General features: G+C 41.8%; 1 protein-coding gene across 1 annotated transcript; it reads right to left on the bottom strand.

Annotated features, from left to right (window-relative positions):
- Nucleotides 1–17,753: 17,753 nt before the first annotated feature.
- KDM7A (lysine demethylase 7A) lies at nt 17,754–121,563 on the bottom strand. The gene is made up of 20 exons (XM_063447606.1): nt 121,418–121,563; nt 83,685–83,770; nt 67,603–67,720; nt 67,315–67,475; nt 61,513–61,654; nt 54,906–55,092; nt 51,257–51,419; nt 50,434–50,521; nt 49,422–49,528; nt 47,947–48,038; nt 41,911–42,000; nt 39,982–40,188; nt 39,405–39,529; nt 38,714–38,874; nt 38,002–38,099; nt 34,040–34,182; nt 33,160–33,344; nt 31,090–31,172; nt 21,826–22,111; nt 17,754–19,621 (listed from the first exon to the last, which is right to left on the bottom strand). The coding sequence occupies exons 1-20, from the start codon at nt 121,516–121,518 to the stop codon at nt 19,527–19,529; spliced, it is 2,718 nt and encodes a 905-aa protein (XP_063303676.1). The 5' UTR covers nt 121,519–121,563; the 3' UTR covers nt 17,754–19,526.
- Between the last annotated feature and the right edge of the window lie 17,782 nt (nt 121,564–139,345).

The following is a 139,345-nucleotide window of genomic DNA, read 5'->3' as shown; positions in this document are numbered from 1 at the left end:
CAAGCCCTCCTCCGCAACCTCCGCATAATGTTCGCTGCAGATGTAGCCACTCTGCGCGAGGAAATACAAACTGTGGAGGGGAGAGTCAAGACTATGGAGGGACAATCAGAAGACCTAACAGCCCGATGCATACAGCTAGAAGCCCAAAATACTGAGCTGCAGCGCAACCAGTCTCAACTTACCTGCCGCCTCGACGCACTAGAAGATCGGCACAGGAGCAGAAATGTGAAAATCCGGGGAATCCCGGAGACAGTGACCCCGAGCGACTTACCGCAATACTCCAGGAGACTTCTCGACTCCCTACTCACACCACACCAAGCACACCTTGCCGTGATCGACGGGGTCTACCGCATCCCGAGAGCCGCCAGAGCCCCAACAGACACCCCAAGGGATGTCATACTACAACTGCAGACACGGGCAGCCCAATTAACCCTTATGACAGCGGTGAGAGAAAAAGCTAACCACGTTTTTGAAAAAGCTACCTTGTCTTTCTACCGGGATTTGTCCAGGCCCACGGTGCTCTGGAGAAGCCGATTTAAACCACTAACCACCGCGCTCTGCCAACACTCCATCCCATACCGGTGGACATTCCCCCAGAAGCCTGGTCATCTCCCATGGAGGAGCCACAACCCGCCTAACAGACGTAGTGGAAATGGACTCCGTGCTGATAGCTCTGGGATTGACGACATACCCAGCACCAACCACCCAAGCCGCAAGACAGCAGCCCCCTCGCGTCTGGGACATGACCAAAATACAACCGTTCCAGCCGAGTGGGACTTCCGCCTCACCTTCCACTGCATTCAGAGCGCAGAGGGTCGGCCGCCAACCAACGGGCACCTGAGCCAGGGAGGTGTACACAGAGGAACAGACTACCAGAACTGTCCAACTATACTGCTGAGTTTAAATTTAATTTTAGTTGCAGTTTTCATTCTATGTTCCGTTGTTTTTGTTAACTAACCAGACATTGCATGTTATACTTACGCCTCAAAATGTACATTGTCCAACACTAGAGAGAGGACAAACTCATACAGACCACACAGGGATAACGGGACGAGATACCGAAGACTGCCTCGAATAGGGCGACCGTAAAAGGGCTAATCATAGACAGCCTACCCCCCTGCAGCAAAGAAATACCTAGTCCTCCTTTACACACCATTTTCCCGAGACCTAGTTTTACCCTGGCAACATTCACTAAATGAAAGGAATAGGCTGAACCCCTAACTTATTTATTTCTTGTCTGCAGCCCTTTAACTTTCTGCGGGCAACAAATTCATTGTGTCCCTGTACACCAATTCCCCGAGCATTTGCCACCCAGAGGCATTACGCAGCTAACAGTTGTTCATCAGGTCTAGCAGTCATTCTATGCTTGAATGTGTTATTTCCCCAATTGGCTAGACATCTCCGCACAACACTATAATTGCCATGCGGAGTGGGCCACTCAATGCAAAATTCTCACAGTACAATCTATATAATTCCTGTTAATGTCTCTTACCATGTACTGAGCTATACCTATCCATCTTTAACTCAAGTTATACACAGATGGCATGTTTGATGGCTAGTGTTTGCCGGTGAGAGACGCTTACCTCGCGTGATGATTGACCACCTACTTTAAGTTACAACTATGTATCTCACAGCGTGATGTCACACAGGTTCATCCGGACTTAGCATGTTCAATTTACTATGCCTGTCCTATGACAATCTAGCTGGATCTAATACTACCTAAGCGGTTTAACTCCTACATAGCCGATCAACGACTCACTCAGACTACAAGTATGTCCCATCGTTATAGCCTGTACAACACTTCGCATGTTCCACTTTCCATGTATGAATTACGTTAAGCGCAGTACGAGTAATCTTTTTATACAGACCAAAATATGATCTAAGTGACTACACCTAATAATCTCATACCACATAGATAGACACATACTCCCCACTACGACTAGGCATGTGTATTTTGTTCTTAGATTGTTGTAAAGCCTGTTTCACATTCTGCATGTCTAGTGTACACACGCAGGTTTGCATGGGTACCATATCTTTACTGATGAAGCATCACTGAGCTAACGGTGTTTATATTTTTTGTTTTAAAATTGCACTGAAAAATCTTTTGTGCCTGACTATCGCTTACCACGACCTGTAATGCAAATGTTTCTTAACGTACTCTGATGTCGCTGTTGTGGCTCATCAAGGCTTACTGTTACTTTTGTGCACACCAAAAATAAAGAATTAAAAAAAAAAAAAAGACATCCACAAAACTTTTGAACACCTGCTCTGATCTGGGGGACTTTTGGATATGTTGCTCACCCAGATCAGGGCTATCCAGGGATGTGGGAATGTGTTTGGGGAAAATGTGTTTTTCTGCCTTTGGATAATTGGGTTATTGTATTATCTATTTTAATTATATCCCAGGATGAGGGGAGGGCTTGTGTGCTGTATGTGGGTGTATCGGACATTATTGTATTGTTTTGATTGGTTTGTGTCCTTTGTGTGCCTTGGTTCCATCAGGTCCAGGGGTTGTGCCTCTGGCCTGAGGAATTGTATAAATTGTGAATGCTGGCTTACATTAAACAGACTTGTTCTACCCTTCATGAAGTCTTGGCTCATGTTTGGGGGGATTGGTGAACTACCTACACTCTGGGGCTTGCTATAATCACTATAATGCCCAACAAGCACGAACGAGAGGGCACATAAAATAACGCCCCTGTCCACCAATGACCCTCCCAGTACTGAATATCCACTTCAGGCGGTGGAGGGCAGAGGTGGCGAACGGCGCTATTTCCGCCAACCATCTACCGTTTTTGTCAAATATATCTGAATCACAAATGATATGGCTACATATAAATTAAACAGGAGTGATAAAATAAATTAACATATAGGAGCTCCCCAATCCCAGGTGTCACTAGTTTACAATAATGACTATAGAAAACCTACATCCAGGATTGGACAATTAAGCATCATGTGACCTCAAAGAGGAAGGAATGGAATATTTATAAAGCAAGAAATCCCTGAGGCTACACTACAGCTGACTGAGGAAGCTCACAGACAAGTGAAACGCATTTTGGGCCGTTTGGACTTTTACTGATAGTTTTTTGTTTTTTTTTAATTCTTTATTTTCATTTGTGCATAGTTGGTACAATCATTCTTGTCAAGCCACAACAGCTGAGACAAGTTGTTTCTTTCAAGCATAGATATACAGTTGCAACTTTAATAACTTAGCACTTTTTTATATATTTATATATGCATAATACATTTTAACTGTGGAGTGACTGTTGTAAGTTATAGGTATTGAGTAAACAAGTGTGTGGCCCCTGCGTAAGCGTAACTTCGGGTGCCTGTTCTAAGCTTTTGTGGGGTAGGGCACATCTGTCGCCACTTGGTCAATAGGGTGAGACTAAGGTTATGAGATTAGTAGTGAGTCGGAGAGACCTGCACCCCCTTTCACTGACTCTTAGGACTGCCAAGTCTGTTGTTTGTCATAACATCTAATAATACGAAAAGGGGTTGGGGGGGTGGGAGGGGGAGAAAATGTGGTAATACTGCAGCAGGTACATGCAGTTTTCGAGAGGACATATGTCGGTGTCAGCGGTCGTCGGTAATCTAATTAGGATCATGTGTAAATCATACTAACGCAAACAAGATATTAAACATGGAACATAAAACACAAGCATGGAACGCTTCTTGTGAGAGCTCGAGATGAGAGCCTGAGCCGAAGGTTTTCAGCCTTGGCAGCGTCAGGGAGTTCAAGGCACCGAGGCCGATGCTGGTTCTCTTCGTTGGGACGCTGGTATGAAGGGTCTTGCTGTGGCGGGGTTCCAGGTTGTAGTTGTCGTCTGCTTAATGGCATCCGTGGGACCCGGCCCTTGTCTTCCAAGTGCTAGTTGTCGTAGGACATCCTGTATTTCGGTAGCTTCGTGTAGTTTAATGCTTCCAGTGTCTCTGGTTATGATCAGGGTCCTGGGAGAGCCCCAACGGTAGGGTATTTTGTGTGCCATGAGTTCTGTAGTCAGGGGTCGCATGGATCTTCTCCAGTCCATGGTGGCTTTGGACAAATCGGGGTAAAAGGACAGTGAGTGGTTTTCAAAGTGTACTTACTGCGCATGGCCGCCATAAATGCTAGGCGATCCCTTCCATGCTGGAATCTAACGATTACATCGTTCCCTGTCTCCGGTGCGCCGACCAGGGATGCGGAAGCAGCTATCTAGCGGCATCTCTTTGGCCTTCTTGGGTGTGAATAACGTGTTGAGCAGTCTGCAGAGTAGGTGTGGCAGCTCTGTGCGCTCTACTTCGACAGGCAGGCCTCGGATTTTAACATTGTTTGCGCAACTTTTATCCTCGAGTGCCGCCATGTTGATTTGGTGTTGCGCCTGTGTTTTTTGCAGGGTGGCAATTTGTTGTTCAACCGATGTTAGGCGGGATTCTTGTGCGGCGGTGTTTAGCTCCGCGTTTTGCAGGCGGGCCATCACTCCGCTAATGTCGTCTCGGAAAATTCCGATGTCGGCTGCTATGTTGCGGCGCAGCTCTCCCAGCATGACTGTAAGCCTCTCCTTTGTGAGGCTAGATTTCGAGGGTGAGTGGGTCGGTCTGCTCGCCGCTCCTAGGTCATAGTCTTCTTCTTCGGACTCTGTGGCCTCACTGTATGAGTGGTACAGGCCCTCGATTTGTGGCGCCATGTCTGGCCTCTGGGAGTTTTGGGGCCTCCGCAGTAGTTCACCGATGTCGGCCGCATAAGGGGGTTTGTCCGGCTTTGCTTTTTTATTTCGCCGCCCCATGTTTATCTGCGATTCTGCGGCTGATTTGTGTGTTCAAAACGCATTTTTTCTGCCGTATTCCGGGTGTTTGACCGAGTTTCTCTCGGAGCTCGAGGCAGATGCGTCCTCTCAGTATGGCTGCTAGCTCCGCCCCCCACTGATAGTTTTTATACTTCAAATTTCTGTTTTTTAATTTATTACTTTTTATTTCCAATCAAAAAATTTTTATATCCACTGAAGTCCTTGAAGCTTCTGGGAATTTCTATAGGGAAGTGCCATTCCTTTACATTGGCACATCGCTGATTACTCTCAGAGCTAGGAATTTAAGGCTCTAAACAAGGGGAGCATAACAGTTACCACCTACATATTTTCTGCCAGTTTGCACAAATACCACCCATTGGGTCTCTTTCTCCTTTTGTTTTCTGTGTCGCTTTAGAGGTACATCTCAGAGGAAGGGGTGTGTTGCTGCCCAAAGGCTTACATTACGGAGCCAATATTATATAGGCTCCAGCCCATGTGAGTGGTTCTAGTTTTTTTTTTTACTTTTATCACTCATTATTACCAAAACCATCTGCACTATATGTTCTTTTATCTCTTTGTATGTTCACAAGCATTCTTGAATTTAAGACCACACTAAATTGTTGGGGTAAGTGAACCCCTCTATCACTTTTATTTGTACAAGCGCTCCACTAGTTGGTGTATTTTATACCACATCTTTATATATTGTTAATTTATTGTGGAAATAAGTGTGTTCCACTGTATATATTTGAGCTGCTTTGTATCTAGGCACAGAATAGTATCACGTATTACCTCTGAAAATGGGTTTATTCCTGTTTTTTTTGTAAAAATATAATTTTGCCTCTTTATAAAACCGCTGCTAAGACCACACCTTGAACACACTGTGCAATTTTGGGCACCTGTTCTAAAGAAGGATATCATGGCACTAGAAAAAGTGCAGAGACTAGCTACAAAATTGATAAAAGGAATGGAGCACTTTAGTTACGAAGAAAGGTTAAAACATTTTAATCTCTTTACACCCTGTTCCAAATTATTATGCAAATTCTATTCTAAGTGTCACAAAGATTAAATATTTTGTTTTTTAGTTTAACTCATGGATGGCATTGTGTCTCAGGACTCTTTTCATCACTGAAAACAATCTCAGACACCTGTGATAATTACATTGCCAGGTGAGCCCAATTTAAAAGGAAAAACTACTAAAGGAGGGTGTTCCACATTATTAAGCAGAGTACCATTTTCATGCAATATAAGGGAAGAAAAAGGATCTCTCTGCTGCCGAAAAAGAGTGAAATAGTTCAATGCCTTGGATGAGGTATGAAAACATTAGATATTTCACGAAAACCTAAGCATGATCATCGCACTATTAAGAGATTTGTAGCTGATTCAGAGCACAGGGTTCGTGAAGATAAAGGTACATTGAGGAAGATTTCTGCCAGACCCATGCATTGGATCAAGAGAGCAGCTGCTAAAATACCATAACATAGCAGCAAACAGATATTTGAAGCTGCTGGTGTCTCTGGAGTCCCACGGACATCAAGGTGTAGAGTCCTCCAGAGTCTTGCAACTGTGCATAAACCTTCTATTCGGCCACCACTAACCAATGCTCACAAGCATGAAGACTAATTTTCATACAATCCTGTTCACCGATGAGTGCCGTGCAAGCCTTGATGGTCCAGATGAATGGAGTAGTGGATGGTTGGTGGACGGCCACCCTATTCCAACAAGGCTGCGATGTCAGCAAGGCGGTGGTGGAGTCATGTTTTGGGCCGGAATCATGGGAAAAGAGCTGGTCGGCCCCTTTAGGGTCCCCAAAGGTGTAAAGATGACCTCTGCAAAGTATGTGGCGTTTCTGACTGACCACTTTCTTCCCTGGTACAGAAGGAAGAACTATGCTTTCCGTAATAAAATCATCTTCATGAATGACAATGAACCATCTCATGCTGCAAAGAATACCTCAGCATCAATGGCTGCTATGGGGATAAAAGGAGAGAAAGTCATGGTGTGGCCTCCATCCTCCCCTGACCTCAATCCTATTGAGAACCTTTGGAGCATCCTTAAGCAAAAGATCTATGAGGGTGGGAGGCGGTTTACATCCAAACAGCAGCTCTGGGAGGCTATTCTGACATCTTCCAAGCAAATTCGAGCAGAAACTGTCCAAAAACTCACAAGTTCAATGGATGCAAGACTAGTGAAACTGCTATCAAATAAGGGGCCCTATGTTAAAATGTAACATGACCTGTTAAAATGTTTAAAAAGTTAAAATTTTGTTATAAGTTTGATTGAACTAGCTTTTGATTTCAGTAAATATGCTGCAAACACAAATTAAAATTGTCAGTTCTTTACAACCTATACACAGTGTTTTGAAATGTACTGTGCGTAAATATTTGCCACAGTGCATTGTAAGTTTATGTTTTAAAAAAAAAAAAAAAATACTGTTATCATTAGGTTTGTTCAATAAAATTTGAATTGTACTCTTAATAGTTGATAACATGAGAATAATTTACATCAATTATTTAGGTAATTGAGAAAAATATAATTTTGCATAATAATTTGGAACAGGGTGTAGTTTAGAAAAACAGCGCCTTAGATGGGATATGATAACATTATGCAAATATATTCGGGGTCAGTACAAACCATTAAACCAAAATCTCCTTCTCTGACCACGTCTTTCTAATTGTTGTCACTAATTTGTTTCCTTTTTCAAGTCAAGAGCGTAAAGAAACTAGATTGTTCTTTTCAACCTAAGAAAAGTCTTCAGTATTAACCTAGGTATTCTTATTCTGGAACAACTTCTATAACTTTTCTTTTAAGAACCAGAACGGAGAAGAACAGAGCTGCCTTTAAATCTTATGGAAGATACTTTGAGAAGGAATGTAGTCAAATTCTATTTCATATCCTGCTTGAATTACCTTTCATACCCAATAGTCTGTGGTATTCTTGTTCCACCTGTCCAGGAAATAGAACTGTGTGCCCCCTACTGGCCTGGCATCAGGATTTCTTTGAACAATTAAATCTGTATGATTTATTTTTGTCATTTCTTTCCATCAAAACTTGGATGATGAAACCTTCCAGGATCCTATTTTAATGATTTTACTTTTTTTATTTCTTTTGATTCTTTATTTTTGCAGTGCACATATAAACATACAAGTACGTCACGCCACAACAGCGATTGACCATTAGTTGGTTATTAGAGTGGTAGAACATTGTGGGCAAGAATAAACAGGCACTATTTTATACTATAATGATAACATCATGGTAAACTGGCATATCGAGAGAGACATTTCTTAATGGTTTCTCACGCTAAGTATACTGTTGTTTAAGCACTTAAGTTGAGTAAAGGAAAACAAAGGATCAGGTTAAACATGCACGTTAAAGCGATCGGTCCGAGTATACGTTTGAGGACCATGAGGACCCTCCAGATAATCATGATAATGATTAATACTAGTTAAAGAAACAAGTGATGAAAGTTTCACCGATCCGATATTGGCACAACATCTGGGCTATAGATACTCAGAGACCCACAAGGAAACTTATATCAGGCTAAGCAGCGACTCTGCCGGGCCCAGTGAGTAATATGTCAGAAAAGTTGCTGGAAAGGGTGCTGAGACTAAGTATGCAGAATTAAAAGCATACCCTTGGTGACTAATCTAGGTTTATGCCCAGTTGATTGCTGCCTAGCTAGCTAAGGTCAGGTATAGGCATTCTTTGTAAAACGTCACCTGATGGCTGACATAGAGATGGGGTATTTAGGGCCTGTGTGATTTTACTTTTTATCTTGCAGTAAGGCTTTCTTACCTTCAGCAATGGACTTTAGATTATCTAAAAAGAACCCAAAAATATGTTCCTGTTTGAAGGGCAAGTCATTAAGGCATTTTAGAAGGGGGGTGTTAGCTGACCATGTCCATATCCAAACAGCTATTTGTCCCACACTTGCTAAACCCACATTTCTAGCTGCAAAACCAAGGCTCTCCATTGTAAAATCACAAAAAATTCTAATGTCAATTTTACATTCTGTATTAACATTACTGTATGTTCATCTGTTCAATCTTAAATAGTAATAAAGAATGGTGTTAATAGATTACATTTTTTCATCTTTTTTTTTTATAAATTCTTTATTTTGCAATTTTAAATTTTCAACGGGAGTTGGGTACAGAAAAAAAAAACCTTGGGAGTGGGGTTAGTGTTACAGAGTTTGTAAATCATAGTTATGCTGTTTGTTACATATAGAGCGTTTTAATATCATTTCTTCTCTAGTTACAGTAGCGATCTTTTGCTTACATAATATTAGGTTGTCCGTTTCATTTGTTGCTGTTTTAGCTCTAAGGGTTGGGGGAGGGTACAGAATAGGAATGGGAGGGGGTGGGGGTGTGGGGTACCCTGTCTGGTGTTGATGCCAGGAAGTTTTGAGTCTGGTCATCTTCGGTTACATACCATATCCGTCTTAGCGATTTTGTGTTACGTCTTAACTGTTCTCGTTGGGTGCGGAAGTCAGGGTGTTAGTTGGGGTTATTGTGTGTTTTTCCGTTCGTGTACAGTGTTGGGTCATTTCGTCTGACCGTCGCTGATGTCTATTGTCCTGGGGGGGGGGGAGATGGGTGATCGGGGTTTTGTTCTGTGGGTCGATCGTGTGTGTCTGTTTGGGGTTGTACAGTGGTGCGGGGGGGGGGGTGGAACTAGTCATGGTGGGTGTTTTATGTGTGGTTCTGGTCCTGGCTGTGAGGGCTAGGTGTGGGGGTGCGGTGCATGCACCTTCCTTGCCGGTGTCTTTTTGAGTTGGGCCCCTCTGTTTTGGGTTTGCTTATAGCTTGTCTGGGCAGGAAGGGGGTGTTTAGGTTCAGTCTTTACTTTATCTGTTGTATGGGGGGGGGGGGAGGGGGGGAGGGGATTATGCCAAACGTGATGAATGGTGTGGTGTTCGGGAGGTCCGGAAAGGGGATAAGTTGTGGCCCTTTGAAAAAGTGGTAAAATCTGACCAGGTCATTTTCTTCGAACATTGCAAAATTTTTGGGAGTCATTCCTGGTTCAAATTGGGAGTCATTCCTGGTTCAAATTGGGACGTACAGTGTTGCTCTCTTTCCCATGATTTTTTCCCTGCCCATATGAATTTGTCAATACGAGTCTGTAATGATTTGAAGTGCGTTTTGGATCTGGGTATGGGTAGGGCCTGAAAGCGGTATAGGAAGCGCGGGAGGAGGTTCATTTTTATTGATGCCAGGTGGCCCAGCCAGGAGATGGAGAGGTGTTGCCAAGTGTTTAGGTCTTGGGTCGCTATAGTTAGTAGTGGGAGGTAGTTAAGTTGATACGTTAAGTGCAATTCCGCCGGTAAGCATGTTCCTAGGTAATGTATGCATTGCGGTTCGTATCTGATTTGAGTGCCGCTAGTGTGTTGGTAGGGATGTGGATTGGTAGGGCTTCTGTTTTGCCAAGGTTTAATTTGTAGCCTGACACTTTTGCGTAGTCGTCTAGGAGGGCCAGTAGTGGGGGGAGGGAGGATGTGGGTTCTGTCAGTGTCAGCAGTAGATCGTCCGCGTAGGCTGCTACTTTGTATTCGGAGTTTGATGCCGGTTATGGCTTTGTTCTGTTGGATTGTCTGTAGGAGGGGATCCAGGGAGAGGGCGAAGAGAAGAGGGGAAAAGGGGCAGCCTTGTCATGTGCCATTGTGGATCGTAAAGGTGGGGGGTTGGGCGTTCGGGATGAGAAGGTTTGCTGTGGGTTGGGAGTATAATTCCTTGATCATTTCTATGAAAGTCACTGGGAAGCCCATTTTAGAGGGTTGCGAATAGGTAGGGCCAGAGGATGCGGTCAAATGCCTTCTCAGCGTCAAGGGAGAGGAGGAGTGTGGGGTTCCTACAACGGTTTGCTAACCAGATGAGGTCGAACGTTCTCCTAGTGTTGTCGTATGCTTGGCGGTATGGGATGAAACCTACCTGATCTGGGTGTATCAGTTTGGGGAGGAATGGGTGTAGTTGGTTGGCTAATAGTTTTGTGAAGATTTTGATGTCAGTGTTGAGTAGTGAGATTGGTCTGTAGTGGCCTGGGTCTTGGTGGCTTTTGTCTTGTTTCGGGATTAGGCAGATGTTTGCCCGTAACATGTCTGGGGGGGGGGGGGGGGGAGGATCACAGTCGATGATGGAGGTGAACAGTGTTAGAAGGTGCAGAAGGAGTTCCGTTGGGTAAGTTTTATAGTAGAGGCCGGAGTAGCCATCAGGGCCCGGGCATTTGTTTGGCTTCAGGGATTTTATTGCTTGTGCAATCTCCTCAGTGGTGATGGGTGTGATGAGTGTTTGGCGTCCCTCATCTGTTAGTGAGGGCATGGGGATGCGTTCCAGGAACGACTCTATTTTCGTTCTCGTGGAGGTGGGGTCCTGTCGTGTTTCAGAGGCGTGGTCGTAGAGAGAGGCATAGTAGTTTTGGAAGGCGTTCGCGATGTGGTAGCGTGTGCAGTTGTCCATCGGGTGTTTTTATTTGGGTTAGGTGTTTGGCTCTCTGTCTCCGGCGTAGCCTGTGGGCTAGTAGTGTATCTGCCTTGTTTGATTTTTCGTAAAACATTTGTCTCGTCCATTGGAGTGCTTTTTTAGAGTCATGTGCCATGAATTTTTGTATGTTTTGTCTATGTGTAGGGTAGGGCTAGGGTTCGTTTTGTGCAGGAGTTCTGTGGTTCTGAGGGCTGTGAGGTGTGTTTTGAGTTCCGTTAGTTGTTTCTTTTTATGTGCTGTAGCTGTTGCAATTAGTTTGCCTCTAATGACGGCTTTATGGGCAGCCCATAGGATGCCCGCTGAGGTGAGTTTTTGTTGAGATCGAAGTAGTCGGTGATGTCTTGTCGGGTTGGCTTCCTTGATGGTTGTTGTGGTGGAACCAACCTCGCCACTGGGCATTGGAGAAGCCTGTTTGCCCGTCTCCTGCCTGCTGACTATGGCCCCTGAGAAATTTGACCCTTTAAATACAGGATTTGGGCATGTTGTATTGTATTATGCTGCTACTGGCCCTTTAAGAACCATCTGGGGACATACTGTGGAGTTGCTGGGTGGACACCATTTCATGTATCAGAGGTACATGGTGAGAACAATGGATGAAGCACATGGTGAGAACAATGGATGGCGGACATTTTAACTCACAGACACTGGTGTGACTTTTCTACACGGTGCCATCTCGCCGGTATTTGGTGCACAAAGACATTGTGCAGTAGTTTTAAACTATACAACAGGGGACACATTATACAGTAATTATTTTTTATATAATCTGTATATGTTCTGCGGAATCTGCATTAAACTGTATCTTCCAAACTACTGAACGGATCTGGGTGAATTTTGGATATGTGGCTCACCCAGATCCCCCCGTTTTAAAGATATACTATATGGGGTTATTGCATGTTTTGGGGTCCCTGTGATATGTTTTATAAAACTATTTCTCTGTCTGTGATAATTATATTTCCCATTGTGTTCAGTAATCATATCACAGGCAGAGGGGAGGATTTTGTGTATTGTACGTATTGATTGGTTGTTCTGTAAAACCCTGTGGGCAGTACTATGTTTGTGGATTGGGAATAAAATAGGCTGTATGTGCTAGTACAGTTAGTTCTGCTTGACCTCAAAACGAAGTGTCGTCTCGTTATTGGGGGAATTGGATTGTATGCTGATTGCATGTTTTTTTTCTGTTCAGCTATTTACAGCATTCATATGCTTGAGAGCATTTGTATGCTTCTCCAGTTCGGGGATTGTGGTGTCTGCTGCAGTGCTTGGAGTCCTCAGGAAGCGCTAGGAGCATCCTTCAACGGAGGTACCCAGTCGGGGTGCCTGTCAATCCGTTACAGTTGTGTTGTGGAGGTGTGTTGGGTTGAGTCTCCAGGACCATGCTTTGGTGGTATTTGAGATGGTGAATTGAAGGAGGATCTCTGTGTGGTCCGACCACGTGATCGAGCCTATCGATGCGTGTGTGATATGGGGGAGTAGGGAGGGGGATGTGAGGAACATGTCGATGTGCGAGTACGAGGAGTGGGAGAAAAAGGTGAAGTCTGCGGTGGTGGGGTGTAGTATTCTCCACGTGTTAGTTGCGTTCGTGACACGAATGCTTGCAGCATCTTGTCTGTGCAGTTTGTTGGTGGGGGTCGCGTGCCCAGGATGTGGGCTTGTCTCCTTTCCACTTCGGGGGACAGGGTTGCGTTGTAGTCTCCACCTATGATCATATGGTGCGAGGGGAAGACGCGGAGGTGGGTCTGGAGGGCGTTCCAGAAGTTGGAGTCTGGGAGGGTAGGGGCATAGATGGAGGATATTGCGTATCTGTGGGATCCTACGTGACCCGACAGGGTTATGTATTGGCCCTGTGGGTCTGTCACTGTGCGCGTAAATTTGAGAGGGCAGGAGTTGCAGACCATGATTGCTACTCCGTTTTTCTTTCCGATTGGGGAGTTTGCTAGGTGGCACTCCCTATAGTGTCTATTGAGAAGGGGGAATGCTCTGGATTGTTCATAGTGCGTCTCCTGGAGTAGGATAATGTCGGCCGCGGATCGGTTCGCCCAGCGAAGCAGGCGGTGTCTTTTGTTCGGATTGTCTGGCCTTTACAGTTTATGGATAAGCAAGTGAGGCGTATTGGTTTGGGCCCTGGGTTGCCTCTGGGTCCCGATGGGGGCCCTTGTGGTGGGCTGCGTGGCATTCGGAGAGGGGTGTGGGGGGGGGTAGGGAGGGGGAAGAGAAGGGAAGAAAAGAAAAGGAGAAAAAAAAGGGGGGGGACAGGAAGTAGGTGTCTTTAGTAGGGGGTTGTCTGTACAGTTAACCTGGTCTTATGTCCAGGTTGCCAGGTCGTTTCGGGAGTGGTTGTGAACGCTGGGGTCTCTGTCAGTTTTGTGTGGACTGTTGGTCCTATGTGGGGGTGAGATGAGGGAGGTGCAGTGCCTCCCTCTTCCCCAAGTTGTGGTCCGTTGGATACGAGTTGTTCGTCAGGTAGTAGAGGACAGACAATGGAGGCCTCTAGGGGGCTTGTGGTTTTCCCCTATGGGTTGAGTTGGGTATCGTCGTGCCTTCCATGTCCTCATGCAGTAGAGGTTGGGATGTATTATAAGCTGGAGTTGAAGGGCTTTTGTAGGGTGTATCTGTGGTGCCTGCCTGGATTGGAGGTGCACTCCGTTCTATGCTTAAACGTTGTAGTTAGGGTAAGGTTAGCACGTTGGTGGGGAGTGGGGGGTGTCCCATATTACCTGCCACCTGTGTGGGTGGGTGCCATGGCGGGGGCGTTGTGGGGACGTGGCGGTTGCGCTGTAGCGCAGTCTAGCAAGGCATGATCCGTCGCTCTTAGTGTATGGGCCTGTTGAGGGTGGAGTGTGGTGCCCCATGGGTTTGGTCTTGTGACCTTGGGGGGGGGGGCGGGGAGAGGTTATATGTTCCTCCTTGGTTGGGTTTATGGAGCTGTAATAACCCCTTGATTGTGTAATGTGCCAGGCGGTCAGCCTACCTGTCTTTAGGTGCATTGACGGTTCAGGGATGTTGTGCATGTTGTATGATGGCATCTCTGTTCAGTGAGGTGGTGTTTGTGGGCCCTCATGTCTCCAATCGTGGTGGGGGGATCGGGGGCGGGTGTGGTCTGATGTCTCCCTCTCTGAACGGGTCTCCCGTTGGTGTCCTGTAGGTAGCCGTTGGTTTGTCAAGGGGTGTCGCTGTACATGTTGAGTGAGCCTCTCCAGTCACGTATAGCTCATATACCACGTCATACAGTACACTGCAAAAGACAGATCAAATAAAGGCATTTTGAAAGACATCATGATATGTAGCTTGAGGAACTTTTTGGGTAGTGTTTGGATGTGCACCTTGGGAAGACCTTTGAGCCCCTCTGGTCCCCGCTCGGCATGTCGTTTGGTGTGGGGGCCGGTTGTTCGTTCCCTGTTGTATGGGTGATTGTCTTGCATTATCCCTCAGTGGTGTGTCGGTGCTCAGGGGAGGGGGGGAACCTGGGTCCCGTAGTTGCTTGGGTATAGTGTTGTGACGTAAGGACGAGTCTTATTTGTTGTAGTGCTATGCATTATAGTTCCCCCGCCCCTTGTTCTACTGGGCTCCCTCCGTTGGTTATGCCCTATTTTGGGTCGGGAAGGTGCGCCCGGGGGTGCAGGTGGCTGTCTGGGGTTTCTTTCATGGTTGTGTTTGGGTCGAGATGATGGTCCCAGGGGTCCGGTTATCGGGAGTTGGGTGGGAGCTATCAGAGAGGGGGTGTGATCGGGTCATTCTGCGGGACGGCTATCTCCTGGGAGCTAGTAGTTTCTCGTAAATCCGGGTTCTCCCGTGGCTCCCAGTTTTGGTGACATGTATCAGGGGTGGAAAAAGGAAGCACTAATAATGTCACATTACATCATACATTACAATACAATACCCCTCTGTAGTTAGGCGTTTATGGTTGCCGGGCACCGGTTAGTTGGAGTCCATGGCTTTCGGTATGTGATGTATGTGGGGTGTACGTGTCGGTGCCCGGGTCCGGATCAGGGGGTGTTGCTGGTGGGATCCCTCCGTTGAGGTGGCTGCGTGGAGGGCATCGAGGAGGAAGCGTAGTGGGGATGCCCATGGGGGTGCAGCAGTTGACCTGGTTGTGCGGTGAGAGTTGAGTCCTGGGGGCCTTGGGGGGGTCTAGGTAGCCGTCAGGTGCTTCATAGTGAGTTTCGGGGCTCCGGTATCAGGTGCTTGCTTGTTGGGAGGGGGGAGCGAGATCTAGGGCTATAGGGCTGAGGTGTGGGGAAGAGGGGGGAATGTTTGCCAGTACCAGGTGGTCTGTCGTCTGTGGGCAGGTGCGTTCAATCACGTCAGTCGGAGGTGCATCCAGGAGGTTACAGATCTGCGATTAGTTCTGGTCTTCAGGTCTCGCGAAGGCCCTCTTGCGCGGTATTCGGCGGGGGGAGTCAGAGAGTCTGTCTCGTTGTGGTCGCGGCCTGCTCCTCATGTTCATGGAGGCGGTTTGCTGGGCCGGTAGGAGAGTGAGTCCCAGCGATTCTGCGAATGGGGTCATTTCGGCAGCACTTGTCAGGATATGGGTCTGACCGTCTTTTCTGACAATCAGCTTGAAGGGGTGACCCCACATGTATCAGACCCCATAGTGGTTAAGCGTGAGGGTGAGTTGCTTTAGATCTCTTCTCTTCTTTAGAGTGGATGGGGCTAGGTCCTGGAAGAAGGCCAGACGAGTCCCTTGGTGTTGAGGGGGTTTAGCCCTGGAGAGGTTGAGGATCCGTTCCTTTATTGCAAAGAAGTGCAGGCGAACAATAACATCCCTAGGTGAGTCGGGATTGAGGGTCGGTGGTCGGAGTGCCCTGTGAGCTCAGTCCATGAGGAGGTCTTGTGGGGAGGCCTCAGGTAGGATAGTTCGGAATAGGTCTGTGAGTGTGGCGTGTAGAGCGTCAGGCGTGACGTTTTCAGATAGGCCTCTGATCCTTATATTATTGCGCCGAGACCTGTTATTTAAGTCTTCCATGTTTTCTTCCAGGGTTTCGATTTTCGCATGGAGGTAGGCAATATCTTGGAAGTGCTCCTGGGATTTGGAGGTGAGTTCGGTGATATGTTCCTCGGTCTCGTCTGCTCTCTGTGCCAGGGAGTCGATATCATTGTGGAGGCCTGCGAGTCTCTTGTTGAGCTCCGATGCCATGTGGGACTTAATGTCTGTTGGGGCTTCTTGTAACATTCGCCACATTACTTGCAGGGTTAGAGGAGCGTATGGTGTTGTTGTGCCAGCGGTTTCAGCAGTGTCTCTTCCTTTCCCTTCCATGTTTTGGCAGGAGGATGGTCTCGTCTTGCTGCGAGCGGAATAGCATGGCAACCGACGGGGTCTGTTCTTTTGGATCTTTCCGTTGTTTTCCGCCACCCATGACTAGTTTCGCATGTAGGGTGTTCGGCGTGCTGTTGTCCGGGCTTTCTTTGGCTTTTTTAGCGCTCATATGTGCGGATGATTGCGGATTGAGTTAACTGGGAAGAGGGAGCTGCAGGATTATGCTGCCATCTTCCTCAGCGGTCAGGCCACGCCCCCCACATTTTTTATCTTTATACATGTTTAAATTGCTATAACAAATCTTACATGGTCTCTGTATAAAAATATATATATTTTTTTAAATAAAAATATATATTTTGCTATAGAGGTATAATGGATGGTTTGGTCATTTTTAAACACACATTCTTAAATCTTAAAGTAGACACTACATTCTAAACAACAACAAAAAAAACAAATAAAAAACACCTGCATAGACTATTTCCATTGGCAGCAAGAAGACCACTTTTCAAAGCATTTTAAATGGTCACAGACAGTGGCGGTTGGTGAGATTTAGAGATGTTAGGGCGCTGCCCATCCCCAACTTGATCGGCTCTATCCACATAACCCCATGAGATTCCATACCCAGTATCTGTAGTCATTAATAAAGGAGAATGGAAATTGCAGATCTAATCATGACAGACATGTCTTTTCTAACTCACAATGCCAAGGGTTTCAAACTGTTTTAGGGACCACTAAAGTCCCCTGACCACTTCATCTCAATGAAATGTTATTTTGCAGTAGTCCTGTTTGTCTAGCCCATCAAGGTAAAACAATGTCTTTTTTCAGAAAGGGCAATGTTTACTTTGATGGGTGAAACACACTCTTCTATGAGAAGCATTGGATTGGACCAACAATGCTTCCTCAATGATGTGGTGAGAGATGGAGAGGCCAGAGATATCAAAGTTTAAACCACCCACCCCCCCCTTTTAACAATTTTATGGCAAATGAGAAGGGGGTGGAATACATGTTCTTTCTAAACACTATAGTGTTATTTTAAATTGTGCTCCTTTCATAACCAAGATTCTGGAGTTTAAAAAAATTTAGGAAAACATGCATTCATGCAACCTCTGTCTGTTAAAATGGATATCGATTCATTCACAATAGGCATGACAAACCTTTCAATGTAAAATGTCTTGAAGTTGACACTATTGCACACTAGTTTGTAGATATAAAAAACAAACAAAAAAAAAAAACACCCCATCCAGGACAAAATACAAAGCATTAAGTAAAGGGGGAGGAACAAGTTAAATATTTAATTTTTATATTACAGAAAATACAAAATCTAGAATCAGCATTATATACAAGAAAATCAAGACTGGCATGTGTTTTGCAATTGCAGAGACTGGCACAACGATGTGACTGAAGGTGTACACACAAAAAAATAAAAACAAAAACAAATAAAATAAACCAAACACCAAAGAAAACTATGAGAGTTACATAAAAAAATATCTATAGAATTGGGAGGCTCAGAACACAGCAGTCCTTTCTCCTTACATGAGCCGATGGTATGACAATGTCATGCCACGTGGGGGGGGGGGGTGAAAGAGTCAGAACGCCACAACATGACTGCAAAGATTAAAATCCCAAGTAAATGGCAACTTTTAGCCATTTTCCAAATTCATTACCCTGAGATCCTTGTGGTTTGTATTGAAAGGCTGCTCACTTTACTTGATGTCCATATCATTGAATTAAAGCTTTTTCCACACAAAAAACAAAAACATTTTTTTTTTTAACAAAAAATAAAAACTGACATCAGATAACATACGCATCAAACGTATGGTCTTGCACCTTGGTTTTCATTATTTCTTTTCCTCTATATAGTCTAATGAGACTGGAGATAAACAGTCGTTCTAGAATATGCAAAAACTCCATGTCTGTTATGAGAAAGTTAGTTTTCCATATGTGGCATTACAACACTTTCATCAACTGGAATAGTCAAGTGTACACTGCAATAGTGACAGAATGCCAACATCTTTGTCTAGCACCAACTTTTTCACTCCATCAATGCTCGTGGAATTTGCGATGCACTGAGAGCATGCACATTTCTTTCTTTTTTTTTTTCTTTTCTTTTTTTTTTTTAATCCAAGTTAACTGGTAAAAAGCAATCTTTAAGCATGGTAAATTAGCTTAGCCCTTATTTCTTCCAGAAAAAGCCATGATTCATCTCGTGAAGAAAATCCACTCCCATTTAAGAATAAAATACAGTGTTTGATTTTAGCTTGGCTGCAACATAGCAAACAGCTTATTAAAAAAAGGTATCAAACAGCAATAACAATATAATATGGATTTCATATGCCTTAATTTAAAAATAAAAAATGCATCAAATCCCTGTTTAAGACTACAACCTGAATATCAAGTTTAAAAACAGAAAAACTCCCCTTTCTGTGGCCCTCCCTTCCACCACACATTAAAGTATTAAAAACACTGAAAAAAAAACAAAAAATAAAAATAAAAAACCTTCACATTACTTAAAATCTAAAATTAATAAGACCCTCCAAAAAAATCTGCCAAATAAATAAGACAAAAATCATATATGATTTTCAGGAAGCAAAATCATTTAAAAATCTGTTGAAATAAATTATTAAAGAGACCACCAAGCACCCATGCCATTTTACTCACCCCCTCCCTCCCCCCTCCCTCAGCTGCACAATCCTGCCAAAAATAATAATAATAATAATAATAATTAAAAAAAGTAATCAAAGCAACTAGTTCCATTACAGCCCCAAGAAGTAAAGGGGCTCTCTCCTTTCACCACACAATTCCTTGAGTTCCGGATCCAATATTCACTTCCGGTTATTGCTGAGTGGGTGTGGCACAGTGAAAGCTCAAAATAAGAAATAAAATAAAAATAAAAAAAGGAAACGCTATTTGTTCGTCAGGCAGTGTATATCGTGGTACTTGGAAGTCCAAGTTGGTAGAGGAACTGAAGGAGCTCCAGGCCCCTACTTGCCCCAATACTGTTATGTGTAGGAAAGATTACTAGAAATCATGATGTCAGACAAAGAAGCGTGCGTGGCCATGTCTGTTGAGCTTCAATATTTTTCCAAGGCGCTGTTTGGCTGTTGCCATTCCTTTCTTTGGCCGTTTACCTGCAGGGTAAACACAAACAAACTATTTTATTAAGTGGTCATAGAAAATACACAAAGCAACCTGCACTACCACAACGATCACGGAGTAGTTTAGATCTAATATACCCCCAACTTTCAGATTTTCCCATGTACTCACTATGTAGGCCTTTTAAAGGAGCACTATAGGTCACTGTTTATTAAGTTGAATGTAAAAAAAAAATATTTTAAAACATAGCAGTTAGGCTCTTACTCAACAACTAGTTCAAACTCCAGAGCGTCAACGCAGGGCAAGAGAGGTAGAACATTTCTCTTATTACAGCTTTCAACAAGGGTACTATCAAAGAGTTCAGAGGTTCCAAAAGAAGACTGAAATGTATCATGAGCAAAAACATGCACATCATTCAAAAAAGTCAAAATCAAATATCCTGATTAAGCTAATGTGGGCAAATGTGGTTATAAAAACACCACATGTAACTAAACATTATATCAAGTTCTTCAAACTTGCATAAATTCAGAATATCCTTAATTTTACACATGTGAATAATGAAGCAGTGACTAGAACACAGAGAAGGTAAATTAGTTTAAGTTAGGCTTGGAAAATCAGCTCTAAACAGTCAATGTTTCCATTTAACATGTGGTTAGCCATGGACAGCTTCAAGCAGAGAACTGTGGCAGGATCAGCCATCTCTCTTGAATTTACAAAGGGACTCTTATCTTCCATTACATGGTTTACTGAAACAGACATTATGCCATACCATTAAGCAAGCCTTGCATACAGATCAATATAAATAGAGCTTATGCTGCCTCAAACAAAGTTTGATTGTATTTAGAATGGATTTGGTCTCTTAGGAGGCAATATAACATTTAAATGTATCAAACAGGAAATAAAATAAAAAACAGTGACTTTTTGTGCAATCCTGCTTTTTAGAGTAAGATTAGTGGTATGACTAAAAAGAGTGACCTATAAAACAGTAAATTATAAAACAAGTGTAATAATAGAGGAAGAAAAAAAAATGGATTGAATGTGAATAGGCACACTTGCCTGAAAAAAACTAGCTAAACCCAATACTAACCCTATGCACCAGAATGTTTAACACCAAAACGTGAATATATACCGGTATTACTTACTTTACATTTACAAGACAATCTCTGTAAGAATAAAATGTAACAGTAATGTCAAAATATAAATTGTGGTGTAAAATGAATCACACCCACATGGCGATTTTATTAGCCATTTATACAGCTCATACATTAACTTAAACTCTGCACCTAAATTATCAACCCATTGTTTATTAAACAAACTAACTACAAACCCAATTAGAGCAATGGAACACATCATTTTGCTTTGGTGTAAGAAAGCTTAGTAGTTGAGATGGACTCAAGTGACTGGGGGATTCAGAGCAATGCAGAGTCACATACATTTCCTTATCGTGGGGGAGCAACTGAGCTCTTACATAGTTTTCGTGGGAGTGAGCTGTGCTACAGATTGTAGGTGCAATAATGTAAAGGAGATCATATCTGCTGGCATGTCCTTAGATGCATTAAAATCAGCAAATACACCTAACCTTGGGAATTTCCTTTGCCAAGTCACCCAAGGAGATTTTCTCCTAAGCAGTACTAATATAAGCGATAAATTTGATTTACAAAGCCCTGGACAGAACCTCATTTGTATAGGAGTGTGAAACAAGAAAACTAAAGTGCAACAATTACAGTTTTGCCAAAAACAGTATAATAAGCCACAAGTGTCTTGGTGTGACCATATTACTAGTTATTTTAGTAAATGCTGTGAAGTGAACAAAGCCAAATCACAACCTCCAGTCGGGACTCCAAACTGTCTGAGAAGCCAGTTTGGGGTTACAATGTTGCTATGTACACGCTCAGGCATCAAGATTTGACCCGGAATTGCTACTTTTTGTGGCTTCCAGATCTAACAAGGAATCTGCAGAGTTTAACTCTCAAGTTGGCTCAAACTTTTTTTTGTGCTTGTCCAAAGTAATCTTTCACTGGTCATCAGCAAATTAATTCCATTTGGTCCCAAACTAGGTTAACTGCATAGACTAGAGCTTTTACTTCCAGATAAGCTTTTTCATCCTCCTGGATTGTAAGCTTGTTTGAGCAGTGCCTTATTCACCTCTGGTCTCTTTCAATATTATTTTGTATGACAAATTATTTTTAAATACATTGTTCACATATTATGAATCATGCCATGCATTGAATCCTAGTACCTTTAGTTGCCTGATTACTAATAGGAGGCGGGTTTGAGGCGGGTCTCTTTGTAGGGTGCAGGGGCACAAGTGGTGACGTGTCTCCATATATTCTGTCTGGACTGAGGCTGCCGTCACTCAGATGACAGTCTTCAGGACTTGGACTGGACTCCTGGTCGTATTTCTCGGGCAGATAGCTGCTGGAGTCCCAGCTCTCACTTTCTGAGAAGCGCTTGATCTTTCGCGGCTTCATACACTCGTCAGGAGAGAGGTCTTCCCTCTGGGCCTTGGGAAGCTTACAGGAATCCTTTTTGATGAGAGAGTGGAGAAAATTGTTCTGATAATTCGATATAAAGCAAGATTCTTATTAAAATGATTTACAGGCTTCTCTAACGCAAAATATAAAAAGTAAAACTAGAACGGTGCGCTGTACCTTTAAAAATTTAAAGTGCAAATAAGTGCATCAAAATAGTGCAAAATAGGGAGTGTCTGTCCAATGTAATTACACTCTATATGACAATTGTGCAAAATTGCAAGTGAAAAGTGAACACAAAATTGAAAAAATAATAACTTACAATCAATAATATTCGGTTATTCCAATTAGGAGATGTGGTACATAAAAGGAAAGATATAAAATCACATAGCATAATATTGTATAAGACTGTAATAAAACAACAACAAAAAAAAGGGGGAATAAAACTCACAAGGGAGGAGCAGTAAAAGTCTGCTCCAACTTCTTCAGCATATAGTCCACATCATGGGACTTGGTAGTAGTAAGACAGCAGGACGCCAGCTAGATAAAACAAACTTTATTTCTTCCAATTAAAAAGGCTCCCTCTCCCACATAGAAGGCCAGTGTCCAGTAAAATATTGTGCAGAGATAAACACTCCAAAAATGTTTTTCGGCACTTCGCAAGGCACTTCCGGGTTCGGAGCTCCGTACAGTCACGTGATAGCGTGATGACGTCGTGAACGTGATGACGCTTTTCGCCCAATCGACTTCCTCAGATCACGTCCTAGTATAGCTGGTCCTGGCTTATAAAGCCCATATAGTGGGCGTGGAGTCAATAAGTGGTAACCCAAGGTAATAGACAAGCGGGGTTAGTCCACTAAATGTCTGAATAGTAAAATCCCATATATTTTCAAAAAAAGGTGGAAAATAAGGCAAACATGGATAAAATAATAGTCTTAAGAATACTCATAGTATATAAATGTCCCAATATATATTATTACAACCATGAATGGAATTATATAAACATATTTGGATATACTATTATTTAAAAGAGATACTGATGGGGGGCGGGGCCTGACAGCCAAGATGGCCGGACGTGCTCTCTGAGAGCTCTGACAACAATGGGCACAAAAACAACTATAACGACCACCATGCACATGCTAGCGATACCAATTGCCCACAAAACGACACAGGATCATGCGGGGAACAGAAAGATACCTGTCACGCACCGGCACACAGAGAGTGCAACCAGGCCGGCCACGAGGCCTACACTGAAGCGGAGCCTGAGGCCTGGGGGAGGCAGCCGACCCTCCGGCACGGGATCCGCTAGAAAACGTGCATTGGAAGCTGCCCCGCAACCCCCCCCTTTGGACCGGTGGGGAACATCCCGGTCCTCATCGGGGGTGAACACCCCTGCAAAGCGACTCATGCCAGCTACCAACCCAGCCAACAAACGGGAAGACAGGGGCCTACACAAAATGGCGGCAAAACATAGTCTCCTCAAACCGCCCGGGCAGACCCTGGAATTCTTCGATAGGCTGGGTGCCTTCATATGGTCAACACTCCACATCAAGGGTCCACACTACAGCCTGGTGACACGATGGGCGGCAGCATGGATCCGACCATCCACCCGGCGCCTCCTGAACCGATGCCCACCCCGTGCACCCAGGGGGGCCTCTAGACGGGGCCTACTGCAGAGCGCCAGAAAGAAGGACCCGATGACTTACCCTCACATGTATCAGCGGGAGAAAATAGTGTTCGCCCGACTCCAACGCTGCTCAGCAATGCCAGACATCTGTGGTAAAAGCAGCGTAACGCTGGAACCACGAACCCGAGCCGACGGCCGCAAGACTCACCGGAGTGGAACTTACCGTCTTATCGTTACAAGACGCGGTCGTAGATCCCATAGAGATAGGTCACGCGACGGAAGATGGCTGCAGCAGCGACCCCACTGGCGCCCGGGATTCAACTGTCGGGCCTCCAGGAAAGGCATCGGATGAACCAGACGGGTGGCGCTGGAGAAGGACTATGATCTCACAAGGAGTCAGCTCATGGCCCTCCCCACAAAGATCTCAATTGCGGACTAGCACCCCATACAGTATTACATGTATTAGCCACTGTAGAAAGTCATGTAAGAACATCCCACGGGTAATCACTGATGAGACTGTGCTGTATTCTGGTTTTGTCTACCAAACTTTTAAGCCTAGCCAGCAAATCTAACACTAGAACTGCCTATTTAGTATGTCATCCCTTTTTTTTCCCCTTTTTTATAATGTGATGTCAACCAAACTGACTTAACTCTTAAAGCCCTAAAAGGTTTCTAACACTACTATTACTTGGTTACATTCATGGCATGGATCGTAGAATTGTTATTGCACTGACCCCACTGGAATTTATGCTCAAAATTATTTTATTATATGCCTTACTAGCGCTTTCCTTTCCTGTCTAGCACCTAAAAGCATCATGTGTACTCCACATGACAGCTAATACAGAGAGCTACTTACACACCAATTCTCTACTACTCACTGATTCTTGTCCGCGCACTGGCATACTACGCTCTATGCACAAGGGGTAAAATGCCCATACAATTAATTGCGACCCAGTGGTTTTCTACAATATGCAACTTAAATCTAAACGTTAAGCAATGCCGGTTTGTCTAGTTCCAACTACTGGCTAAGACATATTTGCCTGTCTAATCACCACTCCTGGAAAATGTGCTGATCCTCTAAATGCCATGTAGTTGCTATGTTGACTTAGACTTGCTTGCTACTGCTGTCATGGCATTGCCGGCTTCACTGCACCAATCTGCACGACTAACCTAGATACTAGCATTGCATGTTAAGCCTTATTTGCATTTACGTTACCAATTTAAGCTATAATTTGTGATATTACTATGTCTAAGACCCGGGTACCTCACCATTACGGGACCAACCAAGTGTTAACTATAGGGCACTAATCTTACACTCCCACATATCCTAAGCCGTTACTATAGTCTAACTAAGTCCTTCATTATCTACAATGTGCCTATAACCTACTGCTCTACCGCACCAGTATAGTACTGTTCCTCCTGGCACGTAAATGTTAAACTTCTACTCGATATTACGCGTATGTCTAATTATGTTTTAATGTTATCTTGTTAAACTCGTTAGTAACACTATGAAACTCCAAATTACCAAAAATGTGCAAGTTATCTATGTACCACATACTATATAGCGTGATTTAAGCGTGATCATATACATATAAAAAATAGTGCACCGTACTACCATACCCCACTGCCCTCTAAGCTTTTGTTTTGCAATATGCATGTGGATTGCCTTCGGGGTACCATGTGCCTGTATGTTACCCTCATATGCACTACAAAAATAAAGAATTTAAAAAAAAAAAAAAAAAAAAAGAGATACTGGATATATACAAATTATCCATAAGTAACAAATTACTAACAAAAGGAGGTAAACAATAATAAATCTCAAGTCTAAAAATCTCAAGTTAGGATATATCTAAAGATACATATAAGTGACCCAATGTATAGTACAACCATAGATAAAAATGACATAGACAAATTTGGACATGCTATGGTATAAAGAGAAAATAACTATAAAAAGTAACCTACTAGCAAAAGGAGGAAAAGAGGAAAATAATTAATCTCAGATAAAAAACCTTAAATTAAGGTATATCTAAAAATACATTTAAAATTCATGAAATAAAATTATACAGATCGAATTCAATGTTGAGGCCTTTAGGTTCAAGGGTATCAAGTGTGTGAACCCATTTCATCTCTTCTTTCCCCATCTGTTGGATAAAATTGCCTCCTCGCCATGATTTTTTGACAATTTGGATTCCTAAGAATGTAAGGCCACTAGGATCTTTATTGTGGTATTTTTTAAAATGAGCAGACACACTATGATGATCTATACCTTTTCGGATATTGTTGACATGTTCATAAATTCTCTTGTGTAGAGGGCGAATGGTTCTACCCACGTACTGTAGTCCGCATGGGCATATTAAAAGGTATATAGTGTTTTTAGTAAAACAGGTAAAATCTTTAATAGTGTGCTCTTCCAAGGCATATTTTGTCCTAAATTTACTAATCCCTTTTACAGTATTATTTTTACTACATTTGCACCCTACACATTTGCCACATGAATAAAAACCTTTTTTATTTATACTTAAAAACGTATCGGGCACTTCCTTTTTTGGATGGTTAAAAGTCAAAATTTGCTTTAAACTGGGTGCGCCTCTAAAAGTGATAAAAGGTTTATCTGGAATGATTGTCGCTAATTCTCTTTTTTTAAAAGGTGCCAGTGTCTGTTAATAATAGATTTAACTCTCTTAAAATCCTGATTAAAATCTAAAACTAAAGGTATTTTATTGAATTTATCTTGTCCTTTGTTATACTGACTTGTTTTAAAAACCAATTGATTTTGATCCAGGTTTTTTGTTTCTTCATATGCCCTATTTAGTATGTCAGTGGGATATTGTTTCTGAGAGAATTTATCTATTACTACTTTCGCCTGCTCTTCAAAAACAGTCTGTTCAGTGCAGTTTCTTCTTATTCTTTGTAATTGGCCTTTTGGAATATTGTTAAGCCAGGGAGTGTAGTGCCCGCTGTTGTATAACACATAACTATTGGCATCTACTTTTTTTTTTTTTTAAATTTGTTTTTAAATTACCGGCTTCCTCATAGATTTCCAAATCTAAAAATTTAATATTTCGGCTACTAAAAGAACTACTAAACTGTAAACCCCACTCATTAAAATTTATACTTGCTAAAAAGAGCTCTAAATCCAATTGGGTACCTTTCCATATAAAAAATATATCGTCGATATATCTATGGTAGGAGACCAGGTTCGTCCCCCAGTTATGACTGTTATAAATAACTTCCGATTCCCAGCCTGACATAAATAAATTAGCATAACTAGGGGCGAACCTGGTCCCCATAGCCGCACCTTGTAGTTGTAGATAAAATCTCGAATTAAAATTGAAATAATTATTTTCTAAAATCCATCTAATACTATCTATAAGAAATAAAATATGTATATTGCTAAAATTGCTCGATTTTTCTAGACAATCTTGAATAATTCTGCATCCCTTCTCGTGAGAGATAGAGGTATAAAGTGCCGTTACATCTGAAGTTACTAAAAAATATCCATTTTCCCATTTAGTGTTTTTTATAATTTTAATTACATCTGTCGTGTCCTTAAGATATGATGGCATTTCCTTAACTAGATTTTGTAACCAGATGTCCACATATTTTGAAAGGTTAGCTGAGATAGATCCTATGCCGGACACAATCGGCCTACCTGGAGGGTTCTCTAAATTTTTGTGCACCTTAGGCAGAGTGTAAAATACAGGCACTCTAGGGAATTCAACTAATAAAAACTTATACTCGTTATCATTTAAGATACCTTCATCCTTTCCTCTTTTTAACAAGATCTCCAATGAAGATTTAATTTCTAACGTTGGGTCTTTTTCTAATATCCTATATATCTTTTTATCCTCTAATTGTTTATAACATTCCTTTAGATATTTGGTAGTGTCCTGGATCACAATACTTCCCCCCTTATCGGCCGGCTTTATTATTATTTCTTTATTATTTCTTAGATTTTGTAGGGCTTTATATTCATTAAAATTTAAATTTGAATTTTGTTTTCGATTACATTTCCCTAGTTTATCAGTCGTCAATAACAGATTTTTCAAAAATGTCTATGGCACTTGTACGATAATTCCTAGGATAAAAATTTGATTTATTTTTTAAAATTGTGTGATTGTCACTTTTCTTAGTGTCTGTATATTTATTAATATCAAAAAATCTCTTTAAAGTTAATGTTCTGGAATATTTCAATATATCTATATAGGCTGAGAAAGAGTTACATTTTTTTGCTGGGGGCAAATTTTAAGCCTTTATTCAAGGTTCTAATTTCATCATTATTTGGAATAAAATTTGACAAGTTAATTACTCCCTCCAATTGGACATTCTTCCTTTCTTTTCGCTGTAAAAGGGATTAGTAAATTTAGGACAAAATATGCCTTGGAAGAGCACACTATTAAAGATTTTATTACCTGTTTTACTAAAAACACTATATACCTTTTAATATGCCCATGCGGACTACAGTATGTGGGTAGAACCATTCGCCCTCTACACAAGAGAATTTATGAACATGTCAACAATATCCGAAAAGGTATAGATCATAGTGTGTCTGCTCATTTTAAAAAATACCACAATAAAGATCCTAGTGGCCTTACATTCTTAGGAATCCAAATTGTCAAAAAATCATGGCGAGGAGGCAATTTTATCCAACAGATGGGGAAAGAAGAGATGAAATGGGTTCACACACTTGATACCCTTGAACCTAAAGGCCTCAACATTGAATTCGATCTGTATAATTTTATTTCATGAATTTTAAATGTATTTTTAGATATACCTTAATTTAAGGTTTTTTATCTGAGATTAATTATTTTCCTCTTTTCCTCCTTTTGCTAGTAGGTTACTTTTTATAGTTATTTTCTCTTTATACCATAGCATGTCCAAATTTGTCTATGTCATTTTTATCTATGGTTGTACTATACATTGGGTCACTTATATGTATCTTTAGATATATCCTAACTTGAGATTTTTAGACTTGAGATTTATTATTGTTTACCTCCTTTTGTTAGTAATTTGTTACTTATGGATAATTTGTATATATCCAGTATCTCTTTTAAATAATAGTATATCCAAATAGGTTTATATAATTCCATTCATGGTTGTAATAATATATATTGGGACATTTATATACTATGAGTATTCTTAAGACTATTATTTTATCCATGTTTGCCTTATTTTCCACCTTTTTTTGAAAATATATGGGATTTTACTATTCAGACATTTAGTGGACTAACCCCGCTTGTCTATTACCTTGGGTTACCACTTATTGACTCCACGCCCACTATATGGGCTTTATAAGCCAGGACCAGCTATACTAGGACGTGATCTGAGGAAGCCGATTGGGCGAAACTCGTCATCACGTTCACGACATCACGCTATCACGTGACTGTACGGAGCTCCGAACCCAGAAGTGCCGAAAAAATTTTTTGGAGTGTTTATCTCTGCACAATATTTTACTGGACACTGGCCTTCTATGTGGGAGAGGGAGCCTTTTTAATTGGAAGAAATAAAGTTTGTTTTAACTAGCTGGCGTCCTGCTGTCTTACTACTACCAAGTCCCATGATGTGGACTATATGCTGAAGAAGTTGGAGCAGACTTTTACTGCTCCTCCCTTGTGAGTTTTATTCCCCCTTTTTTTTTTTTTGTTGTTTTATTACAGTCTTATACAATATTATGCTATGTGATTTTATATATCTTTCCTTTTATGTACCACATCTCCTAATTGGAATAACCGAATATTATTGATTGTAAGTTATTATTTTTTCAATTTTGTGTTCACTTTTCACTTGCAATTTTGCACAATTGTCATATAAAGTGTAATTACATTGGACAGACACTCCCTATTTTGCACTATTTTGATGCACTTATTTGCACTTTAAATTTTTTAAAGGTACAGCGCACCTTTCTAGTTTTACTATTTATATTCTTCGTACGGTGTTTTTTGAGCTTGCACATTTTTAGGTGCTGCTCTACCTTTATCTGTAATATTTTGCACTAATATTTTACACTTTAGCGCCTATATTGCTTGTTCGTTCTTGTATTCTCTAACGCAAAGATTGAAAAAAAAAAAATTGTCCTTAAACTAGATATTCTTAACTTTGCAATGCAGACATTTGTGAACTACATTTCTATTCAAAAAAAGGTTGGCCAGCGATATCCCTAATGCAAAAGTGCTCTGGAATTTAATGGAACACTGCAAGCACCACAACTAGTGCACTGTACTAGATATGGTGCCTGGAGTGTTCACTTGAGTATTGAAAATGCTAATATTTATTTGTTCAATAAAGTTCATAAGACTAAATATATGGTGGGGTAAGGAATATATGTTATTCATAAAATACCAGCTGCATTTTAAAGTGTGTAATGCATGGGTTTTCAGTCTACCATTGTATTTAGATCTTCTAGAAACATGCTGTCCAACCTCTTCTGCATAGACAGCTGGATGTAGTTGGGTTGAACAAAATAAAAACCAACAATTAAAAAGCACTGCATGAGTATGCACTTAAAGAAGCACTATAGGATCAGGAACACAAACATATTCCTGACCCTATAGTGTTAAAAACATCTAACCCCCCCGACCCCTCTCTTGTCTCCCTAAATATAGTAAAATCTTACTTTTATTCATCTGCCTCTATCTGCTGACATCAGAAGTGGTGTTCTGAGCCAATCACAATGCTTACCCATCGGATTTGCAGAGACTGTCAAGGAGGCAGATCAGGGGTAGAGCCAACACAAGTCAGACACAGCCCTGGCCAATCAGCATTTCCTCAGAGATGAATTGAAAAAAATGCATCTCTATAAAGAAAGTCCCATGTCTGCAGGCAGAGGGTGGAGACACTGAATGGCAGTCACACTCTGCAGCACTGCCCTGCAGCACTGCCATCGAAGGAGTGGCCAGTTGAGTTATTACTATGCTGTAATGTAAACACTGCATTTTCTCTGAAAATACAGTGTTTAAAGCAGAAAGCCTGAAGTGAATGATTCTACTCATAGGAACAAATACAATAAGCTGTAGTGACTATAGCGTCCCTTTAATTATACACATATGTATGCTCAGTGGAATTGTCAAAGATTTGCATGGGTGAGCACTGATAAGCTGTTCAGACATTTCCTTCTTGCAGTAGTTAATAAACTTTCTGAAGGTTTTTTTTCTCCAAAAGAAAATAAATATATTTAAGCATTTTTTCAAAAAATGTTAAAATGGAGGAGTCTACTTATATCTTGGATATCACATAAGAACCTGGGTACCCAATGCATTGTAGAGATATCAAGACTGAAAATTAACACACGTGTGATTACCATTTTAGATTTGCGAATGTTCTGATCTAGCACAACATTTCATCTTTAATCCCCATACATCTGAAATGCACATTTAAGAACACCACCAGCGTGTCTGATGTGGTTTACCTGAGCACTTTGCCTGCATGAAGTCTCCAGCTGCCGAATCCATCCTGGAGTTGCCATTTCTGTATCCTGGTTGACATGCTGACCTAAGGATGCAAAGCATATCATTCAGCCATGGGTGAAAACTCATGTTTTCATAGTTCCCACACAAACCTTACTCTGGGTATTTGTATAATACAATTACAGAATTCATTTTGTTGACCAGCTACATAATGGCGTTTGCCGGTTCCATTATTTGATCTTTACAAAACCAAAAGGGACTCTTCAAATATTTGCTATAGCATGGTTCAACTACAGTAAGGGATATGGTTTAATGTAAAGAAACTGTCAAGAAATAGTCTGTTCTTATTTGTGTTTTTTTGTATATAGCAAGAATGTTTTTTATCACCGATTGGAATTAAGACCTAGACACAGGATATGTTATGGTACACAAGGCAAAGATAGAGCACTTTTGACTGAAAGCTTCATCATGTGTGCAATTTAAAGGGACACTACATTACCCAAATATATATTTTAAGCCCATCACTCAAACTCCAAATACTCCTTGGCAGCAGCAAAGACCATAGTACATCAGTTCCAATACATAGAATAAAAGACAAAAATATCTCAAATCCCTATGCCCATTTAAATAACTGGAGGTTTTAAGTATCATTCCATTGGCCATTCAAGTGAAAGCTCACCTGCCATGTCGAGGCAAAACCTCTTAGGCGAGTCTTACAGTAACAATTCAACTTACTTTTTTGAGCTAAATTACATAATAGTTTAGGATAGTCCGCAAGTAACTTGTTTTTTTATTTTATGTGTTTAGTTGAGTGCAGCCCTTTTGTTCTTATAAAAAAATTATACACACATCGTGATGAAACACATGGGGCTGAAACGTCAATTTTTTAAATGATATAGAATAAAGTTTATATTTTAACATGTATTCCTGACCCTATAGTGTTAAACCCACCATTTAGGTGGTTTGCCCCCTGCTCCCCAACCTCCCCCCCCCCCCCGTAAAAGGAATTGAAACGTACTTTATTTCCAGTGCCGCGGTATCCCCACCCCTGATCTGCCTCCTTGGTGACATCAGAATTGCCTGGCCAAATGCCGTTTTGGCTAATCAGCACCTCCTCGTAGAGATGCCGATTCATCTCAATGCATCTCTATGAGGGAAAATTCAGCGTCTTCATGCATAGCGTTGAGATGCTGAATGGCAGTGCTGCCTACTGTGCAGCACTGCCCCAATAAGCACCTCCAGTGGCCATCCTAGGGGGCAAAGTAAACACTGCTGTTTCTTCAGTGTGTGTATGAAAATATCTGTAGGTAATGATTATACTCACCAGAACAACTAGAACACTCTGTAGTTGTTCTGGTGACTATAGTGTCCCTTTAAGCCGATTAATCTCATAAAAGCAGGAATTGGGTTGATCGGATAGGACATGCCAAAAATAGGGTACATGTAATGTATGATCACACACTGTAACCAACCCCCCCCCCCCCCATATTTTTTGCTTATGCTGTGGTTTTTTTTTTAAACACTAGCATTCAGTGAGCTTTGAAATGCTGTTTAGTGAGTATGGTGAATCATGTTTGTTCTATATAAAAATAAATCTGTTTAGCAGATATACCACCCCAATGAAAACATCTATGCCTTAAATTACTCATTTTTTTATTGGTAGTATATCTAAAAACAGCATGCAGGAGCTTCAGATATCTTGTCTCAAACCTTTGCAAGAACTCCCCTTCTGACCTGCTCTAGACTTTCAGTGGCTGTCCAATTACAGACTTCCCAATGCAGCTCAATGATAAGTTATTGCAAGGCAGGTGTGTTCAGGCAATTGCTGCCTCTTGAGTTTATCTCCATTGAGCTAAACAACCAGGAAGTAACAGGGCCGGGAGGAGTAATAAGGTCAATTTATAAAAGTGTAAATTTCTATTTTGTAAAATGAAGAAAACTTCAGCAAAGGAGTCTGGAATATCCATTTAAGTTCCTAATATTTTGATATCAAATATTCTTATTGACAGTTTAGTGAATTATGCTCCAGAGATAAGAGATTATGAATTTGCAGTCAGCTGGATAATTCTTACCAATACTTGTGGATATTTGGCTGCAAGAATCAAGTTTGTCCTGGTTGCTTCCCTGGGAGACTTTGATGTGTAGATGTGGATAATCTCTGCCCATTTTGCAGGTAGTGCCCATTGCCTCTGTGGGTAGATTTGTGTAGTGCAATCCTGCCATAGAAAGCATGCCCTGTATGGCTTCTTCCTCCATGCTGTTAAGAGATAGGACATTCATTGTCAGGAAGAAATTAAAAAACTATATTAATTTCAGATCTTCAAATCAGGAGTTACGAGAATAATTCGGAATCCATTTCAATAGAAACCCACATTTTGAATTAAAACCCAGTAGTAGAATTAAAAAGTTGACAAAACGCAAAGCTTGCATCTAATACATGGGACAATTTCTAGGAACAACTGTTGCCCAAGCCGCATGAAAAATATAATCACAGACAAAGTACAGCCAAAAGTTATCCAGCAATGGGCTAGAGTTCTTAACAGGATTTGCCTTTGTTCTATAAAAGGAAAAAATAAATAAAAAAAGGACACACTTTACACATAAAGCATTTCAGCAAGTTAAAGTGCTATAGTGGTGCAAAGTGTGCCTTTATCAGGTTGTGGAAAGATTATAATTACTTCATAAAATGCTTAAACAATAAGTTTACATTCAGCTATTGCTAGCTTTTAAGTAAACCTTGAAGGTTTATTGCTATGAATACCCAAGTCAGTGGTGTACAATTCAACAGCAGATAGATTAATGTTTGCTTGGAAATTATCTTGATACTAAGATGAGGTAGTAATCGTTGAGCTACCAAAATTTACAACTCAGAGTAAGCTTTTTAGTAACAAACAAATAAAAAAAATAAAAAATACTCTTTTGCAACAAGTCTATGCTAGAATAGTGTCTCACCTTTTAGCTTGATTTTTAGTTGCAGACCATTGTATGTTCAGATCACATGTTAGTTCTTTCTCTGAGTGATCTTCCTTATATTTAGGAAGGGTTTCCTGCTGCTCCTCATCACCTGAGCTTTCAGACTCCTCTGATGAGTTTTTCTGTGGGAGGAAAAGAATTTAGAATGTCAAGGACACCAGAGAAAATAAAGCAAGCATATGGTAACTAGCATTTGATATCATAGACTGTGGTAACATGGGCCTTGCATTCATTATATATGAAAACAGGTTACTGTTAAAGAATGTGGCCAGAAAACAAATATTTAATTCAAGAGTGTTGTGGTAGACACCACCAAAACTGTGTTTAAAAATCCACACTCAAGGCCATAACACTACCCTGGCTCCTCTCTGTTCCCCCTCCCCTCAGTATGGAACGAGCAAGCACCTCTCTCTGCCCTGTTCTCAGTTCCTAGCTCGAGCCTGAGTATTCTAAACTTTTCAGCGAGACTTATCTGTGTTTCCTTTGGAATTCTGGATCGGCCATGAGTATCACCTTCGCCCGGTCATATTCCATCCCGGATTTCATCCCTTTCCCAATGAGAGCAATCTTTGGAGGGGAGTTCCAAACTATCTAAAGGGGCAATCACTACCTATGAGCCAAGGGGAGCTTCCCCACCCCAACCCACCAGGGACCCCGTTAAAGTAAAAGTAAATCACCATAATCGCCTAGAACTAATTTCATCTAGAAGCAAGCCAGCTACATGGCTACACTTTAACAAGGTGGCGTTTCCACATACCTCCATGGTTTAAGGCGCTATTTGAACTGATCGGGCACTCTATTGAGGGCTGTAAGACTTGTGGGGGTTCAAGACTATTTTTCATGTAATTTATGGGTTTTTCTGTGTTCGGCTCTCTGTAACTGGGAGATAATTGGTCTGTGCATAAAAGGCTGCAGCCGGTTCAATAAAATCAGTTCATCCCAGCATCATGTGTCATCTGATGTCTGGGGAATGGAGTTATAATCACTGTTCCAGCTGAGAGGATAAACTAGCAGAGGTATCCAGTCGGGATACCTGTGGTCCGCTACAGGTGTAGCAAAGAGTGTGTGGGAGAGAATAGGAGTCAGCTGGAACAGAAGCAGTGGTAGAGATACAGAGAATGGGACATTCTATCCGTATCTCTATTACTGTGATGTTCTGGTAGTAGAGAATACTGCCCCTGCCAGAACTGCTTATACAGCAGCCAGTATCCACTTTAAGTAATGAAAGTATGCCTGTGTGTGTGTATGGATGTGTATGCATCTGTGTACCTGTCTGTATCTCTGTATTCATGTCTGTCTGTCTGTGCCTGTGTGGGCATGTATGCATGCTTATCGGTGTCAGAGTGTATGTCTGTGCACCTATATGTGTCTACGTTTGTTCTTGCATTTGCCTGTGTATGTATATGTGTATGTGTATAATAGGTGATGTTTGGGCAGGGTTGCTAAATTATTTTTAGATTCAAGCCCCATGTGTGTTTTTTAACCCCAGCAATGCCCCTGATTTAATTGACCATTAGAGTGAAAACAGCCAAGTGTTCATTTTACAGAAGAATGAAAAACAAAAATATACTCTGATCTGGCAAAAGTTTTAGTACACCATACAACTAGTCACTGAGCAGTTACTATCAGAGGTTGAGGTTTATTTCAAGCTACATATCTTGAATAAAGTTCTTAAGCAATAGACAAAAGGATCCAAATTCCATTATATTTTTGCTTGAACAAAATGGCACAATTACTAAATCTTTTGTGGTAGTGTTTGGCGACGATTCACAGTAGTACTGCTGGATACCACATTTGGTTTTTAAATTGCTTTTTGGAAAGTACTCCATGAAATTCGGTGAATGCAAACTTTTGAGACAGAGAGCTGAAAGTTCTGCAGGAATCAAGTAACTGGTCTGAAAGTGTTCAGAATGGTATTTTCACTCCACTTTGTCTTTTTGGCCAATTCTTGTTTATATTCCCCATTCACCTAATTTGTGATGCCCTTCCTTTCCATGGTGGTGGTTCTCCCTCTCTGCAAACGGTTTCTTTAAACATATAATGCTTAATAATAGTACTAAGTGTAAAAAACAAAAATAAGCGCTCTCTTTCTGTTAATGAGCTGCAATTCCCCAACAGGGTGTTCCCCCAACCTTGTGAAAAACAAGACCGATATTACAGAATAAAAAAGGTTAACAGCGCTAGCAATAGGGAAGGTACATACGTAATTGGAATATTAGCCAGTGATGTAGCTTAAAAGAAAAAACAGAATACAATAATAGTGCAATATGTCATAGCAATAGAGTGGACAATAATGGAATGTTGAATTCACACTCACACTTTAAAGAGCTATATAAGCTCAATTTCAAGGGCCTGGACGGAATAATCCCCGTCTAAGGATTTCTTGATGCAAAGTGTCCCTGGTAGGCTTATAGATGCAGACGTTTGTGATATGAAAAACAGATAAAATACACCATATGGTACAGTATGTAGGTACAAATTTGAAACAAAAGTGAAAATACAAACTTTTAAAAACCAGTCAGGGTAAAAAAAAAACTGGACTTTTTTACCCTGACTGGTTTTTAAAAGTTTGTATTTTCACTTTTTAACATTGTTGGAATAAAGTATATATATATATATATATATATATATATATATATATATATCCAGTCACTCCTTTGTCTTACTTCTTATCTACTATCTTTTTGCTGCTACCTCTGGGTCCACCACATCCCTAGGTGGGGATTGTTCCACCTGAAGCTTTCCACACCACACTAGAGCAGGTCCTTGCTCTAGTATATGTAAGTAGGTTAATCTCTTTTGTTTCAAATTTATACCTACATACTGTACCATATTGTGTATTTTATCTGTTTTTCATATCACAAACGTCTGCATCTATAAGCCTACCAGGGACACTTCGCATCAAGAAATCCTTAGACGGGGATCATTCCGTCCAGGCCCTTGAAATCGAGCTTATATAGCTCTTTAAAGTGTGAGTGTGGATTCAACATTCCATTATTGTCCACTCTATTGCTATGACATATTGCACTATTATTGTTTTCTGTTTTTTCTTTTAAGCTACATCACTGGCTAATATTCCAATTACGTATGTACCTTCCTATTGCTAGTGCTGTTCACCTTTTTTATTCTGTAATATCAGTACTAGCTGTTAGTTAACTGGTGAGGTCATGGCACATCATGAAGAGTCTTTGATGAAAACATGTACCCCGATCTAAAGTGCCACCTCCAAGGCTTTGAACTGCCGGTGGCAGCACTTACCAAAGGATTGCTATTACTGTACTGTTTATGACTCATTGTCACCAACTACAGACAACAAATTATTTATGAGGGACAGGTTAACCCCTTAAGGACCAAACTTCTGGAATAAAAGGGAATCATGACATGTCACACATGTCGTGTCCTTAAGGGGTTAATAGCACCACAGCAATTAAAATAAGCTGCTGCTGTTATTCAGGCTTGGAGTGTACTTTTAAAAGTTTTGAAAACCCAAATAAGGTATTCATGTGTATTAAAATAAACATTTAAATAACTAATTTAGTCTGCAAGTACAAAAAAAAAAAAAAACATGGGGCCGTACGATTTTAGAGATAAGGTGGTATAAACTGTGAATTTCCAATTCCTGATTAGCTCCTTCAGGAAATTGCTCAAAACAACTTACCGTACTTTAATTTCACTCAAGGTAAATTAAGAGTTTTGCTACACACATCTTGGTTTGCATTATTTACCCAACACGGTATACATTTTAGTTTAAAGCTACAGATTATAAGGATTATGAGTGGGTTTTTTTATGCACCTGCATTTTATAATTATTTTGCTCATATATTTATAGAAGGCATGCATTACTAAAACCTTGAACAAACATTTGATAGTCATTTGGCTAGCACACTGAATAAAAGATCAAATTCACTTAAAGTGATACCATATCAATTAAAACAGCATACCTCATTAGTGCAACTGGCTTCGGATTCTTCAGAATCAGAGATATCTGAATATTCTGATGATCCGTTCCTGAGCTCTGATTTGACACTTTCAAAAAACACTGGATAAAGAAAAAACAAAAACACAAGGTTATTCATTGTCTTTGTCCTGCATGTTCTTTTTTGCATAGTTTATATGTGGAATGAGGTCATCTACTATTTCTATCAGTTGCAAAGCAAGGAGGTAGCTGTCCACAGATGCCAGTTTGATTTGGCACTACAAGGACAACTAGATCAGCCACCCTAGTGCCCCACCGGCATCAGATACAGTGGTGGAACTACCAGGATCACAACAGTAACAACTGTGACTGAGGCCTGAAGTGAGTCCAGGCTCACAGGGGGAGCCATGTCTGCAAAAGACCAAACAATCTCCCTGCTGGCCTTGGTCCCCCTTACTACAAAATGCATGTTCAGTGAGTGTAGGTCACGGATCTACCCTTGTGACCCTGAAACAACTTTAAGACACATAGTGCAGCCATGGTAACCTAGCAGCTGTGATCTGAGTAACTGACTGAGCACTGAAGCCATAACGGATCTGCACGCACTGGAGGTACAGACACAGCATGTACCCATTGGACCACCAGAAATTCTATCACATCCTGTATATCGTCTCCAGTCCACAGGTAAGTAAGAGGGGGACATTTAAATAAATAATAAAAAACACAAGAACACATACTGTTTAGTGGTTTCTGGATTTCTGCTTTATCATCAACCTCTGAGCTAGAGCATGGCTTCTCAACTGTGATATCCTTTGACTTTTTCGACCTTGCTCGGTCATCTTCATCTTCACTGTCTGCAGTGTAAAGGCTCCTATCAGTAAAGGGTTGCCTTTCATCTCTATGAAAGCAGACAAAGTTTGTTAGATTGCACAGAAATGTACCAGTGTCAATTATTGCAAAAGGGTATGTAAGGCACTGTCATCCTTCACACAATGATCATCTTTAATCCTAGGGCCTCTGCATAGGCCTTCAGGATAAGGAAATCACCACTGCTTTATCGTTTGATCCAAAAGAAGGAGAAAAGCAGTTTGAATCAACTAATTGTGCCACAAAAAGTGAAATAAATCCCTAATGACAGAGTTACAAATACATTTATCCTATGGTCCAAATGCTATCCCCATGCATTGTTAACTTTATCCTTGAATATTCTGTTTTTGAAAAAAAAAAAAAAAAAAAAAAAAAGCGCTCTAAAAACTCTACATACTCTATACATACATATCTATACTCCTATTCTACAGAAGAGTAAAGGACTAGAGGAAGAGAGACAATTAAAAGAAGACTGGAAAACAGTTTTGGATGCGACACAAAACACCAAAAAAAAACACAGGGGAAGTCATGATTATGTTCAGGTGATGCTCCTTTCTATACCTAATTATTCTTCCATTTGAAACCACGAGGCGGATATCATTGTCCCTCATTTTTTTTTCAGGCTCTGCTATAGATGGTTGCATTGGTTTATTAAACCTTATATTCAACTTCGCTCTGTCCACATCCTAAGGAATAAAGAAAAAAGTGTTAGTTTATAAGCGCCACCTGTCTGTACATCCATGTTTAGAGCGCTGTGGAAAAAAGTCTCACATCAATGACAATGAGCAACATCTAATAGGAGGATTTTAAAAATTCGCACTTATGGCGTTGCGGCCTTTCTATCTGAAACGTCGTCACTCAACGTTTGTTCATTGGCTGTTTAATCTGCAGATAAAAAGCATCTCATTAATATGTCAGAACATTTGCAAACTGTGCAGCCATTTTTTAGCCATACGTTTAGGAGTAAGCTGGGCTAGTGAGGACTTGTCATCCTTCATCAAATCGTCCCACTGCTTTTGGGAGACTGGAGAGGAGAGAACGCACAGTATATTAGAAGGCCCAAAAATGTGCTGGTCTCATAAAAATAGAAACGGAAAAGAGGAAAACAAAAAAAGTGGTCGTGGGGGAGAATACAAACCTCTTCCCAAGGGGACATTTCCAACCTTTTCAGGACCTCTCTGGTGTGATGCTCCAAGATATCTAGGTTGGAGGGAGTTTTGCTGGAATGGTCCCGGAGTGTTCTTGCTTTTCGTTTGGAATGATGTGATGATTTATCCTCTGAGGATTGGGAGAGCGGGCACAGATTGTAGATTCCCTGAGATTTAACTGGCTTGCTGCCTTCTTCCTACAGATTGGGAAAATCAATGTTACTTTTGTTGTAATTAAATAATTATGCAGGTAAATATTGCAATTGTTTGTGGAAGACAGTCAAGCGCAATTCGGGCAGGGATAGCCTCGATGAGAAGAAATTGCTATGCATGTATCTGGTCTCCCAATGCTTCTATATAAGCACTGAATTGTTTAGGAGACCATCACTAGTGACGATCTAACTGAGGGAAGCTACACCAAGAATATCTTCTCATCATTACAATAAATGTTAAGTAGTTTTTGAGACTGGCAAGAATAGCACGTCAAAGGGTGGACGTTTTAATACTACAAGCTTAAAGCCCCTGAAACACTTAGCTTGCTAAAATGCTTTGTGTGTTTTTGTTTTTTTTACAAGAAGTGCAGATTACAATAGAAATTGGCACTTTTATAAATTAACCTTGTTACATCCTTGGCTGTCCGACAACAACTATTCCTGTTACTTCCTAGTAGTTTAACTTATTTGCAGCACTTGCTCAGAGCACTTGCCTATACAAAGACTTTGTGTCTCTCCAATCACAGATTTCCCAGATGCAGCTCAATGCAAAGTCTGGGCTAGGGAAGAAGTGGAGGGCTTGCAAAGGCTTCAGAAAAGAGATTTGCAGGTTTTGAAAGCAGTTTTTATATATACACCCTTGTGAAAAAAATGCATAACTTAATGAATGCATGTTTTCGTTGGAGCAGTATCTACTAACAGTGATTTTTACTTTTTTGTGTTTGGGCAGTGGAGTGTCCCTTTAAGTACAATATTCCAGCATTAATATTCACAGCTGTGACTGAACGTCCAGTTACGTGTGCCCATACCAGGAGCAACCCACACCATCATGTCACTTAATTTATTCCATTTATTTTCATCAACAGACTATTGTCACTACCCCTGGCTCACATCACCATCCCCTCTAGGCCAACGGACTAAGAGGTCCATTTTCTCTGACTCTAACCGGAGTCCAAAAGCCACAAAGACTTCAGCAGGACTTATTTACAACTCCGGTCTGGCTGCAGCTAGCCCCAACTCACGGCTAACTTTCACCCAGGTTTTTCCTCACTTCCCTACCAGCTACAAGAGCACTTTTTGGATGGAAGGTGCCTCAAACTATGTGCCACAAGCGCTCCCTGGGAGCCAGGGGAAGCCTCATTTCATTTACAGGAGCTCCTGATTTTTGACCGGCCGGTCAAAACTTTGCCTAGGTGGCGGTTTTGTCATCTCTTCATAGATCGAGGAGCTATTTTGCCAACATGGGCACTTGGAACAGAGCTATCCTTTACGTTTTTATTATAATTTTGTATTTTTTATTTTTTTTAAGGTTGTGCTCTCTGTATCCAGGAGACAATTAGTTTAGTGAGCAGCAACTCAATTATCTCGCAGACACAGAAGCACCAGGGCAGGATCATTGCACTGTGAATAGGGACTCCATGCTGGGAGTACGTGTATAACAGACCGTGCCGAGCTTAATAAAACCAGTTCTTCTCCCAGCATTAAGTTTCAACTAATGAATGTGGGGAAAAGGCTATAATACTGCTTTACTTCAATGTTATCCTGTAAGTTATGATCACGGACTACTGTGCTTATTGGGAAACTTCGAAGAAGAAAGGACAGCCTTGAATGTCCTTTAAAGAGTGGTCCGCCACAACGGCTAATATACAAACCTACAATAGAAAATAAAGTTTCATTAGAGAAAAATAAATATTGGTGTAGGCTTACCTCAACTGTACGAATTACTTTAGAAAGTTCTTTAATGAGATGCCCCGGTCGAATATTCTCCGGGATTTCAAATGCATGCTCTGCTACAGACTGATGACAAAGAATGAAATTCACATATGGGTATAAGATTACAGTTTTGACAATCGTACAAGTTGATAAAAGTGGTCATGATCATTCCACCTAAATACGGACCATATGCAAGAGTTTTGGATGTTCAAACTACCAAATAATGGAGATGTGAAGCAGTCCTTTCTGTGGCTACAGAGTCAGAGATTTAAATATATTAAGTGAATGTCCCATTCTCTGACTGGAATCAAAACAAGTGTGTCTGCAATTACCACTGTATCTGTTGAGAAAATCATTAACAAAATGTACATGTTATGCCTTAGTTGTAGGAGGACTACTGCTCTTGCAATCAATATCTGTAGCGATTGAAACTTGAACAAGATGAACTTGAAATACTTCTCACCAAAAAATAACTACATGAAGCAAAATAACCATGCACAGAAGTTCTAGCCATTTGGCTTTTAGATATAGATAGATTGCCCTGGACTGCAAAACCACAACCATATAAATATATATGTATCAATTCAAAACCAGAAATTTTTACTCACCGTAAATTCTTTTTTCTTAATATGGTGGCAGCACGTATGGGTTGTGCTTCCTAATTGGGACAAGCATCTGCAAGATAGGTGATTAAGAAAAGTCCCTGCCCTTTACCCTATAAAGGGCTTCCCCAGCAAATCCACCTCAGTCGTGGCAAGAATACACATCTAAGCCACACACTGTAAGCAAAATTGTAATTTAGAGGGAGGGAGATTTGTACTGCCACCATATTAAGAAGAAAAAAAATAATTTACGGCGAATAAAAATTTCAGTTTCATATCGTGGCAGTATGTATGGGATATAGCAAGATTCCCAATCGGGTGGGCCTTATGCCTAAACAGCTTGAAGTACCTACGCCCCAACGCAATTTTAGAGGCAGAGAGTACATCTAGCCTGAAAATGCCTGACATTTTCTAAGGTGCGAAAAGCTGACTAAGAAGCAGCCAAAATCAAAACTACTGAAGCATAATGAGAGCAGAAATAACGAGAAATAGAATGGTGATCTGATCTTCTGGATTCGGCTGAAATTGATAGGTACATCTGAAATGCCATTTTTTTACTCTAGAATATGCCATCTAGTTACAGCGGGGAGGTGGCATAATTATAGAAGGATGAGCTGATTAACGGCTCTAAAAGATCACTCTGGAAGAATTGAAGTTTTAGGATGAAAACCACAACTTTCACCCTGATGGAATATAAGAAATTCCACTGAAGAAGGTATATCCTGAAGCTTGCTTACTCTCTTGGCAGAGGAAATGGCCACTAAGAATGCTGGTTAAGCTTTAGCATATTAAAAAGGAATCACCTCCAAATTAAAAGAGGACCTGAAAGACTGAACAAAGATCCCAGGAGGGAAACAGAACTTCCTGGGTGGCCTAAGAAGCCTATTGCTTTAAAGAAACTTCTAACCAGTATCTATGAAGATCAATCCCTTCTCAGAAAGAACTTGAGGAATACAATTTGGTCTTAACGTGGAAACGCCCAACCTGTGGAAATCTCCTGCATGAAGTGTAAATTTGAACCAACCGGACAAATAAACTAGACAAATGACGTTCCTTACAACAATGTAGACACTCTACCCAAATCCACATGTAAAAGGTTAGAGGCAGAACGACTAGAAGATTATACGCAACAAGTGGTCTCTGACTCCTGAAGACTTAGGAGATGAAGATCCACCATGCAGAGCCCTACCGTCAATAAGAACCTATTCAACACTTCACGTAGGATATCCTGTCTTCCAAAATTTTTTTCGAGATCGGAAGATCCCCAAACTTGAAAGTCATCTCCACCAAGGCCGAAAACTGGCTCGTGTTTGGCTAGTACGGAAAAATTGGCAGTACCACTACTCTGTCCATTACCTCTTTGAAGAAGTCTTGGGAACAGTCGATAGGAGAAAAAAAATTTAACCCCTTAAGGACCAAACTTCTGGAATAAAAGGGAATCATGACGTGTCACACACGTCATGTGTCCTTAAGTGGTTAAGCCCGGAGAAATACCCTTAGACGTAAACTATCTGTCCTGTACAGAGAGGCAAACCTGAGAATCTTCATGTTCTCCCTCTTTACCATAAGGTCTATCCGGGCACTTCAAATCTCTCTGTAGACTGTGAACATGATCGGATCTATAAACCCTTACTCTTTTTTTTTTTTTTATAATTCTTTATTTTTGTTGTGCAGGTAAATATGTTGCAAGATCAAAACGCCACAACAGCGTACAAGTTGTATACAGGTTAAACAGTGGCATGAGTTCATGCACAATTTTAGTTTTTATGATATGTAGACAATCTTATCTCACCCTGTGAATATACATAATAAGGTAAAGTATACGTTCAGTGCATTGAGATAACCAAGAAGTTATGCAGGTTAACCCTCGCTGGATACAAACTAATAACGAGTAACACAATCGCTTAACTTTGATAACAGGCAATAGTAGAGCATCACATTTGCTGTGTTTTGCTAGAGTTTAAACATACCGCGACCTAGTCAGGTGGGCCTACGTAGTATTTCTCACGATAATCACCCCTGGGCCGCCCCATCGTATCGTAGCATGTGACTTGGAAAATGTATGCATTCAGGGAAAATTAAGCAAATATGTGATGCATATTTAAAGGACCACTCTAGGCACCCAGACCACTTCAGCTTAATAAAGGGTTAACCCAATTAGGGTTAACCCAATTTTTTATAAACATAGCAGTTTCCGAGATGCTTTCCTATGCGACCGGCTGAATGCGCGCGCAGCTCTTGCCGCGTGTGCGCATTCAGCCGACGGGGCGGAACGGAGGCAGAGAGGAGGAGGAGAGCTCCCCGCCCAGCGCTGGAATAAAGGTAAGTTTTAACCCTTTTCCCCTTTCCAGAGCCGGGCGGGAGGGGGACCCTGAGGGTGGGGGCACCCTCAGGGCACTCTAGTGCCAGGAAAACAAGTGTTTTCCTGGCACTAGAGTGGTCCTTTTACATTTGTGGAGTAACAGACTAATAATTGTGAAGTTTTCTAAATAAAATGAAATAAGCACGCTTGGTGTAGCTGGATAAGCATGTTAGCCGTAGAGTGGCCAATGTGTACTAAAAAATACGCTCCTGCCAATGGCTGTGGAGGGGTTTTGTGACACCCAGTACTTGTCAAGCTGGTTAGTGTTGTCTGGTCTATTAGCATATGTGCTGTGGGGTTAATCCCCCTATGCTTGAAAGAGCAGTTACAGGAGGTGTGGGGTCAAGGAATGCAGTGCTTAGCTCTGAGGTGTACCCTCCGCTCCTATCGGTAGGTAGACCCTTACTCTTGATCCCAATTTCTCGTGCTGAGGTTGTAGATGATGACATTGTCGACACATTATGAGTGGAATGGAGAGAGGACCTCCCAGAGATCCTGAGCCAATACACCGTTTTGGTACATAGCCTCTGGCACCGCACTGTCTGTTAACGTGAGGGAAACAGTGTCGTGGTCTGACCGCACTGTAATAGGTCCCTCGAACAACCAAGATCTGAATCGGTGAGGGGAGTGAAGAACTGCCTTCAGAGCTCTGAAATTAGTGGGCAATTTTTCTTAGGACCAAGAATGCTGGCACATTACAGAATTTAGACAAGCGGCCCAACCTGTGTTAGATGCATTCTGTGGTGAAAATTACTCCTCCTTTAAGCAGAAAGGACATCTTCCGCTTTTTTCAAAGAGAGTTTAAGACAGAAATCCAGGGGAGAATTTTCCACTGTAGCGGCCAAATACAGATTTTGCCCAGTTGACCACAGGAATTGAAGATGTTAGGCATCCCAGCAATCTCATTTCCTGTCCTTATGGAGGAATTTTCGCTTTATTAGTAATTAGACCTTTCCTTTATGAGTGCAGCAGATGCAGAGGTAACGTTTTAAGGTTAACACGAACCTCAAAAAACCTCATGATTCCTGGAGAAGAAAATACTTTAGTCTCCATATCCAACAGTGTTGCTGTAGTGCTCTGCTAGCTACCTGAACATACTTAAAGGGCAAACATCCCGATTAGTAATAAATAGCCAAACTCCCAAGCAGGGAATGCCTCGTTCCCTAAAATATGCTGTTATGGGAGCGTTTATAAGAGTAATTAAATCTTTACAATCCACGTATTATGGCGTATTTTCAGAAAACTTCTTGAGGGGCCGCAATAGGGATATGTGGGAATATATCTCTGATCTATATACACCATGAAATTCATTTCTGCAAAATCAGAGTTACGGAAGCAGAAGTTTCAATTCTGAACCTCAGGAGAGAAACCAATGAATTTAAATTCATAACCGATTTACAGGAATGATCAGAGTTTGATAACCAGGAGATTCCTGAGGAACTCAACGAACTTCGTGGTTCACAGAACAATATCTCAAACTCCTTGAATCCAACAGGAACACTGTTTCTGTAAATATAGAGTATCAGATGTTTGGAGGATTATGTATTGGGCAGATTTGAAAAGAGCAAGCAGTGACCTCTTGAACTAAATCAAGCAACCAGTGATTGCAAGTAGGTTCCACTTAAAAGCCAGGCAAGAGACATTAAGATAAATACTGGTTCCCAAATACATCCAGGGAATGTTAAGTGACTCCATTGAATGGTACATCTAGTACATCTCCAGTTATCTACCTCAAAAGGGATGAAGGGCTGAGTCAACCCTGCAGGGGAAACGAACCTGTGAACACCAAGGGCTGAACAAGTTCTAAACCCACTGAGCTATCCACACTTCGTATAGAAATGCAGGATTACGCCTCCAAAACACCTATCCATTGCGGACCTAGTTCTACTTGTCTTGAGGCAGAGCTTTTTTCCCTTTTTCGGTTATAATGGGAGTAAACAGGGAACTGAAAAGGACGCAGATCTGCCATCCAAGCTTAAAGGACCACTCTAGTGCCAGGAAAACACTCTTTTTCCTGGCACTAGAGTGCCCTGAGGGTGCCCCCACCCTCAGGGTCCCCCTCCCGCCCGGCTCTGGAAAGGGGAAAAGGGGTAAAACTTACCTTTTTCCAGCGCTGGGCGGGGCATACTTATAAACCCCAGCACCATATTAAGGGGAGTAGAACAGATACAATAAGCAAAAGCAGAGTATAGCAGAGGCATTCCACGGTGTACAAACAGACTATCTTGCACGTACAGTCCACTTTCTGCGAAACAATTCCATCCATAACTTGCAATTTTAATCAGAACAGATATTCAAGGCAAAGGTCAGCTAATCTTACCTTGAAAATCTCTGAGCCGTGTGGGGGGTTGGTGACACGTGGAACCCTACTGACAAGCTTCCTGCTGCCAGAGGGAACAGCACAGCGTTCTGCACTCGTCGGTTTCCCGGAAGTTCCAGTTCGCGCATGCGCAATAGCACACCCGGAACGTTGGTAGAACGCAACACCACCGGTTGTGCTTTCCACAGCTGTGTGCAGACGGCCGGCCCATACTCACTAAGCCGGAACATACTTGGCACAGAGTTAAACAGAAAGGGCTCCGGAACCTCCACGGATGGAGCCATGCCATTCAGCCTATGACCGGGGCGACTATCGGGCTTCCTCCCCCAGACAGCAACCTGTGTGCCTCGCCTACAACAGACGCTTGATCCGTCCCATGCTGGGACAAGTAAGAACTGAGGTGGGTTTGCCCTTTATAGGGTAAAGGGGAGGGACTTTTCTTAATCACCTGTCTTGCAGATACTTTTCCCAATTTGGAAGCACAACCCATACGTACTGCCACCATCTGACAGAAAAAAAAAACAGCTTGAAATTCCTTTAACCCCTTAAGGACCAAACTTCTGGAATAAAAGGGAATCATGACATGTGCCCTTAAGGGGTTAAAGCATTCCTGACAGTACCGGTTACTGTCGTAGGCTCAACCACCAATACCCGGCTATATTATTGTGTTAAGTGCACGTATGACATGTATTTCCACTGTGTCACCTGTGATGATAATGTGAAGCAAGCCTGGATGTAATACTTACTTCTTTTTTCATCCAGCTCTTCAGAGCAGTACTTAATGCCTTCACGCCATGCTTTAAGTAGTTTGGAGGATGATATCCATCTTCTCGCAGTTCTGTAAAGCCAAATACATGTATTAATCAAATATGCCAAATAAATGCTTAAGCATTTTGCGGGTATTTCATTTCAATTTAAGATCGATCATAAAGGGAGATAATTTTGGACGCGCAAAAAAAAAAATAAAAAAACACAGAGGCTTGTTACACTGCTACACTTCAGGCTTCAGTATACTCCCTTTCCAATACATACTTAAAGGAATACTATAGTGTTAGGAATACAAATATGTATTCCTAACGCTATAGAGCCCTAGTCACCGTTTAGGTGACTAGGGCCCCGTTCCGTGGCAAATAAAGGGTCAACCATTTCTTTGCTTACCTTAATCCAGCACCGGGCTCACTCGGCACTGGTGACCTCTCCTCCTCCATCGACGTCAGCTTCTGAGTGGAGCCGAATGCGCATGTGCGGTCAGAGGAGCGTGCGCATTCAAACCCGCCCATAGGAAAGCATTACTCAATGCTTTCCTATGGGGATCGTATTTGACACTGGACTACGTAAGGAGTGTCAGGGAGAGCGACACTAGAGGCTGCATTAACCCTGCAGTGTAAACATAGCAGTTTTTCTGAAGCGGCTATGTTTTCAGCTGCAGGGTTAAAACTAGGAGGACCCGGCACCCAGACCACTTCATTGAGCTAAAATGGTCTGAGTGCCTATAGTGGTCCTTTAAAACAATACAGTCAAAAATATATGCACAGAGATGCTTGCCTTTGAATGTCCCTTTTTTACAGCAGAATCTGCAAGCACCGTGACGTGGCTATAATTGTGCAGCCATTCCTGTAAGCATTTATGTGATATGTACTTCAGTAGCCTTAAGTAGTTTCATTCTTGAAAAGCCAAAATTCTATTTGAAGAGTAAACATTAAATAGCATGAACTGTTTTTTTTTTTTGATGAGTGAACCTTACAATACAGGCTCTCTCATAGCAACTTAGTTAACATATAGCTGAAGAATTGTTTGCATTCTACTGCAGCTATACGTAACAACATGTAGGGAGACAATGATGCCCCAAAGCAACATACGGTAATCTATACATGCAGTGGGAAACAAAAAAAGTTGTTTAACCTACAACTATCAAAGGATGATTAAAATAACTGAATTAATTTCTGATATCATGACTAGGTAGAAAAGTAAAGAAAAAGATTATTTTAACAAAACAATGGAAATACTATATTCCTTTCCACAAAATGTCTCTCTCTCTCAACAACTATTTTAAACCCTAACATTTCGACGACAGATAAAAGTGCAGCTAAACATCGCTAAACCATGATTTAATTTTACAACGCCGATGCCTACAATTTGGATGGGTACTATGTGGAGGTGAAGCATGTTAGAAGACAATGTGATTGTGTTCCACAAATAAAGAGGTTGTTTGGATATTTACCTTTTATAGTTTCAAGTAGATTTTTGGCCACAAACCAACAAATGGCCTCGAAAAAAGGAAACTTGAAGAGGTCTGGGGTCTTCAGCCTTTTTTCCATCTCGTAACACCTATGGAAGGTGGGGGAGGGGTGAGTTACAACATGTGGTGATTTATATAGATACAGCAGTTAGAAACTTTGTTTCATACGAATACTTTCATGAGAAAATAAAATGTATTTGACACAATTTTCTGTCTGTGGATAAGTCTAGTATTTACTTATTTCCTCTACATCAGGGGTGGGCAATCTGCGGCCCTCCAGATGTTTTGGACTACTTCTCCCATAATGCTAGCAAAGCATCAAGGGAGATGTAGTCGAAAACATCTGGAGGGCTGCAGATTGCCCACCCTGCTTTAGATCAATAGAGATGCTAATACAGATAAGACACGTTTGTTATTTACTGGTATATTTGTTGCTTTTTTAATTTTATTTGCTAGATTTTTACATGTTATTTGGCAAAACATTTAGGTTTTTTTTCTTACATCTCATCAATGTATTATCATAAATAGTTGACACTGGAAACACATCTATTACCACCATTACCAAAATCTGATTTGGATTTCTGCAGCTTGAAATTAAAGTGAGAAATTAAGCTATGTTAAAAAATACTCAATGAGGGTTGGTCACGTCTGTGCGATTTGTACAATCTAATAATTAAAAGTTATTTATTAGTTGTGCTAGTTGTTTCCTATTCATCCTCTTGTTTTTAAATTTTATTTTGCTTCAAATGCAAGGTTGCATTGGAACAGTATGGCATTTTGTGCAAATTACAAATGCACAGAAATTGTTATTCAAGTTACAAATTAAGCCATCAGAGATGTGGGTTTGGTATTGTTTGGTGGAAAGAAGTGCAGTACGGTATTAGCAAATAACATTATGATGATAAATGCACAAGGGCATACAGGGAATGTAATATATGTTCCTTGGGTCCATTTTCAAGATGCTCCTGGGTCCAGTGGGCATCATAGATCTTACCTGAGCTGCATGCCAATGTTTAGGTTGTGCAGAAAGTTCCCACCAAAGGCCATGCAATCCTGAGAGGTGAGGACAGCGTGGATCCAGCCTGTAGGATGATTTAAGAAATGGTTTAGAGACTGACAGTCTAAGATAAACAGGTTTCTCGGGCCATCTAAACATAATTTAATAAACCAATTAATATTCCAGGTGGAAATGGAGAAAGGCATAAATACGACAAACCCACATGTAAACCATAAGCAAATATCTATATATTGCAATTATATTATTTTAGTAAAAAAATAAAATAAAGATACACCAAGTTCTGGGCATATCCAAGATCTCTGAATGCAACACCACAAGAAACAAGATTGGATAGATTACACTATGTACTTGTGTGTACATATTCACAGGAAAATAAGCCAGCAGGCAGTGTACCAACTGTGAAGAAAAAGAGAACCACCATCTCTAGGAGTGTCTCCTGTTTTTCACCTGTCAAATTGGCATATGTGCCAGGTTGCGGTCTTTGCATTGTGTGCCAATAATGAATTGCCTGGTTATTTTTTTCATGAAATCTACACATTTATAAGCAGTTTAATGTACTAAGCACTGCATACGTACACTGTTTTGTAAATTGATGCTAAACCGGTTAGGCATGTCAGTAACAAAACATACATACATTTAATTAATATTTATACACACCAATATAATTGCCATTAGAGTGGTATTCATCCCTTCAAATGCACATTTAGATAAAGGAGTTGAATTTTAGTTTGACCTGGACCCCCAACCTCTCATTTTTGTAAAAAGTTTAATTTGAGCAAAACAAAAACAAAAATAGTACCTGTTGGAACAAAAAGAGTATGTCCCTGTTTGACAACACATTTATAACATTTGTCCACCTTGTCCCCAAAAAACTGCTCGCTTTGGGTAACGGAAGAGCTCCATGATTCATACAGTGCCAAGTTTTCATCAGTGGGCTTGATCAAGTAGAAAACCTTTTCCCCCTAATGAAAAAAAAAAAATATATATCGTTATTCTGTTTCTCATGTCACTCGTGAAACAACTGCATTTGCTTGAGAAAAAAGTTAACATAATGAACTCTAGGAAAGATTTCATAGTTTCAGATACTCTATGCTAGACACAAGGCTCAAACAAGAAGGCTCATTTCAAGCACCAATGCCTCAATTTTATATATGATAATTATTTCATATTCAAATTATGTAATATTTTTGTATAAGCTTATATGAAATGGAGGCATACATTTGAAAAATTTGGTATATGAATAATTTCAATAATAGAATTTGATTTATAAAAAAACAGTACACACAAAGTGATCCTTCCACCCAAAAGTCATTTAACCCCTTCTCAGGTGCACCCACCAGTCCCAATCTCACAGTGCTGGGAGATATGCTGAAATGCTAATGTAACAGTCCATTCACTCCCCACTTCCCCTCCCTAATCTTAGGAATGATGTGACTCATTCAAACTTAGTTTACTTTTTGGAAGCAAGGGTGAGCAGACATTTTTAGCACACGTGAAGACATGTCATTTAACAATTACAATGACTTTGCCAGTGTCAAAATTATTCAACCCCATAAATAGAATCCCTCACAACAGCATAAATATGCAAAACGGGTGTCTCAAGTACACATGATGCAAATAATCAAGGGCTTCATTACTTGCAACAGGTTTTGCAAGTTGAGCTGGAACACTTGAAATACCTTTACAGGCTAGCTAGGGGTTTGTCGAGTTTCACATTTAATGTTTGACTGCATGTTAGAAATATGGCGAAGTCAAAAGAATGGTCCTCAAAGTTAAGAGAAGAGATCGTAGCCCTTCACAAACAAAGACCAGGATACAAAAAGATTACAAAAGCACTGAATGTTTCTAGAGACACAGTTGGAAGCATAGTTTGCAAGTTCAAAGTTGAATTAACAGTGGTTATACTACCTGGATGGGGCAGAAAAACTAATCAATGGCTGCAACAAGATGTCCGAGAAGGCAGGTTGTGAAAAACCCTTGAATGACTGCAAAAGACTTGCAGCAAGACTTTGTGGCAACAGGCACTGAGGTTTCAGTAAGCACTTTAAGCAGTATACGAAAACGCAGAAGGTTTCCATGCCAGAACGCCAAAACGTACACCCCCTTCTGACCAAAAAGCACAAGAAAAGTCAGGTCCAATATGCTCAAAATCATATTAAAAGCCACAGAAATTTTGGGATTCTGTTTTGTGGTGCGATTAACTAAACTGGAACTTTTCGGCCCAATGGATCAGTGGTATGTCTGGAGGAAGAAGAATGAAGCATATGCTAAAAAATAAAATAAAATAAAAAATAAAAAAATAAAAAATCAGGAAATCCTAGAAGAAAAGGTCATGCTGTCTGTTGTGAAGCTAAAGCCTGGGCCATCATTAAACTTTCCAAAAAGACAATGATTCCATGATTCCAAGTATACCTCAAATCCCACCAATGCTTGGTTGCAGAAGACGTTCTGGAAAATCCTACAATGGTCATCACATTTACCTGACTTGAACCCCATAGAGAATCTCTGGTGGGATTTGAAGAAGGCAGTTGAAGCGTGCAAACCCAAGAATATTACTGAACTGGAGGAAATTTCTCGTGGTCAACGGGCTAAGATGCTTCAGGAACGCTGTCAGAAGCTGATGTCATTTAACCCCTTCTCAGGTGCACCCACCAGAAAAAAGTCATAGCAGCAAAAAGGTGCTCTACCAAGTACTAAAGATGCTTGCCACGAAGGGTTTGGATAATTTTGAGACCGGAGAAGTCATTATCAGTTGCATTTTTAGTTGATTTGGAGGAAACTACTTCAAACATTCATTGTGTTGAACTACTTCGATTTCCTTTGTTTGATTTGTTCATTGCAAACAGCTGAAAGTCTGTAAATATTGACAAACCTGATTCTCAATGGGGGTTGAATTATTTTGATTACAACTATATCGATACAAAACACTTTTTCAATCTAGCGTACTTATTATTTTAATATTGCTTTATAATTCAGGATATTTATATTTTTTATTTTTGTACTGTATTTTATATGCTAAATATCCTTGATACCTCACTAATTTTATAGCGATTCTCAAATGTGACTTTCATTTGACAGCACATTGTGATAGCAAAACATTGAGCAACAATTTTCACACTAAAACGTATCACCACACAGCCTTTCCCAAGCCCAAACACAAATACTGCTTCTGCAGGTGGAGTAATAACAACAACATGCATTCCCAGTGTATGGTTGCGGTTTAGCAGAAGGCAGACACAATCTTCAGGTATGTACATTTGTATTATTTCAGGGCTGGGGTAAAGTAGATCCACAGATGTTGCAGAACTACAAATACCTTAATGCTTTTTAGACTTTAGAGTGCAGTATGTATACTCTTTCTCTGGCAAATTCTTAAAAATAATGTACATTTAAAAGGGATAAATAACATCAAAACCTAACACATCTTAAAGTGATACTATAGGCATCAAAACACATTTAGCGTAATAAAGCAGCTTTTGAGTATACATCATGCCCCTGCAGTCTTCACTGTTCAATTCTCTACCATTTTGGAGTCCAATCACTATTGTTTTTGTCCATGCTGCCCCAGCCACATCTACAGAGGCTGTGATTCACAAAGCCTATATGGGGAAAAAAAAGTGTTTCTTTTTCAATCAGGTGTGACAAGGTCCGAATAAACAGAGTGCAACTCCTAAATGGCAGAGAAATGAGCAGTGAGACCGTTGGGGCATGTTCTATATACACACACTTCATTAAGCCAAAGTTGTTTTGGTGCTTAGTGTCTTTTTAAGGCATTTTTTTTTTTTTTTTAATTCTCCAAAAACCCTTCCCTTGCATTTTGACAAATGTAAACATTGCCACTTTCGAGAACTAGCAATATTTACATTTGTCAGCCATTACAGCCACTAGAGGCACTTCATAAAGAGTTTCAGTATCTGAAATTCTTCACATTCATTGATGGACGCTTTTCATGCTCCTAATAGAGAAGCATTGGATATAGCGCTTCTGATTTACCAACATTCAAAAATGAGCTTTAGCTGGCAGGGCCCTGCTCTCCCTGCAGTAAAAAGTTAATTTACTCACTTTTTTTCCCCAGCATTGTACGAGTCACTCACACTGCACTGACCCGAGTGGCACTAGAGGGGTTCCTAAGCAGCAATGTAAACACTGCCTCTGATGACTATAGTGTCCCTATAAATAAATATATCTCTACCAAATTCAAACCAATGGCCAAACATGTTTTATGGATGTAGAAAACATGTCTTTGCTCTAAATGTTGCTAGGCACTTGCTAGCTATCCAGTTATTCTTTTCTTCAATTAGAAGATAGGCATCTGTTTACCAGGATAGTGATCTAAATAGATCATATGTGCAATATTTCTTGTTGAACTGATAGGAGGGATCAAGGCGCATCAGAAAAGTTACAGCTAAAAAGAATATCATGCTATACATTTACTGGGGTGTACTTACCCAAAGGACATGATACCAGACGGAAGTGCCACCGAAGTCTATATGAAAGTCTGTGTAACTGTCCTTAACACCCATTAGGCAATACTTTTGAACAAAGGGCTTTGTGAAGACCGAATCATCTGGCCAGTAGTTTTCCACCCAAGAAAGCTTCTTGCTGATATCTGGTACTTTAACAAGCTCTGCCATCCTGATGACAAAAAAAAAAGTTGACATTCAGTCAGAATTAAGAAATAAGGTCCAAAAGTTAAGCTTCCTTATATTAAAGCCCAGCACATCCATATAGTTCCCCAAATATCCCAGCAACACAAATGTCAGTTTCCTCATTCTGGACCTGCAGCTTTAATATGGACTGGTCTTTAACAAAACCGGCTTTTCTCTACCTACATTCAGCCATCAAAGAAACCGAACACTTGACAGAAAATAAATGAATAAATACATTGATAATTCAACATCCAATAATTGGCATACATTCTAAAATATTAGGATGAACAGAAATATTTTATATATGGCATATGTTTTAATATTTTAAGTTTTTGATCAAATCAATTGAAAAGTGTATCCAAAAATATTAACTCCTTTGCAAAGCTTTTCCACACTAATGGCAAGAATATAGGCAGTTTCCAGGGACATCTGCTGAAGTGGTTATGATGCCTGAAAGCCCTTTAAGTAGATTTAACTATGCAATTCTCGTGCAAATGTAGGAGAAATCAGAACACAGCATTCAATGTCTTGTAGGCTTACTCACAAAACAAGAAATTATAAAGAATGGACCAAAAACTAAATTTTAATACTAGATTGCCAATTTAGAAACAATATTAAATTTTAATTGCCCAAGTGAGCAGTTTTGGCATAAAATATGCGTCTGGCAATTCTGCACAATGCCGGTTTACTGAATGAATCTTTCACTCTAAAGTTTTTATGACTCCATTTCAAAGCATACAAATAGCAGCAAATCAAAGAAAGGCATTACGTCTGATTGTGTATAAAACCAAACACAAAAGAAAAAAAAAAAAAACTTAGCAATCCCAATCATCACGTGCAATTCATAGAATTCCCAGTGGTTACTTACATCGTCTGATCAGACTTTAGTTAGGCTTCCGGTGCTGGTCCCATAGTTCCCATATTGAAACATCATTCAAATTCCCAAATAGACTACACTGCCAGAAAACCAAACAATTCCAGCAAGGAATTCCAAATAATTCCAGTGAAGTGGATCTTAAAAGTGCTTAATTTGTCACATATGGAGGTCTGTTTATATTGTCTTTTGTACCATGTTGCATAAGTTAAGTACTTTTAAGGATCCACCTCGATGGAATGGTTTGGTTTTCTGACAGTTCTGTCTATTTGGGAATTAGGATGTTTACTTCTGGTATATTTCACTAGCTACATACATAAACCGACCTATAGAAACATAGGCCTCAGCTTAATAGTTTTGTATAAGCTTTCCAAATAATTTAAAGGAACACTATAGGGTCAGGAATACAAACGTGTGTTCCTGACCCTTTAGTGTTAAAACCACCATTTAATTGTCTTGGTACATTTTCTAACCTTTTAAGGGAGTTAAAAGGTAAGAAAATGTACCTTATTTTCAGAGCTGCAAGGGTCTGCTGGTACTGGCCCCACCACCGATCCGCCTCCTTGGCGGACATCAGAATTGATGATCTCAGCCAACCCATCACCTTCCCATAGGTAAAGCATTAGATTGGCTGAGATTGTCAAGGAGGCAGGGCAGGGGTGGAGCAAAATATCAGCTTGGCCAATCAGCACCTCTTCATAGAGATGCATTGAATCAATGTATCTCTAGGGGGAAGTTCAGAGTCTCCATGCAGAGCGTGGAGACGTTGAACACAGTGCTGCACACTGTGCAGGAAGTACTTCCAGTGGCCATCTGAGGAGGTGTCCCTAGGGAGAAATGTAAACATTGCCTTTTCTCCAAAAAAACTGCAGAGACAGACTATAGACACCAGAACAACTACATTAGACTGTTGTTCTGGTGACTATAGTGTCCCTTTAATATTGTTGGCTAAACTTTCAAAAAAGTGGTTCTCAACGTAATAAATATTAAAATATCAAAGTATCTCTCAATACAGCAAACAATATCAAAATACTACAATATTTTTCAATATATATTGTATATTAAATTTTAAAAATGTACACAAAATGATGGAGGCTTAACAACTCTCTCCTTAACCCCTTAAGGACCAAACTTCTGGAATAAAAGGGAATCATGACATGTCACACACGTCATGTGTCCTTAAGGGGTTAAAGACCAAGAAACCCTAGAGCAACTTAAGACAGAAGTGAACAATTACTTTGATTTAAACACCACAGAAGGAACATCCCCCACTATGACATGGGCGGCCCACAAAGCCGTCCTACAGGGAACCCTGATAAAAATAGCGACGCGTAACAAAAAACAAAAAATGGAAAAGTTAACGGAACTACAAAAGGCCCTACGCAAAGCGGAAATGTAACACAAACAGAATCCGACACAGCCCTCTTGGATGAGGTGAGCAGAGATAAATCACCCGATCGAGAAGACTTTTTTACGAAAAGTCCAATAAAATGGACACGTTATTAGCTAGAGCCCTAAGACCCAAACAAAAACACATCACATTTATAACCAACGACAGGGGACAACCCCTCACTTCCCCACAGGACATAGCCGAGGAATTCACCAATTTCCTACGGCAACTATACACAACCACTCCCCGGGGAAAGATGAAACCAGCAGGGAACATGTAGAGGCAGTCGCAAACTTCCTAGACAACATAAACCTACCCAAGCCAACTAGGGAAGACCTACTAGACCTAGAAGCACCGATCACGATAGAAGAAGTAGACAGGGCCATAGGGATGATAGAAGGCAATAAGACACCGGGACCGGATGGGTTTGACGGGGCCTACTATAAAGCACTGCGAACAGAACTAGTACCTCACATGACAGCAATGTACCAGGAATGGATGGAGGGGGAAAGTCCCAATGCAGAGCTTGCCACAGCAAACGTGGTTCTTATCCCGAAGCCGGGACGGGACGAAACGAAGGTGAACAATTACCGCCCCATCTCCCTGATTAATGTAGACTCCAAAATCTACGCCAAGATCCTGGCCACCAGGCTGGGTTACATCCTGCCCAGGCATCCACGCGGACCAGGTGGGCTTTGTGCCAACTAGGCAACTGTATGAGAATACTAGACGTGCTGTGGACCTGATCTGGTAAAACTCGGACACCTTCTCTCCTCCTATCGCTGGACGCGGAGAAGGCCTTCGACAGGATCCAATGGCACTACCTATTTGCCCTACTACGTCACATAGGCCTACCGGAAAACTACATTACAGCGATCAGAGCACTATACACACAGGCCCAAATAGTCATCCCAGGAGCGGTCCCAAAACCTTTTAAGTTAAGTAACGGCACAAGGCAGGGCTGTCCTCTCTCTCGCCGCTCCTCTTTATACTAGCCCTAGAACCCCTCCTCTACAAGATTAGGGAACACCCAAACATAAAGGGACTGACAATGGCAACAGAGCAGTACAAGGTATCTGCGTACGCGGATGACATCCTACTCACACTCAGGTAGCGGGCTATAAAATAAACATGGAAAAATCAGAAGCCATGCCACTGGGGTTGACAGCGGAAGACGCGGTGCTGATAGGGAGGACGGCACATGTAAAACTAAACGACCAACAAATAAAATATTTGGGGGGTCAGACTGACAAAAGAGGTCTCACGACTGTATGCGGAAAACTATACACTAATGATTAAAACACTAATAAAAGACTTAGAAAAATGTCATGAGAAGCCGATCTCATGGATAGGTCGCCTTCAGGCAATTAAAATGAATGTATTACCGAGGATGTTGTTCCTCTTCCAGGCATTGCCCACGAAAGTCACGAAAGGGGACCTCCAATCCCTACAAACCAACATAGACCGATTTATCTGGGCACACAAAAGACACAGGATAGCCCGACACGTACTCTACCGACCAAAGGGACTAGGACTTCCCAATCTTCACCTGTATTACCTGTCAGCACAGCTGGCCCAAATAATAGAGTGGCACTCACCCCCAGAGAGACGTAGATGGGCAGACCTGGAATCCCTAGTGATGGGAAGGGATCTTCCCCAATATTGGATCTGGGTACCAAAAACAGACAGACCGCCTTTACTCACAGACTGCCCAGCAATACTCAACTGCATTAAAATATGGGACGCCAACGCTCAAAAATACGCTCTTACCAAACTACCCTCACCTCTCACACCATATCTGTGAAATAGGGCATTTACGCCGGGCATGAGGGCGAGGGACTTCAAAGGACTAGAATACACAGACCTGCAGAGATACTATCACCTATATGACGGAGACACATTCAAAACCTTTGACGAACTAAAACAGGCAGCGCCATTACAGACTAGAGACCTTTTTAGATATATACAACTACGGGACTTCGCTAACCATCCTAGGGTAAAAGAGGCAGCTAAGGCCCCAATGACTAGTTTTGAAAGATTATGCATGACAGAAACCACACGTAAGGGTCTTATTACCGGGCTATACGCACAACTCAGCGCTCCAGAGAGGAACGCAGAACCCCTCACCTATATCACACAATGGGAGAAAGATCTACAGCAAACATTGGAAGGGGAGGACTGGAGGGATATATGGGAGGCAGCAGCCAAAGTCTCCATATGCGTAACACTTCAGGAACAGGCATATAAAACACTCCTGAGCTGGTACGCCACCCCAGCCAAACTATACAGAATAGGGAAAACCACTACAGATACATGCTGGAGGGGCTGCGGTGAGAGAGGATCATATATCCACATGTGGTGGACGTGTCCCAAAGTAGAGAGATTCTGGTCGGAAATAGAGACATTAATGACAGCAGTCCTGGAGAGACCAATACACAGGGACCCATGGACATTCTTACTAGCCAAACCACAAGACGACCTCACGACAAAGGAACAGAAACTAGTCAACAAACTGACTTTAGCAGCCAGAAGAGCACTGACCCAACAATGGCTCAGCCCAGACACCCCTCCTATGAGTAAAGTCATACACAAAATAAATTACAATTTCCTCATGGACAAACTGACAGTGCAGGTACGGAACACCATGGGCACCTTCTCAAAGGTGTGGCAAACGTGGGAGGAATACCTAGAAAGAATGGCGCGCACACCATGAGACAAGAGAGCCAACCTAGGAGGCACTAACCGCCACACGGCGAGTCTCCCCCTCCCCCTTGGGGCACGATGCCTCCCCATCCCTCCCTGTGACCCTAAAATAACCTAGCCCTCCTTTCTCTCTGTCTTTCACTCATAAAGGAGGGATACTATACACACAAAAAAAAAGGGGGGGGGGGGAGGGCTAACAAAAGAGGCACAGTAGGGAGCGTACAACACGCAAGCCTAAAGCCATACGACAATCTAGGATCAGGAGGGCCAACAAGAGCAAAATAATAGACCTCTATCACGCTCTACAAAAGGAGGACATACAGGTGTGAAAATGGGTAGATGTAAGTTAGGAGAGCGGCACAGTAGAAGGCACAAGGGCCCAACTTTGAATAGGGCAAAGGGTACAAGAGTAAACAACAAAAAGTCAGCACACACATGGCTCACGCAAGAAAAGCAACGCTCCACTCAGGTGCTCACAATTGGGGGGTGGGGGGTGAGAGGTGGGAGGGTGGGGGGGGGTGGAGAGAGGGGAGGGGGGAGGTGGCAGGGGAGGGTAGGGGAGGGGAGGGAAGGGGAAGGAAAATAACTACAAGACGAATAGAATAACAGGTTATGATACCAAGTTTAAAACTTTTGTGTTATCTTAAGGAAAAGACCACTTTTGGTGTTTCCAGGTTTTGAAGTTTATTATGTTTACAAAAATTGGAAAAACATTGATGGACGGCGGCTTCAGAAAACAACGCAAAAAGTAGCGTCCGAACAGCGAATGAATGTCTAACAAAACTATTATCTTTTTTTCTGTATCACTGAAATACCAATGTACATCTTGAAGCTAGGCTTTTGCACAAGCCCCAATACGGTTTGTGAGCTGTACTGTCCGTCAATGCAAAAATAAAGAATTAAAAAAAAAAAAAAAAGAAAACTTGGAAAGCTAATCCATTAATATTAAATTGAGGCAATAGATGGATAAACTGAATAGAAAACTATACTGGGATGGACATGCATCACTTATTTATTTATATTTATTATTTTTTTACACCAACAAGCTAACACTTATAAACAAATATACATACCAAAATAAAGAAACAAGAAAAACTTTGAAAAGCATGTAATGAAATATTTTTAAACTTACTATAAACTCAGAAAGCATTGCTGGGCACACCTCTCAGCTAGACGAATTTCTTCAGCCTCCTCCCATCGCCCCTTGCACCCACCCACCAATCCACTAATGAGATAAAAAGGACAGCAGAGAGATACACATTCCTGAGCCTACTCTGCATGAATCACTATACAGCATCTTTTTTCAGCCTGAGTGAGACAACGGTTTCATTCAAAGCGAACACTTTTCAGTAAGACAGCGGTCTCAGAGTGTCAAGGTATGCCAATATATGTCCCCTTAATGTCTTATATTTACATAATTCTCTTAATTGATAACTTACTTTGTATCAGAGAACTCCAGACTGATAACATTTAATACTTTGGGCCGGTCAGGATTCATGAAATAATTTACAAAGTTTCGGAGCTTCATTTTGCTGTCAGCTTGCCTTGCCACATCAATGACATCAATTATCTTGTCCCCACCTATAATGTATAGAAAGTTAAGTATGAACTGTTAATAGAACACCGTTTCAAACATGAATACATTTTTATTTTCGTCAAATTTAAATTAGCATACCAGAACAATAACGTGTTTGTGTTTTACCCAGCACCCTGCTGTTCTGTTGGTCTGCACAGAAGGAAAAGAGTTGAAGTGTTGTATTGAGTAAACAAATGTACTTCGTGATAATAGGCAGAACTAAAACCATATTATTAACAAGGCAGTATGAATTTAAATCATTAGTGCAGTCTTTAACTTAAAAATATTTATAAATACTTAAAAAAAATCACTGACATAATTGTCAAACGTGAGCTTCGATGCAGTGGCAATAAACTTTGTATATTTATTTACAAAATATGTGCTATCGGCATTCTCTAATTGTACTCAGCATGATTCCCTCATAAAACTTGTTGGATTCAGAAACAGATACGGTTTGCGTTTGTGTGTTTATAACTGCAAACAAACTGCTGTAACTCCTCTATGAGTTAGTCAGAATCGATTAGATCATGACAGTCAGTCATAGAATGTCGGATATTTCTTGATGGGGTTTAAAGTAGTTTGTACTAAAAAGGCAAGAGAGCTGGCAACATTTAATTTGTTAAGTCATGCTCTACTTACCTACCAGAAACTCAAGGTGTTTACTGCAAAAGATCAGGGCTCAAAATTTCCACCCATCCACTAGTTATTGGCAAGTGGAAATTTAGCCTGGTGAGTGGCTCTGTGCCCCTTTATTTTTTACTTACGGTACCCATTTTTTATAATTTCCAAATATGAATGCCAAAGGCAGAAGTGGAATCTATGCACCTAGTGTGCATCCACATGCCAGGAATTGTCTAGGAATAACCTGCAATTGGCATAGCTCGGCATTCCCATAAGAAGAGGCTTAAAAACAGTAAGTAACTTTTAGGCCTGACTAGTAGTACAGGTCTTTACATTTTGAGTCCAGTCTTATTCTGCATGCTTAGTGATAGCGGTATCATCAGATTCGATAGATGGAATACAAACCCTCAATTTACACCCAAGAGTTTGGCAAGATAGATGTCATGGTAAATTAAACATTAATAAAATGAGGGAGGAAATAAAAAAGACAAAGACCTAATTTAATATAATAGGTTTCAACTCACCTTTCATTGATTTTGCAGAATGGACAGATGCTTTAACTACCAGAAGGCACTTGTACACCTTCAAAATCTGAGCTGCTTTAATCATGACATAACCAATTCCAAATTATTCTCTGGGGTACGGAACATCTTCTTGGGAGCTGTCAGAAAAGGCTACCTGATCCACTTTTAGATGGCACACAGGCCGTGGATTTATTGCATTAACATGCATGCTGCTTCACCCAGGGGCATTGAGCCATCTGGTCGGTTTAGAAGTGTAGTGCCAAAACTGTGCTGCAGCATAGAATAAATTGCTTTCACAATGTCATGATAAAGAAACCTATGACAGAATTCTAATCTAACCATGATAAGCAGATCAAATTAAGCGTCTGGCTCTGTCTGCCTTTCCAACACACACTGAAGGGGATAGAAATAAATTAACCAAAATAAGTTTTGATGAAGTGAATGCAGTTTAACCCCTTAAGGACCAAACTTCTTGAATAAAAGGGAATCATGACATGTCACACATGTCATGTGTCCTTAAGGGGTTAAGGGGTCAAACAAAACAAAGGTTAAAATTGAAGCAGGAATTCGAGGTGGAAAATAAGTTCTATACTGAACTTATTTATACTGTGATGTGCACAGAGTATTTGGGCAAAGAAGCCTTGCAGCTTTACAAGTGGTCTCAGTATATACCACATGTGTCAGTTACAGACATGGGCTCCAGAGTCAGAAAAGGGAGAAGAAGAGCAAACAGATCGTTCAGGGTTGCCATGTCTCTTGTACAGATGGAATTTGCCGGCATTCCTGTTTTGGACTGCCTTTACGACTGGGATCAGTCTGATATGCAAATAGTATAAGTTCGCTTTGTAATGGCACAAGTGAGCAAAAACATTTTTTTGAGACCCGAGGGAGGACTACATGAATAAGCAAACTACTGAGATTCTCAGAGTTCTCATATCCTCTATGTTTGTTCCAGGGTCAGAAAGCCTTCATTAGGTCTATTAGCAATTGAGGGATAATCAATATCAAAGTCTTTATCCAACAACCCAATACAGCAATGCACACTAGACTAGACCACCTGCCAGTGAACAGGTTAATGAACATGAACACTTAACAGAAAGTATGTGTGGGGAATGCAACAGAAGCTCTGTCCCTTCAAATGGGTGGCCCAGGGCACGTGTCACCTATTGAGTCATGTTGCTTGGGCCAGCTGACACACAGGCCCTTCATGAAAAGGCCAGGTTGACTTTTGTGGTCCTTTAAGTGAAAACTGGGTAAAGACCTTACCTAGATAAAGCACTGTGGGGTCTCAGACTGTGCTGTACTGCAAAATGTAGCAATATGTAGTCAAGATGGAACAAAAATACACAATACATCTGAATTGCTAATTTCTCCCCTTAATTCTACTATTTTGACTTAAAGTTTAGATGTTTCTTTCTAGCTCCCCACAATTACACATTTGACTAATTAACCATTAGCCGGGTACAAAAGGTGGGGGCGAGGCTTGACCGCCATACTGAGCAGACATGTGGCTAGTGAGCTCCCTAAATAATTTCGATTAAACTGACTATAAGTAAGCTCACCACCGATTAATCCGCTTCTGCCCACGGCTTCGAGGTGCAGAAAAGCTACAGGACTCTTACTGGCACATCAGTGTGTCCTGATGGACCGGAGACAGACCCAGTGAAATTGCAGCCTAGCGAGACCTGAGCGGTAATGACAGCAGACCTTCCTGTTTGGTGGCAAGCAGATGCAGCAGCGATTTGGTTCCCGGTTCACTCACCCCACCTTGGACCAGAATGGTTATCCTGTTCTCCACTGGCTGGCAACCCATAGCAGCAACATTTTCATCGCCTGCACAAGCAACGGCTGCATAAGATGGCGGCTATACTTATCCCGGGTGAGCTTGAGAGAAAGCCATCCAGTCTAACGAAGCAAACCTGGCAGCAACTGGAGGAGCTCCAGGATAATTTCTGGGCTGCCTTGGAGGCACGTCAGACAACCACATCATCTCCTCTTCAGATGGAGGCTCGGGTGAGCGGGGCCCGACTGATGGGGGAACATTCTTCAGGCAAACAAGTTACCCCAGCTAAACCTGCTACAATTATCAGCCCATCCAGGCCAAGGGCTAAAAGGGGCGAGACCCCGCAACATCACACACAGAGGCAGAGGTTCCACCGCCACCAGTGGCACAGCAACATCAAAGCCTTCTGTTTCCCCTCTCTGCGGCTAGACTTGGTCTCTTTGGACTCACAAGTCAGTGGGACAGCGATGTCAGCCTGCAATCCGGCCAGGGGCAGGAGAAGAGCCTTACATCACACTCAAGGTGTCATCGCCTCCCGGACCCCATGTTTACCTGCCTTACGCATCCCAGACCAGGGTAACTTCTAGCAGATTGCTCATACCCAAGGCAAGCTCTACAGCACACATATGGGGACTCACCTATAAGCAGTTGCAGCCATGAGACTTACAGTAACCCTCTTTTTACCTATATATGTCTGATCAGCTTGGTTAATTTGATTTATTTATATGCATGGCTAGAAGCTGAATTACTTTCTCGTTAATCATACAGGCTCATAACTAGAATAATCCTCTGGCACAACATGCTTCCGTATAGGATGTAAGCTACTGTTATTTACCCTTATATTGTGCCCTTTTGTTTTAAATTTGCCCTTGCAAGTGTCAGTCCCCTTGCCACAGGGGTCAATCTAAACTTGGTAAGTTGTTTGTGTTTATTTAAAGGGACACTGTGGCAAATCTAGCCACTTACTGAGTGTAACTGTATATTTTATGCTATTGCCCGTATTGTTTGTTTCTCCGAATAAAAGATCAATGTATTCAGCTTGGTTATCCACCAACAGTGAATCACCGCACTGTTCGTGGAACAAGCAAAGTACCGAATGGGAGACCACCCCCAGCAGGTCGTGTGTCTCCAATTAGGTACTTTGCAACAGTGTATCCGTGCTAATTAATGTATGTTGCGGGTGGCCGCCGTTCGTGTACCGAACATGTGGCGGCGGCCATCTTTGTTCTCTGAGAGCCAGTGGGGTTTTGTCGTCGAGTGCCTGGAACTAAATTCGACTACTCGGCAACACAAGCCCCACTGGACTTCCAAGCCGTTCGGGAGTTTTATTCTTTCGGGAATCTCATTCCCTCAGTTAATACAAGCGTTTTAAGCCAAGTGGTCCTGATCCGGTAAAATGAACGGCGTTCGGTTATTTGTGCTGGGATCTGAGCGCAAGTTCCCTTAATCGCGCGCTCAGGTCCCAGCTATGTAATAAGAGGTTTATTAGCTGCATAGCAGGAAAATTATGTCAGTTATGGATTTTAATGTAAAAACTGTATTTTTCTGTACCAAGATATAATCCCATTAACAATGCATTCTGGGGTAATTATCTCCTTGGTACAGCAGTGTATGATGGGTAATCTGTCTGTAAACTCAGTCCCCCACTCGACAAACCCTGTAATGTGACTTGGGAAACCCCTTACATTTGTAACCACATAAATACTGTGACCTGTGATTAAAAACCAAGTTGACCTCCAAGCTATGTGTCGTCTAGTTCTTGGGAGAAAGGGATTGTAACTACGCTACCTGGATTTTGCCTACTTTGTACCTGCTTTATTCTGTCTGCCAGCGGAGATACCGTGGATAATACTACTACTCCGCTACAGACACTATAGTCACCAGAACAACTTACAGCTTATTGAATTTGTTCTGGTGAGTAGAATCATTACCTTCAGGTTTTTTTTTTGCTGTATACACGGTCTTTTCAGAGAAAATGCAGTGTTTACATTACAGCCTAGTGATAACTTCACTGGCCACTCCTCAGATGGCTGTTTGAGATCCTTCCTGGGTCATGGCTGCCTAAAATGCATTCAAACATTTAGTATCTCCTCCCTCTGCATGCAGACACTGAACTTTCCTCATAGAGATTCATTGATTCAATTCATCTCTGTGAGGAGATGCTGATTGGCCAGGGCTGTGTTTGAATCATGCTGGCTCTGCCCCTGATCTGCCTCTTTGTCAGTCTCAGCCAATCCTGTAGGGAAGCATTGTGATTGGATCAGGCTACCAATTCTGAAGATGTCAGCAGACTGCTTGTTTTTCTGAGTCAAACAGCATACAGAGTTATAGCTTCAAGCTTGAATACTGTAAGATTTTGCTATATTTATGGAGGCATGAGGGGCTAGATGGTGGTTTTAACACTATAGGGTCAGGAATACATGTTTGTGTTCCTGACCCTATAGTGATCCTTTAATAATGTGACCCGGTGGTTCTTATCAGAAAGCCTCACACCAACACACTTCCCATCACACCTACCAGTATTGACTGTATATATCGCTGATATGTGGGCATACGATTTAATCCTGTATACTTCCGTAATACAAAAAAATTGTGCAATGTTATTGATGCCATACTACGGTTATCTTATGTTTAAAAGCCAATGTGCACTAGCTGTTGTGGCAGTGCAATTCAGCATGTGAAGTAAAAATAAATAAATACAAGTATATATCAACCATTAGTCTCTCTGTGCCCTTACCAACATAGCGCTCTACGTCCATTACTGAGAAAGTAGGAGGAGGCAATCTGAGACCCAGATCTTCATGCCTCGGCACCATGATGGGAAAGTTAAAGCCATGCTTCTCCAAGTACCTCTGTGTCAGCTGACTTCCACACATCTTCAGGATCAAATCATCAGCACTGGAAACATACCAGATACAATTTAAGGAAAAAAAAAAAAAAGGCATGGCAGTGGGGCAAAAAGGTATGTACAAAAGATGAAATTGGCCTTGCTAATGCAGAAGTGTTTATCAGAACATTTGCTTACCTTGGGAAAGAACGAGCCTGCAGTTGTTGTATGAAGGTCCTTGTTCCAGCTTGGACAGGTTTGGAGCCATCGTCTGGCTCTGTGTAATCATGCCTATGCCAGTTCCTCCTTTTCTTTACTGAAAGATTAAAGGCAACAAGTTAATAGGGATCCCCACCGGAATAAATCAAACTGGGAACCAATCAAATATTTCATGTCTACATTTACACTACTGACCCTAAAGAACTAAAATAAATGTGCGACAGATTGTATTCTTCAAAAGGCAAATTTCCAAGTAAGCAGCGGATTCTTGTCAATAATAACATTTGCTTTACATTACAATCTCTTGAATAGGAAAAACAGCAGAAACAGGGCTACAGGGAGCCTTCATTTTTCTGTAGCGTATGATTTGAGTGAGCATTTGCGTTTTACCTTTTCGTACATTGTGTAGGCAGGAAGGTTTTAATCTTTAAAATACCACAAACCTGTTAAAACTAGACATTTCAATCTAGTCTGCTACAAAAGCAAAATAACAGATAAGAAAACTTATTTTGAGCATTTCATTCATGTACGGTTGAAATTAGTGAAAATTAGCGCACCAAAAAAAAAAAAAAAAATAAACAACCTGGGAGCAGGAGATTTTTTACAAAATGTGTCAACTCTCAATTTAAATTGTGGGTAACATTTTTCCATAGGCTATTGCTTTCAGATAATACAGTTTCAGTTGAATCTTCATTCTTGTAGGACAGTAGAAATTGCACAGTATGCCAGTTAAAAAACAATGAAAAATAAATCAAGTCTCTTCTCACACTCTTGGGATGCCCAGAGTGATCTTGTGCATATCCAAAAATGGAAGTGAAGAACGCAATATTCTGATGTGATGCCATTATTTACAAATAAGTGTTGATCACGCACTAACAGCTACATTAAAGATCCGTAAAAAGGAACGTGTTTTTTTCCCATTCCTAAAGGATATTGTCTAAATTAGTAAGTTGATAGCTCAGTAATTGAAACTATAAAGGTTAGTAATCCTGTGGGTTAAGAACTGAATGAGGATAAAAATTAGGAATTAATGGCTGCTAGGAATACAACATATACCTAGACCCCATTTTTGTATGCAACAAAAGCTGAGAATTTTACTTTTTGGTCACTTTAGTGTGGGGAGAAGTTGGGTTTCAATATATAAGTGATGAAGAGGCTAAATCTACAGGGGTTTGAGAGGCTGGGGACATACTGTTGCAGACCCAATTCTATAGAGATTCCCTACCATTTAGCTGTCATTACTGCAACTCAGTCTTACTCCACTGAGAAAAGGATTTTAAAAACAAAACCATTTTAGAAGAATGCGAAGAGAAAGGCAACAAAAAACAAACACTGCTTCTACAAATCTGCACAAGTGTGATAAAACATGCTTTGCACAAATCAGACATACAGAATTCCTAGTACTATTCTGGATGCTATTTATGCTGGTATTGTATTAAAATATTTTGAGTGGCACCATTGCTTTGTATGATGATATCATCCATTCTGCTGATTTTGCCAAATAACATTCCACTTTGAAAACATTTGAAAGTTGCAATATCACTGAACATGTCCATATCTTTAAATGTTGGCCAAATGTTTAGCATTTCAAAAGGACACGTATTACTATTACTGTAGATTAAAAGGGCAGGAAAGTTAGCAGGCTCACTATAGAACCAGGTTTACACAGTAAACCATTTTAGCATGTCTTCACTTCATTGTACAGACCGCACAAAGCCAAATGAGTCTCAAGACTTGGCTGATCCCCAAAATGATAGACACTTGGCTGACAGTTCAGGCTCTACAAATCTGAATGGGCTATTCTACTGGCAGCTGTGAATATTTGAGTCAATTAAAGTAGCAAGTGCCTAGCAAGCCCCATCTGTAAAACTATTAGTTAATATAGGAAAACAATTCTGTCAGACAGTGACAGGAGGTCCAATAAATAGAGGATGTGCACAAACACTGTGAGGCTGCACCAACATCAATCAATGCAAATGTGATCATATTAAGCTAAATCAGCACCCATCACTCTTGAGTTACACACATAAAATGTACATGCAAATAGATACACACATTTAGCCTTCTCCAAGCACACCCTATAGATGTTAAGCTTTGTAATCACTTTTAGGTACTTTATGGTTCGATAACACTCACCCTAAAAATATCACAAAATAAATAATTTTAACGTTTATGTTGATTAAGGGAAGCAAACAAAAATAAAAAAACACAAATGTATATAAATGAATGACTCTAGTGAATGCTGGAATAAAACCACCATCATCATCAGCCAAGCAGTCTTGGTTTAACAAGTGATTGAATACCATTTACAGCTTGCAAGAGGCAAAATAGTGTCTATATTCTAGTATACAAAAACATGGCAGTGTGAAATGAGACACAATGATTTAGATCACATAGGAAAAACAAATATGGATTTATATGGATCTGAAAAGTAACACCACAGAGATTCCTTTATTTGAAAGCAGCAAAAAAAAATAATAAAATAAACCCAACATGGTGGAAGAAAATGTGCCTATAGGTAATAAATTGCAAAATAATGACCAGTGACAAGCAGACAAATGTCATTTGAGGAGAATTGGGACAAAAATTGAAATGTAACAGCCTTGTAGAAGCAGATGTTTAGAGAAGAATAAATATTATCCTGTCACTGCCAAAATATTAATAGAATGGTTTTATGGTCTGAAAAAATAAAATCAGTTTAACTAATTAATCTGGAACTTTAACAATAACATTGATCAATTTGTGACATTAAATTAATTTGAAGCCCAACTAGTAGTTGGACCTAGATGCAGTCCTTCTCATGCAAGCAAGAATGAGCATATTGTGACATTTTCAGACTGATATATTGCAGTATTGACAATTCTATAAAAACATAACTACAAAAAAGTGGTATGTGGAATCTGTATATTTAATCTATATTATTAGATCTATATAAGGACCTATCTTATGTAGTCTTATTTTAAAAGGATGTGATTTATATTTAACCCTACATGGGAGAATTTTGCTCCACAGGTCTAAGACTCTAGATACTGGCATCCATCTAGAAGTAAAACAAAAATAAAAACAAATAAAAAATTAAATAGGGAGGCCTTTAAAAGAACCTAGTCCTATTTTTGTTGAGTGTTCCCACTAATTACTGCACTCCAATACTTCGTTGTAATTTGTCTGCATTCAAAATATTCCAGAGTCTGTGCAGCAAACAGAAATGGTTTATTTACAAAGCTTTTGTGTTTTTACTTCTTCCTATTTATTATAGTATGTGTAATCTCCAGGAGACTAAAACTTGACCAGAGGATTTAGAGAGTGAAAATATCATTGTAGTCTTCAAAGCAAAATAATATTCAGGCAGTCACTATCGCACAGTCCCACAGTTGAGTAAAAGACCCTCTGGTAGGTACTGTATTTCTGGAGAGGCTTGTGGTTAATCCAGCCTGAGTTCCAGTAGGGGGCACTGTAGATTTAAGCAAACACTAACAACCTAGGAGAAAGAATAGAGAAAATATAGTTAAAAAGCTCTGTTCTATAATCTTAGTAGAACCCAGGACTTGCACAGAAAACATCAGTGAAATATCTTTAAAAGTCACAATGTTAAATGCAAATACATACATGCATGCATGAATGGATATTCATACAAAGAAATTAGTCTTTCAAAAGGCTCCAAGGTCTTAGGATGCTCAAGCCTCTATTGTGTCAATTAACAGCATATAATTATTTAACACTTATTACAAAGATACCTTGACATAGCCTACTATTCACAATGTGAAATGGAAAATAAAAAAAATATATAAAAAACATGCCAAAATTGGTTTACTTAAAGTCAGTTCTTCTAAAAAACAAAACAAAAAAAACTACAAAAAGCATAAAATTGTGTAACAAACCCCACTAAATATAAAGAGTAAACATTAATTCTAACTTGGAATGAATATTGATAGATAAAGTGGTTACTGTGAGCAATAAAAAGCATGGATTGGGTGTCAGTCAAGGTGTCTACGTCTAGCATGTAATTTAACAATTAAAATACATCTGTCCATCTACAACTGCCTTTTGCTGAAAGCGGTCAGGCTTTCTTGGCAAGCAGCCAATTACAGGCATTTAAACACACTGGCGCCAATGAGTTAAATGGAGTAATTTAATACGCTCACTCTGCATAGCAACTCTAAGAAAAAAAGTTTTTTTGAGTTAAAACAGTTGACTGAAACTAGCATAATCGGGTCAAGGTATATTAAAGGTCAAGTGTGCTTCGTTGCTACTGCCCTCTCATGATCTTGGAGGAAACAAACATTAGCACAGACAGCTTCTGCACAGTGTGTGATGGCTGTAAGCGCTTTAGTACTTATGACAAGCTCCAAACTTTCAATGGGTTATTCACCCTTTTGACCAAAGGAGAGAGAACTATAAGCTTCTCTGGTTATACTAGGAACACCTTTCCCTTAATGACAGACTTCCTTATACTAAACACATAAGCATATTATAAACTGGTGCTGGATATATATGGACCAGTCTGGAATGATGTCTTGAAATTTAATTTTTCCTTAATAAGATAACACAGGCTTTAAACCTGAATTCCATCTCAATGTAGAGAAAGTAATTTACTTTAAACCAGTGGTTAGGGTTTGAAAATCGGTCCCTGGCGAAACATGTGCAGCAGCTGTGCAAAGGCTGCATGTTCCAGCTGCTGTATGTCCTCAAAAACCACTCTGCATGGTCAGCCATGTCTAGCAGCCCAAAGAATCCTGGGATTACCGAGGTCTGCATGAAGCTAATCAGAGTCAGATACTCAATACATGATCTTCCTCAAAATCAGTAAGGCTGATTGGTTTTAAACGGATCTGGACATTTCTTTATGCTAAATTGCTTGCACTTTTTTTTATATATAATAAAAGGAAAAACAGAAAAAAGCTAAAGCTCAAAATAATAGTAATTAAGCATTATTACAAAAATCACACATTACAGACAAAGGGCCAGCGCTAACAAACAGCAAAGGACAAGCAAAGGCAGCACACCTTCATAAAAAGGGTTTCCTCACAAACCTTAAAAAGTTATGAAAACAAAAGGAGAAAGAAGGAAGGTAGCGCCAGTAATAAGTATATAAAACTGAAAAAATATTTTTTAAAAACGACCTCTATCAAGAATTGGCTGTTCCCTTACAAGTGGTATTTTTTTCTGATTGGACTTTTATTGTGGACTTTTTATTTATATTCTAATTTTATATTCTGAAAAAATATAAAAAAAAAATTAAAAGTATTATAGTTGAATACACTTGATATTACTGGCGCTACCTTCCATCTTCTTTCTCCTTTTGTTTTCAAAAATCACATTGACAAGACAGAGTTACAAGCCCACAATGCAGCTTTATTGTAAGTGGTCTGCTTAATTTCTATGTGAGTACTACAGTAGTATACGTGTGTACAGTTTAAAAGAAGTTTGTGCACTTGGGGCATGTTCCAGAGAACCTATGTATCTCAAGAACATTGACAATCTGCGGGCTAGAAGGGTGAACAATCCACATGCAGACAAGAAGAAAAAGTAAATACATTATGCTAGCAGAATTGCAAACTCATATTCACATTAGAGTGTTCCTTTCATTTTGTACAATTTATCTCCATAAGCAAATGCTTCCTCACAGCAGATAATAATATGACGACAATACATTAGATAGTAACAATTGTTTTCTTGTGAGCTATTCAATTCCATACAATTCTTCCAGCACACTGTAAACACATTCTCCATGGTTAAAGGGACACTATAGTCACCAGATCAACTACAGCTTATTGAATTTGTTCTGTTGTGTAGAATCATTACCTTCAGGCTTTTGCTGTAAACACTGTCGTTTCAGAGAAAATGCAGTGTTTACATTACAGCCTAGTGATAACTTCACTGGCCACTCCTCAGGTGGCTGATAGAGATCCTTCCTGGGTCATGGCTGCCTAAAATGCATTCAAACATTTAGTATCTCCTCCCTCTGCATGCAGACACTGAACTTTCCTCATAGAGATTCATTGATTCAATTCATCTCTGTGAGGAGATGCTGATTGGCCAGGGCTGTGTTTGAATCATGCTGGCTCTGCCCCTGATCTGCCACTTTGTCAGTCTCAGCCAATCCTATGGGGAAGCATTGTGATTGGATCAGGCCACCACTTCTGATGAAGTCAGCAGACAGCTTGTTTTTTTGAGGCAAACAGCATGCAGATCTCCAGCTTCAGGCTTGAATACAGTAAGATTTTGCTATTTTTAGGGAGGCATGAGGGGCCCGGGGGGGGCTAGATGGTGGTGGTTTTAACACTATAGGGTCAGGAATACATGTTTGTGCTCCTGACCCTATAGTGATCCTTTATGTCCACACTGCAAATTACATTTGGGAATACACGGCAGTACAACTGTAGATCTGGATTCTAAATTGTATATTAGAACAAACAGACATACTATACAAATAGTAGGTACACATAATGCAATCAGAAATGTGAAAAGAAAATACATTTATAAAAGAATGTATTCACTAGAGCGCAAGTTGTGTTGAATAAATGACAACATTTTAGGAAAAGAAAGCAGCTTTGGGATAGGGGAAGAGTTATTCAAAACTGAGCGTTTTTCTGGCCTAAAGTTTGCATACCTGCTGTTCCCCTCATTTCTAAATAAAAAAAAAAAAAGGAATAGAACTGCATAGTATTAAAACGCATTTAAAATAAACATCAAAACTTATTTTTTTATTTTTTTTCACAAAACTCCAGCGAGTGCCTGAATGGGAAAGTGCTTCCTTTCTGTGATTTAACACTTGAGAGGATTTGCCTGTGTTTTCTAATAATTTTTTCACCCCCTATAGTCAAAAAACAAAGGCAGTAGCTTCCTGGCCAGGAAATAGTTTATATATAGCTTAAATGAGTAACAGGAATTACACAGAGTAATCTAATTTCCTGTATCTATATATAAACACAGCCTGCAGGAAGAAAAAGGTATACACACAGCAGCATACAGTAGGAAGTTCTACAAATGCCATATGGAAAGAGATGGCATGGGTCTAAGGTCAAAAAATTTAACTATGTGAAAAAGAGAATGTCGTTATAATCATGGACAGTGTAAATGAGCATTATAAAACTTTTAACAACAGTGCCAGCCAAGAGGAAAAAGTTGAGTAATCGCCATGAAAACTAGGGCATATATCACTTACCGGTAATTTCTCCACTTTTATAACTTTGCCCTAAATTATTCTTTAGACAGATCTGGTATTCAGCATGCCAGATCTGCATGCATCAGCTGAAATTAATGGGACACTATAGTCGCCTAAACAACTTCTTTATTATTATTATTATTATATTATTATTATTATGTTATTTATATGAAATTCTGCGGCGCTTTACAATGGGTGGACGAACAGACATGTAGTTGTAACCAGACAAGTTGGACACACAGGAACAGAGGGGTTGAGGGCCCTGCTCAATGAGCTTACATGCTAAAGGGAGTGGAGTAAAATGACACAAAAAGGTAAGGATAGTATTAGACTAATGACAGTTGCAGAAGAGGAATCAGTCAGGAGCTATTAACAGTTTAATTGATACGCTTTTATGAAGAAGTGTGTTAACGATTTTTTGAAGGAGTGGAGACTGGGTGAGCATCTAACGGAGGAGGGAAGCGAGTTATACAGGAACGGTGCAGCCCTCGAGAAATCTTGAAGGCGAGCATCAGAGGTGGGAGTACGGACAGAAGATAGACGTAAGTCTTCAGCAGATCCTAAGGGCCTAGACGGGACATACTTGAAGCAGTTTTGGTGTATAGATCACGTAGTCTCACTGCTCAATTCTCTGCCATTTAGGAGATAACTTTGTTTATGCAGCTCTTGGCACACCTCCCTTAAAGCGACTTTCATACTCTACCTAAACACCTCCTGACACTAGTCATCTAATGTGTACACTTTACTACTGCTTTGTTAATAGTTTGCTAGACCCTGCAGGGCCTTGTGTATGTAATATAAATTCAATTTCGAGAACAGAAGATAAAAACCTTTAAAAGAACACTAGTGTCACCTTAATTACTTTAGCTAAATAAAGCAGTGTTTGTGTATAGATCATTCCCCTGCAATTTTTACTGTCATTTAGGAGTTAAATCACTTTGTTTCTGTTTATACAGCCCTAGCCACACCTCCCCTGGCTATGATTGACAGAGCCTGCATGAAAAAAAAATGGTTTCACTTTCAAACAGATGTAATTTACCTTAAATAATTATATCTCAATCTCTAAATTGAACTTTAATCACATACAGGAGGCTCTTGCAGGGTCTAGCAAGCTATTAACATAGCAGGGGATAAGAAAACCTTAATTAAACAGAACTTGCAATAAAGAAAGCCTAAATAGGGCTCTCTTTACAGGAAGTGTTTATAGAAGGCTGTGCAAGTCACATAAAGGGAGGTGTGACTAGGGTTCATAAACAAAGGGATTCAACTCCTAAATGGCAGAGGATTGAGCAGTGAGGCTGCAGGGGCATGTTCTATACACCAAAACTGCTTCATTAAGCTAAAGTTGTTCAGGTGACTATAGTGTCCCTTTAAGGACCAAACTTCTGGAATAAAAGGGAATCATGACATGTCATGTGTCCTTAAGGGGTTAAAGAAGTATGGCTATGGCTGCATAAACAGAAACAAAAGTGATTTAAAGAAACACTAAAGTACCTAAACAACTTTAGCTTAATGAAGCAGCTTTAGTGTATAGATCATGACTCTCAGGTTCTACTGCTCAATTCACTGCCATTTAGGAGTTAAATCACTTTGTTTCTGTTTATGCAGCCCTTGCCACACCTCCCCTGGCTATGACTGATACATCCTGCATGAAAAAAAACACTGGTTTCACTTTCAATCAGATTTAATTTACCTTAAACAATTGTATCTCTTGCTTAGTAAATCGAACTTTAATCACATACAGGATGCTCTTGCAGGGTCTATCAAGCTATTGACATAGCAGGGGATAAGAAAATCTAAATTAAACAGAACTTGCAATAAAGAAAGGATAAACTTTAGATGACTCTTTACAGGAAGTGTTTAGGGAGGTTGTGCAAGTCACATGCAGGGAGGTGACTAGGGTTCATAAACAAAATGATTTAAAGCGGCACTGTCATGCCGAACTTACCTTTCCTCAATCTCTTCCTCTTCTCCCCCTCTCTCGGGATCTGTTATTCTTTTCTTCCAGTCTTCTTTAGTTTTCTTTAAAATTATAAGACAAAGTAGGGACTCTTTGCCTTATGGAGGATTCCTCCGCTTGACCAGCTCTGACCAGCGGAGGAGCAAAGTGTGCTTCATTTCCGCTGGTCAGAGCAATTTTCCCATGATCCCTAGCTTTCCTCCCTGTTCCCACAATACTTCCTGTCAGTATTGCCGAACGTCCTGTCACTTAGACAGAACGCCGGCAAAACTGCCGAATTGCATCCTAACAGAATGAGAAGAGTTTCTCCATTGGTGTTAGGATGCAATTCGGTACTTTGTTCGTATCGGAATTTCATTCTAATGAATGAAACTCCGATCCTATTCATTGCCGTGGCTGCATCTTGCAGCCGCTTAGTAGATAACTCCCTAATTCCCCCCCCCCCCCCCCCCCCCCCGCGCGGGGGTTAAAGATGGGGGGGGACCTACTGTCCTCCCCCCTGGCCCCCACCCCTGCGCGGTGGGTGGGGGCCCTAATAAAACAATAAGGGGGGGGACCTATTGTCCTCCCCCCCTGGCCCCCACCCCTGCGCGGTGGGTGGGGGCCCTAATAAAATAATAAGGGGGGGGACCTACTGTCCTCCCCCCCTGGCCCCCACCCCTGCGCGGTGGGTGGGGGCCCTAATAAAACAATAAGGGGGGGGACCTATTGTCCTCCCCCCCTGCGCGGTGGGTGGGGGCCCTAATAAAATAATAAGGGGGGGACCTACTGTCCTCCCCCCCTGGCCCCCACCCCTGCGCGGTGGGTGGGGGCCCTAATAAAATAATAAGGGGGGGGGGGACCTACTGTCCTCCCCCCTGCGCTGTGGGTGGGGGCCCTAATAAAATAATAAGGGGGGGGACCTACTGTCCTCCCCCCCTGGCCCCCACCCCTGCGCTGTGGGTGGGGGCCCTAATAAAATAATAAGGGGGGGGGGGGGGACCTACTGTCCTCCCCCCCGGCCCCCACCCCTGCGCTGTGGGTGGGGGCCCTAATAAAATAATAAGGGGGGGGGGGAGACCTACTGTCCTCCCCCCCGGCCCCCACCCCTGCGCTGTGGGTGGGGGCCCTAATAAAATAATAAGGGGGGGGACCTACTGTCCTCCCCGCCTGGCCCCCACCCCTGCGCGGTGGGTGGGGGCCCTAATAAAACAACTACTGGCCCCCACCCCTGAGCGGTGGGTGGGGGCCCTAAATGAACCCCCCCCCATCAAGGTGACTAGGGGTCCCAAGCCCCTAGTCACCCCCCCTCCCACCCCAAAACATTCTAACCCCTACCTACCCCCCTCACCCTAAAAATAGTGAGGGGGGAATAAAATAACTAACCTGTAAAAAAAAAAAAAATTAAACTTACCATTTGACGTCTTCTTTTTTCTAAATTCTTCTTTCTTCAGCCCCCAAAAAGGGCAAATAAAAATCCATCATACCAGTCGCACTTTAAAAAAAAAACAAAAAAAAAAACGAGCGCAAAAAATTAATCCATGTTCACCCATGGAGGGCACGCCGCGTACTGAGCTCCGCAGGGGGTCAAGGCTTATATAGCCTTGCCCCGCCCTGCAATTAGGCTTAGAACACACTGATTTGTTGTTTTAAGCCAATCAGAGTGCTCTGTGTCATTTTACACAGCGTGGGAAAATTCAAAAGAACTTTCCCACGCTGTGTAAAATGACAGATCACTGTGATTGGATGGTTTTCAAGCCATCCAATCACAGTGCTCTGTGTCATTTTACAAGCGTGGGAAAATTCCAAAGAACTTTCCCAAGCTTGTAAAATGACACAGAGCACTGTGATTGGATGGCTTGAAAACCATCCAATCACAGTGATCTGTCATTTTACACAGCGTGGGAAAGTTCTTTTGAATTTTCACACTCTGTGTAAAATGACACAGAGCACTCTGATTGGCTTAAACCAACCAATCAGTGTGTTCTAAGCCTAATTGCAGGGCGGGGCAAGGCTTTATAAGCCTTGACCCGCCCTGCGGAGCTCAGTACGCGGCGTGCCCTCCATGGGTGAACATGGATTAATTTTTTTTTGCGCTCGTTTTTTTTTTAAAGTGCGACGGGTATGATGGATTTTTATTTGGCCTTTTTGGGGGCTGAAGAAAGAAGAATTTAGAAAAAAGAAGACGTCAAATGGTAAGTTTAATTTTTTTTTTACAGGTTAGTTATTTTATTCCCCCCTCACTATTTTTAGGGTGAGGGGGGTAGGTAGGGGTTAGAATGTTTTGGGGTGGGAGGGGTGACTAGGGGCTTGGGACCCCTAGTCACTTTGATGGGGGGGGGGTCATTTAGGGCCCCCACCCACCGCTCAGGGGTGGGGGCCAGGGCGGGGGCGGGGGAGGACAGTAGTTGTTTTATTAGGGCCCCCACCCACCGCGCAGGGGTGGGGGCCAGGGGGGGAGGACATTAGGTGTCCCCCCCTATCTTTATTTAGGGCCCCCACCCACCGCGCAGGGGTGGGGGCCAGGGGGGAGGACAGTAGGTCCCCCCCCCTATCTTTATTTAGGGCCCCCACCCACCGCTCAGGGGTGGGGGCCAGGGGGGGAGGACAGTAGGTCCCCCCCCATATCTTTATTTAGGGCCCCCACCCACCGCGCAGGGGTGGGGGCCAGGGGGGGGAGGACAGTAGGTCCCCCCCCTTATTGTTTTATTAGGGCCCCCACCCACCGCGCAGGGGTGGGGGCCGGACAGTAGGTCCCCCCCCTTATTGTTTTATTAGGGCCCCCACCCACCGCGCAGGGGTGGGGGCCAGGGGGGGAGGACAGTAGGTGTCCCCCCCTATCTTTATTTAGGGCCCCCACCCACTGCGCAGGGGTGGGGGCCAGGGGGGAGGACAGTAGGTCCCCCCCTATCTTTATTTAGGGCCCCCACCCACCGCTCAGGGGTGGGGGCCAGGGGGGAGGACAGTAGGACCCCCCCTTATTGTTTTATTAGGGCCCCCACCCACCGCGCAGGGGTGGGGGCCAGGGGGGGAGGACAGTAGGTGTCCCCCCCTATCTTTATTTAGGGCCCCCACCCACCGCGCAGGGGTGGGGGCCAGGGGGGAGGACAGTAGGTCCCCCCCTATCTTTATTTAGGGCCCCCACCCACCGCTCAGGGGTGGGGGCCAGGGGGGAGGACAGTAGGACCCCCCCCTTATTATTTTTTTAGGGCCCCCACCCACCGCGCAGGGGTGGGGGCCAGGGGGGAGGACAGTAGGTCCCCCCCCATCTTTATTTAGGGCCCCCACCCACCGCTCAGGGGTGGGGGCCAGGGGGGGGAGGACAGTAGGTCCCCCCCATATCTTTATTTAGGGCCCCCACCCACCGCGCAGGGGTGGGGGCCAGGGGGGGAGGACAGTAGGTCCCCCCCCTTATTGTTTTATTAGGGCCCCCACCCACCGCGCAGGGGTGGGGGCCGGGGGGGGGAGGACAGTAGGGCCCCCCCCCTTATTAATTTTATTAGTACCCCCACCCACCGCGCAGGGGTGGGGGCCAGGGGGGAGGACAGTAGGTCCCCTCCTTATTACCATTTATTTTTTAAACAGTGAGCAGCCACAGGCTGCTCACTGTTTAGTGGACATGCCCCTACTCGCGGTATAGCGAGTAGGGGCATTGGGGAGATTTTAATCTCCCTTGTGCTATTATGGGGGTCATATTGACCCCCATAGAGTGAGGGGGGGATCTGGGGGGCTTATGAAGTGGTGGGGAGCACAGCTCCCCACCGCTTCTGTCTTTACATATTACAAGGAGGGAGCTGCACGCCGGTAGCTCCCTCCTTGTAATAAACTGAACGAACAAACGAACACTGATACACAGTGTTAGTTTGTTCATCTGATTTTTTCTATTCATTCATTCGTCTGTCTGATGAATGAATGAATAGATGAAATTCCCGTTCGCATGTCCAGGTGTTTCACTGGGCATGTGCGGGAATCTCACAGTCTGTGTAGTGTGGGTAGATGACATGTCCCACAGGGACTTCACCTACCCACACAAAGATGGCGGCGCCCTGAATAAAGATCAGGGCAGAAAATACAGATTTAAAAATAGGTAATCTGAGGGGCTTAGGGGCATTTCGGGGTGACTAGGGGGTCAATTGGATGTAGTGGAGGCGGGAGGGGGGGGGGGTTTAAAAAAAAAAAAAAACGTGATTCGGCATGACAGTGCCGCTTTAACTATTAAATGGCAAAGAATTGAGCAGTGAAGCTGCAGGGGCATGTTCTATACACCAAAACTGCTTCATTTAAGGGACTCTCCAGTGCCAGGAAAAAAAAAAACGATTTTCCTTGCACTGCAGGTCCCCTCTCCCTCCCACCCACCCCCCCCCCCCCCAGGTTGCTGGAGGGGTTAAAACTCCTTCGGTGACTTACCTGTTTCCAGCGCCAATGTCCCTCAGCGCTGGTGCAGGGTCCGCCCAAGCTCCTCCCCCATCATCTGGCGGGGGAGACCTGTTGCGCACGCACGGCCGGTAGCGGGGGAGACCCAATGTGCACGCGCATTAGACCTCCCCGTAGGAAAGCATTGAAAGAAACTTTCAATGCTTCCCTATGGGGATTTCAGCGACGCTGGAGGTCCTCACATAGCGTGAGGACGTCCAGCGACGCTATAGCACAGAAAATCTGTGCTATAAACCAGGAAGTGCCCTCTAGTGGCTGTCTAGTAGACAGCCACTAGCGGAGGGGTTAACCCTGCAATGTAAATATTGCAGTTTATGAAAACTGCAATATTTACAGTTGCAGGGTTAAGGGTAGTGGAAGTTGGCACCCAGACCACTCCAATGGGCAAAAGTGGTCTGGGTGCCTGAAGTGTCCCTTTAAGTTAAAGTTGTTTTGGTGACTATAGTGTCCCTTTAACTTCTAAATGGCAGATAATCGAGCAGTGAAACACATATGCATTTATTGAAAAGAAAGCTGTTCCTGATTAAACACTGCTTTAAATTCACATCTGTATAAATAATATCAATAACAACTCCAGAACCAACACACAGACATACGATTACATTTCACTAAATATGTAAGTGTGCAGACAGCAATAAATCAGCCTCAGACTAGGTTAGCCATGTTGTACCAGTAGCAGAGTGATCTATTGAATGTTACAGCTAAGCTGTGACAAACTTATCAAGACATTATAGAAACACATGCCACAGAGATTTTTATGCAGTGAAATTAATCTTCCATTGGATTTAATTATAAAAACTACAGCCATTAGCCACACTAGCTGGATACTAAAAGAGCATATTATGTGAATTTCATTAGGAAGGAAAAGATCTGAATGTCACAGGATCGATAATGATGTTATTTAATCAATACAGTGAGTTCCCATCTTCAGTGTAAGTGCTTAACCCTTTATAATAATCAATTTCACTTAAAGTGAATTTTTTTTTTTTAAATTAAAAAAAAAAAAAAGGAAAAAAAAAAAAAAAAAAAAAAAGGTGTGGGGGGATGTAAGCAGACAGTCCGGCTCTTTGGAAAGATGCACATTTGGTGACGGTTCCCATTAAGATCTTACATTACTTGGAGATTACAATACCAAGGGTCTTTTTTTGACAACGAATACATCAAGCTACCATTCATGCAAGCATTTTTTTTTCGCTAGTTTCCCTGGGGACATATTATCTGCATGCACCAGTTGTGAAATCCTTTTAGCATGGAAGATGGCTTATAACTGGGGATAAAAACCCAACTGAGCATGTGAGGTTCTATTTAAATACCAGAACTGCTTGTACTCTGAAGATTCATTTTGTCCTTACATGCCTATGTCTGCCAGAAGGCATTTGTCTTAAGAAAAGGAGGGAGGGGAAAAAAAAAAAATAAATCCAAAACAACCCTTTTGCCAAAAGATCAGTTGATTAGTTTAACGTTTAAACTATTAAAATGTCAAATGCATCAAGAAAGGAACAATGCAAGAAACACTATTTCAGTTCCCATTTACAAGCACACACAGCACATGTAATTTTCACTTTCAGGTTGCTCTTCTTAAAACGCAGTTAGGAAGTCACTGGAAAAGTGATGATTTTAAGATTTCAGTCTGCATGCCTTTCTAACAGAAAAAAAAAGCCACAACGACAAAGAATTACTACAAATGATCACGCTTGTGCCTACAAACTAATCGGGGGAATTCCTGCCCAAGGAAAAAGTGATGTTTCAAGTAAAAACATTATTTAGAAACATTACAGTAAATGCAGATGCACCGTGTCTGGTGAATCTGGAGAATGGAAACATAACAAACCCATACAAACAAATCACGTACAGAAACATTCATATTTACCATGATGCGGATAACTCCATAAACAGAACGCACATGCGTTATAACTAGTACAGGTTGTTGTGGGGAATAAAGTGTCAGGAGACAGTAGATACGTGCAGTCCCTTCAGTAGTTGTCAAGCAGTGTCCCAGAACGGCGGTGTACACTGCACCACTTATTATAGAAGCATTATAATTATGAATTTACACTTTTAATTAATCCATAATATTTGGGTTCATTGACATAAAGGTTTACAGTATTTAATCCTCAAATTGTTAGCATAGATTTGATGGTCATATCTTTCACATATTGTGCTAACAGCTTCTATTTGCATGGTGTACAAATATTTTGTACAAACAGGTAGTGAAGAATCTATTTTTTGTATTAGGACATTCCTGTCAGTGCATGGACTTAAAATTATTCAATACAGTCTAATGAAAAACAGTTTAACTTCACCCATAGTCTTTAAGTATCAAAACAAATACAATAAGCTGTAGTTGTTATAGTGTTTGAAATTTCCCTTTAGGATATATAAAGGTGTCCACTAACCCTTAAACTGTATACAGATCAGTCTACAAAAATGTATACCTATATCATAATAAAAAAAGAATTATCCGAATATTAAAAATTTACTTTAGGTCTTATTTAACTGCATGACAAAGCTGAAAATACTTACACTGGGAGGGCCCATGTAGTACTTCACAGTTCGGACAATGATACAGGTCAATATCAGCTGCCTGATGCTCCTCTACTTTCACACAGCTGCAAGAAGAAATAAAATTGTATAAGGGATTGGCTATCAAGTGCTACATTAACATTTCCTGTCTGGAAAACTGGGTCTTTGCAATGCACATAACCAAAAACAACATTATTATTATTATTGCCATTTATATAGCGCCAACAGATTCCGTAGCGCTTTATAATAAAGCCAAGTATGGAATTCACGGTCAACTCTTCCAGTGCCAAATGTGTAAAACCATGATCCTCAACCCCTGAGCCTTTAGAAGGGTTAAATATCAGTTGACATTTGGTGAAACAGGCGGGCATGTAAACAAAATAATTCAACATTTCAGTAATGGCAAATCTGCAGATGTTAAATCACGTGCTAAGGAGATGACAGACAACGGAAAATGTCATCCTGGGTCGTTTCCTTAGTGAAAATAAAAAAATGAGTCATACAGTACACACAGAAATCCCAGCTAAATGCCACAGCAAAATGTTAGGATCCAACAGCTGGCCAAAACTGCTGAGAGAGGCAGAGAACTCCTACTCTGGTTGATGTCCAAACACCTGCTATTGATGTTTGAATTACAAAGATCTGGAAACACTGAGGAAGTTTAAAAAAAGGGGGGGGGGGGGGGGGGGGGAACTGAAATGGAAAAGGTTTGGAATAACTGTATTAAAAAAAAAAAAAAAATCAACACACCCATTTCTGTGACCATAGTTTAAAATTACATGTAATCCTAGCTAGAATTTAAAACCAGAGCAAAAGTTTCATTAAAATGCCACACACTCTGTATTACATATATTTTCTCATACATGCCTCACTCACCACAACTGTACGACAGCCACTCACACGTACATATCAAGCGAACAGTCTTCTGTCACTATTTACCCATTACCTGCATGCACATAGCACACTCTGATTCATTATGTGCGAGTTATTCACATATACACACACTAGCAAGTCAACAAGTTTTCCTGTCCACCTCTGCAGGCAGTGAGTAGGGAGAGGAGCTCTGGAGAAGCAGCATTCCATTTTAGAATGACTTGTTTTTTCCTTGAGCTCCTGATCCAGAGAGGATAAGACATCAGTAACCAGCTGTAAGTAAGGAACCTGCGTTAAAACGCAATGCCAACTTTTAAGCGGTTTCCACTGCTACAGGACCAAGACAGCCCAAGCTCTTGCTGACAAAAATAGCTGCTTCGGTTTTATCCTGTGATCCTCCTGACAAATAAAAAAAATTATATATATTTATTATTATTTTTTTTTAAATATATTCTTGACCTGGTCCACCGTTCGGTTTCATCATGGCATCCAGACACAATAGATTTGTTAAGTCCTGGTTTAAACAAGCAAAGCAGCACATTGGCACTGCAGCTGTTGCAGAGCAATTTTTTCCCATGATGCACAGGGTTGACAAAAAAGTTTTACACACTGTAGTGGAACTCCGATATCCCGACTGGATATCTCCAGTGAAATTCCCTCTTAGCTGGAAGGAGAGCCTTTTACTGTTCATAGCACTACTCCCCAGACATCAGAAGACAACGCTGGGGAAAACAACCGGTAAACTTGACCAGGAGTTCCCTAGAATCAGGGCCAGGTCCCACTGTAGGTATCGCAGTTGCTCTGGCTCTCAAAGGCTTCCCCAGGGCAAGGTAAATAGGGGAGCTCTTCTGAATTACATGGGGGGTGGAGGGGAACAGAGAGGGCCTCAGGCAGCCATTGGAGGTGCTTCCTATCTCAGTGCTGCACAGTGTGCCTCCACACTGCATGGAGATGCTGAATGTTCCCCCATAGATATGCATTGATTCAATGCATCTCTATGTAAAGATGCTGATCAGCACAGCGCAGCGTTTTGCCGTGCACATGTCTCCCAATGCTTTTGTGATGGTAGTCACCATCATCTAGAGCAGGGGTTCCCAACACAGTCCTCAAGTACCCCCTAACAGTCCAGGATTTAGGGATCACCCAGTTGTGTCTAAGGTGTTTTTAGAAAGAGAAAGAAAAAAAAAACACTTTAAACACAACTGGGTAATCCCTAAATCCTGGACTGGTAGGGGGTACTCGAGGGCTGGGTTGGGAACCCCTGATCTAGTTTCATATGGACACTTTATGTAGGACCCTGGACTACACCTATGTCTAAGTCACCCTGTGACCATTATAGGTGCAGGGTGTGTATAATGTGTTTGTTTATTGTTTGTGTGCTCTCCTGTCCTGCTGATGCTTATTATCAAATAAATGTGTGGCGCAACCAGCCTCGCCACTGGGCATTGGAGAAGACTGATTGCCAGCTTCCTGCCCTGTGACTATGGCCCCATGTTGAAATGCTTGATTTTCCCCTGCAAAGACCCGAAAGCCGGGTCATTCTATACTTTCCCTATGTGAGCAGTGTGTTACCCCAGATAGCTATGCCATGGAGCCCATTCGTATAACGAAAGACTATGTGAAAGACTTTGGCTCCATGGCAATTGAACTGTATGTATGTGAACTGAGCGCCATTCAGTCATAATGTGCGTTCAGATCTAAGCTATCTGGGGATATGTTGAATGTACCTGTTTTATGCAATCACTGCACAGTTATATATTTTTATGTATTTTGCTACCATGTGGCTAATGGAGTTTTGCCTCTGTCCTTGAAGATAATTGGATTACTTCCCAATTATCTCCAGGATTGAAGACTGTGGAACTGGTTTTGGGCAGAAAAGCCATGCTTCATTTGGTCACAAAGGACGTTGATCTAACTTTTGACCCACTGGACCAATTTGTGTGATTTTGACGTACGTGTGTATTTGGAGTATGCTGAAAATGTAAGTTTTATGTGAATGTGATGCATACTTTTAGAGTTATGAATATTGTGCAAAACTGTATTTTCCTGCCTGTGATAATTATATTAACCATTGTGTAAAGTAATTGTATCACAGGCAGAGGGTAGGATTTTGTGTGGGAGTGTCTGAGTGTATTGTACATGTTTATTGGTTGTTTTACAAAACCCTGTGGGTGGTACTAATGTGCATATAAGAACAATAAACCCACAGCTCTGTCAGTTCTACTTCACCCTCGATTTGGAGTTCCGTCTCTTATTGGGGGAATCTGCTACAAGGGATTGCTATATTCACTGCTAAGCTCTTGTAAGAGCTTGTTCCTGTTTTGGTCTTTGTAACGGATCACCTGCACCCCCACTGGGTACCTCCATTGAAGGATGCTCATAGCGCTTCCTGAGGACTCCAAGCACTGCAGCAGACACCACAACCACCGAACCAGAGAAGCATACAAATGCTCTCAAGCATATGAATGCTGTAAACAGCTTAACAGGAAAAGCATTCAATCAGCATACAATCCAATTCCCCCAATAACGAGACGACACTTCGTTTTGAGGTCAAGCAGAACTGACTGTACTGGCACATACAGCCTCTTTTATGCCCAATCCACAAACTTAGTACTGCCCACAGGGTTTTACAGAACAACCAATCAATACGTACAATACACACAGACACTCCCACACAAAATCCTCCCCTCTGCCTGTGATAGGATTACTGAACACAATGGGTAATATAATTATCACAGACAGAGAAATACAGTTTTAAAAAAACATATCACAGGGACTCCAAAACATGCAATAACCCCATAAAAGTCCAAAATCCAAAATTCACCCAGATCCGTTCAGTAGTCGGGAAGATACAGTTTAATGCAGATTCCGCAGAACATATACAGGCTATATGAAAAATAATTACTGTATATTGTGTCCTCTGTTGTATAGTTTAAAACTACTGCACGATGTCTTTGTGCACCAAATACCGGCGAGATGGCACCATGCAGAAAAGTCACAACAGCGTCTGTGAGTTAAAATGGCTGCCATCCATTGTTCTCACCATGTGCTTCATCCATTGTTCTCACCATGTGCCTCTGATACATGAAATGGTGGCCACCCAGTAACTCCACAGTATGTCCCCAGATGGTTCTTAAAGGGCCAGTAGCAGCATAATACAATACAACATGCCCAAATCAGTTCCTAGAAGGGCAATACATCCCAGGGCCACAGTCACAGGGCAAGAGGCTGGCAAGCAGTCCTCTCCAGGCACAAGTGGCGGGGCTGGTTCCGCCACACTCTTGAGGGAGTCTACGGTGGTTATGGTGTCTGCTGCAGTGCTTGGAGTCCTCAGGAAGCGCTAGGAGCATCCTTCAACGGAGGTACCAAGTCGGGGTGCCAGGTGATCCGTTACAAAATGTATTTGGCTAGGGAGCCTGTATAGAACTCTCTGTTGGTAGCAACAGCTATATGCACTATATACATGGCACGGCTTGTTAATTTGCATACTGCTATTTCTGCAGGCAGGAGAGATATTGTGTTAATCATTGTCTTCCCCACCCCTTTACAAATATGTAATTATGTTATTATAAATTCCAGAATGTTGTCTGATGCAATTTGATTGTATTTTTATTGATTTGTTGCCATAAGTTACATGTAATGAGCTTATGGGCTAGTTCCGAGAAAGGATAAAGCTGAGCATGTTAGTTCCTTTTAGAACTGTGTGGATTTTTAGGGATACCAGTAACAGAGTCCTTGGACCAGTTTGCTGGCTGCACAATTATTATTTATATAGCTCCAGCAAATTCTGTAGTACTGTACAATGGGTGGTCCAACAGACACGTAGTTGTAACAAAACAAGTGGACCCACAGGAACAGAGGGGTTGAGAGCCCTGCTCAATAAGCATACATGCTAGAGGATCCCTTTCACCCTGAGATAAATCAAGAGAGCCACAAGTGTCTTTGAAAAGACAAGAGCTATCACACAGCATAACAGTCTGGAAGCAGAGTTGAAGATGGATTAGGCAAAAGGGACGATACCTGCCTGGAAGAAGGACTGTAGAGGAAAAGGCAGAGGGGACTGTGGCAGATCCTTTAGTAACCTAGTCGGGTAAATTTTTCCCCAAACCACCACCCCTCTCTCAAAAGACTCATCACTATGGACTAACCCTCCAGCCTGCATTTCCCAGCCCTGAAGCGCAGGGCACCTGATTGAGATCAACCGTGATTTCACCTGGTTCTCTAAAGTGGATTGCGGAGTCATCGATGTCCGCTATAACTTTAACCAGGAATGCTCTCTGTCCCAGGATCATCAAGCAGGGCACCTTTTGGAGGGTTAACAGAGAGGGTGACAAGGCATCGAAAGATATCAAGAGCTCCTTGTACTCACGGAAAGCGCTGTTCTTATGTGACCGGGGAACTCGACCCAACACTCAGGAACTCGGCACCAGATCAGAGGCTAGCCAGATCTCGCCGAACTTTGGACTTTCATCCAATTTGAGCTAGTCACATGCGACCCGAAAACTTTTTGGACAGAATGGGAGCTCCAGATAGACTTTTCCGGGGATATACGACATGTACAGGTGCTCCGTTATATTGTATATATGTTTTGGTGTGTTTGTTTTTTATTGCACTCTGTGTCCAAGAGATAATTAATTTAACCGGGAGCTGTCTCCATTATCTCCCAGACAGAGGCGCCAAGGCGGGCTTGTGTTAGTTTGAATGGAGACCCCATACTCGGAGTCTATTTATAAATTCCTGTGCTATGTCTCAATATATTCCATTCTACTTTATCCTTCACTAAGTTTCGGCTAGTGTTGGCGGAGACTGCTATACAGATGTGTTACTCTATACTAATCCACGGTGGAAAAGCTACAGAAAGACCCCAATCAAGCGATTGGAACAGAAGCGTTCCAGGTTTTCCAATGTGGCTGCTAAGAAGCAAGCTTGGCAAAGGTACCCAGTCAGGGTACAAGGAGCTCCATCACAGAGACGATACCTGCCTGGTTAGGTGGAAAAGCTCCACAGAGGCCCCAGTAAAGTCTCTGCAACTGGGATTGAAGCGCTCCAGGATCCCTCGCAAGTGGCTAGAAAGCAAACTGGGAGGAGGTACTCTGTCAGAGTACAAGAGCTCCATCACAGCTTTCATATGGGAAAGCACTGGATTGACTGAGATCATCAATATTGATCTCAGCCACGGAGGCGGGGCCAGCCATGGCGGTGGAGAAATGGCCAATTGAGCCTTTTTACTCAACCGAATTATGCATTCCAGCACTATAGTGTTCAGAATAAATGTTTGTATTGGTTTAACTACAGTGTTTCTTTAAGGTCTATTTGCACATAGTTTAAGGCCAGATATCAGTAGGTAAATAAGAATAAAAAAACTACAGTGGAACCTCGGTTAACGAACGCCTCGGTAAACGAAAAATTTGGTTTCCGAATGAAAATTCGAAAAAAAAAAAAAAATGCCTCGGTTTACGATTTTTTTTCGCAATACGAAACAAGTGTCCCGGTTTATAGCTCCGCCCCCTGCATACTGAAGTGTGGGTAGCACGTGAGTGTGTAGTGTGGAGGTGTTGGAGAGGTTTTGGAGCCATTTGCAGCAAGTTGTGGAGCCTTTTGGAGACATCATGTCCCCTTTCCGAGGGATGCTTAAAAGGCGCCAGAGGCAGCAGACAATGGAAAGGTTCCTACAAAAACAGCCTAGACATGAAGAACCTGCTTGTGTTAGTGCTGCCCAATTGCCCTCGTCCTCCTCATCTTCCAAAAAGTGTTGAAATTGTTTTGCAATTTTCCATGTTTTCCCTGTTGACGTGTGATTTATGTACAGTTGAAGTGTACTGTACCATGTTACCAACAGTCTGCCATGTTTTAAAAGTTGATGTGTGATGTTTTAAAACGTAAAGTTGGATGTTTGAAATGTTATTGCTTGATTAATCATGTCCCTGTACAGTATTTATGCCTTTAAAGTGCACTTTATAAAGAGTTTTGAACAGATAAAATACTTTGACTTTTTTCTCACCTCCGGAATGAATTAATTGGTTTTCAATGCATTCCTATGGGAAACCGTGTTTCGGTTTACGAATTTTTCGCAATACGAAACGTCCCGGAGAACGCATTAAATTCGTAAACCGAGGTCCTACTGTACTGCTCATTTTTGTAGCTGAGCATTTTGGTCAAGAAAGGCAACGTCAGAACTTTTATTAACCCTAACTGTAGATGCATAACAGTATCTCCCAAGGGAAATAGTACAATAGAATAAAGCAGACACATACAAAGTCAAACTCAATATTAAAGGGACACTATAGTCACCAAACAATTTTAGCTTAAGGACACAGTTTTGGTGTGTAGAGCATGCCTCTGCAGTCTCAATGCTCAATTCTATGCCAATTAGGAGTTAAAATTACATTGTTTATGCACCCTAGTCACACCTCCCTGCATGTGACTTGCACAGCCTTCTTAAACACTTCCTGTGAAAAGTCATCTAATATTTATCATTCCTTTATTGCAAATTCCGTTTACCGTATATACTCGAGTATAAGCCGACCCGAATATAAGCCGAGGCCCCTAATTTTACCCCAAAAAACTGGGAAAACGTATTGACTCGAGTATAAGACTAGGGTGGGAAATGCAGCAGCTACTGGTAAATTTCTAAATAAAATTAGATCCTCAAAAAATTATATTAATTGAATATTTATTTTCAGTGTGTGTATATAATGAATGCAGTGCGCGTATGAGTGCAGTGCGCGTATGAGTGCAGTGCGCGTATGAGTGCAGTGCGCGTATGAGTGCAGTGCGCGTATGAGTGCAGTGCGCGTATGAGTGCAGTGCGCGTATGAGTGCAGTGCGCGTATGAGTGCAGTGCGCGTATGAGTGCAGTGCGCGTATGAGTGCAGTGCGCGTATGAGTGCAGTGCGCGTATGAGTGCAGTGCGCGTATGAGTGCAGTGCGCGTATGAGTGCAGTGCGCGTATGAGTGCAGTGCGCGTATGAGTGCAGTGCGCGTATGAGTGCAGTGCGCGTATGAGTGCAGTGCGCGCGTATATATTAATTGAATATTTATTTCCAGTGTGTATATAATGAATGCAGTGTGTATATAATGAGTGCAGTGTGTGTGAGTGCAGTGTGTGTGAGTGCAGTGTGTGTGAGTGCAGTGTGTGTGAGTGCAGTGTGTGTGAGTGCAGTGTGTGTGAGTGCAAGCAGTGTGTGTGTGTGAGTGCAGTGTGTGTGTGTGTGTGAGTGCAGTGTGTGTGTGTGTGTGAGTGCAGTGTGTGTGTGTGTGTGAGTGCAGTGTGTGTGTGTGTGTGTGTGAGTGCAGTGTGTGTGTGTGTGTGTGAGTGCAGTGTGTGTGTGTGTGTGAGTGCAGTGTGTGTGTGTGTGAGTGCAGTGTGTGTGTGTGTGAGTGCAGTGTGTGTGTGTGAGTGCAGTGTGTGAGTGCAGTGTGTGTATATGAATGAAGTGTGAGTGTGTGGTGATGCAGTGTGTGTTGGTGGGGGTGGGCATTTGATATATTATTAATTATAATTTTTTTTTTTTTTTTATTATATTATTATTATTATTTATTATTTAATTATTATTAATTTTTTTTTTTTTTTTTAATTATCTTTTTTTTTCGTCCCCCCTCCCTGCTTGCTAGCTGGCCAGGGAGGGGGGCTCCTTCCCTGGTGGTCCAGTGGGATTGGTAGTTCAGTGGAGGGAGAGGGGGGCTGGCAGAGCTGTACTTACCTTTCCTGCAGCTCCTGTCAGCTCCCTCCTCCTCCGCGCGGTCTGTGCAGCTCCCTCTGTCAGCTCCCAGTGTAAGTCTCGCGTGAGCCGCGGCTCTCGCGAGACTTACACTGGGAGCTGACCGAGGTGCTGAACGGACGGCGCGGAGGAGGAGGGAGCTGACGGAAAGGGAAGTACAGCTCTGCCAGCCCCCCTCTCCCCCCAGTCTGTATTATGGCAATGCAAATTGCCATAATACAGACTATGACTCGAGTATAAGCCGAGTTGGGGTTTTTCAGCACAAAAAATGTGCTGAAAAACTCGGCTTATACTCGAGTATATACGGTAATTTAGTTTTTCTTATCCCCTGCTAGGTTAATAGCTTGCTAGACCCTGCAAGAGCCTCTCGTATGTGATTAAAGTTCACTTTACAGAGAAAGAGAAAATTGTTTAACCCCTTAAGGACAGAGCTTCAGAAGCTTGTCTTTCACTTAAAGACAACGGCATTTTTTGCTGTTTGTGTTCAACTGCAATTTGCATTTTACTAATTTATTGCACCAACGCATATTATATACCGTTTTTTTAAAGGACAGAAAGGGCTTTAATTTGATGCAACATATATATACATAAATGCTTATTTATTATAACAAAATACAGAAAAATGCAAAAAAAATGAAAAATCTTGATTTATTTTTTTTACAGTTTTTGCAATAAAAATGTGTGCACAATTAGTGCAGGTTAAGGAAAGTAATTAAAAATAAATTCATTTAGTTGTTCTGATTTACAGAATATATAATGTGTCTGGGATTTTAAGTTTTGTTTGGTAGTTACAGGTCACAAAGCACAAGGAGTAAAATAAACTTTTAATGTGGAGCGATTTTAGAATTTGGTATGTTTGTCTTGTAAGCTTAATAGCCATAAAAGAAAACAAAATTGCCACACAAAAGTATATATTTATATAAAGTAGACACCACAGGCTATTTACCTAAGGTTGCTTTGACACTTTCTACGTAGCCATTTTACCGCCAACCTCTGCTAAATATTGGAGTAAAATTGTATTTTTTGGGGGTTTTGGCACACAAACTTATAACAAAGAACTTCTCATGTGTATTTTGTAAAGTTGGTGTGTGCTATTCCTGTACAAAGTGTTATTTTGTATTCAGTTACATCTGCTGAGTAAAATGACACCCCCATTGTATGTCTTTGGCACTATTTTGTGAAGCTACAGTGCCATATAGGAGACCTGTCCTTTTCAGTATTCACAGTCGAATTTTGAGAGACGGATTTAATGAGCCTATGCTTCCATTTGGGGTATTATAGTAGTTTGACTGTTAAAAAAAAAAACCACAAAGGCCTACCATTTGTAAAAGTAGACACTCCAGGGTATCTCATAAGGTGCATATTGTGCCTTAACATGCCCCCATTATTTTACCAATATATGACAAAGTATGTGGTAAAAAATAATTTGGTGCATTTTTTTTTTACATACGGATTGCATTTTGCTGGGCATTTTGTATATTTCATTTGTGCCACTAAGTTCAAACCCCCCAAATTATGCTCAGCTAAGTCTTCAGCGCAAAAGGACACCCCCATTGTATGTCTTTGGTACTATTTCGTGAAGCTACAGTGCCATACAGGAGACCTGCCCTTTTCAGTATTCACAGTAGAGCATATTGTGCCTTAGCATGCCCCCATTTTTCCACCATTATATGCCAAAGTATGTGGTAAAAAATTATTTTGGGCATTTTTTTTTTTTTTTTTTTTACACATACGGATTGCATTTTTGCTGGCCATTTTGTATATTTCAGATGTGCCACTAAGTTCAAAACCCCCAAATTATGCTCAGCTAAGTCTTCTGAGTAAAATGACACCCCCAATGAATTACTTTGGCACTATTTCGTGAAGCTACAGTGCCATATAGGAGACCAAGCCATATCAGTTTTTACCGAACTTTGAATTTTGCTGCTGGGCCTATGTGCAATTTCCAAGCATCTTCGCAGGTTTTAAATGCAAACTACCCCACAAAGGCCTACCATTTCTTAAATTAGACACCCCAGGGTATTTCAAAAGGCATATTTTAAACCTTCGCGTTTTGTTTTGCTTATTAATTTTTTTAAAGTTTCCTAAACTTTCGTAAAACTTTTTTTTTTTTTTTTTTAGAGATTTAACATTTTAAGCTTTTTTTTTTTACCGTTAACCCCTAACTAGCAGTAAGCAGCACTAACAGTAAATTCCGCATTTTCCCATAACTCCCACCCACCCCAGCTAGCAAAATATTTAATTATACAATATTTAAATTAGTTAAATAAATTGAACCCCTGATTGGTAAAAAATAAATAAAAGTTAATCGTCAGGGGTTAAAAAAAATTAGATCACAGTATAATACTGTGATCTGTATTTTGATCACTGTAGGCAGTGATCGACTGGCAGGGAAGGGGTTAATTTTTATTTGGACTGGGTAAAGGGTTTATTTTTTGTAATTTTTTACTTAAACGTTATTAAAACTTTTATTTTAACTTAATTTTGTAACTTTTTAAAGCTTATTTTAAAACTTTTTTTTTTAACGTTAACCCCTAGTTAGCCTAACACTAAATCCCCCAATTCCCCACTAACTTCCACCCGCCCCAGCTAGCTAAATTTATAATTTTAAAATATTTAAATTAATTAAAGAAATTTAACCCCTGAGTGTTAAAAAAAAAAAAAAAAAAAAATTTAACCCTCAGGGGTTAAAAAAAAAAAAAAAATCAGATCATAGTAAAATGTAATCCCTGCCAATTGATCACTGTAGTCAGTGATCAATTGGCAGGGAAGGGGTTAATCTTTTATTAAAATGGGTAAAGGGGGGTGGGATTTTAATTTAACTATTTTTTTTTTTTTTACAGGGGGCAGGATCACTGATGATCCGTCTCTCTGCACTTCAGTGAACCCGGAAGTGCAGGGAGGCGGAAGGTAAGTATACACAGCACATGTGCTCGCTCTGACATGCTGTCAGAGCGAGCACATGTGCTGGGACAGCGCAAGTCGGTGCTCCCGGTCTGCCTCTACTACAGAGGCAGACCGGAGCACCATTAACCCCGCGATCTCCGCGATTGCGACGATCTGGGGTTAATTTTAACGGGTGACGGACGAGGTCCGTCACTCATCGTTAAGGCAATCCCCTGAGTGACGGACCTTGTCCGTCACTCGTCGTTAAGGGGTTAAAGGAAGTTAAATCACTTTGTTTCTGTTTATGCAGCCCTAGCCACACCTCCCCTGGCTATGATTGACAGAGCCTGCATAAAAAAAAAATGGTTTCACTTTCAAACAGATGTAATTTACCTTAAATAATTGTATCTCAATCTCTAAATTGAACTTTAATCACATACAGGAGGCTCTTGCAGGGTCTAGCAAGCTATTAACATAGCAAGGGATAAGAAAATCTTATTTAAACAGAACTTGCAATAAAGAAAGCCTAAATAGGGCTCTCTTTACAGGAAGTGTTTATGGAAGGCTGTGCAAGTCACATGCAGGGAGGTGTGACTACGGTTCATAAACAAAGGGATTTAACTCCTAAATTGCAGAGGATTGAGCAGTGAGGCTGCAGGGGCATGTTCTATACACCAAAACTGCTTCATTAAGCTAAAGTTGTTCAGGTGACTATAGTGTCCCTTTAACTTTCTGGACTGGGAAAGGGCTTGTTACAGATACAGCAGCATAACTGGGGCATCATTAGCCAACCAGGAACAAGAGTTAGGAATTGCCTGCCACTCCATCATTGGCTGAATGAGTCACTGAATTAATCTCAGCCAATGAAGGAGAGGTAGGATCAGCACCCAACCTTTCCAGCTTTACATGACAGAAGTCAAAGCTTGCTGCAGAGGACCCTTGGCACCTGCAGGGACCAATTTTAAAAGGGGCAAACATTTATAAAATGGTTTGCCACAATTTCTGAAGAATGGCACCATGGAATATAGTGGTTATGATGCTTGGAATAAGTAACTACAGCGAAGGCAGGACCTTTAAGTGAGAGTGAGCATCTATCAATTTTTTCTTTTTTAAACTTTCTTTCCCTTATTTTAACTTCGTGACAAGAATAAAATGAATGTATTAAACAATTGTTCCCCTGGTAAACATTGCTGGAAAGACAAAAGATGGAGCCCAAATGGAAGACAAACTGTAAAAGGTTCTAATGGAATACTCACAGAGGAACTCTGGTCCTTTGAACTTAATTACAGGAAACAAGCACTAAAATGTAATTAGGGCAATTCTCCATTCATAAAATGAGCCAAGGAGACAGAAATTCTGAGTGAATTCTTTCAAGCTTGTAGTTTATAGGACAGAACAAGAGGGATAGAATTGTGGTTATGGTGAGCTGCTGTGTAAGCACTGACCAGCAGAAGAAACAAAACATATTCACTTGCATGTTATTATGTTGCTCAAACATTGAAAATGCTGTGTTCTGACAGAGAATCCTTTGTTGAAATCAATTTGTTATTCATCAAACCATGAATTGCGGGGAACTAAAAATGTATTTAATTTTTTTAGGGCAAAGTAATCAAACTAGAAAAATTCTCCAAGTCAACTTTATTTTTTAGTTTGGAAATTAAATAGAATTTTAAATTGTAGGCTAAAAAAAAGCAAAACAACTTACACTTTAGTGTATAACCGATGATAATGTTCATTGCGTTCCAAGTATACAATGTACACTGCAGATTGCAGAAGCATGCCATCAAATGCAATAGGTAAAAATCCTATCAGGTCAAAATAAAAAATACAAAATAATTGGAAAATAAAAAAACCAGACAAAAACACTTTCGTTATATAGGTTAATGGGGATTGGCATGAAATCCTAGAAACTGGACAAAATATTGTACTTTTTGTTATTTGATTTTATAACAATAGGTAACTTAAAGGGACACTCCAGGCACCCAGACCCATTCTGGCCATTGGAGTGGTTTGGGTGCCAACTCCCACCACCCTTAACCCTGCAAGTGTAATTATTGTAGTTTTTATAAACTGAAAAAATTACCTTGCAGGGGTAAGTCCTCCTCGAGTGGCTGTCTATTAGACAGAATCCCCATAGTAAAGCATTCAATAATGCGTTCCTATCTGGAGGTCTAATGCACGCGCGCGGCCATTGCTGCGCATTAGGTCTCCCCTGCCAGCTGACGTCAGCAGGGAAGGAGCCTGACCCAGCGCCGAGGGACATCGGTGCTGGATTCCGGTAAGTCACTGAAGGGATTTTAGAGAGAGGGGCACTGGAGAGTCCGTTTAAATAGTTATGAAAGCTAAGGCAGACTCATTTTGTATTATTAGATGAAGAGATTTTATCGCGATTTAAAATTGTATAAATTTACGTATAGTATATAAATTAAAAGAGTAATTATACCTTTAATGTAGAAGTGGCATAAACCTGTGATTTTTAAAGTTACACTTCGCTTTATGTATAAAGAGCATGTCCTTTTTTTTTCATATTACAAAAAGTGCAGATTTGAATCGAAACTGGGACTTTTATAAACTAACCTAGAGCAATCAGAATTGGTCCTGTTATTTCCTGGTTAGTTTTCTCAGTGGTGCTAAGCTGGAAAGGCAGCAATGCCTAGAATAGAGTAGCCTTGCAAAGACTTCTCAGTGATCTGCACTAGGAAGACAGATTGGACAGTCAGAGACTAGGCTAGGTTTGAGAAAACACACACACACACACACACACACACACACACACACTAATTTGCCCTGCTTTATATATTTGTACATCATATGCCTAGGATTTCAGTTCATTTTTGGTAGTTACAGGTCACAAAATACAAGGAGTAAAGTAAAATTTAGGGAAATACCACAGCCAGAGGTATTTGGAGAGGAGAGCGAAGGTCCAACTGCCAAATCACACTCAGCTGAGGGTATGCCCACAAATGGGGTACTAACTCCTCTGGTTAACAAGGTAGAAAAAATAATAAATCTTTAATAGAACATATAAACACCGTAATGTCAGAAGACAATATAAAATGTGGGGTACAGGATTGGGGACTGACCTATGAGGCTGTGTGTATGGGAGGCAGCAAGGTAAATATAATAAAGTCCACTTGGAAAGGTAGTTTCACAGGTGATCATGTATTAATAGGCTGTCTGCATGAGTAGTGCAAAATTGCTCAGAAAGAATTTCTATCGGCCCAAAAATGTCTGTAGGAATATTCAAGGGCTGATAATCTGGGAGGGATACCCATTACCCTGGGTGTCCTTCCCTGGAGTCTGTAGCAGGCACTAATTCAGTTGCATAGGTAGTACTCCAAGAGAAAGTGCTGGTTACGCTAGTGAGACAGATAGGGATCACGAAATAATACAAGGGGGGGGTGAAAGATAAAGTCATAATGACAAAAAACCCTCTTGTATAAGGATACCCAGCTGACTCAATTGATCGAAGTAGTAATCAGCCTCAAAGTTTAGAATAGTAGAGTGCTTGCAAAAAGATACAGAGTGGCAGACAAAGTTGCAGTAGTAATTATAGATATTACTCTTGTTTGCAAACTGCTCGTATCCCAGTAATGTAAGTCCAGGATAGGATACACAGTTCTAACCAATCTTGAAAAAGGCGCCACATAGCACCGAAATGCGCGTCGAGAAAGACGCTTTAGCCTAGCTAGACACTTTGATATAATTTGATCTTTACGCTTGAATTAGGCTTAGGCTGACTTTTTAATTTTAATTCTAATTCATTTTCGCTTTCTATTCATTCACTGCAGTGTGGGGTTGGGAATCCGAGGGTGTATGGTCTGTCTGGCGGGGAGACGTCCTTCTCGTCTGGGGGACAGGGTTAGCTCTCTGTCCCTGGATCCACCGACTAGGGAATATGTTCTCTGTATTTAGCAGCTAGTTTCCTCTCCTCTGTTTTGCTTCCACTACTGCAACATTTGATTATGGGCCCATGTCCCATTTTGGAGCATTCTAATGAATGAAAGGAGAGATAAAAAGAAAAGTAACGAAATATGTGAAAGCAGAAGTGAGACACAGGCTGGATCTGCGAATTACAACAAATGTTTAAAACAGACTCTGGCGTCCAAACAAAGGTTTAATCGTGTTGTTTCCATTGGACAATCTCAGGACTCCATCTGGTACTCCTGTATAGGCTGGATCAAATAATTAAAATTTGTTGACAGTGTTGCAGACGCTCATTAGCGTGGTTTTGCAGACCTGAACGTAATGCTTGAAGCATCCCAATAGAAACCCAGTGAGGACTACCCACACAAGCATTTGACATTAAGCACATTAAATCCTTGTAGGCAATAATGTAAAGCACTCGGATATGAGCAGAAGTGTTTCCAATGACTTGAAGAAAAGTGATCCAAGCAGAGAGTTGCCTGTGGAAATATGGAATTCATTTTGTTCAGTGGGTAAGTTATCAGGACACCAGAAGTGTTTTCTTTTTTGTTTATTAGCTTAAAGCGGCACGGTCATGCCGGAATAACCTTTCTTTAAATCGATTCCTCTTCTTTCCGTCTGTCAGGATCTGCTCTTCATTTCTTCCTGTCTGCTCTAGTTTTCTTTAAAACAAACATAAGACAAAGTAGGGACTACTCTGTCCTACGCCTGACCAGCGGAGGAGCAAAGTGTGCTTCAAAGGTGAGAATTGTGGGAAAATTGCTCTGACCCCCAGAAATGAAGCACACTTTGCTCCTGCACTGGTCATAGCTGGTCAGGCGTAGGACACCTCCATAAGACAAAGTAGTCCCTACTTTGTCTTATGTTTTAAAGAAAACTAGAGCAGACATGAAGAAATTAAGAACAGACAGAGGGAGAGAAGAGGAATCAATTAAAGAAAGGTAAGTTTTAGATTGGTGTGGCGGAACCAACCTCGCCATTGTGAACTGGAGAAGCCTGGTTGCTAGCCTCCTGCCCTGCGACTATGGCCCTGGGGTGTAATTAACCAGTCAAGAAGTATATTTGGGCACAATGAATTTTTGTATGCTGTTCCTGGCCCTTTAAATACTTGGGAGCAGTATTACAACTTTTAAACTAGCACTTTGAATGCAGTCAAAGTGCCAAAGCCGTCGAAGTGGCCGCCATTACAGTCGAACACGTGGCGGCGGCCATTTTAATCCAGTCGAACGCGGTAAGCTGTACCTTCCACTACCCTTCGATGCGGCTGGAGACTAAGTCCCGTTCGAAGATTCGAACATACGTTTGAATGGGACTTTGTCATTTCTGGGTGTAAAACAGACCTCTGGTAGACACTAACACCACGGAAACAACCCTGGTTTCACTTCGACACTACGACAAAAGTCGAAGTGATTTCGACGATTCGAACGGCGCCTTCGGATGGGACTTTGTAACTTTTCAGGGCAGAAATAGACCGACCGCACAGCCTGAATCTGTGGAACTGTTTTGGGCAGGGAAATGTGCTTGCGGTCGGTCATAAAGGACTTCCAGCTAACTCTTTACCCCTGGATGGAATTAACTGAATTTTGGATATGTTTGTAAGTAAAGTATGCCGATTATTAATATGTGTTTTTTATTAATATCGGATGTATAGTTTTAAAGTTATAACAATGTATAAAAATGTATGTTTAAACTGTATGTTATAATTGGGTTACCTCTCAAGCTAAGGGGAGGGAATTTGTGGGAGGTAACCATCGTGTGATTGGGTAATGTTTAATTGGATGTGGGCGTCTCCCTTGCAGGGGAGAATTGCATAAAAGCAGAGTGTGTGTAATTAAACCAGACTTCTTCTTGACCCTCAATACGTAGCCTTGTCTCGTTATTGGAGGGAACAGCTATATCACACTGGGTATTGCTATGCTCCGCATATTCCCCCTGAGCTTGAATCACTTAGCTCTTTTAAGAGCTTGTTCCTGATGTGCTCTTCTTGGAGGAGAGGTCTTTCCCACACGGTCCTGAATGCTGGAGGTTCATTCAGGGTGGAAGGAAGACGGCGCGGCTCCAGTTAAGCTACGGCGGTTGTTCCTGATGTGCTCTTCTTGGAGGAGAGGTCTTTCCCACACGGTCCTGAATGCTGGAGGTTCATTCAGGGTGGAAGGAAGACGGCGCGGCTCCAGTTAAGCTACGGCGGTTGTGGAGTCTGCGGTGGTTGTGGTGTCGTCTGCAGTGTGTGGAGTCCCCAGGAAGCGCTAGGAGCATCCGTTAACGGAAGGTCGTCCGTTACAATTGGCATGACAGTGCCAATTTAAGTGTACATATAAGATTCAGGGATATGCAACGAACCTGGATAGCATTAAAAGGGAATGTTCAACACTCAAAATTTATTGGGTAACAAAATAGTGTGTACAACTCCCAAAGGTCTTCCTAAAGCCAGGAACTTTTTTTGAGCACTTGAGTGCTGGACCCTTTGTTTCCATAGTATTGTTGGTCTGGCACTCTCAAATGAAGACCAAATTTTGTACATTTTAAGTAAGTGTGGCTGGATACTTAGAGTTTGCTCAGTAAACTGGCTGATGTCAACTTGGCAGTAACTCCATTCATCTGGCAACTTGAATTTTTTCATACTGTATCCTCAGGTCACATGAAAATGAATGGAGGAGTCGGACTGTGCTACTTTCTGACTTCCTGGGGAGAGTTCACCGCAGAAGTTACAAATCCTGGTGATATGCAGCAAATACAGGAACTTTAACCCCTTCAGGACCGAGGACGGTTCAGGACAGTCATCGGCATTTTTGCCTTGCCAACCGATGACGGTCCTGAACCGTCCTAACGGTGCGATGTACTTACTCGATAGCCGTCGTTCCCCCGGCGGCGCTCCTGTTGTGGGGAGACTGCCTGCAGCCCAGACAGTCTCCCCGCGGCAGCGATCAGCTTACACTCTCATCCAATAAGCTAGACTTGCAGGGCTTAGCTCAGGAGAGCCAACAGGAGCTTCAGTTAGATAAAAATAAGTAAAAGTGGGGAGCAACGCTTAGAGGACCAAAGGTAGTAAATCAGACTAGTCTAAAACTTTCAAAGGAAGAGTGTCAAGGCACTCCTGGCACCTGTAGTGATTGAAGTGTTCCTTCAAAGTAAATAAATCATTGTTTGATCCCTAAAATACTGGCACTGTAAAATAGAAGTTATGCAATACTGGGCCATGCAAAAATGACTTCATCTTTAAGACATTGTATTGGAGCCTCTTGTACTGGAATACATCATATCCCTGTGTTATTCAAGCTAAACGTTGCTAAATAATTCTTGTAACTTGAAGCCAAAATGAATGCACTATGTACAACTTTTGAGAACTCCATGTGAAACAAATACAATTGATAAATAATTGGAGTCCTTGAAACATAATTAAACTAAGTGTCACTAACCTTTAGTAATAATTAATGCTTAGTACAAGTTTGCCATATGGCAGAAGATCATATTCTCATGTGTCTTGTTGGCAGCTAAAAAAGGAGTGAACAAGTGTGAGCGAAATAGAGAGAAAGGTTCCAGATTGCTTACATGATGGTCAAAGTTATCTAGCAGCAAAATATATTAATAATGGTATTGTAGAAAGAGCTGTAAACAAAGAAAGCCCCAACAAGATGCAAACTTGCTCCATCCACTGAAATGCTAATCAGCATATGGTTGCATAGGCACCAGAACAACCACAGCTTAATGGACCAGTTTGGACACCATAAAAACTTCATGACAATTACGTTATGGTTTTAGGAGGTCCCTGGTGTTTGCTCACCTTAAGGTATTAAACTGTTCTTTAACAGTTTCATCCCAAAGTCTGTTCCCGTGCCACATCTACTTGCCTCGCTGACCTTCCATTTTATCAAAAATCAGGAAATCTGAAGGGTCTTGCAGAATCGGGCAGCGGAGCTGCTGATTAGCAGAGAGTGAGAGATTCCCCATTCATAAAATTGGCTTGAAAAGAAACTTACCTTTTTCAAGACAGTTTTATTAATGGGGAGATACTGTCAAAGGTAATTTAAAGGACAGATATAGTGTCAGCTACACAAAAATGTATTCCTGACCCTGTAGTGTTAAAACACATCATCTATCCCCCCTGACCTCCCTAAATATAGTAAAATTGTACCTTCATCCCAGTCGGCTGCTGCTAGTTCTGTCCCTTATCTGACTGCTTAGCTGACATCACCAGAAGTGTTGATCTAAGCCAATCACAATGCTTTCCAATAGGAAAGCATTGGATTCGCTGAGACTCAAGGAGGCAGATCAGGGGTGGAGCCAACACAGGCCAAACACAGCCCTGGCAAAGCAGCATTTCCTTATATACACGCATTGAATTGATGCAGTTCTATGAGGAAAGATCAGGGTCTTCATGCAGAGGATGAAGACACAATGTCAGTGGCACACACTGTGCACCATCTCCATAGAAAGCACCTCTAGTAGCCATCTGATGAGTTGCCAGTGGAGGTATCCCTATGTAATGTAAGCACTGCCTTTTCTCTGAAAAGTCCTCCCCCTTTCTACTAAACCCCAGTCCTGCCCCCCTCTAGCCAACAAGCAGACTCTACTCACATGCCGCTGCCAGTATGCGACTCCGGCCTCTGGTATGCACCAAAGCGGATCCTCCCGCTACTTCTTGAAACCCTGTGAAGGTGGAGCACATCGACGTCACGTTGGAATGTGATATGGCGTTGCGTGCCTTCGTGCACCTCCAGGTACTCCACTGTTAAGCCGCGGCCATCGGAACACACACACACACACACACAATTTCCTGTTGTCCAGTGGTGATCTTCTATTTGGAGCTCAGTCTTCCTGCTCCTCACTGCTCCTTCACGCGCAGTTTAGTGATGCCGGGTGCTGGAATATGACGTCATATTCCAGCATCACTTCAGACAGCATGCGCGAGGGAGCAGGGAGACGGAGTTCCCTCGCTGCTGCCAGTGACCGCTCCTTCCCGGCCAGGTAAGGAATAGCAGAGTAGGCACCTGCAATGTTAAGAAAGCAGGTGCCTACTCTGCTTTAATAAGAAGCATGTACTCGCGGTTCGCTGGGCCGCAAAGAGGTCCATTGTGGGCCGCGAGTTTGACATGCTTGTTGTAACAGGACATCTGCATAGTGTCTGACTGTCATTGCGGTCAGCCCTGTACTCTCATTGTGACCAGAGGCTGGAATGTTATGTCACTTCATCACAGCTATGTATAAGTTCTGCTCACATGAATAGTTCAGCATATTTTAAAGGTGGAAACATTTTTACTCTCAAAATAAATGTTAAAAATCCCAAATTATTTATGGAAAGGATTTGGTTTGCTTTGATTTTTCCAACTACTCCAGGTTCTTTAGAACAGTGGTAGTAGTAGCAGCTGTGGAGGGACTATTGGCAAGTGCATGAACAGATGTTTAAACACCATGATACGAGTTCTTAAAGATCGGGATTGAACAAACTGTCGCATGTCACCAACTCTCAATAGAATCAAAGAGCCAGCTGTCTTAAAGGACCACTATAGTGCCAGGAAAACAAACTCGTTTTCCTGGCACTATAGAGTCTTAAGGTCCCCCCCACCATCAGGGTCCCAAACCCGCCAGGCTGAAGAGGGAGGAAGGGTTTAATCACTTTCCTTTCTCAAGCGCCGGGCTCCCTCGGCTCTGGGGAAATCTCCTCCCTCTTCCGACGTCAGCTCTGAATGCGCATGCGCGGCAAGAGCCGTGTGTGCATTCAATCAGTCCATAGAAAATGCATTCCTCGATGCTTTCCTATGGACGGCAGCGTCGTCTCACTGTGATTTTTCACAATGAGAAGCGCAGAAGAGCCTCTAGCGGCTGTCAATGAGACCCTAATGTAAACTGCTATGTTTACAGCTGCAGGGTTAACCCTAGATGGACCTGGCACCCAGACCACTTCATTGAGCTGAAGTGATCTGGGTGCCTATACTGGTCCTTTAAGGTGCATGGATGTTGACATATACAAAGTTATGCATGCACAAACACACAGAAAATGTTCAGTAGCTCAAATACACCATTACACAGTGACATTATCTGTTCCGTCACAAGATGAGGGCGGCAGAAAAGGCGCAAACTTCATCTTTAGGACTCCCCCAAAATACTGCATTAATTGACCAAAGGGGCTGGGAAAGACAGCAACTTCAAACAAATAGCTTAACTAAAACTACAGGAAGTAGTTTATTATTTTCTACAAAGTTAAAGGACCACTCTAGGCACCCAGAACACTTCAGCTTAATGAAGTGGTCTGGGTGCCAGGTCCAGCCAGGGTTAACCCATTTTTTTTTTTTATAAACATAGCAGTTTCAGAGAAACTGCTATGTTTATTAATGGGTTAAGCCTTCCCCCAAATCCTCTAGTGGCTGTCTCATGGACAGCCGCTAGAGGCGCTTGCGTGATTCTCACTGTGAAAATCACAGTGAGAGCACGCAAGCGTCCACAGGAAAGCATTGTAAATGCTTTCCTATGCGACCGGCTGAATGCGCGCGCAGCTCTTGCCGCGCGTGCACATTCAGCCGACGGGGCGGAACGGAGGAGGATCGGAGGCAGAGATCTCCCCGACCAGCGCTGGAAAAAGGTAAATTTTACCCCTTTTCCCCTTTCCAGAGCCTGGCGGGAGGGGGACCCTGAGGGTGGGGGCACCCTCAGGGCACTCTAGTGCCAGGAAAACGAGAATGTTTTCCTGGCACTAGAGTGGTCCTTTAATAAAATTGTGTGTTTCAATTGGAGCAAATATTGCAGGAGCTGCTGAACATATAGAGGTGCAGTTTGTAACAAATCCTTTCTGCATTGTAATGCAGATCAGTCAGTCACACAAACAAAAGGTCTGTCACAATTCATCTTCACACTCTTTGTTCCACCTAAAGCTGAAGCCTGAACCCAAAAATAATTATCTTCTTAGTGCCCAACGCTTCCTCCAGAGTGGTAATGTTTGCTACTGAAAGGCTTGTTGGGGCACCCATACACCAAGTACTCTGCAAAAGCTTGGCACATCGCGAACAACTTGAAAATAACATTGTCACAGCTCAGATGGAAATACATGTTCTGGTGGTTTGCTATTCTGTTCCCTATTCACAGGGAGCTGTATGTCTGTCTTCTGCACAAATTGACTTCTAGTCAGTTTTTGCAATGAACAAGCATTAAATGGAGCCTATGGTCCCAAAAATAACCCTTTTGGGACTGCTTTATAAAATTTTAAAAATAATAAAGATGAGTTATTTCTGGTACTTTCTTGCTGCAGCTGCACGCTCTGCCTTCAAAAGACATCAGCATGCCAGCTTACATTTCCACAATCTGCTCCTTACAGAGAAGCAATGCTTTGGAAATAGGAATTTGTGGTAGGTGCTACGCTCCTCCAATCAAATGCTGCCTAAATTAATTCCAAGACCAAGTTTCATTCAAGGAAACGGGAACACTAGATGTTTATTTAATCCTGCAATGTAAACACTGCAGTTTCTACAAATATAACTGGACCACTGCACCCAGGCCACTGAGATTAAGTGGTATGGGTAACTGATTCTTTGCATGCCAGAACATCATGGAAGCTGTTGTTTGAGAAACATCTCGGGATCTACCTTTTGTGTACCCCTGCTTTAGTGGTTCTTTAAAAGGCAAGTTTGTATGCCTAACTCTATAGGGTCCCTCCTAACGCTAGATGGGGACCTACCCCAAAAAGCAAAAAATAAATATCCTTTTCCTATATGGCTTCCATGTAACTTGACCAAGTTTTACTCTATATGTCCCATGGAAGCCAGCATGACAGCCATTAGAGGAGGAGTTAATCCTGCAATGTAAACATTGTAGTGTCTCATTTCCGGGTTCATTGACACAAAGGGGTCTGGGTTACAATAATGCACAGTTATGTTACCAACAGAAAATCTATATTTCCATGTGTCCAGTGCAGCTGAACTTACTATATAGCGCTCTGTAAGATAGCTCTGACAAAAATGGTCTTTGCCCTTTCCTACGAGATTTTAAATGTCTTTAAAAAACAAACAAACAAACAAACAAAAAAAAACAACAGACTTCCTGTGAGCATTATTTATATAGGACCAAAAGAGATACTATGCCCACTATTGAGGAGTGTGGAATGCTGGAAGTTAGTGTAACCAAGGAAATCTCTGTAACAGTAACTGTTCCTAACACCTCACATTACATAGGTGTTCTGAGAAAGTACTCCCACCCCTCCCCCACCCCCCCCTCCCCCACCATGAACAAGTCAGTGATTTGAAGTGGTCATGGTATCTGTATATGCAGCGTTTCGCAATGCAATGTTGCGCATACAGGAGTTTAGCCAGTTTGCTACCAGAGCTGTGACTTCTCCTCTGGCAGCATCACTGGAGTACCATTAGCAGTTAAGATTTAATCTGTGCATACTATATGCACAGGTCATTCTTTGGCTCTCAAAATGTGCTAATTATGCAATCTTTATTTTTATGTAAACAGTCTAACAGATTTGTAACCTTTATTGTAAATCAAGCACGTCAAACTCGCAACACACAATATATTAGCGGCCCACCTGCCCTGGGGCAGCTTTGTACAGTAGCTGCGACCAGCTGCAAGACAGGAAAGATATTTCCTGTCTGATTCTTGCCCCTCTCATGGCCACAAGAGAGCATATTATCTATCTGTAGAGCAGGTCTGTAAACCTCACTGTGAAATAGGTTCTGCTTGGTGCTCAGCAACACTTTAATAAGGGATACAAGGTCTAGGTCTTGCAAAAAGAATTCTCTTCGTTATAAATCCAAACAACAATAGTCAACGTTTTATTTCATCTTGTGAACGGTCATCATTTTTGATGTCCTGATGAAAGTTCACATAATGAACTGAAACAGTGATCGTTGTTTAGTTTTAGAATAAAGAAGATTATTTTCTGAAGACCTAGAGTGCTGGCACGATTTAGATCCATGATAGAATAAATATGATATTCTATCATGGATAAAGTTCTGACCAACCGCCAAGCAAGTTCAAGACGAAATTAGTTCCAGGTGTTTATGGCCATATGCCAGTCATTTAGCAGGGTCTGGTGGGTCAAGACAAGGGGGCTCCCGCTGGCTCATACGTAGCAACTATTCCCATTGGCGCCGGTTAACTCTAAAAAGCGCTCTCCTAGTCCACTGGGGAAAGGTGTGAAAACCATACAGCAATATGACCGGGCCAGGGTTGTTATAGTCGTCAAGCCGGAGTTCCAGAGGAATCATAGATAGGTCCCGCTGAAGGTTTTGGGATACTCCACCTCTATGGAACGGTTCATGAACCGGATAGATGGGTGCGCTTAGCTGGAACACATGGAGGAGAGGAGGAATAGGGAGCCTGGAGAGTGAGATAGTCTTTTGTGGTAGTTTAAGTGTGGTTCAGGTGGTATCCATCGCAATATGCAAGTACAAGATTGAGCATAATGGAGAGTTAAAAAAGATGCAAACATACTAAATCTGTAATATCCCGCATGTAAAACCTCTTCTCCTGAGGCTACATCGATTTAAAGATGGAGTATAATGTACAGTTGCAAGAAAAAAGTATGTGAACCCTTTCGAATGATATGGATTTCTGCACAAATTGGTCATAAAATGTGATCTGATCATCATCTAAGTCACAACAATAGACAATCACAGTCTGCTTAAACTAATAACACACAAAGAATGAAATGTTGCCAGTGCAGGTGGAAAAAGTATGTGAACCCTTGGATTTAATAACTGGTTGAACCTCCTTTGGCAGCAATAACTTCAACCAAATGTTTCCTGTAGTTGCAGATCAGACGTGCAAGGTCAGAAGTAATTCTTGACCATTCTTCTTTACAGAACTGTTTCAGTTCAGCAATATTCTTGGGATGTCTGGTGTGAATCGCTTTCTTGAGGTCATGCCACAGCATCTCAATCGGGTTGAGGTCAGGACTCTGACTGGGCCACTTCAGAAGGCGTATTTTCTTCTGGTTAAGCCATTCTGTTGTTGATTTACTTCTATGCTTTGGGTCATTGTCCTGTTGCAACACCCATCTTCTGTTGAGCTTCAGCTGGTAGACAGATGGCCTTATGTTCTCCTGCAAAATGTCTTGATAAACTTGGGAATTCATTTTTCCTTCGATGATAGCAATCCGTCCATGCCCTGACGCAGCAAAGCAGCCCCAAACCATGATGCCCCCACCACCATACTTCACAGTTGGGGTGAGGTTTTGATGTTGGTGTGCTGTGCCTCTTTTTCGCCACACAACGTGTTGTGTGTTTATTCCAAACAACTCAACTTTGGTTTCATCTGTCCACAGAATATTTTGCCAGTACTGCTATGGAACATCCAGGTGCTCTTGTGCAAACTGTAAACGTGCAGCAATGTTTTGTTTGGACAGCAGCGGCTTCCTTTGTGGTATCCTCTCATGAAATCCATTCTTGTTTAGTGTTTTACGTATTGTAGATTCGCTAACAGGGATGTTAGAATTTGCCAGTGACTATTGAAAGTCTTTAGCTGACACTCTAGGATTCTTCACCTCATTGAGCAGTCTGCGCTGTGCTCTTGCAGTCAGCTTTACAGGACGGCCACTCCTAGGGAGAGTAGCAGCAGTGCTGAACTTTCTCCATTTCTAGACAATTTGTCTAACCGTAGACTGATGAACAGCAAGGCTTTTGGAGATACTTTTATAACCCTTTCCAGCTTTATGCAAGTCAACAATTCATAATCGTAGGTCTTCTGAGAGCTCTTTTGTGCGAGGCATCATTCACATCAGGCAATGCTTCTTGTGAAAAGCAAACCCAGAACTGGTGTGTTTTTTTTATAGGGCAGGGCAGCTGTAACCAACACCTCCAATCTCATCTCATTGATTGGACTCCAGTTGGCTGACATCTCACTCCAATTAGCTCTTGGAGATGTCATTAGTCTAGGGGTTCACATACTTTTTCCACCTGCACTGTGAATGTTTACATGGTGTGTTCAATAAAAACATGGCAACATTTCATTTTTTGTGTATCATTAGTTTAAGCAGACTGTGATTGTCTATTGTTGTGACTTAGATGATGATCAGATCACATTTTATGACCAATTTGTGCAGAAATCCATATCATTCCAAAGGGTTCACATACTTTTTCTTGCAACTGTATGTTATTTGGATTAACAGTGCAGGAGATAAAACATTCTAAATTGAAACAGACTTTGCAATAAAAGGAAGTGTACACATTAGATTTCACTTTACAGGAAGTGCTCAGGAAGACTGTAAGTCACATGTGGGGAGGTTTGACCAAGGCTGCATAAAGTAAGCGATTTAACTCCTAATGTTTTTGTGGAGTGATTTTGGAGTCTGCAACTAGTATTAAAAAGTGTACCTACAATTTAAAAAAAGGCCCTTGCCCAGCCTGTCAATACTTTGGCAAAATGTTTCTTTATCTAGCTCTATGTCAAAGAAGTGACATGAAAAGCTGGAGATTCCTCCTATAGGTGGTTCTCCTGTTTGATAGCACAGTAAACAAAGAGCATGAATGGTCGTTGCTATTGTTATATCTACTTCTAGTACAGGCTAAAGAGTATTGTATTTCATGTCACACCATTCTAACACTGACATGTTGGCAATGAAGTCAGTGTGTTTCCAAGCAGAGCAAATGAAAACCGAGCACAGCAAGCATGTCAAACTTGCAGCCCGCCTGCCCTGGTGCAATTTTGTGCTGTGGCCGTGACCAGCTGCAAGACAAGAAAGATATTTCCTGTCTGATTCTTGCCTTCCCTCCCACAGCCACAAGAGGGCAGTGTGCCTGTCTGCCTCCATAAATTTAGGAAGGGAGGGGACCAGTGTATTAATTTGAGGAAAGGGGTAGTGCACTCATTTTGGGAGGGGGGGGGGGGGAAGAGTGTATTACAGTGGTGGAAGAGGGGTCAGTGTGTGTTAAATTGGAGGGGAAGGCAGTGTATTAAATAAGGGTAGGGAGTGGGGCAGTGTATTTAATTAGAGTGGAGTGAGGAGCAGTGTATTAGCTTAAGTGGAGGGGGCGATGTATTGGATTTGTGGGCAGTGCATTAGAATGGAGGGAAAGGGCAGTGTGTTGGATTGGGTCTGCATGAAGGCGCTGAATGCTCCCCATGGAGATGCTGATTAACTGCGTAGCTCTTTGCCACACATGCCTAATAGCCTTCCAATGCTTTCCTATGGGAAAGCATTGGATTGGCTGAGATCAAGTTTGATGATCTCAGCCAAAGTGAAAGACACTCATAGAAATTCAAAATCAACAAAATAACGTAATTAGTTTTTTACAGCTGTGCAACAGCATGCATTCACCATTTCAGTCCCATTACCAAACTTTTCTTAATATGTCAAGGTAGTTGGACTGAAACACTGGTTAAATGAAAATGCACGTCTCCTTCAAATAAATTTGCTCTTTTGTTTACTTTGAAGCCCTACGAGCATTGAGGACGTCCAGAGTCAGTTAGGCAACTTTTTTTTATACTGAACTTTTCTAAATAAACCTACGTTTCTATTAAAACTGAAGTTTTCGAATTATTTTTGCAGCCCACATAAAGTGAAACCTTGTTTATTTGGCCCGTGTTAGCCTTTGAGTTTGACATGTTTGGAGTAAAGACTGGAGGCAAGCTGCAGACATTGCAGCACTGGACCAAAGATAACTAACGTTAGTATCTAAATGATAAATTATGCATTATTCGTTAGGCTCATTTCAGTTAAAGTGAACCCATAATTCACATTACACCAAATAATAAAACATTGAAAATCTCCTATGATTTGAGTCAAGGGTTAGCAATAGTGTTTTTACTGGAGTTTAGGTAAAATGAGCAGTCCCTTCCCTGATAGTGAGACAGTTTATCTTAGATTCACTCTCTGCAATATATGCTTACGTCGAAAAATATATTTAATTCCTAGACATATGAAGCATTTTAGCTAAGAAAACTAATAGGTAAATTTATTTTGTTTTTGTTTTTGTTTTTTTTTCCTTTAGCTGCAAGAGTGTCAAAATAAGACAAAAACTAAAGTGTTTATTTTCCCCCCATTAATATTTAATGTTCTAATATGCATGTATATGGGGCATCAGAAGAAAGCGCGGTCCATTAAATGATATAGAATATGTACACGTGCATTTAAACAAAATAAAAGCATTAAAAGTGGCTGTCACTTTGCAATAATTTTTTTTGCCCTTCTATTTCGCTTTTATCTTTAGTTTCTTACAGTGAGTATGAGCTTTGTTTAAAGGGGCTCTGTCATTTCTCGAATATCTGCATATTTTGAGCCCCTTTAAACTCTGCCCACTGACCAAACGAGCAAAGCTGAATTGCAGTTGCTACGGTAATTAATCCACAATCTAAGTCAAAAGAATGCCAAAGAAGGGCAAATTGCAGATGTCTTGGATAGAGAAGAACAAAATGGAGGCACCCAGGTTATTTGAGATCTGGCACAAGTAAGATAGATAAATACAAATAGAGTCAAGCAACAACAGAGGAGCGTAACTATTAAGATACAAAAAGGTATAAGGAAAGGAAATATGAAAAAGAAAATACCATATTACACAGACACGTGACAGTGCCACTTCAAATTATAACAAAAGCGGATGTGTCTGGGAAGTTTGCATAATTTGCCAAGACGCTCAATGGTGACATTGCCACGGGAGTACAGTGGCCAGAAGGGAAGATAAAGGCGAGTTTTGCTTAACTGTCAATCGCGGGAACCACTGTCGTCTTCCTGCCAGTCCTCTTCTGCTCGTGACGCTTCAACTGCCAGGAGCCGATATCTGCACTGTACACTCGCACATGCGTAAATGTACAGCAGGGAGGTCTATTATGGAGGAATCCATGAAATCCTCCACAGATAGAGCCATTTCCTCTATCCCTACTTTGTATCATCTTTTTACTGGGATGGAATTTCCATTAAAATTTCAACACAGTCAATATGAGTATTTCATGAAGAATCTCTCTTTAGCAAAGATACTTTAGTCACAAACACACTAGATCTCAAAGAAGCCTCTGTCATGGGTAGAGGAATGTCTTAAAAAAAAAAAACAAGGTAGCAGATGTATGGAAATCCTTTATTCAGGAATTGTGTTTCTTAATAATAAAAAAAAAAACACCTCTTCTACTAGAGATAAAATATTCAAATATCATAAAAACTGTAAGGAGATGCATATATTTTTCTTTAAAATGGACACTATAGGCACACAGACCACATCATCTCATTGCAGTGGTCTAGGTGCAGTGTCCCTGTCCACTTAACCCTTCTACATGCAGGGTTAAGACAGCCTCTCATGGAAGTGGGATCAACCAGGTTTAGAATATTTATTCTAACGGTAGTCCAATTCCTTTCCAACAACTGCAGTTATTTATTCTCTTGCTTCAGGCGCAGTGTTTACGTACTTGGTAATTAAAAAAAAAAAAATCTACAAAACAAATCTCAGCACATAATGGCACCACTGATTTCTTAAGAGAACCACAACCCTCAGAAGAGAATATCCGTTCACTTAAATTTCTTAGTGTTTATGACACCTTTGTCAAAGAGCCTCCAATGAAGAAATGGGAACTAGACTTTAAAAAAATTGTTTGAGATCCAAACTTGGAAACAGTATTAAATGGGTCAAGCACAGTACACACTGTGTAAATGTGATTGAGCTTTATTATAAAGTTTTATACAGTGTTATATGGTTCCAACAAAATTAAATATATAGTGTTCATTTTGACCAATATTGGAGATGCAAATACACCCATATTTGGTGGGCATGATCTAGGTTAGACACTAAAAAAATGACTTCAAAAGACTCCTCTTGGAAATCTCAGGGAATGGAGTTCTCTTTGACCCCACAGTTCCTTCTCCTCCATCTAGACTTTCCTCAATTAGAGAAACCCCGAATTTATTCAATGATTCATAGTATGGTGGCAGTAAAAATATGCATAGCGAGAAATTGGAAAAAGCAAGGACATCAAAACGGGAATGAAATAAACCAAATATATTACCAATGCTCAATGGAGAAAGGTTACTATTTAATAAATAACCAATCAAATTTATTTATAAAAATATGGAATAAAAGGCAAACATCTCCCTATGCCAATACGAGTTAGGATTTCCAAATAAAACCACCAAAGCAGAACGCCAAACACCATAAATATAAATGATTAAAAGAAATTGAAGGTTCAAAATCGCTATATGAAAACAATGATTCAATACTTTCCAATAGGGAAGGCCTAATAAGCATGGGTGAGGTTCCCTCATCGCTGTGACGATGCTGGAGGAGAGCAATCCGGCACAGATGGGCCTTGGCGCTGGAAATCAAGCTTTTTGAGCTTGTGAGGGATGGGAAACCTGAAATGTCTAGGGATAGAGAGAAAAATAATTCACAGAAAATTGGACATAAAAGATTGGTAAACTCAATAGCTCCTTTGGCTTCCAATATCATTTCTATGCGGATGACATGCAAATCTGTCCTCTCCTGATCGCTCCCTGTCCCTCTTGACTAGTGTCTCTGACTGCCTCTCTGCCATGTCTAACTGGATGGCTGCCCACTTCCTTAAACTTAACCAAAACTGAAATTCTGGTCTTTCCTCCCTCAAGTGTTGCTACTCCTGTGTCTGTCTTCCTCCAAGTCAACGGTGCTACCATCAGCTCCACCACGCAGGCTAGGTGTTTTCTTTGACTCCGACCTCTCCTTCACACCTCATGCTCAGTCTACTGCCAAATCCTGCCGCTTCCATCTCAAAAACATTTCACGCATCCGACCCTACTTAACGCCAGATGCGACTAAGGTGCTGGTCCATTCCATTGTCCTTTCTCTCAGTGGTCTTACGTGCTGCCAACTTGCACCATTACAGTCCATAATGAATGTGGCGGTGAGGCTCATCTTCCTGTCCGCACGCACCGCCCACGCCTCACTCTTCTGTCAGTCCCTACAGTGGCTTCCTGTAAGATATAGGGCTCAATTTAAAATTCTGGTTCTTGCTTTCAAATCTCTACATAATACTGCTCCCACCGATCTATCCTCCCTAATACACAAGTATGTCCTGTCTAGGCCCTTACGTCTATCTTCTGTCCGTACTCCCACCTCTGATGCTCGCCTTCAAGACTTCGAGGGTTGCACCATTCCTGTGGAACTCACTTCCCTCCTCAGTTAGATGCTCACCCAGTCTCCACTCCTTCAAAAAAAGTCATTAAAAACCCACTTCTTCAAAAAGGCGTATCAATTAAATGGTTAATAGCTCCCGACTGATTCCTCTCTTGCAACTGTCATTAGTCTAATACTATCCTTACCTTTTGTGTCACTTTCCCTACTCCCTCTAGCATGTAAGCTCAGAGCAGGGCCCTCAAATCCTCTGTTCCTGTGTGTCCAACTTGTCTGGTTACGACTACATGTTTGTTCGTCCACCCACTATAAAGCGCAATGGAATTTGTTGACGCTATATAAATAACATAATAAAAACAGGTAGAAACTTATACCAAAGCTAAGTTCATGGGAAATTTAGTTTTTTTTAAACCTTTGATTTTGATTGTAGTATAGACATTTATATTATCTGCACCCACTACCCATGATGCAAGACCGTATTATACATAAACCATGATACCTTGTCTACTTGTTACAAAGAAATTAATGTACTATATGCCACAAGGACGAGATAGATACACCGATAGAGAGAAAAAATAATAAAATATGAATAGCAACTACCAGGTGCTTCTCTGTGCAATGGTATAAACGGAACAAAATGAGAGCACTCAATGGATTTAGTAAATCAAAAAGGATGCATATTAAATAACAATGCTCTCATTTTGTTCCGTGTGTGTGTGTATATATATATATATATATATATATATATATATATATATATATATATATATATATATACACACACACACACACTATTTATTTTTATTGTGGAGAATTTTAAAAGTATCTGGTTTCAAAATATTTACATAATTAAGGACTACCTGCCCCTTGCCTCTTAAGGGAACATGAAACTATTAGAAGGCCAATTTGCACTCTGTAATTGGTCAGTATCATTGCTTCAGTCTTCAGCGCTTGGCAAGTCTAGGACTAACGCACTGGCTGAAAGCGTTCAGTAGCCATTCTTAGCCAATGACTATAATCTTGCTCCACTCTAAGCAGTGACAGCCGGCTTCAAAAAAAAAAAAAAAAAAAAAGCATAAAAAGCTTACCTTAGAGGTACTGTCATTTGTAAAAATGTACTCATGAGAGCTCAACATCAGACGACAGGTATAAATTTAAACTATGCATTATATTTACAGAAACTATAAAATAATGAAACACAATCTGATCAACTCACTAATAAAAGACTTATCCACTGATCCCCTACCTTCCTGTACAGTTTCCTTCTGTTTTCTCCCCTCACTGAGAGTAGGAGTGCCTAGACGCTATTAGCAGGACCAACATGAAGACTCCATGGAACTCCAGCTGGGCTACTCACTTCATGGTCATAATCTTGGACCTCCATTTTCCCCCACTTTCCCAGCATCGCAGAAGAGTGCTTTTTAGAGGGAAACTTATGTCAATGGAAGTGAACAATTGCTTCCTGAAATCATCAGGGAGCTCCCATTTCCCACAAAGATATGGCGCCAGATAAATCACAGAGGATTTAACCCAACCGCATGAAACTCTTTTCGGCAAGACTATGGTAGCGGTCGGGCAAAACTTTGACTGTGTGGCGTTTAGACAATTATGCATGAATCAGAGCGCTATTTTGCCAGAATGGACACTCCGAACTCCCCTTTAAAATTATGTATATGTGAGGGTACATTAATGTTTAAGGGATATTTTTGTGTTGCGCTGTCTGTATCTGGGTGATAATTTGTTTACCGTTATGAAGTCAATTATCTAATGTCTGAGCAGGATTAAGTGCCTCACTACAGGACCTGGGAGAATTTACAGCGGAGGAATCACTCTGTTCCGTAGTGTGGTCATCAGGGTATAATAGTTGGGTTGATACACTGGGTGCCCCCTGCAGCTTTCGATCCTTCGGCCATCATAAAATTAGATTGGCCGCTTCTTCTACAGTCAGGGGCTTTTGGTCCCTGACCCAGTCTCAAATCACTGTGGACGTATGATCGAACAATTGTTCTAACAGTAACAGCTGCAAGGTGTCATTCAAGTTGGTTGCCTTGCATCCAATTTTGGGTTGCTCGATGTATACGAAAAGGCCAGTCGGCATAAGAGTCTCTTCCCCTTTTCTTAATCCGCAAAATTTCCTCCGGTAGGCTTCATGGGGTAACCGCATTCCTGGCTAGCAGTGTCTCTTTGACCTGCTCGTAATTGTGGATGCCCGAGTCTGGTACAGCCCAGTATGCTTCTGCTGCTCTACCCGACAATTTGCTGCCAAGGGTGGCAGCCCCATTAGCCTTGTCCAGGCCCTCGAAAGCACATTGGCATTCAAAAGTCCTGCAAATAATTGGCAATGTCCATCTCACAATCCATGCAGGTTTTGAAAGCGGCATAGTTCTGCTTGTATGGTTGTCCACTCGTGGATCTTTGTAGGGAGGTTGTTACCCTGTTGTGATCAGAATTTCAACTTACGGGCTCTGTACCTCCATTGCTTGTGTCATTATCTGCACAATGTCCTTACGATGTCAGTGATGGTAGTTACACTTCCTCACATGACTGTACAAATATTTGTAGACTGCACAGATGGCATTAAGTTCTTAGTTTCCTTCTTTGGCGCACAGTGTCAAACCCGCTGTAGTTCACAAGTCTGAGAATTATGTAAATCAAGTTAAAAACTCCTTATGTGATAAAACTACATATCCCATAAACTCCTGTTAGATAGAGTTGTATTTAAGGTCAGACCCCACAGACCACAATGAGAGGCTCCAGGTTGGAAGTATCCACTTGGTCTGTGATGATGTTATTGCTGCTACTTGCCTGTGCAATTGAATATATATATATATATATATATAATTATTATCATCATTATCGAACTGTGCACATAAAATTGCAAGTTTATTTGAAAGAAGACATTATCTAGCTGCCATGTGAAGTTACAACAAAGCAGAAATACATTGTGTACACCTGATTACACCACTGTTACATTATTATTGTATACAATAAATTAAAAAAAAATTGCCTAAAAAGCTTTTCATTTTTACTTCCAATACAAGTCCACCAAGAACAAAAAAACAGTAGCGTCCAGTAAATGCAAAATTAAAACATGACACTGTCCCAATCATAATATCCATATTAAATATAATCTACTGACCAATGTCAAGAAATCATAATTAATCGGGCAGTGTAGGTTGCTCTATTGCAGATTGTATATATTCAAAGTGAATTTCCCATTTTTGACAAAAGAGAAAACCTGGAAACATTAAGACATTAGGAATTGTTCACAATTTAGCTACTGAGCCCTAAGATTTGAAAATCACTGTGTAATTGCTAGCAAATCAGTTTCATGAATAACCCTGCTTGACTCAGACAAACAACCTAACCTTTGCTTTAAACAAGTTAGAGTTCAAGGCTGTAACAGATGCCTAAGGGGTATCCCTAGAGCGGTTTGAATGTTTTTGATAAATACCTTGATATACTGTTTAACAGGATCTATTTTTTTGAGCTTGATCTTATGGTGCAACATGATTTTCACCAAAAGAAACACTAAATGTTCATTTGTCACAAAACATTACAGTATTTTTATACATTAAGATGTGAAAAATCTTGCTTAGTTTCAGACAATGGAAGAAAGCTGGTAGTCCGAGAAAAAAAAAAAAAAAAGTTACAAGTTCACGTGATGGATCAAAGACAATGCAGCATGTGTTTTGCCTTCAGATGGCATATATTTCTGATATTCGCAGTAGTATAAAAGAAACGGACAAAACAAATCTAATAATATAAATCAGGAAAAATGTTAGACAAGAAACTGAAGACAAAAAAAAAAAAAAGGTCAAGAAAGCATTGTAAAAATTTAAAATGTATAAAATCATAAATAAAAAAAATAAATAAAAAAAACACAAAAGCATCCAACCCTTCTGGGGTAAAGCAAATACTAGTTTGGGGGGGGGGGTCAATCAGTAGCACACACTAAATGCCTGACATGCATCACTTACATCCAACAACAGTGTTCGAGGAAGAAAAAAAAAAAAAAAAAAAGAGCTGTGATCATAGCAACAACAATACAGACAAACAGTCATACTTGCTGCAGTTGCATCGTGCACACTGTAGGGGGCTTTTGTGCATACTGGAGCCTGTGTGGCTGTGTTTTTGTTAAATGGGAGGATTTAAATGTCCTCACAGCCTTGCTGTCAATCACCAGCACTCCTTACAATCACAACCCTCCTCCGGCGTCTGAGCAAATAATCTAGGCTGATACTTGAAAACAATGCTAAGAACCCGGAGAACAAGGCAATAGACCGAAATAAAAATGTTAAAAACAAACAAATAATAAAAAAAAAAAAATGTATAAAAAAATAATAATAATCAACTGTACCCTCAAACATCTTTGGTGTTTAACCAAGAAAAACGTGTTATGCAAAACAGGAAGAAAAAAAAAAAAAAAAAAAAAAGGAAAGCCTCTGGAAGAACAGTAATAAACTGCTTCCTTTGTTTAGGTATCCCTGAAAGGAACCACACTCCTCACGGGACCTCATCATAATTTGGGCATTCTAATGTCGCATGGGGACGGCAGACCAGAGTCCCACAAAATAGGCATTTGCCAGCCACGATCTCATTTCAAAGCACAAGTGGCTCACTCGCTTATCAAGAGGTGAAATTAGGTGACAGTTATGTCTAGATACTATGGCTTCTGGCATTAACTATTGCAATACAGGGGTACTGCACACGTATAGCACTGAAATATGTCATTGCCATCCTAAGAAAGAGTACAATAAACATTGCAGGTTACTAATTCTGTAGTCGTAACATAGACAGGAAATACGCATGACGTAACAGGCACTAGGAAAATATCACAGGGGGTGCTGCTAAACTACAAAATAAAATGCTCACGTGAAACAAAGTGAAAGAATGACAGAATACATAGGACACCGATAAAGAAAGAGAGAAAAAAATCTCATTGTTACAAGAAGCCAGCACTGTGAAAGCATCAAAGCACGACCATGACAACACAAATCCGGGTCCTTTTTATTAAGGACCTAGACACAAACTGTTCTTATCAATACGTCTGGATTTCAGGACCTCCCCAACTCTAATTATCTCAACATAAACAGCCTGGCACAATCACGTGGCTACAGCCAGGGGAGAAACATTGCCTTTACCCAAAACATTGTATTCAGAAAAGAGGAGTTACATTGAACACATTTAGTCTTTGCATTATATAGTAATTAGCAAGTGACGGTGGTTTCTACACCAATTTGGGGCATTTTCAGCACACTTACATGCGCCCATTTGAATGTCAGTTAACAAGATCAGTTTTGAACATCTAATCATCTCATTAAAATTGGACTAGAATCCAACTATTTTGTAACAATCACAACATTTTACTAGAACATTACCTGAGCACCAAAACTTAACCCCTTAAGGACACATAACAAATATTCCATTAGGATTCCCTTTTATCCAGAAGTTGTGTCCTTAAAGGGTTAAACTTACTCAGGAGTGCTTTGGGGGAGCCAGTTGACTTCCGTATAACAGCAAAGGGCTCTATGAAGCTGTATTTATTAATCCATTACATACATTTTCCATTTACAAAAGTATGATTAACTCTCTAGGCTGGGTGACTTCCTGCACCCCCACATTTTATTTGTATTTTTTTGGAGTAACTATCCATCACATAGGAGGAGTACATTAGTACCCCTAAATATTGGAGGTCTCCATCCGTTTGCTTTTGTTTTGCTTTTTAAACTTTGGCTCTTGCAAACGACAGATTATTTTGAGGTACAATATCCACATACCTTACTATCATTACTAATGAAATACGACATCTGTGCCCTTTCCATATTCTTAGAGGCACCTTAACATGCCTTAAACAATAATTAGCTTGGGGCTCCCATTGCAGGTCATCACATTTATAATAAAACTGGCAACACAACCGTGCTTGGCCTGGGAGACTGTCATCAGAAGTGTCAGAAGCATTTTAGTGGCCCCCAGTATAACTGTTTGTAATGTGTCCAGAGAAAAGCTGTACCCCTCAACCTGTCATTAGTGATTGAGGATCCCATGCACACCAACAGACAGTGGTATGCACTCTTTGGGGTTTCCCTAATAATCTCTGCCACCTGTCCCTGACACCACAACCACTTCTATACTACGCCTTCAGTAAAACTCCCATCACCTAGAGCAGCCAGCAAGGGCCCTGACTCCCCCCATTACCTCAGACCACCTTATTGTTATTATCACCCCCTTCCCTATCCCAGCTGTGACTCCTCACAACCCAACACCCCAAAATCCCAAGGTGAGGCCCCAAGGCGCCCCTAACCTGCTGTGGAACCAGTCCTTGCAGATGTCGCATTCGATCATGAACCGGCTCACATCGTAGGGCTGCCGGCAGACACAGTAGACGGGAGCCGCTCCGGCCATCTTTAAAATCCACTCTAAGACATCACACACACAGAGCGGGGGATGGGGAGCATTGCGCAGGCGCGGACCTATAATTGCCCTATCCCACCACGCATGCGCGAGCTGCCCGCACGCAAACCTTCCCCTGGCTCGAATGTACACACAACTCTTCCCTAGTTCCTGCTTTCTCATTGGACGCGACAATCGGCTACCGGGGAGGAGCTATGAGGAGAGCTTCGGAAATCTGACGGCAAGAGCCGAAAGGTGACGGAACTTTCCGAACAGAGTCGAGTTTCTAGGCATGGAATAAAATAAGATATGTCCTGTGTTAAACTGTTCATGTGCCGGATATCGTGGTAGGTGGTTTGTTAAAACTTTCATTCCCAAACTTAAAAAAAATATATTAAGAATTCAATATAGTGTGACTGAAAATTATATTTTGCCATACACGATATGGCTATATGATATGGGATTAGGCTCTGTCCTATAAGAAATACTACAGAGTAAATAAAATTCCTGCCAAGCTTGTGATTTGTGACTGTAGATCTGTCCCTGTATTTTACAGGTTAAGTCAGTGGTGTATCCTGGTTTTGTGCTGCTCTAGGCAGGACAAAACTCAGGTCCCCCCCCCTGCGCGCCACCCCCACCCAACCTTTACCCCGCCCCGCATTCTAAATACACACACACACATTCACTGACAGATACGCATACACTAGCTAACAGAAACACACACTCGCTAACAGAAACACACACACTAACAGACACACTCACACTCAGTAACAGACAAACACACTCACTAACAGACACACACTAACAGACACACACTCAGTCACTAGCAGACACAAACTAGCAGACACACACACTCACTAACATACACACATACACACACACACAGTCAGACACACACACACACACACACTAACAGACACACACACACACACACTAACAGACACACACACACTCACTAACAGACACACACACACACACACACTAACAGACACACACACACTAACATACACACACACACACTCACTAACAGACACACACACACACTCACTAACAGACACACACACACACAAACTCACTAACAGACACACACACTCACACTAACAGACACACACTCACACTCACTAACAGACACACACTCACTCACTAACAGACACACACTCACTCACTAACAGACACACACTAACAGACACACACTCACACTAACAGACACACACACACTCACTAACAGACACACACACACTCACTAACAGACACACTCACACTCACTAACAGACACTCACACACTCACACTCACTGACTCACATTAACACTTTTTTTTTTTACTTTAACCCCCCCCAGCCTCCTTACCTTTGGGAATGCTGGGGGGGGTCATCTTTTTTCCCTGGTGGTCCAGTGGCTGCTGGGCGGGCGGCATTAGCGGGCGGCAGGCTGGCGAGGGAGCACTTACTCTAAGCTGTCTGCTCAGCTCCCTCGCGCGCCGCACAGTGAGGCTGGGAGGCGGAGCCGGAATATGACGTCATATTCCGGCTCCCAGCCTCACTGTGCGGCGCGCGAGGGAGCTGAGCAGACAGCTGAGAGGAAGTGCTCCCTCGCCAGCCGCCCAGCAGCGCCGCCCGACCGCCCAGCAGCCCAGCATGTCTGTTAGCCGCAAGGCTAACAAGACATTTGCCTTGGGCATTTGGGGGGCGGCTTTTTTTGCCGCCCCCTGGAAAATGCCGCCCAAGGCAAATGCCTTGTTTGCCTCGCAGCTAATACGCCCCTGGGTTAAATGTTTTATAAACGCATAACTGAAGTGCATTGTAAACTGAATAGGACATTTTAAGGCCTAAATAGAAGAGTTGCAATTATAATTATTTATGTAGTGCCAACAAATATACAGTAGGAAACGAGACAAGCAAAATATGTTTGACGTATGAGAAGAGTTGGTGAAGCGCTCCCTGTCCAAACGCGCTTACAGTCTAAAGGGATGAGGGACACGTACACAAAGGGAAGTCAGGGAATCAAGTGATGTGAATGTACCTAAGAATGGGAGGGGTGTTTGGGTCAAGGGATCACAATAAATGGGAAACAGCAAAGGAAGGTTCTTGGATGTAGCAGAACTCTCCTTTCGTATGTTTTCCCTATCTTGACCCTGTGTTTCCTTTGTTGTGTTTGTAGAACTACCTGAACCCCATTAGGGAGTACCACCACGAACGGGACTCCGTTCACCTCCCGAACAGGGACCACTAGGAAATCTCATTTAGAATGTGGTTTTAGAACGTTCGCACCTCATAATGAGGTGTCAAAACCGCAAGGGAAGACTCGGCGCGGGCCTCCCCGTTGGCATCTCGCAACATAGTGTGAAACCACAAGGGAAGTAATTAATGAGTGCTTCCCTGTGTGGCCGCCGTTCGTATAGGCGGACGCCGGACAGTGGGAGCATTCATGTCCCGAAAGGAGATTGGTGGGGACATCCTTTGGGGACAATGGTGGAGGTTGAAGGGCTCTCTGTCACTGGGAGACAAAGAGGCGGGAGCTTTTGCCGCGCTACAACCCCCAGATACAGAGACTTCTGGGAAGAAGACACCGGGTAGGGAGAGGGCCCTGGAAGGAGACACTAAGTGGTGGAAACAGGGGACAAAGGGACTGGAGTTCCGTTTCTGTCAGGGGACCCCGGGGAGTGGAAGGGGACACTGGGACAAAGAGACTGCGGTTCCAGTTCCGCTATAGGCCCCCCGGCGGGGAAGACCCTGGCAGGGGACATTGTCTTCATGTGTGTTCCACCCCTTGCATGGGGAAAGTATAAAGCTGCATGTGGCCAATAACGTTGTTGTTGTACCCCTGGAACTGTGTGTCGTCCAGTTATTGGGAGGGAAATGGATCTGTTTATTTATTAATAGCGGATGTAACCAGTCGGGTTACCTAGGGTCCTCTACATTGGGGATGAGGAGTTTAGCTGAGAGCTGACAGGAGGGCTTCTCTTATCAAGAGTGTTTTTAGGGATTTTTTTGAAGGAGAAAAGACAGGAGAGTCAGATGTTCTGCGGCATTCTAAAAAGATGGGGCAACCCTGGAAAAGTCCTGTAGGCAAGAGTCTGGGATGCGAGAACAGAACATTAATAGGTAGGCGACTGAGCAAAGAGGCTGGGCAGGAACATATCTGCTAATGAGCAGGGCCGGCCTTAGGGGACTATATAGCCATGTAGCCTATATAGCTTTCACATGACTCGAGTCACAGAGCACATCTATAAAGCAGGTCTGGCCACGCAAAATGGCGTGCTGCCTGGTAAATTTTACACACTAAAGGACTGCACACACTGTGTCTGTCTGCCCGTAATTGTGTGTGACTGTCATTCTGCCTGTAACTGTGTGTGTGACTGTCTGCCTGTAACTATGTGTGTCTGTCTGTAACTGTGTGTATCTGCCTGCAACTCTATGTATGTGTGTGACTGTAACTGTGTGTGTCTGTCTACTAGAATGTGTGTATATGTGTGTCTGTCTGTCTGTAACTTTGTGTGTCTGCCTGTAAGTGTGTGTGTCTCTGTCTGCCTGTAAGTGTGTGTGTGTGTGTATGTATGTCTGCCTGTAACTATGTGACCCCACCTGTAACTGTGTATCTCTCTGTCTGTAACAGTGTATGTGTGTGTGTGACTGTCTACCTGTAAATATATAGAAACAAAGAGTAATATTGTGTATTCAGGCGCTTAAAATGATTTGTAGTGGAGAAAATAGTGCTGCTACCACCAATGTGCAATCCTCTCACAACTTAGCACAAATGTAGTATATATAGCAATAGACTAAGTGGTGGATGAACCAACACCAGTCAATAGGTGGAGCGCTCGAAGTGAGGTAACTCACCCCCCTCTTGGGCTGTATAGATAACCTAGAGGTGGGGACAAAAGAAAAAATGGCAATATCGTGTGATAGGTTTAGGTTAATAGTGAGGTGGTATTCAAAAAAATATGGATCCACTCACATGGTTCTGAGCCTTAACAGGATAGGCTCAGATCGCTTTAGCAGGCATGTTTAGGGTAACACGAAACCTTGCACAGGAAGAGGGTCACGCTGTTCCTTTAAAATATAAATTGGCAAAATTTGGTGCAATATGTAGGAATAACACAATTTTGGTGACAGGATACAGAGAACTGCTCACCTGATTCAGAGCCTAGACCCTGGCTCTGAGAATATTAGCATATGTGTCAGTAAGGGGACACAAAACCCTATTAGTGGATAGCAGGAACACAGGATATATCATCAGCAGGAGGAGGTTGAATAAAAAAGAATTTATTGGAAATAAAAAACTTATATAAATAAAATCAATATAAAAAACAATAATTTGGATGAGTCCTCAGTCCTACAAAATGTCCGAGACGCGTTTCGACGGTCGGCTTTATCAATCGGTGTAATCCTGTGTCTTCCTGTTCCTCTTATATACCTTCAGTAAATGTTTAATTGCAGGTTTCTTTAATTTCTAATCGACCGCGGCTGTGTTCCGTCTATATCACTTCCGCTTACGTCATCACATGCACGGTCGCATTCCCTTCGCCCATATATGGGTGAATTTGTGGCCGCCATTTTGTTTATGGGCAAAAGCGTCCTTGTATATATATATAGAGGCGTCCCTCATATAGAATAGCAGAAGAGAGTGGAAATTAATGTTACATAGTTATACATACGTTATGATTAGTATATTAGTATGACTTGATTATACCAAAGATTAAAAAATAAATAAAATTACTTGTGACCTTCACATAAGAGTTAATATGTATACATACATGTGCATGGATGTTTATACTATAACTTATACATTTTCAATCTTCAATTGATGGATATATAGAGATAAATTACCCTAATGCATCAGTTAAAGAGACAACTAACTTCTTAGAGGGTTGCCAATGTGATATAGATTTCAGTATGGATACTGAGTCCATAGATTTAAAGAGATATGCAGTCTCTATAAGTTTAAGGAAATCCAACTAATCAACATTTTCCTATTTATACAAAAATTGTTCAAACTCAATATGATTGGATTTTTCATTCTATTAAAATCTTGTTGTAATTACAAATGTATATATGGCTATATCGCCATCAGTGTGCTTAACATTTTTCTTTCATATAGGACCATAATATAACATTCTATTTAGTTCGTGATATGAATTTAGCTATATAATCATTGGGCTTCACAAGGGTTGTTTATTTTTAAATGGTTTTTGAATACAAATAAGGCTCTACTGGCTAAACTTGATTTGTATTATTCAAAACTTTTCATAATAACATCATAGAAAATGGCAGATCTCAAAATCGTTGTTCAATCCATGAGGTAACATGGTGTTTAGATTGAAAATCCACCTCATCTCCAATTGACCTATATGTTGTATTAGGTCACCTCCTCTCCAATTTGGAGTGATTTTCTGTATTCCCATGAATTGAACATACCTAGGGTCTTTATTATGGGATTTCAAAAAATGTAAGGAGAGGCTATGTTGCTCAAATCCATTTTTTATGTTCCTAACGTGTTCCTGTATACGTATATGGAGGGGGCAAATCGTACGGCCCACGTATACAAGTCCACAGGGGCAAGTAATGGTATATATCACTTTCTTAGAGTGACATGTAATTAATTCGTTGATTTTGAAGCTCTGTTTTGGATTTTTTGGGTGTGGGAACGATGTTATGTGCCTCTTTTTGTTATAGGTGTTTTTACAGGCTGTGCAGTTCCCACATCCACAGAAGCCTTTATTGTCATTCAAAAAGTGTGTTTTCTCCTTTATTTTTATATGGTTCTGTACTAAAGTCCTGTTGAGGCTTTGGACTCCTCTATAGACTATAGTTGGCCTTTCAGGGAGTATAGAGCTTAGTATGTCATCGTTTTTGAGGATGGGCCAATATCTGTTTAAGATTCTCTTAACTTGTTTACTTTTATAATTAAAATCACATATGAATACTGGATCGTTTTCATTCTTATTAGTATTCTTTTCTTTGTATGTCAATAGTGACAACCTTTCTTTTAATTTCACTTCTTCATATGCTGTATTTAGTAATTCATCCTTATACCCCTTCTCTCTATAGTTTTGAATAATGGTGGATGCTTGATCTTGAAAATCTTGATTATTAGTGCAGTTACGTTTAATCCTAAGTAGTTGAGCCTTTGGGGCATTTAGGAGCCAGGGTGAAACGTGACAGCTATTCTCTTGTATATAGCTATTTACATTTGTTTTTTTTGAAGAATGTTTTTGATTTCAATGTTCCATCCTCAACATATATGTTTAGATCAAGAAAGTTTACCTGGAGTTTACTGAATTGTTTGGTCAATTTTATTCCCCAATCGTTAGATTCGAGGTAAGATAAAAAAAGTTAGAAGTGACTCTTCGTCACCTTTCCAAATGAAAAACAAATCGTCGATATATCTGCGATAGGTCACGAGGTTTGCCTCCCATCTGCCATCTCCATAAATGAACTGTTGTTCCCAATAGGACATAAAGAGATTGGCATAACTGGGGGCAAACCTCGTGCCCATCGTAATACCGCACAGTTGGAGGTAAAAATTATCTCCAAACCAAAAGTAATTATTACGGAGTATCCAGTCTATTCCCTCAATTATGAAGTCTATTTGATCTGGATGAAACTTTTGAGAATGTTCTAAAAATGACCTAGTAGCTGAACAGCCTCTTTTGTGGGAGATTATGGTGTAGAGTGAGGTAACATCTGACGTTACCAAATAGAAATCCTCTCTCCATTCGATATTGGTGAGGATCTGTAAAATACTGATGGTGTCTTTTAAATAACTAGGGCATTGTTGTACGATAGATTGCAAGTTTCCGTCGATATATTGGGACAAACGGCTTGATATAGACCCGATCCCCGATAATATGGGTCTCCCTGGTGGATTCTTTTTGTCCTTGTGTACCTTCGGAAGGTAATAGAACACAGGTATTTTTGCCTGTGTGATGTTACGAAAATTATACTCCTTTTTATTTAATATATTTTTCATTTTACCTTTCTCTATCAGTAAATTGTAACTTATTTTGATCTCACTGGTGGGGTCTTTATTGAGTATGGTATATGTGTGTCGGTCTCCTAAGATTCTGTTGGCTTCTTTTACATAATCTGTGTACTCTAACAAGACTATCCCCCCTCCCTTGTCCGCAGGTTTGATAACAAGTGTATTATCATTCTTGAATTGTTTTACAGCTGTCCTCTCTTTTAGGGTTAAGTTGTATTCATATTTATTACCGTATATACTCGAGTATAAGCCGACCCGAATATAAGCCGAGGCCCCTAATTTTTCCCCAAAAAACTGGGAAAACTTATTGACTCGAGTATAAGACTAGGGTGGGAAATGCAGCAGCTACTGGTAAATTTCTAAATAAAATTAGATCCTAAAAAAATATATTAATTGAATATTTATTTACAGTGTGTGTATAATGAATGCAGTGTGTGCGTATGAGTGCAGCGTGTGTGTGTATGAGTGCAGCGTGTGTGTATGAGTGCAGTGTCTGTATGAGTGCAGCGTATGTGTATGAGTGCAGCGTGTGTATGAGTGTAGTGTGTGTGTGTATGAATGCAGTGTGTGTGTGTATGAATGCAGTGTGTGTGTGTATGAATGCAGTGTGTGTGAGTGCAGTGTGTGTATGAATGCAGTGTGTGTATGAATGCAGTGTATGAATGCAGTGTGTGCAGGGCCGGTGCAAGGATATTTGCCCCCCCCATATGTCCTGACCTCCCCTCCTCCTCCCTCAGTGGTCCTTACCTCCCCACCCCCGTGTTCCTTCACCCCCCTCCCCCAGTGGTCCTGACTCACCCCTCCCCTAGTGGTCCTTACTTCCCCCTCCCCTCCCCTAGTGGTCCTTACTTCCCCCTCCCCTCCCCTAGTGGTCCTTACTTCCCCCTCCCCTCCCCTAGTGGTCCTTATCCCCCCTCCCTCCCCTAGTGGTCCTTATCCCCCCCCTCCCTCCCATAGTGGTCCTTATCCCCCTCCCTCCCATAGTGGTCCTTATCCCCCCCCTCCCTTCCTCCCATAGTGGTCCTTATCCCCCCCTCCCTCCCCTAGTGGTCCTTTTCTCCCCCCCTCCCTCCCATAGTGGTCCTTATCCCACCCCCCTGCCTCCGATAGTGGTCCTTATCCCCCCCTCCCTTCCATAGTGGTATAGTGGTCCTTATCCCCCCCCTCCCTCCCATAGTGGTCCTTATCCCCCCCTCCCTCCCATAGTGGTCCTTATCCCCCCCCTCCCTCCCATAGTGGTCCTTATCCCCCCCCCTCCCTCCCATAGTGGTCCTTATCCCCCCCCTCCCTCCCATAGTGGTCCTTATACCCCCCCTCCCTCCCATAGTGGTCCTTATACAACCCCCCCCTCCCCCAGTGGTCCTGACTCACCCCTCCCCTAGTGGTCCTTACTTCCCCCTCCCCTCCCCTAGTGGTCCTTACTTCCCCCTCCCCTCCCCTAGTGGTCCTTACTTCCCCCTCCCCTCCCCTAGTGGTCCTTATCCCCCCCTCCCTCCCCTAGTGGTCCTTATCCCCCCCCTCCCTCCCATAGTGGTCCTTATCCCCCTCCCTCCCATAGTGGTCCTTATCCCCCCCCTCCCTTCCTCCCATAGTGGTCCTTATCCCCCCTCCCTCCCCTAGTGGTCCTTATCCCCCCCCTCCCTCCCATAGTGGTCCTTATCCCCCTCCCTCCCATAGTGGTCCTTATCCCCCCCCTCCCTTCCTCCCATAGTGGTCCTTATCCCCCCCTCCCTCCCATAGTGTTCCTTTTCTCCCCCCCTCCCTCCCATAGTGGTCCTTATCCCACCCCCCTGCCTCCGATAGTGGTCCTTATCCCCCCCTCCCTTCCATAGTGGTATAGTGGTCCTTATCCCCCCCCTCCCTCCCATAGTGGTCCTTATCCCCCCCTCCCTCCCATAGTGGTCCTTATCCCCCCCCTCCCTCCCATAGTGGTCCTTATCCCCCCCCCTCCCTCCCATAGTGGTCCTTATCCCCCCCTCCCTCCCATAGTGGTCCTTATACCCCCCCTCCCTCCCATAGTGGTCCTTATACAACCCCCCCCTCCCACAGTGGTCCTTATACCCCCTTTTTTTTATTATTTTTTTTATTATTATTATTTTATTTTTTTATTATTATTTCTTATTTTATTTTATTTTTCGTCCCCCCTCCATGCTTGATATATGGCAGGGAGGGGGGCTCTCCTTCCCTGGTGGTCCAGTGGCAGTTCAGTGGGGGGGAGAGGGGGGCTGGCAGAGCTGTACTTACCTGTTCTGCAGCTCCTGTCAGCTCTCTCCTCCTCTGCGCCGTCCGTGCAGCTCCTTCTATCAGCTCACACTGTAAGTCTCGCGAGAGCCGCGGCTCTCGCGAGACTTACACTGGGAGCTGACCGAGGTGCTGAACGGACGGCGCGGAGGAGGAGAGAGCTGACAGGAGCTGCAGAACAGGTAAGTACAGCTCTGCCAGCCCCCCTCTCCGCCCAGTCTGTATTATGGCAATGCAAATTGCCATAATACAGACCTTGACTCGAGTATAAGCCGAGTTCGGGTTTTTCAGCCCAAAAAATGGGCTGAAAAACTCGGCTTATACTCGAGTATATACGGTAAGTCACTTAATTTTATTCACATCATGCATCACCATTCTCTCAAAGGTGATCATCTCCTCTGAGATACAGCATTTGGGGAAAAATTTAGATGGTTCTTTTAAGTCGGTATGAATAAATTCCGACGATTCTATTGATTTAGGTTGATCGGGATGTTTTTTAAAGAACTTTTTAAGGCATAGTTTTCTTTTAAACTGATTCATGTCGATAAACATGTCGAACTTATCAATGCCTTTTGAAGGTGCGAATTTAAGTCCTTTTGCTAATAGTGAATTTTGTGATGATGTTAAAATTCTATGTGTTAGATTAAAAATTCAATTTTTATTAGTTGGTGTTAATATCTGTTTTGCCTTTCCCTTCTGTATGTGAGTTCCTCCTCTATTTCCCCGTCTTCGGGGCTCCTTTGTCTCTTGTTGAGTGATTTTTGAGGGGAGTGGATTTTCTTTGTGTCTGTCCCTCATATATGAGATTTGAAAATCCTCTCTTCAGGATGGTCTCTCTGTATGGCTAGATCTATTTGGTAAAGGACTTTTAGTGGTTTTATTTCTAAAAGTAGGTTTGGTAGTGGTGTTAATTACTTCAATGATTGAATTTCTCCTCTGTTTCGTTTTATGTATATATTTTGTTCCCTTGTTTAGTTTCTCAGGTGATCTATTACGTCTAACCATTGATGCATATGATGGTCGATGTTCCCTATATTGTCTAGATGGCCTAGGTGGAGAAGATCTATGTTCTAATGGTCTACATTCCCTTGTTTTTTGTAGCGGAGTGTGATGGGCGGGTTTCAGAGCATCCATTTTATGGTGCCTATAATCGACCTTCTGATTATTTTTAGTCTTATAGTTCTCCTTATATATTGTCGGGGTACATGATTTGTATTATAAGATCTCAATTGTTTTTTTGAAAAATCATTAGTATCTCTCTGGTATTTTCTTTTTTTTACTTCAATTACTTTATTTTCTAGTCTTTCAAGGTTATTTTGTATCTCTTTAGTTGTAGATTCATATATTTCTGATGAAGTATTTTGAATTAGATTGCTTTGTAATTTATTTATTTCTATATCTAATTGAATTAAGGTGTTTTTACGTCTCTTTATGATGAATTCCATCAAACTGAAGGAGAAACCTTCCAGTAACTCCATCCATCCATTGATGAAGTCATCTTCTTCTTGATCAAAGGACGGGTTTTTAGAAAACCTAAGTCCTCTTGGTGTTATTCTCTCTTTAACATATTTTTCTAAAGTGGCTATCTCCCACTTGATCTTTATTTCCCTGCTTAATACCTTTTCTAAAGCGAATGTACAATCATTAAGTTGGAATGTCGGGCCTAGATTATCTTCACCCTGATGTGTTGTTTCATCAGCAAACAACACATCAATATTTTTACCACATTTGTTTCTGTTTTCAAACAGTGTCATATTTACAAGTATCAGCTGCCTACACAAAGAATGAGAGAAATACAATATATAGAAACAAAGAGTAATATTGTGTATTCAGGCGCTTAAAATGATTTGTAGTGGAGAAAATAGTGCTTCTACCACCAATGTGCAATCCTCTCACAACTTAGCACAAATGTAGTATATATAGCAATAGACTAAGTGGTGGATGAACCAACACCAGTCAATAGGTGGAGCGCTCGAAGTGAGGTAACTCACCCCCCTCTTGGGCTGTATAGATAACCTAGAGGTGGGGACAAAAGAAAAAATGGCAATATCGTGTGATAGGTTTAGGTTAATAGTGAGGTGGTATTCAAAAAAATATGGATCCACTCACATGGTTCTGAGCCTTAACAGGATAGGCTCAGATCGCTTTAGCAGGCGTGTTTAGGGTAACACGAAACCTTGCACAGGAAGAGGGTCACGCTGTTCCTTTAAAATATAAATTGGCAAAATTTGGTGCAATATGTAGGAAAAACACAATTTTGGTGACAGGATACAGAGAACTGCTAACCTGATTCAGAGCCTAGACCCTGGCTCTGAGAATATTAGCATATGTGTCAGTAAGGGGACACAAAACCCTATTAGTGAATAGCACGAACACAGGATATATCATCAGCAGGAGGAGGTTGAATAAAAAAGAATTTATTGGAAATAAAAAACTTATATAAATAAAATCAATATAAAAAACAATAATTTGGATGAGTCCTCAGTCCTACAAAATGTCCGAGACGCGTTTCGACGGTCGGCTTTATCAATCGGTGTAATCCTGTGTCTTCCTGTTCCTCTTATATACCTTCAGTAAACACAGCCGCGGTCGATTAGAAATTGAAGAAACCTGCAATTAAACATTTACTGAAGGTATTAGAATGCTGGGTTCGGTACGTCGTATATAATCTATTAAGTGGCCTCTATGTGGGGTGGCCGTATGTCATGTTGTCAATTGCAAGGTGCTACAGTGAGCGTACGACTCTTGGGTGTTCTGTGGCTAGGGGTTGCATATGGGGGCCATTAAAAGTATAATAAAATAATAAAGTAAAAATTACGTTTGATGGTTAGAAGGGAACCAAAACGATTACGATTAGAGTAGTATTGGTGTGTGGGCGTCGCTAGAGCTAGTCTAGCCTCCGGAGCCTGACTTTATGGGCTTGGCATTTGTCTTGGGCTGCGGGATGGGAGACTGACAGCTGCGGTAAAAGGTTGCAGTTTTAGCTAGCAACTAAACCACAAGCTCCATTTTACGTGGTACACAGAATTTTATGCATATTGTCCCTTTAGCTTGTAATCTGGTGGGCTTTCTTTCTTAACAGATCTACAAATATAAGTTTAAAGCCAACCGATTGCGTTATCAACTTTTTATTGTCACAGTATGTCTAATCATATATATTTCACTCTGTAACCTAACCTGTGAGTAATTCTGTATTTTGTAAAGTACTCTGGAGAAGAGCACGATAAAAGAACTTGTGAATAAATAAATGATAGAGGAAAAATAATCTATACATTGTGGCAGTACAGCACAATTGCTTAGAACTGCCTGACAAGAGAGTACAAGAGAACCATCCTAAAGATGGCTTTTCTCGTTTCGGCCTCAGCACCTTCAGCATTGTTGCTAGTTCTCAGCCCTAACGACTCGTCCATGCCCGTACAGTGCCTTGCCTAGGAGGTTCTTTCTCATTAGGTTGCCACGTGAAGGCAAATAGATGGTAAGCTAAATGGGCTTCTGGTGGTGATAACTGATTCCAGGAATAAGATGGCTTTTATCAGTGCTAGATGTCTAGACTACCAGGTAGTCCGACTTTTTTATTTTTTTATTAATGCCTCTGTGGCTCCCGTTCATTAGTTAGTGTGCTAGTAGTTCTACGTTACCCTTACTAGTCCTGTGAACCTGCCAAGCTTCCATGACTCTATTTTGTTTAAAAAAGGAAAAGGTAATGGGGGAGTAAAGGAGGAGGGAAAGAAAAAGAAAAAGGGGGGGGGTGATTACTACTTACAATGTAGGATCATAACACCTGTCTCTTGTTAGGATGGAGTTATCACTTAGCCCCCGTGCTTGGAAGCCTCGTAGTGGCCAGTGCCTCCTGTGGTTGCCATTTCCGATCTTGTAGTGCTGTTATCTATGAAATTTGAGTAGAGAAAGTCGAGCCCAGCCCAGATATCAGTCAAGGTTGTAACTTTTTAAACATTTTTGAAATCTGCATAAAGAACAGAATATAACAGGTTTGCCTCGCCCCAATTTCAGTGATTCATCCTCGTGCTTGCCCCATTATTGACAATCCATGCAAATGAAAGCCCTTACAAATGTTATCATTTAAAATATGCTTTTATTCTCTTCTGCAAATTTAACTTGAATGAAATCTTATGAGACATTGGTTGGAATAGCACCAGGATACCATACTCAGTGTTTTGCTGTTAAGATTGTCCTCTTTTGGCACAAAAAGGAAATCACTGAGTCACATTTACACCCACACATGGGATCCCGAAATAAGTAAATGAACAATCCATTTATTCAGGATCCCCATCTTTTCTTGTTCTCAAGCAAATATGCACATCAACAGTCTACCACAAAGAGTGTTGTCCTCTCAATACCTCCCACACAAACCCCCTTTGTGTTCTATTACACAATTTGTCAAGAGAGAACAGAGAATTAAGCCATTCTCTCAAGTTCCCGAAAGCACCATTTTCATCACTGTTACTTCCTCTCTTAAATTCAGTAGCTGGTTCCTGAAGGACTCATTTTGATAGTATTTGCTACTCTATACCATTCTGAAATTCTGCTCACATGGCTCCACAGAAGTGCAATAAAAAAGAAAAAACATAATAATGTTTAGACAACTTAATATTTAAATTTATGTGGAAGTTTCATTTAGCACATTTAACTTTACAATATACATAAAATAACACAGTTACATGATATTTTCAAATACCTTAAGAGCATTCTGCCAGGCACAACATAGTAGTCACATTTTTAGTCTGCTTGTAAATTGAAGATTATATTAGCTTTAGTGTACTAATAATCTTAATTTTAGTAATGACAGGAGGCGAATATTTGCATATCTTTCTTTACTGAAAACTCCAGCAGCATAGAAACAGTAACAACCAATCAGAGAAAAGATATGCTGCCCATAAAAGGGCCTGTCTATGACATCATTTCCTCTTTCTTTGAGGCGAAAAAAGGTAACAGTCAATACATAAAATATCAATACAGGTTAACGATTCAACAATATAAAACGATAAAGAACTTAGGTAAATCCATGATATGACTCAGTGGAAAACGATTCTTCGTCCCATGAAATGAATATTCACGCTGAAAGAAAAAGAAAAAGGTGAAAGGTTTCTGGCGTGGAAAACGTGTCCGCATATCATAACCATTGTATAACTGAACAATAATATATATTAAGAGTAGAAATTTAAACCTAGGGCATCAAAGTATTATACTTAAACTAGGTTATCAAAACGGAGCGTGAGTAACATGACCACAAAATCAAATGAAAAAGTGATGATATGAATAATCCATACATAACCAGAACAATGCAAAAAACATATGCTAACATATACAGTAGTAACCTGCATGCTTACCTGAGCACTAGGACTTAATACCTGAAGAAAAACAAAATATCTGGGGGGGAAAGAAAAAACCCTAGGGCGGGAAATATTCGCCTCCTGTCATTACTAAAATTAAGATTATTAGTACACTAAAGCTAATATAATCTTCAATTTTACCACATGACAGGAGGCTTCATATTTGCATTTTTAAAGCTTAGGCCTAACCAGTGTGAAGGAAGCATGTGAAACCTGGCGAAAATAGAATGTCCGAAAAGTACTTTCCCTAGACCAGTCTGCGCAACGCATAATGTCGGTTAGGGAGGCGCCTGCCAAGAACGCTTGGGATGCCGCCGCCCCCCTAACTGAGTGTGCCCCAAAGCTAGATTCGATTCCCACCAGTTGTAGTAACCAGCGAACCCATCTGGCCAGGGTGGTCGTAGACACTGGTCCGTGAGGCTTCACGTAGGAAATCAACAGTTGACCCGTCGGAACCTGCCGTAGAGGGGCTGTGCATTCTACGTATCTCCTGAGTGTCTTGACAACACACAGTTTGGGGTCCAATTCAAAGTATGGATAGGATACAGAGGGCGTATCCGATTTAGTCCGTCTCGCAATGGAAAAGGTGACTCCCTCTGGAGTGAGAGAGAAACCGTCCACGTCAAAGGCCCTAATGTCAGACACCCGTCGAAAGGAGACCAGACACAACAAAAGGGCCAATTTTGCTGAGAGTTGTTTCAGAGATAGAAACGGGTTGTCCGGCCAACCTCTCAGAAAGTCCAGTACTTTACTTACCTGCCAAAGGTTGGAATATTTGGGCGCTGGGGGTCTCGTCATTCTAGCGCCTCGCAGTAGGCGACACACCAGCGGGTCTTGACCCACCGGTCTGCCTTGTACTGGGATGTGAGCCGCTGAAATGGCCGATCTGATCACGTTAAGGGATCTGAATGATCTACCAGTCGAGAAGAGATGGGCAAGATAGTTAAGTATCAGCGGGATAGGGGCAGTAAAGGGATCGGAATCCCTCTCCACGCACCAATCACTCCAGGCTGACCAAGCGGAAATGTAACATCTCCTGGTGCCCGGGGCCCACGAATCCCAAAGGAGGTCCTTAGTAGACTGCGATAGGCCGTGGACTGACCAGGATCCCCTGAAATCGTCCAAGCCACCAGTTCCAACTGGTCTTCCAGGACGAGGGGGTGAGGTTCCCCTCGAGGTCCCGACAGCAGGAGTGGGAAGGTCGGGAGTCGCACGGGAGTGTCGTGGGACATCTCCAGGAGGTCCGGAAACCACGGCTGACTCTGCCAGAGGGGCGTTATGAGTAGAGCCGAAGTCCTGTGGGTGCGTAAGTACCGTAGCACTCGTGGGATCATCGAGAATGGAGGGAAAGCGTAGGCTCCGTGTGAGGGCCAGTCCTGCAGGAAAGCGTCCGCCGCTTCGCTCATCGGATCCGGAAGCCAGCTGTAGTATCTCTGCAGTTGGTGGTTGGTCCTCGATGCGAACAGATCTATTGATAGCGGACCCATCCGTTGTCGCAGTGACTGAAATATCTCTCTGTTGAGTGTCCAGTCGCTGGTGTCTCTCCAGTGCCGGGAGAACCAGTCCGCCGTCAGGTTGGCGACCCCTGGGAGGTATTCCGCCTGTAACGTGATGTTCCTCTGCATGCAGAAGCTGTAGATGTCCTTCGTAGCTTCGGTCAGGTCTTTGGACCTCGCTCCGCCCAGGCGGTTGATGTATTGCACCGCCGAAATGTTGTCCATGCGGAGCAGGATACAGCAGTTCGATTTGTCCTTGGCCAGGCTGCGTAAGGCGAAGGAGCCCGCGATCAACTCCAGGCAGTTGATATGCAGACCGGTCTCCTCCCCTTGCCAAGGACCCCCTGTGGAGGCCTCTGAGCAGTTGGCGCCCCATCCCCATAAACTGGCGTCCGATTCCACAACGAAGTCCGGGGAGGGGCCGAAGATCGCCTTGCCGTTCCAGGCTTGTATGTGTAGCAACCACCATCTCAGTTCTGATCTCACCTCCCGAGTGAGTGGGATCCAGTGGTCGTAGGAATGTCCGGTGCGTAAGTATCCCGCTTTCAGCCGTTGCATGGCTCTGTAGTGTAGTGGGCCCGGGAATATCGCTTGAATGGATGAGGACAGGAGTCCTACAATCCGGGCGAGCATCCTGAGCGGCATTGAGTCCATCTTCAAGACTCGCCTGATTTCCTTCCTTATTGAGGCAATCTTTTTCGAGGGAAGGCGTAAGACGCATTCTCTCGAATCGATGTCGAACCCCAGGAACTGCACTGACTGGGATGGAGTGAGAGACGATTTTTGCATGTTCACCACGAATCCCAGGGACTCTAGTAAGTGAACTACAAAGTTCGTCTGCGATCGTAGCCTGGACGCTGATTCGCAGAAAATCAGCAAATCGTCCAAGTATACGAGACAGCGTATGCCCCTTGTACGGATGTGAGCCATCACCGGTCTCAATAGCTTCGTGAAACACCACGGAGCCGAGCTGAGGCCGAATGGCAGACAGGTAAATTGGCATACCCGTCCTCTCCATCTGAAGCGGAGAAACTGGCGGTAATCTTTGTCCACGGGAACCGTGAGATACGCGTCTTTGAGGTCCAGGCGCGTAAACCAGTCGTTCTTGACGAGCAGGTCTTGTAGAAGATGGATGCCTTCCATCTTGAAGTGTCTGTAGGCCACAAAGGCGTTTAGTTGTCGGAGGTTGATAACCGGCCGATACTCGCCTGTTTTCTTCTTCACCAAGAAGATATTGCTTATAAAGCCTCCCCCGTCTGGCGCGTACTGAACCGCGCCCTTCTCGAAGAGCGAGTGGATCTCCTCGTCCACCAGTCGGTTTTGTTCTGCCGACATGTGTATCGGGGGGGGGAGAGCGGTTTGGACAGGTTGTGCGGTGAAGTCTATTACGAAACCGCGTACCGTCTGGAGGACCCAGGCGTCTCTGGTGATCCGTGTCCAGTTCTGGAAAAAAGAAGACAGGTTGCCTGCAATAAACTTTGGGGCAAATGTACGTATGGAGGGACTCACCATTATTGAAGCGGCCGCGTCCGCGGCTCCTGAAACCTCTGGACCTTCCTGCGCCTCGAAATGTAGAGGGTTTTTGTGAGGCGGACGGGAAGAAGGTTGGCGTCTGTGGGAACGCCCTGGAACCTGAGGTCCAAAATCGGCTGCCGGCACGGTTCCGCTGTCGGCCAGCCCTTCCAAAAACACCTCTAGCTGGAGGAGTGTGGAACACTTGTCTGAGTGAGGTCTGGGCCTTGTTCAAAGTTGTGAATAAGTTCACATGTC

The sequence above is a fragment of the Pelobates fuscus genome, chromosome 3 (assembly GCF_036172605.1).
Source record: "Pelobates fuscus isolate aPelFus1 chromosome 3, aPelFus1.pri, whole genome shotgun sequence".
NCBI lineage: Eukaryota > Metazoa > Chordata > Amphibia > Anura > Pelobatidae > Pelobates > Pelobates fuscus.
The sequence above is the reverse complement of the archived record's forward strand: the minus strand, read 5'-3'. Positions and strand labels throughout refer to the sequence as shown.

What these genes read in the sequence shown, in the direction of transcription:
- KDM7A (XM_063447606.1), bottom strand. Translation starts at nt 121,518, where the DNA reads ATGGCCGGAGCGGCTCCCGTCTACTGTGTCTGCCGGCAGCCCTACGAT. An exon ending in ACTACATGGGCCCTCCCAGT is followed by an intron (nt 67,721 to 83,684) that starts GTAAGTATTTTC and finishes TTAATCTTTCAG; the next exon opens with TAAAGAAAAGGAGGAACTGG. An exon ending in AACATTGGCATGCAGCTCAG is followed by an intron (nt 49,529 to 50,433) that starts GTAAGATCTATG and finishes CACCTTCCATAG; the next exon opens with GTGTTACGAGATGGAAAAAA.